The 121,896-nt window shown below is 39.6% G+C and overlaps 12 protein-coding genes across 16 annotated transcripts; 6 read left to right on the plus strand and 6 right to left on the minus strand.

Annotated features, from left to right (window-relative positions):
- The first annotated feature begins 13,674 nt into the window (after positions 1–13,674).
- LOC119893729 lies at positions 13,675–22,581 on the plus strand. Of its 2 annotated transcripts, none has more exons than XM_038706059.1 (6): positions 13,675–13,830; positions 15,914–16,374; positions 16,765–16,840; positions 17,549–17,627; positions 19,516–19,642; positions 20,990–22,581. In XM_038706059.1, exons 2-6 carry the CDS (start codon positions 16,003–16,005, stop codon positions 21,380–21,382), a joined length of 1,047 nt encoding a protein of 348 aa, XP_038561987.1. In that variant the 5' UTR covers positions 13,675–13,830; positions 15,914–16,002; the 3' UTR covers positions 21,383–22,581. The 2 variants fall into 2 exon arrangements, with proteins under 2 accessions (XP_038561987.1, XP_038561988.1); XM_038706060.1 differs by lacking the exon at positions 13,675–13,830 and having other exon boundaries at positions 15,939–16,085; positions 16,141–16,374.
- Positions 22,582–32,459: 9,878 nt separating this feature from the next.
- dapk2b (death-associated protein kinase 2b) lies at positions 32,460–46,194 on the minus strand. Of its 2 annotated transcripts, XM_038706066.1 has the most exons (12): positions 46,042–46,194; positions 45,282–45,427; positions 39,151–39,372; positions 38,252–38,390; positions 37,109–37,238; positions 36,956–37,004; positions 36,837–36,863; positions 36,581–36,733; positions 36,100–36,145; positions 33,631–33,720; positions 33,466–33,546; positions 32,460–32,656 (listed from the first exon to the last, which is right to left on the minus strand). In XM_038706066.1, the coding sequence occupies exons 2-12, from the start codon at positions 45,356–45,358 to the stop codon at positions 32,579–32,581; spliced, it is 1,092 nt and encodes a 363-aa protein (XP_038561994.1). In that variant the 5' UTR covers positions 45,359–45,427; positions 46,042–46,194; the 3' UTR covers positions 32,460–32,578. The 2 variants fall into 2 exon arrangements, with proteins under 2 accessions (XP_038561994.1, XP_038561993.1); XM_038706065.1 differs by lacking the exons at positions 32,460–32,656; positions 33,466–33,546; positions 33,631–33,720 and adding an exon at positions 33,904–35,387.
- A 137-nt stretch (positions 46,195–46,331) lies between these two features.
- On the minus strand, positions 46,332–61,734 carry tbc1d2b (TBC1 domain family, member 2B). Its single transcript, XM_038706061.1, has 13 exons — positions 61,314–61,734; positions 60,361–60,511; positions 58,699–58,873; positions 57,173–57,324; positions 55,706–55,959; positions 53,039–53,464; positions 52,830–52,940; positions 52,449–52,645; positions 51,382–51,876; positions 51,185–51,302; positions 50,734–50,919; positions 49,332–49,453; positions 46,332–48,843 (listed from the first exon to the last, which is right to left on the minus strand). Exons 1-13 carry the CDS (start codon positions 61,653–61,655, stop codon positions 48,648–48,650), a joined length of 2,925 nt encoding a protein of 974 aa, XP_038561989.1. The 5' UTR covers positions 61,656–61,734; the 3' UTR covers positions 46,332–48,647.
- On the plus strand, positions 60,652–68,907 carry LOC119893731 (SH2 domain-containing protein 7-like). Of its 2 annotated transcripts, XM_038706064.1 has the most exons (9): positions 60,652–60,986; positions 64,995–65,116; positions 65,218–65,360; positions 65,794–65,960; positions 66,648–66,737; positions 67,235–67,400; positions 67,481–67,636; positions 67,755–68,432; positions 68,546–68,907. In XM_038706064.1, exons 2-9 carry the CDS (start codon positions 65,062–65,064, stop codon positions 68,591–68,593), a joined length of 1,503 nt encoding a protein of 500 aa, XP_038561992.1. In that variant the 5' UTR covers positions 60,652–60,986; positions 64,995–65,061; the 3' UTR covers positions 68,594–68,907. The 2 variants fall into 2 exon arrangements, with proteins under 2 accessions (XP_038561992.1, XP_038561991.1); XM_038706063.1 differs by lacking the exon at positions 60,652–60,986 and having other exon boundaries at positions 64,641–65,116.
- Positions 68,908–71,539: 2,632 nt separating this feature from the next.
- Positions 71,540–80,418, minus strand: cib2 (calcium and integrin binding family member 2). The gene is made up of 6 exons (XM_038706508.1): positions 79,313–80,418; positions 77,668–77,702; positions 74,488–74,599; positions 73,101–73,248; positions 72,807–73,002; positions 71,540–72,352 (listed from the first exon to the last, which is right to left on the minus strand). The coding sequence occupies exons 1-6, from the start codon at positions 79,361–79,363 to the stop codon at positions 72,331–72,333; spliced, it is 564 nt and encodes a 187-aa protein (XP_038562436.1). The 5' UTR covers positions 79,364–80,418; the 3' UTR covers positions 71,540–72,330.
- A 38-nt stretch (positions 80,419–80,456) lies between these two features.
- lrrc61 (leucine rich repeat containing 61) lies at positions 80,457–84,750 on the plus strand. The gene is made up of 9 exons (XM_038706507.1): positions 80,457–80,635; positions 82,579–82,674; positions 82,754–82,900; positions 83,007–83,067; positions 83,274–83,359; positions 83,435–83,500; positions 83,617–83,685; positions 83,876–84,001; positions 84,134–84,750. Exons 1-9 carry the CDS (start codon positions 80,608–80,610, stop codon positions 84,238–84,240), a joined length of 786 nt encoding a protein of 261 aa, XP_038562435.1. The 5' UTR covers positions 80,457–80,607; the 3' UTR covers positions 84,241–84,750.
- Positions 84,751–85,535: 785 nt separating this feature from the next.
- idh3a (isocitrate dehydrogenase (NAD(+)) 3 catalytic subunit alpha) lies at positions 85,536–90,409 on the plus strand. Its single transcript, XM_038706506.1, has 11 exons — positions 85,536–85,817; positions 86,342–86,404; positions 86,535–86,618; positions 87,142–87,256; positions 87,780–87,967; positions 88,375–88,508; positions 88,607–88,709; positions 88,851–88,915; positions 89,717–89,801; positions 89,977–90,129; positions 90,215–90,409. The coding sequence occupies exons 1-11, from the start codon at positions 85,788–85,790 to the stop codon at positions 90,296–90,298; spliced, it is 1,104 nt and encodes a 367-aa protein (XP_038562434.1). The 5' UTR covers positions 85,536–85,787; the 3' UTR covers positions 90,299–90,409.
- A 448-nt stretch (positions 90,410–90,857) lies between these two features.
- acsbg1 (acyl-CoA synthetase bubblegum family member 1) lies at positions 90,858–98,046 on the minus strand. The gene is made up of 14 exons (XM_038707145.1): positions 97,793–98,046; positions 97,105–97,160; positions 96,719–96,987; positions 96,509–96,597; positions 96,193–96,313; positions 96,022–96,102; positions 95,782–95,931; positions 95,439–95,615; positions 94,969–95,150; positions 94,576–94,809; positions 94,258–94,475; positions 93,942–94,081; positions 92,607–92,853; positions 90,858–92,481 (listed from the first exon to the last, which is right to left on the minus strand). Exons 1-14 carry the CDS (start codon positions 97,837–97,839, stop codon positions 92,405–92,407), a joined length of 2,088 nt encoding a protein of 695 aa, XP_038563073.1. The 5' UTR covers positions 97,840–98,046; the 3' UTR covers positions 90,858–92,404.
- Positions 98,047–100,054: 2,008 nt separating this feature from the next.
- dnaja (DnaJ heat shock protein family (Hsp40) member A) lies at positions 100,055–103,279 on the plus strand. Its single transcript, XM_038705775.1, has 8 exons — positions 100,055–100,204; positions 100,604–100,744; positions 101,289–101,463; positions 101,610–101,714; positions 101,812–102,039; positions 102,128–102,358; positions 102,450–102,550; positions 102,645–103,279. Exons 2-8 carry the CDS (start codon positions 100,613–100,615, stop codon positions 102,858–102,860), a joined length of 1,188 nt encoding a protein of 395 aa, XP_038561703.1. The 5' UTR covers positions 100,055–100,204; positions 100,604–100,612; the 3' UTR covers positions 102,861–103,279.
- rps27l (ribosomal protein S27 like) lies at positions 103,275–104,908 on the minus strand. Its single transcript, XM_038705778.1, has 4 exons — positions 104,774–104,908; positions 104,109–104,217; positions 103,630–103,740; positions 103,275–103,504 (listed from the first exon to the last, which is right to left on the minus strand). Exons 1-4 carry the CDS (start codon positions 104,777–104,779, stop codon positions 103,476–103,478), a joined length of 255 nt encoding a protein of 84 aa, XP_038561706.1. The 5' UTR covers positions 104,780–104,908; the 3' UTR covers positions 103,275–103,475.
- On the plus strand, positions 104,780–109,324 carry LOC119893548 (ras-related protein Rab-8B). 2 transcript variants are annotated; one of them, XM_038705776.1, is made up of 9 exons: positions 104,780–104,910; positions 105,391–105,652; positions 106,251–106,311; positions 106,590–106,650; positions 106,751–106,828; positions 106,978–107,067; positions 107,183–107,248; positions 107,336–107,386; positions 108,165–109,324. In XM_038705776.1, the coding sequence occupies exons 2-9, from the start codon at positions 105,529–105,531 to the stop codon at positions 108,255–108,257; spliced, it is 624 nt and encodes a 207-aa protein (XP_038561704.1). In that variant the 5' UTR covers positions 104,780–104,910; positions 105,391–105,528; the 3' UTR covers positions 108,258–109,324. The 2 variants fall into 2 exon arrangements, with proteins under 2 accessions (XP_038561704.1, XP_038561705.1); XM_038705777.1 differs by lacking the exon at positions 107,183–107,248.
- Positions 109,325–109,819: 495 nt separating this feature from the next.
- On the minus strand, positions 109,820–121,276 carry LOC119893793 (transient receptor potential cation channel subfamily M member 1). Its single transcript, XM_038706128.1, is given in 23 exon segments — positions 109,820–111,335; positions 111,417–111,549; positions 111,707–111,912; positions 112,020–112,164; positions 112,933–113,107; positions 113,210–113,461; positions 113,558–113,686; positions 113,779–113,910; positions 114,024–114,155; positions 114,273–114,501; positions 114,775–115,067; positions 115,164–115,193; positions 115,293–115,435; positions 115,924–116,008; positions 116,144–116,278; positions 117,342–117,442; positions 117,554–117,626; positions 119,298–119,421; positions 119,513–119,687; positions 120,031–120,202; positions 120,308–120,432; positions 120,717–120,930; positions 121,143–121,276. Coding segments are annotated over 23 exon segments (4,584 nt in total). The 5' UTR covers positions 121,146–121,276; the 3' UTR covers positions 109,820–109,957.
- Positions 121,277–121,896: the final 620 nt, after the last annotated feature.

A 121,896-nucleotide genomic window follows, 5' to 3' on the forward strand; every position in this document is an offset into this window, starting at 1 on the left:
AGACATGCTCAAGGACACATGGAGTCCAGGGAAGAGACAGTGTTCGTCTATCATAACATGACAGCCAAAAAAAGAAATGACACAGGATCTGCATCACAGACGGGGTTTTGACTCAGTCGTGGTTGACAGTCTCTCACCTCCCACTTTCACATGCTGGAAAACTGCATAGAGATTGTGAAGTTTTCAACTGAAAAAATCCCACCTCATCCCTGCAGACCTCCCTCCAAAGCCACTCCAAAACACATTTTCAGGCACAATGAGTGCATGGGCAAAGTGTGCACAGGCAGGCAGGTAGGTAGGCAGACAGGCAGGTATGCTTATTATAATCCTGCAGCAGCCACAGATACCGTATTTTTTCCATTTACAGTATGTGTCAGAGCATTTGATTTATTGATTGCTGCCGGAATGTAAAGAGAATTTCAACAAATATAACAAAAATGCTTCTGAAAGAAATGGCCTACCCCAGTTATACATTAAAACAAAAACATTTGCTGGTGAGTTACTATATTGAAATTCAATGCAGATTTAGTTTTACTTCCACTTTATGCGGGCAATGTGCAGTCTCAGTTTCCATGTATTCTTTTTGTGCTGCTTCCTTCCTGTCACCCATAAAGCATCATGTAACATGTCTGACTAAAATGGGAGGTCTTAAGTAATCTAATCGCCACACTAATGGCATCCAGAGATAAATGGCTGCTTTCATTTTCTCATTGTCTGTATTCAGAGCTCATCTGTCTCTCAATTTATTACGCTGCAGATTAAAACGGGCTCGCAGGCTGTGGGAAATTTGTTCCAAAACGTGATTTGAGGTAAATACAGCCACCTACTTTTGTTGTCATTTGTCATTTCAAATGCAACTGTTCCAGATTGTGTCATTGACAGGCAGCAGAAAGCTCCAGAAATCAACCTATTTTCATAACAATATGTATTTATGCACACATTTATCTTTCTCCCTCGATACTTTCAGTATGATCTAATAATTCCAAATTTGATTTCCCTGTGGTTCATAGCTAACTTGTTTTGGCCTGAGGCACACACGAAATAGGAGGAAAGATCACACAGAAGTGGGGCTACTGCTCCCCTGTGAGCCAGAGGATGGGTCTATTTGTGGAGCTATTTCTGTTCTGTCTGTCAGAGCATCCACAAAGGCTGCCGAGCTCCGGCCAGAGCACATGTGAGGGAGTAACTGGAGCACTAAGGGGGAAGACAGTGAAGACACTGATGATGCTCCTTGGCTGGGCTTCAGGCAAGGACAGAATCAAATGCAGCACAGAGATGTGAAGGAGCACACTGAGCTGATATCGTACATCGTGTGCTGTTGCTTGTCTCCCATGTGGCCTGGTAATTAGACAGGCAGTATGAGGGCCCTCTGTGTCGGCTGTCGATCACAGCCTCTACAGAGAGGCTGCATACTTGGACCAGGCTGCCTATCCAACTGGTTGCACTCTGCAGAGGATGTAGGAGGACAGCCAGCCTCCTCTGACGTTAGCAGGGATGGAGGACAGAGCAGCAGATGACATGTGCAAATAGGAGTGGGAGGCTGAATGGAGCATGCTTGAGAGTTACAGCATGGGTACATGAGTGCGCTACTTATAATGACAAGCTTTCAGCTTGAGTTCATCATGCGTTCACTCTTTTGTTGTCAGCTCTCAAATTGCAGGGGGAACATGAATGGAAAGGATTAGAAACACAGAGAGCAGTAATGGGTTTCTAACCTTGGTGAACACAGCAGCATCAGGCTGAGCTTCTTAAGCTCAGAGTTCAGTGTTGAACATGTGTGCATACTGTATAGAGCAAAAGTCAATTACCTCCAGGTTTAATGTCCAAGCAGAAAACAACAGAAAAGCTTTGGTTTGCTCAGCCAGGTCATGTCATCAGCAGACATTATTGTCATTGTAGTTGTCTTTAGGGCTGGAAGAAGTATTCAGATCCTTTACATAGTAAAACAATATAACAATGCAAAAGCAAAAGTCATGCATTTAAAGTCAAATGATACAGTGTGGTCAAAGTGGAGCTGAATTGAATTATGTTAAGGTGTAAGTTTTGGGCAGTTTAAGCTGCAAAGCTATCGCTGTCTGTAAATGAGTCCAAAAACCTTGTTTAAGTGAAGTTTACATAATTCTTGATCATATGTTTTATATGAAAATAATATGCAAAACAAAATAGTGGCTATTTCTGTCAGGTAAATGTAGTGGAGTAAAAAGTACAATATATTCCTATGAAAAAAGTATAAAGTAGCATTACATGGAAATATTCAAGAACCACAAAACTGTATGTAAGTACAGAACTTAAGCATTAATGTTCTTAGTTACTTTCCACTACTGGTCATGTTCATTGAACAACAGAACAACCTGACGTATCTTGTAGTGAACCCGGACCTCATGTGAATGACTTCATTCACATGAGGTCCGGGTGATATGATGCTCAGCTGTGATATTTAAGCTGGCTCTCCGTGAACATTTTAGAACAAGAATTCTCTGACAGGTCAGGGTAGACCGCACATTTCACATTGTATCTTGTTACATTCTACTGAAAAGACAAAGCCAAAGGTCAGGTCATGTGCGATGAGAATAGCTAGGAGGTAGTGCTTGTCAATAACGTCCTGCAGAAGCTCAGTGGAATGAATATGGACTTACTTTTGCCACAAATTCTGTAGCACACTTATTGTATTTCAATAATTGTTCACCAATGATACGATGGAAAAACAAGTCACATGCTTTCTTGCATTGTATTAGCAGTATTATTAGTTCAGAAGTTCAATAAACAAATGTCTAGTCACACTGATAGGTGTTTATAAGTTGAATCCACAGATTAGTTAATGACATGCAACTGTTTACCTACTCATTCACCAATGAGAGCTTTGTAGTTCTTTTTAGGATGATTCATTAGCTGAGTCCCAGTATGGCTTATATGCAACACCTTTATTTGTACAGTGTTAAGAGATGGACAAGAAATGTGGGGAACCCTAACAGAGAGTATTGCATGGTTGTATAAAACTAATGTAGAAAATTATAAATAATAAAATTATTATTATAATTGGGATTCTGAAACATTCATGACATGTCTCTACTCCCCAAATGTATCCACATTAGAGGAACTCTAACAGCTTCACTGTTTAAAATTAAATACAATATATACCCTGAATTTGCTAATAAGCTTTCAGTAAAATTCAACATGATGGCTCTAGCAGCTTGACAAGATCTTCATTCATCTCATAATCTTAAAGAGTAGTACAGATATGAAAGTAGTTGATACCACTATCTGTCTGTTAAATACAGCCGCAGCTGGTTAGCTTAAATTAGCTCAAATACTGGAAATGGGCTCTGTATGTTTCCTCTGCCTGGCTCTGTCCAAAGGTAACAAAAGCTGCCTACCTGCAGCTCTAAAGCTCACAAATCTTTAATCGTTACAAAAACTTGTAGTGTAAAAATTACAATTTGTAGCTTTATAGAAGGTTGTATGCTAGACTATTACTTGGCTGGGAACACTAGCTTACTTGAGTCGCCACTGATTGCCTGGCATCTGCTGAAGGCCAAGAAATAGTCTGACACATAACTTGAAGGCAGATTTTGTTATCTTTAGACTGAGCCGGGCTAGCTGATCCACCTGTTTCCAGTCTTTATGCTAAGATAAACCAGCTGCTGGTTAACTTTACCGTGCAGACAAGAGAGTGGCATCTAACTCTCGGCAAGAAAGCGATTAAGAGCATTTGTCAAAATGTCAAATTATTCCTCTAAATACAATATATACCTGGAGGAAACCTGCTAATAAGCAAACTGTTTATAAGTAAAATTCAATATGATGATTCTATCAGAAGCTTGATAAGATCATCATTCATGTCATAATCTTCAATCACTTAAGATGAATTTACTCTTAAGCAAATAGTAGACTGAAACTGACAAACAACAACATACACTGAATCAGCAACTGAGTCAGGGTTTAAAAAATGACCTGAACTGTTACAGGTGTATATGTGATACATGTAAAGTCAGAGCAGAAGGAGGAAATATCAGTCAGAGCTCATGTTTTCATAAGAGAAGAACAAAGAAGCTCTACTGAGGCCAAGGACAATGAGAGGTCATTGTGTGTAAAGCACCAGCAAGTGCACACAGTCACTTTACTTCTCAAGTGTTTCCGTATCAGGTGCAAGAGATAAGTTCTTAAGATACACTGCATCATTTTTCATATCGTGTTTTTCCCATCTGTCCTCTTTGAGGAGTTGAAGTTCATTAAAAAAATCAATCCTAAATCAGTTGTAAAACTCCATTTTGATTTAAATCCGCAAATGAGCTGCTATTAAAAAAAGATTACATAATTTCAGGTTTCGTTATTAGTCTTTGTTAAGTGGAAACAGAGGGTTTTGAATCCAAATTTCCATTCAGAAACACACACTAATCCACTAATTGGTTGCCCTTTAAAAAAAATTGGGACGCTAATACAAACACACTAATGCACGTAGCTCCACACATTCATTTATGAGCATGTACACACACCAATGTACACAAACCCATAGACTTACCAAAAGACCACCCCTGCCCCTCGCTGTTTCTTTTTGCTAAGTAATACCAGCTCCTGGGCTCCTGGGCTCAGCCATCTGTGACACCCTGAACCTACTGACCTTGTGGAAAGGGTGAGTGACTTAGCCTAAAACATTTGGTGGAAATCATTTTGCTTAGTTATGTTTTGAGGCTATTTCCCTTTCATCCACACTCTTTTACCACCATACCCATGTGTCTAAGGTGTACGTTCCATAATGTAAAAAATGTATGTTCGTTTCCATTATGTCATGTAATGTAATGTAATGGCCCCTTACATAATTATATGGTTTCCTTTGCATGTTCCTAATGTATTAGAACATTGTTTAAATATGCAACATACTGCTGTTGTTCTTTCTGTATTGTTTTAAAATGTGCCTTGCTATTTCATTGTCTTGTCATTTACAAAGGGGAATACTATCACGATGGCAGAAACAGAGGAAGTTGAGAAGCTGTATCTGGAAAAAAATTAACCCACAGTCTCACCACATGGTCTTGTTTTATTGACTAAATGAAAATACCACAGAGTAGGTGGGCTTAACTCAGTTGAACTCCCACCAACACAGTATGAAATCACCACTAGTAGTAGATTCACATGCACAAAAACATACATTGTGCTTTTAGGGGAACAGAAAACATGGTTTTAATGCAGTAATATCGAGTGTCCTTGATTGGCTTAGATTGTGACTATACATAATTAGCCATGTGACCATTAAACTGTTTAACCAAGATCCCGCTGAGCTGGGCTCCAACCTATGCTGCATGAATTCATCCCTCCTTGGAAAGTTAATGAGCCATGGGGGAGGTTTGAGCTAAAATTAGGTAACAGAGTTTCATCCTGACTATGAGATTTGTCAAAGTCCAGAGAATCCCTGCTCCACCAACTCCCTCCCAACCCCTGTCACCACTACTCTTTAGACTGTTGGCAGATTAATTTGCGCTTGACCTAGTTAATGTCTCTGGAGAGATGGAGGAGTAAACACATGCAACTGTTCCTCGCCAGACAACCTGGATCACCCCACACTTTCCACACCTAGTTCATAGGCCACTAAACCTAACCAAACTTACGTTAACCACGTGTTAGAAAGGCCTTTTGGCAGGAAGGCCTGAGGCCACACTTGTGGCACGCGGGTCAGGTGTAGGTGAACGTTTTGCAGAGATTGCTGATAGGCTAATATGCAACTTCCCAAATAACAGCCAAGGGACATTAGTGAACATTTACTAATTGGTATACAAATCCCAGTATGAATCAGTTTATTTTCATTGTGACTTAGAAAATGGTCAACAGGCCAACTGGCCCCCCATCTGGCCCACTAAACTTGAGTAACTTGAGAGTAAACTTGAAAAAAACTGAGTATCACTGGTCTAGGGCCTCCATAATCTGTATAAATATATTATGGAGTAAAATAAAGTTTAAGATTGCTCTTTAAATATGACAATTAATCATGTTTTTTTCTTTGGTCCTGCCTTTAATGCACATGTGAACATGTAACATAAATTAGTGGTAAGCTAGTCAAAATAGAACAAAGATTAATTACACCCAAAGTTAGAGTGTGGCAAATTATTTTTCAATTAACAATCACTAATTTAGTAAGACCCTGAAATTGAGGCAAAACACCAATAAAAACTCTGAAGTAAGCATTAGCAACATCTTACTGTTCCCTTATTTCAAATGTTCTTTTGTTTTAATACCTTCCTTTAACTTCTTCATAAGTACAGTAAGTGTCCTGGAAGCATGTGACTGGTGTAGGCTGTGTATTACGAATGTAATATCCAACATCTGCTCAAATATTTACATTGTCATTAAAGTTAGTATGACAGGATTATGGCGATTCCCACGACTAAGTAAACACTGTTTAGTTGTTCCATCCATTCATCCTTCCATGCTTCCATTTGACATGCCGATGGAGTCATGACAGATTAATTTATTGATTTTTGTGTAAATCTTAAAAAAATAAAATAAAAAACAGACAACTGAATTTGGTGTAATGAGTTCTGATTTTTCTAAAAATAAAGTTAAAGCCAACAGCAGACACTTTGACTAAATAAAGATGACAATTTTTTTTTTATTATATTAGCTAGTAGCAGCTGCAGCAGAAATTGCTATCTGAATCATCCAGCCCTTCAGGTTGTACTAAATGTACCTCAAAAGGGAAATTGCAAGAAAGGCTGTGAATCAAGCTCTCCTTTGCATGCTGAATTTTCAAATGCAGATCAAATACTGGGAGCAGAGGCTTCATTCTATGAAGTCATCATGCTGAAAATCACATGAAGGAAGGATGCGGTTTGCACATGTGTGTACTTCGGGCTAAGATTGGATGATGCAATGATGGGCAAAAATGGCTGAGGTGACTGGAAGATCACTGAAGGAATTAGGAAAGGGAATGTACAAATGTGAGAAAGGCTAGTGAGGGGGCAGGAACAAGATCAGTGTTCTGTATGTAGAGTGTTAGAAGAGGTGTGTGTGTGTGTGTGTGTGTGTGTGTGTGTGTGTGTGTTTGTGTAAGAGAGAAAGTTGGGGGCAGGGGAATGAGAGAGAGAGAGTGTCACGTGTATGCCAGAATAAGCACAGAGCTACAACGGGGCGATCTCTGGACACCACAGCAGCGGCAGCAGCAGCAAGTCAGACCCTCAGTCCCTCAGGTCCTTCATGCTTCTTCCACATGTACTTTCAGTAGCAAGCACACTTTGACACCTGTCCTACCCCTCGTCTTATCTAACCTCACCCTCCAGGCTTTTCTCTCACTGTCCAGCTCTCTCATGAGAATCACCTACCTCATGCGAACCACTAACTCAAATCAGAATCGTTTTGTTGCATTAATTCAGCCTCATCCCCACTCCACCGGTAAACATTTTCCCGTGAAGGCAGAGGATTTTAAATGACTTTGCATACTCAGTGTGCATGTTATTATGCAGGAAGGCTTTACTGTAAATGTCTGTTGTTGAGATTTGAAAGACATGTAGACGTGTATGGCCTCATTTCAGCTCATGCATAAGAGCAGGTCCATTTGTTGTCCTATTGCTAAGTATAGGGTACAGTCACCACTTAAAGTGCCATCTTGTGTTTCTGTTTCAAAGATGTGGTGGAGTAGAAGCAAACTCCTCTTCGTGGCCCCTGATGAATCTCAGCACTGCTCTTCAGAAGAAGGCTGGAGAAATGCCAGGTACTTTTTCATTTTAAAAAGGTTGGGATGACATCCAAACAAAAGAACCGTGGTCCTAATGTGGGCCTCACAACGTTATGCAAGTGTATGACTGCAGCAGCAGCATAATGATGAAGAAAAAAACCCATTAAGCCCACGTTGAAGGGTTTCTGTTCCTATTGGTAAGGAAAGCAGAAACCTCACACCTGGGGCAGGGCCAAGGACACGTGCTCGCCACAAACAGCCCCCGCTATTAAAGATATGTTCTGGGTGGAAATTTCTGAGGACTGACTCTTCAACCACACTGTAAAGTAACTCTGAATGGGTGACTAATGCGTGTGTGCTACTCTGAGGTATGGCTATGAGGCAAAGTAAAACTGCGCTCTGAAATTCTGCATCCTGGATAAGGCCCCCCCCCCCCGTCAGCTCGCACAGTAACTCAGACAAACATCATTAGTGACGTTAAACAGAACACTGAACATTGTTAGCGCCACTGGTGATAAATAGGTATAATGTAAAGATTTACCTGCTGTTTAGTTGAAAATAATAAGTGAAATTTTCTGCTGTTTTCTGTTGTTGATGTTTTATAGACTAAACAATTAATTGAGAAAATAATTGGCTAATTAATAGATTGTCAAAAGAAACCTTAGATTACAGCAAGTTCAGAGCTTATTCATATGGCACAGCTCCCGTGTGTCTGTCTGTAACTGCCACGTTTAAGAAAAAATAGAAGAAAATAAAAAAACAACAACAAATGATTGTGTGAAGATACAAGGACAAGCAGGCATTGCATAATTTTGGGTTTCTGTAATTCACAACGCATACAGGTTCATTAAACCCAAATTTGACTTTGCTCATGAAACAGATCAGGTGAAGCAACGTAGACAGAATAAATAAAGCATGATAAGAAACAAACAAAAGATATCTTAGGTGACCCTGTGCATCTGAGGTTTACGATAGTCCTAAAATAATGGCGTTTGTCATTCGGGAAGTGCACGTCTCAGGTCAAAACTCTGCTCTGGCATGTGAAAGCGCTGTAATCATCAGCTCCTCTCCAAGTGAGGACTGGATGCTTGCCTACTAAGAAATTATCAGCCCATATCGCATCACTTCTAGATAGGATCTCACACTAAAACGCCCACATAATGATCCCATAAAAGTGCTAGCAGAGGGAGCGTGGGTAGTTCGGCATTGGACATAGATTTGGCGGCTAGCCTGTTGTCAGCAATCTCCAACAGCTCTCTACGGGGAGCCTCAAGAAAAGACTTCATCAACCTCTCAAGAAGTGTCTGTATCACGTCAACATGTAATGACTACCCAGTTATCTGCTTATTTCATGCCACATGATCATAACCCTCAGATAAATCTCCCCTGACAGAAAAAGTGTGAGTAGAGCTGTGCGTGTGTGAGGTTCACTTTTTTGACTCCTTTGTATTTTTTCAATCTCACAAATCCCCTTATGTAACTCTAACCTTCATGTTAAGATTATGTTACATTACTACTAGCTCAAAATGTTACATCATCAGAAATCAATGTGAACACATTTGCTGATGGCAAAGATAAGCTGCAATAACTATGAATCACAAGAGAGTAGAGTCAATCTCAAAAGGACTTTTTGAAGTGGAAACCGATACTGAAAAGTCAGTTTCTGTGAAATATGCATTGGAACTAGCCGAGTGAAGGAATTATTCAATGTGTTGCGAAGGCAGTGCTTGTGGTGAGCTCACAGTCCTCTGCATCATGCTCAGCCCTCCTCATCTGTGCGTGGAGAGCGCAGGCTGGAGCACTTACATAACCCAGTTAAAATATACCCCAGTCACATGTAATGTTCAGCCCTGCAGATAGATATCCCACTGTCGTTTGAGCTGCTCTGGCAGCCGTTCAGACGTTACAGAGAGTATAAAAGCACACACACACACACACACACAGATTTGACAGTGATTCGCTGCCAGACATTCTCAACTGCTTGCATGTGAACTGTGTGTGGAAAATGGTCAGAGAGCTTTCTCTCTGAGTGAAGCGCATGTGACTGAGTGGAGTTGGACCGGGGAGAAGCCACAAAGGGAGAGGGAGGGTACATGAAGGGGTGCCGGAAGTCCAGCCCTTTAAAGTCACAAAAATGCATCCAGTATCACCCCCCCTCCACACACACACATGCGCGCGCGCGCCCACTCCACTACAGCTGCTGCGTGCCCGCACTACGAGCAGTCACATTTCTGGTGTGTGGGTGGGGTTAACTCTGCGGAACTAGCATTTACTGTAACAGGATGACATATCTGTAGGTGTGAGCTGCACTAGTGAAAAGTGGAAGACATGTTTTCTTACCACGTTTAACAAGAGTTACAGACTCAGTGACGCTTTGCCCTACATTATGCAAGAAACACTTGTTTAGATTCAGTCCATGATGAGTTCAGGTTTTCTGTCATGTGGAACATTATGTGGAGGTCAGCATGAAACAAGGGCATTGGGAGTGTTTTGTGTGCTTAAAAACTTTGAGGCTTAGATCCAAGCTACAAAGTTCTGTTTCAAATAGATTGATGAGTGCAATTTATATTTCGAAAGATGAGAGAAGGCTTGTCCAAGGCCTTACACTTTGCAGGACAAATGATGCTATAAAAAAAGTTATAAATCACTGCAAGGACTGAATATTCTATTCAACATTAATTGTGCCCCTGCAACGCATGTGTCTTTAAGTTCTGATCCACACCGTCATCATGGCTCACATGTTTGTGTTTACATTTGTGGTCCTCGCAGTGGCTTTAATTGTCGTTAACACAGTTATGAACATTCCAGTCGGTCTTCTTCTCCATCTCCTCCCTCCGAGCTCAAACCAAAACCTGGGCCTCGGTTACAATCTGGCTTTTAGTGGCGAGCAGCTATAATGTGAACAATTCAGTGGAAAGCCTGCTGATTGGTGTCCCAATTTAGCGACACGCTGCACAGTGTAAATGCTGCACACACACACACACACACACACACAGACATGGTAAGACACACACACACACACACACACGTCACTATAAGGTCCAGATTTGGATTCAGGACAGCATATGGCCTAAAGCCAGGGTACACAGAGCTGAGTCATATACACAGCTCATTGCAGGGGACAGCTGCTAGTAAGACAAGACACACACAAACATGTGCCGCTGCCAGCAGCACCCAAACACTCTCACATTTACACCCCTATCCCCTTGCAGCATACTTGCAGGTAAGCACACGTTCTCTCACTTTACACGATGCATGTGAGACGAAGGTCAACTGAGGCTATCAGCGAGCACTTCACACTCCAGTGAGTGTATTCAGTGGCTAGCTATTGCGTTAGACACGTCATCTTGTCTGAAAATGAGAAACAGATTTTGCAATGTCTCACACTAAACTGTACACACATGCATGAAACCCCCAACAGGCCACAGGGCTTCCAAACTTTCTCGGCCCATAGGATGAGGTGTGGCACTGATGGTCACCCATGCACATGTGCTTCTAAAAGTTACGGCATAAGGCAGATGTTCAGTGTATGCCCTATAATAAAGTGGGCGTGAGGCCCTGATTTGGCTTTTATTTTTTATGAATGAGAGCAGGAGACATCCAGTTTCTGTTGGATACAGAATCAGCCAGCCTCTCTGACAAATTGAAAACAACAGTGCCAGTTTTGTATTTGTGTGACTCATCTCGGCTCCTGACAGAAGAACGCGCTGATAAAAGACTTCCATTTGTGAGGAGATGGTAAAATTGCTGCCGTTGTTCTTTATGTGGATGACAAATTGCAGAGCAACTGATTGGAGCCGGATTATTGTTAATACATAAACATTCCCGGAGATCACTCAGAAGATTTAGTGAAATATTCAGAACAATCTCCAATTAAACACTGAAAATCACTTTCAGCAAGAGATGATTGAGTAGATGCGCTAATCTGTTACTTATATAAATGCAGACACTGTTTTCACCTTTCATACTGTGCCCGTGCAGTTTGAAGTAGGCCTAGTGCATGCATGTGCTTGAAATATTTCCTTGATCCAAAAAAAAAATGTCTGTTTCCTGTACTTTGAAGGGGATGTGATGTACTCTCCACAGCAACATGGAAGCCTTGAAGACAAAAAAAGGAAATGAGAGTTTGCTGGGAATCTGTGGGAAGCTCTCAGTTGTCACAAAGTCTGGGGTCGCCGGAGGATCTGGGCCTGGGGAGCAGAACGACGGGAGAGTGTTTATGGGATGTTTAAAAGATCTCGGCGTCTTGCAGAACAATTAAAATTCAACATTAGTGGCTCACTGTGCCAGCAGGCGTGTCACCTCAACCAGCTTTATGGGTGCTCTGGTGTCTTTGCAGTGCATTCTTCACAGCAGGATATGATTAAAGTCAGTTAGAACCCTGCGCTGCCAGTGCCCTTGTCCTGCCTGCTCCTCACTCTGACAGTAGCACATAAATCATGAGTAGCTACATACGCTCCTCTATGATCACTTGACCACAAAATGCTCTTAAAGTCTAATTACCATGGTACAGGCTCATTATAGAGAGCACAGAAGACAGTCCAAGAAGTCCTTCTACATTTTATGTCAAAACAGATTTGCACCCAATCTGGACAGCGTCTTTGGCTCTGTAAACATTTCACATTGCCTTTTCACATGTGACCTGTTCACTCTGAAGAAATGTGTTGTTTTAAATTCTGTTTGTCCTCGTTGCCAACTGAGGGAGACGAGGAGAGGAGGCTGGTTATGCCTTTTGAGTGGGTGTCAACCAGACGCACGTGATCACGTTTGCTGCGAGAGGGTTCGTGACTCACTGGCTCCAGGCTCAGGATCCTCGTCTGGCCTCTGACAGAGCGCTCCCTAATCCCACCCTCTCAGAGAGTCAAACAGAGGTCCTCTGAGTCATGCCTTTACCGTCAGTGTGTCCAAAATAAACAAAAAAACAAATAAGCAGATGCGGTTCAATCTTCTATTACAGACAGTTTACTTATTAGGCTTTAAAGACTGGAGTTTCTAAAGATGAGCACCATGAAATAATGACTAATTGATTTGATCATAATTCATGTTAATGTATCACTCACAATTCAGAGACTGCTCAGGACTCAAATACTTGCAAATTTAGAGATGAACTTGAGTGTCAGAAAGTAAATAAGTACATTTTCTCAAGTAAAATGTTGAAATACATACTTTCCTTGAGTATTTCCATTTGATACTTCAGCTCCACAACATTTTCAGTGGGTATTATTGTACTTTTTAACCCATTGTGTTTTTAGTAGTTACTTATACATACAAAACATATTATAAGTGTTTAAATTATGATACACTGTTACACAGAAAGTATTTAAAGCAGTTGAAATTAGTTCCACCATGGCCAGCTATAGCATTACTGCTCACATTACTGTCAAGAGTAATGATCCAATGATATAATAGTATAACAGTGACATGTTATACCACAGTCTAATGTGTTTATATTATATTTTTTACTTTTGATGATGTAAGCACATGTTGTTGTTTGTTGAGTATTTTTAGTGTGATTTTTACATAAGTGACCTAAATGATCTAAATACTTCCTTCACCACTTATACTAAATTTAGGAAAATGAATGTCTAGACCAGGTGGCCAGACAGTCCATGTTCAATATAGTCTGCTGGAGTGTCCTTGAGCAAACTCCTACATGAACCATCACAGTAGCTAACTGCTGAAACTGCTGACGTCGCTTTTTAACCAGGCTGCTCTGGTTACTGACATGCCACACGTCAGGCATCGTCGTCCAGATGATATAATGAGGAAGAATGCCTTGAGAATGACCAAAACTAGCCCTGGATTGACTTTTTCGCCCCAGCTGCTGAAATGAAACCGATCCGCGTGTCCACGTGTTTGTGTCATTTCCATGTCATTTGCATATGTAAACCGTGCTCGCCTATTGCTCCGCGGCTGCACGGAGAGAAGAAGCCGATTTGTCAGTCGGGGGCGTTGGAGGAGCAAATGGGAGAACCGGTGCCCGCTAATCCCGCCCTCCCAGACACGTTGCCTTGGGAGAAGCAACACGGGCCGATCGCTGGCTGTACGGTCTCACCACTCACACACCGCACGTCCTGCACACATCAGCTGCTCTCTGCCCGCGACAGTACTGCTGGATTTACCGCCTAACAACCGGGGAGTTTAACCAGCCGCTCCATCCGGGGAAGGTACGTTATCCGCATCTCATCTTAATCACCAGGCCCATGCTGATAAACATCACTGGTTGTATGTGAGTGTGGGTGATGATGGTTTTTAAAATTATTTTTAAAATCATCCACAGGAATTTGACGCAGACGTGATGATGACAAATACGCAAACAGTTATTTGTGTTTAAGGATTAATGATATACTGTCACAGATGAAGGCGTGACAATGATAAGCATTCCTGTGTGCGTTTTATATTATCTAACAGTGCAAGCTGCCAAATTTACTATGACTGATGAGGAAGTCTATTGTGTCTGTTAACGTTACCCAACTGATTTCAAACCTGAATTTAGGCGGAGTTCGTGCTCACTTTATCATTTTGTTCCTTTTCTCTCGGTAAAGGCAGCGATGTGTGATCTCTGTATGAGTGGATTACTCATATAATTCATGTCTATCACCGGTTTTTAAAATTATGTGTGTGCAGCCTATGTGTGAAGTGGTGGGTATCATGTGCCCCACCTACACAGGTAGATGGAGACATAGACAAGCCGAATAGCCAAGTAGGACCGCGGCTATCTGAATTTCTGTAAACTGAAAACACTGTAAGATTGCAATCCCATGTGGTGCATTCAAAGGCCCCGGAGTGTGGTATGTGCACGCTGTTTTATAACAGAATTAAATTAAATCAATGCTAAAATGAAGTAATGGCACTCAATTTATACCATATATGATATGATATATGCATGTTATACAATATAATATTCTACAAAGTTTGATTGACTTTGCACTTGAACAAAAATGTTCTTTCTTTATTAAGATTAATTCGTATATTGGAAATATGTTTTAATGTAATATAGGCATTATATATATATATATATAGAGAGAGAGAGAGTTCTACATTTAGTTCTACATATTTGACATTTGTGTAACTTTATAGGCCACTTGGCCCATCTGACGTTTTTTTTTTGTTTAATCAAATTTTATGCCTAACATCTTGAATCTTGATACTAATTCCAAGCTATCAATATGTAGATATTGTATATTTTACAGCTGTTCCCCCTGTTGTGTGGCTGCCCAGCCACTGTGCAAACATTTTCTTTGCACACCGTTTTTGTTTTCAATGAAACTGGTCAACTGTGGTCTCTGCTACCCAGAAGCCATTCTATAACCTGTAATCAGAAACATGTATGTCTTTTTTTTTGGTCTTCTCTGTTTGTGTTATGCTAGAGCTTGTAAAATCAGTAAATCTCTGCTCCACCCAACCTCTTTAACAATAAGATCAGAAGGTGGTCATCTTGAGACAAAGAACTATGGAGACAATTACTCTCCGACCCTCAAATTTCACTGGAGACATGAAACATTACAGGCGTTAACCAGTCAAAACACCAGAAATAATCCTTGTGCTTTGATCTACTAACAACTCAGGAAACATGTTAGAGAGATGTGCCAGTCCCCCCACATGTGTCACTTGTGTGGATGGGAGGTCTGCAGTCTGAGGCACTGGTCGTCATGGTGGCAGACCCCTGCCCCCCTTTGCATAAACACACCAACAATGTTTATGAATGACTGTGATGGTAGCAGCTGGCAGGCCAGCTGATGGAGCCTGAATGTTGAAAAATACTCCCAACTGGTTGATTGTAAAATGTCGAAATTTGTTCTTGTGTGACGTCATGATGTGGATGACCGTAACTGTGAGAGACAAAGTTGCTGAATGCTTGAGGACTTCACAGTGTCACTGTGGACACTGTGTCTGGTGTTTGCTTTTGATAGTGGCTAGCCCGTGTTTACTGGCTCAGGTGTTGCATCTGCAAAACAAACAGGTCACTGTGGTCTCAACAACTGTGGTCTCACTGCCACCATCTGCTCATAGTGCTCTGCTGTGTCTCTGTGTTTATTCATGCTTGTTTTTACTAACCTGCTGTGTTTGCCCAAGGATACTTCAGTAGGGTATTTTATTATTGTGTTTTTACATATATTTAATCTGTTATATCACTGGAATTTGTTACATTTTAGCTACAGTATCTCATCTTCATCACTGTGGCACCTGGTGCTTTTTACGCCTTTCTGTATTGTTGACTTATAGTAACCGTGACTTTCTCTCTGTCAGGTCAGTGATGGTCAGTGCTAGTTAGAGCCTGCAGCCGAGGATGTCTGCTACAGATTCGGACAACTCCATTGACTGGCTGGCTAGTGACAATGAGGACAACGAGAGCGAACAGGAGTCTGACTGTACTAGAAAGCACAGCCAGACAGAGGCTCCTCCATCCCCCAGCGCCCCCGTCACACCTGGGCCCGTCTGACAGCAGCTGCCATCGGAGCAGCGAGGTGAAGGAGGGCGTCAGTAACTGGAGCGAGGTCAGGGAGGCCTCCAGTCGGGGCTCTCCCCCCAGCTGCACGGAGACATGGGACAGCGCCATTGGACTGTGTAGTACACAACAAGGAGAAAAAATGAATGGCAAGAACACTCAGCAAGCACTGAAGAGACCTCACAGCTCCACAGAGGAGGGTCACAAGGAACGGCAGCTCATTTCCAATGTGTCAGAGAAAAAAATATTTTTCAGCAGCAAGGTGAGCACCTCTGTGACTTATGCCTGCCTGCCCACATGAGGTGGTTGACACTGTCAGCAAAACTAGAGCATGCCCTATCACCTAGATTGGCCGCCCTCGTGTGCTAGCTTTACAGTGTCTAATGCATGACATTTTCCAGTAAAGATGACACTCCCCTGTAACTCTATAAACAAAATTCGTCATGCTTTTCTGAACAACTAGAGTCATTCTGTCATATGTCAAACTCAGTCAATCAACAGAACAGTAGGGGGAGTCAGGGGTTATCTAAATCATGCTGGGCAACTTTTATATTAAAATGAACAGTAGTTTATGGAAGGTGGTTTGATATCAGCTTTTCAAAAGGAGTTTGACAGAGATATCACCTACAAACTAATCTGTTTTCTCTTTCAGTGCATGGAGCTACAATGCTACATTCATCCGCTGTCATCTATCTTGAATGGCCTTCGTTCGGGGAGATACAGAGAACGTAAGTCGGACATTTAATATCGTTTCTGTTTTTATCTTCAGAAAAATCTCTATTAAACACAACTGTTTCTTAGTTAAGTCTGCACCCCTGTCTCTCCGTCTGTCTCTCCATGCTCCTGTCTTACTTGTGTCTCAGCAAAAGACTGGATCGACAGCGTGCCACTCTTTATGAAATACTTGTCCCTGAGATTTGAGAGCGAGATGTCTGAAACATGTATTGTTGTAAGACTATCAAGTAACATCAGGTATTTCCTGTGTGTGTGTATATCTTTTATAATCGGGCTCATTTAGGGTAAAAGTCCACTAAGCAGTTAAGAAAAACACATTTTAATGTTGTTTTTTAAGAGCAATGTCACACTTCAGACTACTTTGTAACCTAGCTGCTTGGCAGAGGCGAGTGAGAACATATTGTGCCACAGTCTCCAGCAAAGCAGCAGCTGTTCGTGAGTCGTCTGATAGGCATTATAAGGGTCTCTGGAAGGTGTGCCATGTTCAGACAGGCTCTGAAAACTGCTTCATTTGGGATCTTTGTCAAACCCAAACCTTGTGTGACCTAACACTTCCTGGCCACAGAGGCAAGGAGTCTGTTCCCTCACACACACACACACACACACACACACACATTTCACACAACCCATATGCTCCACAGACTCAGCCCTGCTGTCAACACAGTTCCTGTGGCTCATGGTACAACTTTCTTCTTTTCTAGGACTCAGCAGTTTCCAGGAGAGTGTGGCCATGGACAGGATTCAGAGGATCATGGGTGTCCTGCAGAACCCCTGCATGGGGTAAGTGTCTTCATTGTGGCCCACATGTTGTTGTACATCAAACGATGAGCTCTATCATCTTATAACATTCAGGACATCTCCTGTGTATGATATTGTAGCCACAAACGCATTTTGGGACACACATGTGCTCTGTCCAACCTGTGTTGTGTCTGTGCAAGTATTTACTGAAAGACTGGATTTCTTCCAGTCCGATCAGATTCACAATTACAATAAATTCAATCCCAGCATACAATTACGGTAGCTGGAAATTGTGTTTGCTGTCTGTGGGTCAAAGTGGTATCCAACATGTCTGTGACACATGGCTCACAGCAGGTTGCCCTGCGAGGAGCTGCTACCCCCACACATTCAGGATAAATTTACTGAGGAGATGGCTGGTTCTCACTATAGCTGGGCATCTTGTTAAAAATGTATCAGGCTCTACTGGGAGCAGCACACTTGTGACTGCTTGATTAGCTGTCCCCTGGCCTGACGGTATAATGAAGTATGATATCACCCATTTAAAGGAGAAAGTCACTGTAAAACAATCATTTTTAAATGTTTTGAAGTTTTACATTCGTTTTACGTCATAAAATAGCAAATTCAGATTTTATGGTATCAATATTTAAATTTTTTGATAAAAATTGATATGAAAAAACATATATGAAAAATGACTAATAAAACTGATGTCCTGTGCCATTTATTTGACATTTCGATAGACAGAAAACCCTTCACATGTGTGAAACAAAAACTCTATGAAAACCATAGCTTAGTTGGCAAGGTTTTTGATTTCAATTTCCTTTAAATCATTAATTACCAACAGTCAATAACCCACAGTCAAAAACCTAATAGGATTTCATTTACATTGATATAAAAGCACATCACATTCTAAATGCTAGAACCAGTGATTATCATTTATCAAAGTTATTGTCAACCTATTTTCTGTTAATTGGATAACCAAATGATAAAATCAATTTTACTGCTATAAAGGTCAACAATGTGTAAAGAATAATAGCACATTATGATCATGTCAACACAGTATGATACCATTGGAAGTTTATAAATGAAACAGCAGCTTCATGTTCCCCTTAATCTGAATTCAAAGCAGCATCAAGGTATACCGATATAAAATAAAATGTTGCTGAGTTTGGCACAGACTAATTGGAGCCCTCTCCCACCAGCTGCTGCCTTCATATGGGAGACAAAGAGTGGGTGTGGCAGCCTCCCTGCAGACTGCTGGGGCAGAGGCTGGAAGGTGGACTAAACTCCTCCCTCCTTCCCTCCGTCCCTGTGCCTGCTCTGTGTTGCCAGCTGGCAGCCCCTGCAGCAACACAATGGCAGATAGGATCAAAGTGACTTTTTTTTAGCAGTCACTGTTGCGGATAATCTTTCACATGAATTTAACATGCTCTGAATGGAGTATAGCAGGAAGGTCCTGATCATATGCCACAGGCTAATCCCTACCTACCATCTGGTTTTGACGGGTAAGAGTTAATGGGATGCTGCTCTCTGCTGCCCATCTCTAACGAGAACTGCGTCACCACGACTAGTTTATGTTCAGAATGGCGCTGCTGGAGACATTCACACACACAGTCATTGGTGTTTATATTTAGAGGCGAGCAGAACTGCTATACACCAGGCCACGTGTGAGCTCAAAACATGTGAGAAATGTACTTAAGACAATTTCCTCCACACACACGGAGCACAGGCTTTGCTAAGTGAGTGTAAGTGTTGACTTGCTGTTTAAGATTGCGTATTTCCTGTCTGAGCTTGATGGAGAGATAAGATTTCAGAGAAGAAGCTGGCGAGATTTTTGGTAGATTACTCAGATTCACGCATCATGGCATAAGTAAATATTCCTCTTTCTCTCCCTATTTCTTTCTCTCCACCTCTCCGTCTTTCCCTTTTTCAGGGAGAAATATATTAATATCATTCTTAAAATGGAGGAAATGCTGAAGAGCTGGTTCCCTAATGTAAAACTCCAAGACCAACTCGCTGCCACCCAGACAGAGGAAGTCATTCCTACCAAGAAACCGAAGGTAAAGTTAAAAGCAGAACTGTTGTGTAAGAACTCTACAGATAGACAAGGCCTGCTGCCAAGAACATATGGTGTTGACGCAGTGAAAGAGAGGCTAAAATGTTTATTATTATTTAATCACAGGTCTGGGAAAGGGAATGGAGCATTAAAAGCTATTTTTTCTGAGGTTTTACTGCAGTCTCAGGTTCGTTAAGAACAATGACAGAGGAGAAAAGGTAATTTTGGAGGAGTGTCCCTAAAGAGATAAGAAAGGTCAGAATACTCTGGAACATTCCTTTGCATTTCATTGGTGAGGATTTTTTTTCTGTGGCTAATCCTGGCACCCTCCCATAAACAGGATTTTCATGTGCCATTTTCTTCAGTCATTACAAAGAAAGTGTTTTGAGCTTATATAACTGCTCATACTGTTAGTTAATGTTGCTATAATCAATCAATATTTTTCTATTAACAATGGATGAAATTAATATTCATGAGGTGAAAAGGGTCGTACATGGTGACAAATCAACAGAGAAATATCACCCAATTCTGCAGCAGTATTTTAGCTTCTTTTAGCTCGCAGTCTCGTCTCTCTCATCAGTGTTGTTTTCAGCCACAGCAGGCAGCTTTTTTCAGCTCTGATAAACCCAGTGTGCCCTACCTGCCTAACACCAAACAGCAGGCTGATTAAGTTAGCAACTACCTAGTGAACATAATGGAACAGTTAGCCTCTAAAGAGCCTGATGTTTTTCTCAGGAGTTGTGAGAGACCACAACAGAGCTAGAAGGAGAGTGAGTATTGGATTTAAATTTGCCAGGTGGCCAGAAACACATCTTCCAATAAATGCTAATATTGCTCAGTCTGCTGAATACGCAGCTGTTTGCTAACAAATTAGCCATGTGAAAAAATATGTCAATCTTGTGTTTACAACTTTTGTGCTTCCTCCAAGGGGCCAAAAAGGTAAATGGTCGCTGGTTTAAAGCCATAATGTGTAGACTCTTTATGTGATTATAATATTTATTATTATTATTTCATATTATTCTGATTGTGTACTAGTTTGTTTTAAAGAAACAGAAAGGAAGACTAGAAAAGAAAAAATGGAAGGTGACAGTGTAAATTGGTGCAGTTTATGTTGCGTTCAGCCTATTTTTTAGCATTCCCAGGACTACCACTGGGGGGCACCAGAGTTGGAAATATTCAAACCCTTTTCACAGTGGCTTTAAAAGAGAAAAAAGTTATATTATAGGTTATATATATATATATATATATAAATGAACAGAATTTGCCTTCTGTGAGAACCCTGGCTCACTGTCCCGGAATGATAAATGAAAAAATAAATGAAGTTAAACTGTGTTTCTTTCTTTCACAACAGCTATCGCCATTGACCACCACCGCAGACGTGAGCCCCGTCACCATTAGTGATCTCCCAGCTGGCGCCAAAGCCCTGAGAGTCACCGACCTCACTCCTCCTGGAGCCTACTCTGCCAGTAACCTGAAGTGGCTCCACACGTCACCCATCTGCTCCCCCACAGCAGAGCAGGCCCAGGCTGGCTCCAGGCACCTGCTGTCCCCCAGAGACAGAGACCTAACGCAGGACAGTGCTGTGTCGTCCAGCACAGACAGTCAGACTAAGACAGACTTGGTGCCTAGAGGCCCCCCGCCGGGCAAAATCAACGCACCCTGTCTAGAGAGGCTCCTTAAGTCGACAGAAAGCATCATCACCCGCAAGGGGACGGGGGGGTTGATGGACAACAGCTGGTCCTAGTCCATACGGAGGACTGCATGTCCAGCTGTAAGCACCGCACAGCCCAGCCTAGCCCTTGCTTGCTTAGCCCATTCCAGCCTTCGGGGAGACAGGAGCCTTCAAAAGGGATGTCACAGATTCCTCTTCAATGTGGAAGGAGTGTCGACGAACAAGTTGTACTTTCTGTATGGCAATGTGCCCCCTCTGACATGACAAGTGTCTTCTTTAGTTCGCCTTTGTTGACTTATCTCTGTTTTTTTGTTTGCACTCTTGAATAGTGTGTGTGAGAGTGGGAAGGATAGATTTCACATGCCGATATCACCGGAGCGAGTTATTTCACAACTGAATTGTTCCCACTGGCTTGTAGATGCAATAATACAGTTTAAGTATGTGTGAAACCGCCATTATGCCTGAAAGGGAAATAATTGCAGGAGTAGTTTGGAAGGGAGAATTTCAGATAACCAGACATGTCAGTGGTCCACATATAGTTGTGCTGAAAACGTGGGTGAAATGTGATGTTACCCCCCCACCCACCCCCCCCATGACTCCACTCTTAAGTTTATTGATGTGACTGTTACTCATTTGTATACTTTATAAATAAGTCTTTTGGTACAACTGTTCTACCTCAGTGGGCACCACGTCACAGATAGTGAGTAGGAATGTGAACGCTACACTCAAAGTCTGGACACCTCACCAGATCTGCAGTGAGCCAAACGGCCTCTGGCAGCGAGGTCTGCAGTATGACTCGTTCTGCTTGTACAAACAGAGGATGCTCTCTCCGTGGGGATGCTCTTGTGGCCTGACTGGTGCCATTGTAAAGAATGTCAACTGCAGATTTATTTTTTGAGTCTCCCAGTAGAAGGCAATCAGTGCCTGTAATGTCAAGCTGTGCCTGTAAGCCGGTTTGAAAACGAGAGAGAACCGCTCAGAATACCTGCTCCTCTGTGGGATGTACAAATCAGGAATTCTCACTCTCCTGCCATTTTCCTGTATTGAGTAAATTATTCAGCTCTTTGCCAACTACTTTCTGTGGTGGAGTAGAACAATTCTTTTATTTTGCCACAGAACTGGACTGTATGTTTGACCAGCAGAGAGGGACAAGGTATTTCTCTGTGTAGATCTTACAGAAAGGTTGTCGATTTACCCCGAAAAGTGGCCTTTATAGTGTGAATTTTTATACTTTCAAAATAAATGTGGTTATATTTGTTTGATGCAAAATGGCTACAGATTGTTTTATTGTGAATTTTCTAATACAGGCTGGTAGAAGTTTGTAGAGAATCCTTCTTCTCACATTCTTCAGCTCTTTCACCTTTATGTTGAGTGAAATATTCAGAAGCACTTTGCAGTAACACAAAAACAGTAAGACATAGGGGGAAAGACCAACTGTCTCAGTAAAAGGAATCTGTGAAATAGCCCATTGTAAGTCTCAACCGAGTTCAATTAAGCATCAAGAACCCCAAAGAAAGGTTGCTGTCTGATTTATATCGCAGTTAGACCAATTATAGGAGCTCACTTCCTGAAGGAATAATGAGATGTATTGTTTGTAAGGCAGGATGTAATTTTCAGTAATTCAGTTCTGCTTTACAGACAAAGTGAAATTTTTGCTTTTACAGAAGTGCGTTGAAATGTAACAGCTCAGTATCACTTCACATTTCTCACAAAGCGTTGCTGGCATGGTTAGGCAAGGTGTTGTTTTTTTTCTCTTCATACATTCAGTTTCTGTAACTACAGAAAAGCCAGCCAGCAGAGGTAAAACTATGTAAACCGCCTGTACTACACATACAATTACAACTCATGGAATGATAATAACAGCGATAGTGATAGATATATAGGCATCAATTTTAGTAAAGAAAAAATATATCACTGGAATGCATTTGCATGTGTAAAATATTGGGTGGATTTGAAAATTCTGCAAATTGTTTCAGAAAAAAGCGATGAGCCGGCTACTGTAGAAAATGAGAAGATTATGATTGCACTATATGACCTTTTAGTGGTAGTTAAATATACTTTGTAAAGTTCTGTGTGATACAAGATGCAATTTTCTACTCCTACTGCCTGGAGCTGTACGGCAGTAGGCACAGTATTTCTGCCAACTACAATTTAAAACGACTAGTTTCACCAAATCTCTAACTGAATACAGCCATCTATAGGTGAAAAGGTAAACATGAGCTCATATTGCTTTGCTAACATAACTCTATAGGTGTTTCCTTCATGGGGAAAAGAAGCACTGTAGCATATCATGAAAGGTTTCTTATTTCCCTTATTCTCATTTGAAAAATACACATTCTTGAAAACGGCAATATAATGCTGCGTTGGAGCCGCTTTTATTTGTTAAAGGAAACCTTGGTGATTTTGAAAATTTTTCTGAAACCACTATGATACACCAACTGTGGATTCCGTTTCACTCAGCTTATGCCAGGCACATTTTCTTTTCCTCTGTCACCTTATAAGAACATGAAGTATTCACAGAGGCAAACAGAAGTTTGTGGGAGTACTGCGGTCTGAAAAACAATTTGTCATGGAGTTAAGGAGATGGAAAATGGTAAATGTCTACCTTTTATTGTATTTGTCTTTCTCTGAGTTACTCAGTATAGTCAGGGGTGATTTGCAGTAGCTAGATGGTTCAATTACCCACATTGCATTGTTTCAGCGTTGCCGCCCCAAATTCCATCTCCCAGGGCAAGGCTAATGGTCTGGACTCACGTGCGCAGACGACCTGACAGCATCCATGTCCAAAGCTGGCACAGATCTGCCTTGCACTTGCCCTGAAAAGGGAAGTTGTTATGAATGTAAGGAAGAGCTGCATCAACAAAAAGGCACCTTTCTCATGAGGGTTGGACCACATCGCATTGTGCCGTTATAAGGTTGCCAATAGTGAACATGTGATGTGCTGGGAAATTATACGGAAAATAGAAAGTGCAAGGCATATGAATGTAATTTTAAAAAAAGATTTAAAATGTATTTAAGGCTTTATTTGGGGTGCATTCCAAAATTTATTTGAAGCCATGAATGGCTACAAGTATGTTTATTGGAGGATACTTCTCACATTTTGTGTTATTTAATTTTTAATTGTGAAGGTATCAAATTAAGGAATGTTCTGCATAATTGCCATCTTGTGAACCTAAAGAAGGCAAATCATAGGTGCACAGAAAAACCAACAAATGCCAGACTGCCCTATACTTGATAATGAATCAGATGTTTATTAGCTCAGCTATGCGCTCAACTGTATAACTGGGACCAGAATTATCCGGTACATTATAGATTAGTATTACCATGGACAAGAAATCATATTGCTTTCCACTTTAAAGGTTCACATAGGTTATACTTTACAAAACTGATTGATGTCCGAGTGTTTTGTCCAAGATATGTGTGGGCAAAACTACAAACACTGATCATTACTAGAGGAACAGAGATGGGAGCCTTTTGTTGGAAGCATTCAAAGGCAAGTGGGAGAGAGAAAAAGGGAGGAGGACAGGTCCATGGTTCTAGTTGCAAAAAGCCGGAAGGAATAATAAATAGGGCGTCTTTCTCTCCAGCTACCCTTTCATTGTACATTGGCCTTGATTTGAGCTCCAGCTGAGTGTGAAATGACAAGGCAGTGTGGTGTTGAATCAGAGCCAAGGTGGCTATGTTTCACTCTGCTTGTTATGTAGCCTACTGTATCTACGTAATTCATTTTTCAAGTGTTCCCGGACAGAAAGAAGCAGATGTGAAATCACCTCCCAACAGTTAACTACCCCAATCTATTAATAGATTTTTTTTTTAAAGAAATACTGTAGAGATAGCATGAAGTGAAAAAAAACCTCTTCATGCTATAAAAAGGTCTTATCATGTCAGTGCAGTCAGTGAATATAGTGCAGATAATTGCAGAATAATAAATATGTTCTTCAAGCTGTAAGATTCAAATTACCAACTACATCCTTGTCCAACTACAACTTGCCTCCCTGTAATTCAACAGTTAGATGCAGTCTGTGTTAATGCTCATCATGGCTGTAATCTTTAATCCAGCAATTTTAGAAGGCAAATCAAATGAATGAAGACAACTTCATGGAAAATCAAGGCAATTACACGTGCTCCTTTTCCTGAGGAGTCCATCAAAACAAACTGAATGCTGGTTTCCTCCATAATTTACAAGTTGTGAGAGCAGCAGGAGTTGCGAGGAAGAACAGCATGTTTCAGAACATTCTGCAACTTCGCATGAGAATGTCACACATTTTGATCGGATTCCCGCCAAGCAAGGAATGGACTCATTATGTTATTATGAACTGTACAGCTGATTCATTCACACCCTACAGAGATAATGGTGTCATCTGTCAGATGACTGAGCACCTTTAATTAAGAGACCTGTGAACCCAAAATATCCCCAGCTCAATTATTATTAGAACCGGTTATACAAATGATGAAACAGCCACCGCAATCCATAGCTGCTTTTCACATGGTCAATCAACACTCGCATTTTGCATAAACACTGGGGAGGTCTGGTCGGTCATTGTCCTTGGTAAATCAAGTTTTATGGGAGGTTACACAAAACAAATGTAATTTTGTAGCTTGTTATTTATCATTTGTAGTTTAATTCCACAGTATGATGATGTGGATGAATCAATGCTGTATGAGGGAGTCTGCTGTTTCTTCCGGATATTGCAGTGGGAGTATTCCTGTCTCTGGAGCCAAACAACCAACAAGTAAGTGCATCACCAATGCAGAAAGTGGTAGACTGAATTCGATATAGTGCAATTGATTTTGCCATCTCCAATAGGTTAGTGGCAGCACCTTTTTAAGTGGAAGAACACTGTTCAAAGTGCACTGTTGCCCTTCTGCGTAGATGTTACCAACAGTCTTGATTTTGAATATTTCTTCAAATACCAGGTGTTTGTTGTTTCAAACAGCAATGGTGAAATGTACCTGACGTGTTAATGGTTTTAACATTAAAGATAAATTGTACTTGATAAGTTGCTGAGGAGATATTTTTTACAGGTGTGACAAATGCTTCACAGAGCATGTTCAGAGCAAAAATGATGAGGGTCATTAAGGAGATAATAAACTTATTAAACTTATTAATTAACTTACGCTATGTTAACATGGACTTTTAAAGACTTAACACTTGCTCACTATGTTCTCACAATTTGGTCAGCTGTCATTGATTTAACATGTTAGACAACCTCTATTTTTCATGGGTTAATTTTTATGCAGTTTTTTTTTAATGTGGACCATCAGTGCCATAGAGACTAATTAAGTGAGCGAGGCATCATTAAGCCCTTATACCAAAACCATCCACATATTGCCAGCTCATTACCTGTACTTACTGTTGCAGAGGATGATTCTTGTGGGCTTTTGATCTTCCTGGAAGACGCAAACTATGCTCTAAAAGAACAAACAAGAATCCCTTTAGCCCAGAGCATTTGGGAATTCTCATGTCCCTTTGGGTCTATATATGCAGTGTATATATGTAAACCCCATATGGACCTTAATGCCTTATACCAGTGGGGGTGTTTGGATTTATAGACCATAACACGGTCAACAACCACTTCAAACAATCATAAAGCCAATTCTTTCCTGTCAAGAAGAGGTAAATTGTTCTCAGTCTAGAATAATCATATGAACTATGTATAAAAATAGATAATGCAGTACATCTTAATTAACACCATGTTAATTACAAATAATAGTATTGCTTTCAATCCTGAGGCTATAAATGTCTGCCACATAAGTTGGCGGCCCATTTTGAAGCTTTGTCACATTTGCAGTTACTCTTAAAGCTGCAAAATACAACTTTGATGAAAATGTCAACCAATCAAATGTCAGGCTTTGCCTTAAATGGGGCGTACTTGTCATCCTGGGTATCTTAATGAGCAACACCTGTCACCTCTCTTGGGTCTTAACACTCAGGTACTGTACTGGGGAAGCAGGTTGCTAAGGATGAGATCACCAACAAAGACATGACATACCAAGAGCACAGAGCCTAAATATGGCCAACTTCATTAAGTCTCACTTCCAAGAATAGGGGGCGGACTATGCTCTTGTAGGTATGAATAATGGAAGCAGCCTCTTGGAGCTCATTTCCAGGGAGTGATCATCATGCTCAAGTATGGCCTAATGATCACACATATAAAGTGAGAGGCTGGCATTCATGATTAATGCCCTCAGGTCTGTCTCCAGAGTTACACAGCCTCTCTGTCTTCTGGAGGTTCTGTTCACCGAGCACACAACGCAATTTTCTCACAGAAAAATAAGATGCACTGTGAATCACTGGAGTCAGAAGATGTGTTGACACGTGTCACTGTGTGCACAGCTAGCTGTAATATCAGGCATATCATTCTGAATACACTAACTACACAAAACTAATTCATACAACATTCATGTGGCATATGGTTGATTGTTGTTCGTTCCGAACATAAGGTAGAATTAGAGAGCTAAACCTTAGCATTTTTGCACTTACAGTTGCAGATTGAATCTACAGTATATTCTAGGGAGAGACATATACTCACAAATACTATTTTATTTTTCACATGTGTAAAGACATGTCCTATATTTATGCCTTAAATACATAATGGAGGAATACAATTTCTCATTTGATATGCTCATGAGTGTTTGCTTCTTTTGTCTGCATACTGTGACTTTAATGATATTTCTTTCATATCTTTGTAAGCCATGGTTAATTTTCACACACTAACATAAACCATCGTTGGTCCATGAACAATGATCATATGTGTTTTTGCATTACTTTGCTTTACTTTTACATATTTTGCATGATTTTCTATTTTCTATTGATAAATAATTTATTTTCATCCACATCTACTGATCTTACTCCAGATGTCTTTGTTTTGACCACTAGGTGGCACTATTGTCAAAAAAGACTATAAATATTACTGGACAGCTACTTCCCCAAAGTTTAATTCTTCAACAATAAGGTAACTTGCCAAGACAATGATCATCACAATGTCTCAACATTGTGGGAACATACATATTAGAATTCACTTTCAGCAGAGGCCCTGCACTGCCATAAAAGTAGTAATTTCAACATATGTATCCTGAGTGTGCTTCCATGTGGCTATCTTTCAGTGTCAAATGCCTATCATAGAATTTTAAGAGTCACCATGGTACGTCATGCTTCAGATATACATGCAGGTAACTTACAGTCTGACAGACTAGAGTCATTGCATTATGTCTGCTTCATGCAAAAAAACATTACATATTGCAGTTTGGCTTCCTAACACATCAATGAGTCATGGACTGCTTCAAAGACATCTGTGTCTCTTTCAATGATGGACATGGTTTAGTGTTGCACATATGGAGCATAGATCACTGACTGCACTCCTTAATTGTCTGTGTGAACAGCCCATCCATCAGATCATCCCACTTTAAGACTGCTGGAATTCCATGATCCAATAACCCTGTCGTTGGTTGACCATATAATTGATCCCAACATACCAGCGGTAACTCTGTTATATGAGATGCTTCAGACCTAACGGTATCGGTTGACTGGAAGGCATGTCATTTCACTCTCTAGCAATGACAAGGCTACAAAGGACTCCTCTCATATTTCAGTGAGACATGGCTGAAATATTTACAGTCACCAGCCTGGAGATAGACTCCATCAGGCTGGATAAAGATGAGTGACCTGAACGTGCTCTAAATGTTTTCTCATGTTATCTCATTTTATTCCAGTAACTCACAGGTTGCCATTAATTACAAAAATCTTGCTGAACAAATGGAGACAGGCTGTCCATTTTACTTTACAGCTCTATAGATAGCTTCTTGCTCTGATCAGCAGCAACCTTAACACCTTTTTACTTCAGGCTGTAGGCTGAAGTAATGACTATTTCTATTTCCACCCTATGTAAGCACAACATTTATTCAAGGAAGACATTAGTGCATGCCAAATCGTATATATATATTAATCATATATAAGAGGGAGACTGTAGCACAAGACTTTTCCCAATCTAATGTGGAAAATGTGTATTACTCATTCCTCCTGCTGTCTCTGTGTATTTATTTAAATATAAAGACGAATCAAAAAAAATGCTAGTTTTCATGTGGATCAAACTTTGTGCAGTTTTTTCTCCCACAGTATTTCTTGTGAAGACTAAAATGGGCTCTCCACACACACAAATGTCAGTTTAGTCACCATGAGGAGGAGTACTACTCAGTTGTTTTATGTCTTCTGTTGCTCTAAGGGGATTTATCATTTCTACTTATTTTGATGTCGGCATTGTTGCATATGCTGTTTTATCTGTATCTTTATTGCATGTTCCACTTTAAGTAAGTGAAAAAATTAACCTGGCAATGTCAAAAGGGTTGTTCTCTGATTTTAACAGAAAGCCTGTGTTACAAACTGGGGGCGTGGAATGAAATTGCTTGTGTGGAATGAAATTGCTTGTGTTCGTAACGGGATACTGAAGCACAAACAGGCTTATAGATTTTAGACTGACCCACTTGTTGATTATGACGCCTTTCTTATCATCTGTGTGGAACTGACCTAGATTGTGTCACTGCCAAAAATGTATTTAGTTCAGATCAAATTATCCCCCCAATCTCTTTCAGCCCAACTGGGCCCAAACAACATGGCTGTTGTGAGACTAAATAACTGACCGGATGAAAAATCAGTAGAAGTGCGTGATCACAATTACTGCTCACTGATTTTCAGAAAATTAATACCGTACTTATTGTCAAGGGCTTTTGTACTCTTATTTTGGTTTGACATGCACATTAGCTTAGGGCATCACAGTGTTAAGAGTCCAGTTGTAGGTCTACAGACATCATTTAGCACATCGCATGCCTGCTAAATCATGTCTTGGAGGTCATCTGGATGCTGATATACCTTTCAAACTACTAGACCAACATCTAGTCATAATTACACCTTTGCTCTGAGATCACACTTAAAGAGACCATTTTACTATATTACTGCCCAAAAAGAAAATGGAAAAGGTTTAATAGCGCTGACTTATTTCCAAGGATAATGAGATTTTGTAATGTTTACATCGATTTACTGTTTATGTTTTTTGCAAGGACAGCCACAAATAATTTCCCCAGAGTTAGCTAGCAGCTAATTGGGATCATTGCTAGTTGAATTTATGGAAATCCACAAAGAACACAATCATGTTCATTAATGTATTACACAAAGAAATGTCAATTTACAATACATACAAGTGAACAGGAAAGAAACGTACGTGCATTTTGAAACAGTCTCCTTTTAATGAGCTAAGATGTAAGTTAAACTGAAATTAAGACATGTGGCTGACATTTATGTATATTTACACCATAAATACATGAATATATAGCAGGTGATAACAATTTTTTTAAATAAACTTCAACTATGTTTATACACTTACTGGCCACTTTATTAGGTACACCTGTTTAATTGCTTATCAGCACAAATAGCTAATCAGCCAATCACATGGCAGCAACTCAATGCATTTAGGCATGTACACGTGGCCAGGACAACTTGCTGAAGTTCAAACCGAGCATCAGAATGGGAAGAAAGTGATTTTAAGTGACTTTCAACGTGGCATGGTTGTTGGTGCCAGACTAGCTGGTCTGGGTATTTCAGAAACTGCTGAACTACTGGAATTTTCACACACAACAAACTCTAGGGTTTACAGAGAATGGTCTGAAAAAATATCCAGTGAGTGGCAGTTGTGTGGATGAAAATGCCTTGTTGATGTCAGAGTTCAGAGGAGATTGTGCAAACTGGTTCGAGATGACAGAAAGGCACATCTTTGAACTTTGAAGCAGACGGGCTACAGCAGCAGAAGACCACACCGGGTGCCACTCCTGTTAGCTAAGAACAGGACACTGAGGCTACACTTCACAGGCTCACCAAAATTGGACAATAGAAGATTGAAAAAAACGTTGCCTGGTCTGATGAGTCTTGATATCAGCTGTGACATTCAGATGGTAGGGTCAAAAATTGGGCGTAGACAACATGAAGGCATGGATCCATCCTGCCTTGTGTCAACGGTTGAGGTTGGTGGTGGTGTAATGGAGTGGGGGATATTTTCTTGGCACACTGTGGGCTCCTTAATACCACTTGAGCATCATTTAAATGCAACAGCCTACCTGAGTATTGTTGCTGACCATGTCCATCCCTTTATGACCACAGCGTACCCATCTTCTGATGGCTACTTCCAGCAGGATAACACACCATGTCACAAAGCTCTAATCATCTAAAACTGCCTTCTTGAACATGACAATGAATTCACTGTACTCCAGTGACCTCCACAGTCACCAGATCTCAATCCAATAGAGCACCTTTGGGATGTAGTGGACCGGGAGATTTGCATCATGGATGTGCAGTTGACAAATCTGCAGCAACTGCATGATGCTATCATGTCAATATGGACCAAAGTCTCTGAGGAATGTTTCCAACACCTTGTTGAAAGTGTGCAACAAAGAATTAAGGCAGTTCTGAATGCAAAAGGGATCCCACCTGTTACTAGCGAGGTGTACCTGTTAAGTGGCCAGTGAGTGTATGTGAAGTATTTATGAACTGTCTTTATGTGTAACAAAATGAAATGCAATTATTGTCCCATTGGACATGAGTAATTTATAGTAATTTAAAATATCCTAGTTAAATACAGTAAACAGACAGCTCTGTATTGTGTACAGGCTGTAGGTAAGTAATTCTGATGTGGTAAATGAAGAGGTTAACGGTATAACCGTGAGTTTACACAGATGTTGCTGTATGTTAAGCAGAACAACATGTAAAAATTTGGTTATGAAGATCTGCTACCATCTGGTCATCCTGCAGTGCTAAACCGTTTTAGCTTTGGACAATGCACCTCTTGTAAACCCCCACATGCAGCCTGCACAATAAAAAGAAAATAATCTAACTCTCTGTCAACACTCAGCTGTTAAACAACAGCTGAGGGACTTTTAAGACTGCGGTCATTAGAGGAAGCTGCCTACATTCTTGTGTGTGTGTTGTGTATTTCAGTTCCTGTCAACAGTAATCCAGTTATATCTTCTAATGCAAGAAAATAAAAATGAGAAATGACAGAATGCTATCAACCTACAGCAGATGATCTGCAGGTTTTGTGGGTCACCAAACAAAGTTGCCTTGACCCATGAAAATGCTGCTTTTACACTCAGTCACTCAAACAAATACTGTAGCTGATCCTTTATGACAAGTAACAGCTGATAAGCATGCGTCAAAAAGGTGCAAAGTCACTGTTTCGCAACCGGAACATCGTTGACCGAAACACTTGTCGCTGGTTGTTGTTCTCAGGAAGTGCTGCTTCTCTTTCTGGTCCTCGGTCGCCTCGTGGAGTTTTCCTCTTCTTGGTCACTTTCACAATCCCTCTGAAATAATCAAAATGTTTGAGTTGGTGATGACAGTTCTAGGGACCTACAAAATATAAAGATTATTTTGTTGTAGGGGGGAAATGCTTTCATTTAATTTCTTGCTGTGAGCTAGTTGAGAAGATTGATTCCACTCTTATGTTTGTACAGTACGGTAAATATAAGGCTTCAGCCAGCAGCCAGTTAGCTTGGCTTTGCACAAAAGGAAACGGAACGGGGGGGCTCTGTCTTAAAGTAAAAAATTCCACCTACCAGCATCTCCAAAGCTCACAAATTGACAAATTGACACTTAATTTCTTGTTTGTTTAATCCATACAAAAACAGAGGCATAAACAATTTTTTGACAAAGGGTCATGTGCTGGCCTTCTTGGTCGTGAGGGGTGATTTCCTGAAGTAGATTAATGCAACCTCATGGTGACTTCAAGACTCCAGGATGTCACTGTTCCTGGAAATCTTCCGGCACATAATCCCTAGTAAAACTACAACTTGTCACTTTTAAACCTCAATTTTTGTATGGATTAAACACAAGAGATATAACGAGATAATTCGAGGTGCTGGTAGGCGGATTTTGTTACCTTTATACAGAGCCGGGTTAGCTGTTTCACCCTGTTTCCAGTCTTCATGCTATGCTAAATTAGGCTAACCAGCTTCTGGCTGTAGATTCATATTTATCATAAAGACAGGAGAGTAGAGTCCCCCAACTAACTCTCAGTAAGAAAGTAAATGTGCAAAATTTCCTAAATGTCAAACTGTTACTTTAAGTCCAGACTGAGCCATTTCCTGTTAGCTTGACAAAGGTGAGTTCTTACCCCATCCTGCTCAGGCAGCTTGTGGCCCTTCTTCATGATCCGAGTTAAGTGGTTGCACAGAGCTACAATTCTGAATGACAGCTGATGAACAGATAAAAGCAAAGGGAATATCTGTCAACATCAATCATAGTGACATTTTTTATAGAAACCTGATTGCTATTTTACCTTCCATCTGCGTCTGGCATACTGTCTCTTAAAGTTCTCCAAGTTGACCACTGACAATCTCTTCACCATGGCCTGTCTGGGATTCAGAGGCTGCAGAGACACAATGAAGGATGAAATAACAGACATCATACTGATATCAAACGTTCAAGCATGTTCAAAAAACAAAATGCTATGGTACTGATCTAATTTTGACACTATAATCTGAGGTACAACAGGAAACATACTGAAATCTCAGAACACAAATGGTAAGGATTTGTTAATGAGATACATAATAAATGATGAACCTTTATTTCAGTGTGTAGACAACAGTGAAAAATGTCAGTGTGCACAGCAAATGCATGAAGTGTGTATATCTGATGAAAAGCTAAAACCACTGATAAGGATGTGACACATTTTAAAACAAACAGTTTTATCATAGATGTTGTTTTTCCTGTCGGCTCATAGAACATCTCCAAGAAAGAAATAAGAAAGGTTTTTAAAATAAATAAATAAATACAACCTTAAGTAAAAGTGCATATTTAAATCTATGAAAAATAATCTGAAACAAAAAACATTTATGACTAGACACATAACTTTACAATTAACCACTAGAAAAAAAAATCAATATACAGTCTAAAAAATTAGAATGGAATGAAAAAATAAATCAATAAAAAAATTGTTAACTTCTTATACATCCCATTGAAAAGAATTGCTGTTTTATCCTTCTTCTATCCATAACAGAGTAAAAACATTTCTAATCATCATCATTATCATTACTTGTCAAAATAAAAAAGAAACCAAACCCGCTTAATCAAACAGGAAAAGTGCATAAATAGGAAAAGGAAGTATGCTTATTTGCTTTCTTGCCCAGAGTTAGATGAGAAGATAGACGCCACTCTCATATCTGTTTGTTAGATATAACAGAAATATCATTTAACTCTCTGTAAGTATGCAAAATGTGGATTTCCGCAAATTCCTATTACTTTAACTGAAAAGTATCGTACAGAGTTCACACAAAAGTAAAATAGAAATAAAGAAAAGGTACAAAGCTATACATTGAAAGGTTTTTGTTGAATTTAAATATTTTCAAAAACTCTGTTAGCTTTTTAAGGTCAATAAAAGTGTGTCTTAATTTCTGTATGTTAGCCAGACTCTGTGAGTGGCTGTTTGGCCTCAGGGCACAGTTCCCTCCTGCAGGACTGATGCAGCAGCTCCGTCAGCCCCTACTTCACTTCCGTATTCAAACTGCTGCTGTGGATGCTGCTGTTGGCACCATCCAGCTGCAGAGAGCTCATCACCTCCTGCAGCCACTGCAGCTCAGAGTTCAGCTCCTGCCTCAGAGCGTCCAGCTGACTCTGCCTCTGGCTGTACTTCCCACTGACGCTCTCCAGACTGGCATCTATAGCCTTCACGTCCTCCTGCAGCAGCCTCCTTGTGGCCTCCACTTTATGGAAGTCGTAGTGGATCTGGGACAGCTGCTTCCTCGCAGTCTCGCTCTCCTCCTTGTACCAGGCCTCCTTGTCGTTGTAGATGGAGAGCAGTGCTTCTATGTCCCCCTGCAGAGCGTGGTGGGCTCTTGCCACCTCTGAAAGCCCCGTCTCCATCAGACTGACATCCTCCACCACATGAGCAAAACGCTCAAAGTTGGCATATGTGTTGTTCTGGGCCACACTGGAGTGAGACTGGATGGTGTACTCCTTTAGACGCTTCGTCTTCAGCTGCTCTGCTTTCTTCTCAGCCTCAGGGGCAGTGCTATCTTCTTCCATGTAGTCACAGGACTTCAGACAGAAGGATGGAGGGGGGGAGGACACTGAGTGAGAGGCTATCTCATTGTTGCATCTTGAAAACACACATGGGGGGATATTCCAGCAGATGTGGCACTGTATGGATTAGTGTGTGACCCTTCAGCAAAAGCCATGGCAGGTAAGAGCAGCAAAAAATAATGAACATTCCTGTTGAGTGGGTTATGTTTCCTGGCTTCATGCTTGTATCCAAACAGGATGGGGACTCCACAGCAAAACACCATTCACATGCAGCTAATGTTGGAGTAGGCTTCTTCAACATTTCAGGTTGTTAAATGTCCATGCCATTAAAAACAACAACAATTAGTGAGGTCTTGATCACTTGAATTGCTAGACAAAATGACTTTTTCAGACTGCAAAAGAGAGCTGTACAAGATGTTTGGAGCTAAGTGTGTTCATAGGTGAAGGGTGAGAGAGAGGGTGTGGTGCAGTGATAAAAACAATATACAGCGACTGTGATGACGTATGTTTTCAACAGGCCAGAACATAATCAGAACTTATATCAAAAGGGGTTGTGTACTTTTTGAGCCTCAGGTCAAACATTTTATGAGAAACAAACCTGTTATCCATATGTTACCTTTGACGTTAGCTGTTAAATGTTGCTTCACATGTAGCAGGAAGTGAGGTGCTGACGGTAGTTTTTGAGAATATAAAAACATTCTATAATAGACATAAATCCAGTGCATACCTTAATCCAAGGATGGTTGAGGGCCTCATGTATGGTCATCCGTTTTCTAAAATGAAAATGCAGCTGAGTAAATACACTGGGGCAACTCTATCAGAACACAGTGAGCAGTCATGCTTTAGGATGTGAATCTCTCAGGAACACATTAGGACCCGGTCTTAGCTTTCACAGGGATATTAAGTTTCCTGGAGTTGCATTTAAATCAAAACACATGTTAAGCAACAAGAAGAAGAGAGACAAGTATCACACAGTGTTTTGCCTGTTGTAATTCATAGGTGTAAATAATAATTTTATTTAGTGTATCACATTGTGTAAACCCTTGCTCTAGATTTCTGTGGACTGGCTGGCCTTTCTTTCTCATTTGGATCAGGTCTGCACACTTAATGCGCTTAGGATTAATTGCAGCGAAACTTTAAATGCTGGGCTTTGTGTTGGAATTGTCAGAATTGACCTTTGGCCTTCAGCTGTTTGTCAGTTCTTTTACCTCGTGTCCTTCTCCAGGAGCTGCCTGATGAAGTTCTTGGCCAGCTCACTTGTATTACTAAAGAACTCTTCGTCAAACTCGTAGTTCACTGCCGAGATGTTTCCCAGCGTCTCCTGCTTCGTGTCACCGAGGAAAGGTGAAGCGCCACTCAAACTGAAACAACAGCACAAACATTCACACCCTCATTCACCCTCCTTGATAATCTCTCAAGGAACATTTAAATTCCCACTCACAATCACGAATCATCCCAACTTACAGTATATATGTGATGACTCCAATGCTCCTGTGAAAAACAGCACAAGGTTAATCCAAAGTTATGCACTGCAGCATGTTGTATGGAAGGCAGCAGAGTCAGATATAATTAAAGGCTCTTACCACATGTCTGCCTCCAATCCCAGTGGCTCATAGTTGACTATCTCTGGAGCTGAAAATAGACAGCACATACTCCTGCATCACAAATAGGCCAAACACCAAGCCTCCTCTTGAAATGTCCTCCACTACAAACATATCTAATATAAAAACACTTGCCAACAAATTCAGGGGTTCCAAAAATGTTTTTGAAATCTGCCCCAGCTTCCATTTTGTGAGCCAGTCCAAAGTCTATGATCTTGATGCGGGGTAGAGGAACATTCCTGTCCAGCAGCATTATATTTTCAGGCTGAAGTGCAAAAAGAACAAACAGAGAGGCACTTTTGACCACAGATTTCTGTTAAATCCGAAATTGGGCAATACATAAACAACATTGAGTAAAACAAGTTACCTTGTTAAAGTCGCCTTTTGTGTAAGCATTAAAGAAAAACATCAGTAACGGTTACAGTCATACTTGTGAGTGTGAAATATTAAATGGAAAGTTCAACATTTTGAAAATTTAGTTTATTCGCATTCTTGTCGAGAGTTAGATTAGAAGATTCATACTAGTCTCATGCCTGCACGCTAAATACGGATCTCCTGCTAGCAGGTGATTTTGTCCCTTTTGGACAGAGCCATGCTAGCTGTTTCCAGTCTTTGTGCTAAGCAACAGTAAGTTATCCAGCTGCAAACAGGAGCTCCACATAGCTGGCATTAATCTTCTCATCTCAACTCATGAAAGCATAGCAAATATGCTAATTTATTAAAATGTCAAACTTTCCCCTTTAAGCTATTAAGCATATTTATTTTGCAGACTTAACATAGTTCAGGCTTTACTGTGTTGCTCTGGATTCTTATAAATCAATGTAAAGGTCACAATCAAACATCCAGTCAGTACAGATAGATCAAATTTTCCTCATCCGATTTGAAAATGTTAAGCAGAAATGCGTGCACAGATCTATCATTGTGAACTGATGGCTTGCCAAATGAAGAGCATCAAGAGTGCAGCTGCAGAAAAACAGGACAGTGACTAACAGACAGTAGTGTGGGAGACACTGCTTTCTGAAAGTAAAGAGATAACCTTGTGGTGTCTGTATCGGAGAGTCTGGACCTCCGCCACAGAAAACAGGAAGGATGTGTGATTCAGAATGGAGAGAGTCTACCGGCTCGTACATTAGACACTTACTATATATATATTTAACATTAAGTCCTGTTTAACCTTGCGTGTACGCACAGTTCAGTAGCCGTGGAGGTAAATAACTTTATCTTCATCAGGAGACAAACAGAGATTTACATGCGATGCACAGAGGGAATATGTTGTACCTTCAGATCAAAATGTGAGATTCTTTTGGAGTGGAGGTACTGGACTCCATCTAGGATCTGTTTGATAAACTGAGTGGCCTCCTCTTCACTGAGAGACTCCTTCTGCGCCAAGAAATCGAACAGCTCTCCTCCAGACACCCTGTAAAAAACACACACACACACACACACACACACACACACACACTTAGAGACTCATCCTGTGGCCTAATCTGAAGCTATGGCTCTCTTGAACATTATCTAAAGTGAGGGATTTGGAGGCACTGGTTTAGGATGCCTTAGATATGCTTGTATATAGTAACAATGTGGGTCTGCCCTACATATCAATCACTGTTCTCAACCTTTTCATAGTAAAAGCCTTGAAAAACTGCTGAAAAAAGGTACATAAAGTGTCCTTTGACTAGCTGCCAGCCCATAACCATGACATTCATACAAAGAAAACATAATCAACTGAATGACGCACAGTGTGTCATCCTGCATCTAAAAGGAGCCGTTCTGTCAGTCAGTTCACCCCTGCTTTGATTGGATTTAGTCCTAATTGTGCCCTCCATGTTCCCAGGCACTTGCTGGACCCAGACGGGGCCCACTGAGGCTTCTTTTCAACACAAGCCTTATTGACTCTGTAAGAGATGTTCGGGTTGTTTCTAGCACATGTGATCTTGGCAAAAGGTTTTCAGTAAACAGGTTCACCAAACACGCTATGTACCTTGAGAAAAACTTTACAAAACTTTACCAGCATAAATCTTAAAATGACTGCACCATGCAAAATGCTGTGCACCATGTTAAGCAGTTTCTTTAGAGATGTTTAAGATTTAACACTGGGATGATTTGGCATGCATGTACAAAATCCTTCTTTTAACTGTGCAGATATTTTGATGTATTGTTAAACTGAAATGACTCACAGTTCGAGGATGAGCACCACGTCTGTGCGGTTCTCAAACACATCATGTAGCTCTACAATGTTGGGGTGATGTAGCTGCTGCAGGATGTCCACTTCCCTCTCGATTTCCTCTCTCCTTACACCACGTCTGCTGGCTCGACTCTGGCGCTTCTTGATAAACTTGGCTGCATATTTATTCCCTGTACTCTTCTCTATACAGTGTTTGACAATTGCAAATTGCCCACTGCAGACACAGAAGAAGAAGAAAAAAAGATCAGCCATCATTATATGATAAATACTGTGCCTCTAATCATAACCACAGATTTCATCACTATTACTACTACTATGTGTTAAGTTTTGTCGTCTCTTGTGTTGAGTATTCTATAGGTATAATTATTCAAGGTACAGCACTTAACAACAGGATATAGCTATTGGTGAAGACAGACGTCAGGGAGGAAGCCGAATGTCAAAACTAGCTGAAATATTGAGGTATAGTCCATCACTTCCTGTTTTCCAGCAAGACAGAGAACAATCAGACAAGCTGGCAATGTGGACAGAGCTGCTGTCCTCCCAATCAAGCAACCTTCCTGACAAATTTCTAGCCATCCTTGAGAGATCAGTCCACTGAATACAATCCCCCAAACTCTGATTATTTCACAACAGAGGTGTGTGCTTAGAGGCTATCATTTTGTGGATTATTCTTTCACTTTTCACTGTGCTCTTATATTGCATGCTTGACTCTACCAGTAAACTTTTTCCTTTATTGCCACTCTCCCCTGGCATAACTAAAGAGTCATTTCACTAATATGTGACCCACTGAGAGACTGAATGAGAAGTGTGAAAACATCCTCCTGCACTGTCGCCCAGTTAAATATATGTGGTGAATCTCCATGGCTTTATTATCAGACCAGCACCTGTAATCTCAGACTTGACTAAGCCTGCTGCCACTCCTGCTGCTTTACACGCTTCCTGCTGCTGCTGGCTGACCTGCCCACTCTATAGATTCAGATTCTGAAAACAAGCCTGTTTTCAGCCCTCGACCGATCCTCTGTAACACATGAGGGTGGGTGTGGTGGCAGAGCTGGCAAAAAGTTTCTGAGTGGGGAAGATGAACGTTATCTTTGACAGAAGACAGAAGGGGAACATTCATTCTTGTATGTATACAGAATAGTGACTAGGATGAATGGATAAAGGTCTGTGGACTGCAAATTCTTCAATGCAATAAAGACACTGTGTATTTTTAAACATTGTGAAAGAACAGAGAGAGAGAGGAAAGTGATAATAACTGGCAGGCATTTCATGTTTTGAACACAACTGTCCACACAGAGATTTCAGGGTGGCTGTGAGAGGCTGTCCAGCCTGTGTCCACTATCATCATGGTGTCTAGTGGGCTAATAATAGCCCCAGCCCACAGGCTCAATCTCCACCTGCTACCTCACTGCTGCTCCTGGGGAGAAGGAAAAAGCCTGCTGAGCCCAGAGGAGTGGTAAAAGGAAGAAGAGTGGAAAGGAGGAGTGCTGGGAGAAGCTACTGGATGAAAGCTGTCCGAAAGCATATGGATCCACTAAAGAGATTTAGACTTTTTATTAAACTAAAAAACAACAAAACAACAGTTGCTGAGGTGTTCTTTCACCATGCAAGCCCAGCCCTTCAATAATTCTGTAATACACTGGAGGATAAAATATGCGGAACAACTTCCAATATTATGAAGTCGAGTACAGATACACTAATGAGGGCCTCAAATATTCAAACCAACATTTCTTTGACATAGTATGAAAAGAAAAACAACTTTATGAGCTTCAAAACACAAAGTAGTATTAATTTCAGGGCACCTGAATTGTATCATATTTGATTGTACAGGAGTTTCTCATAACAACGAATGTTTTTGACCAATTGATTGTATGCATTAGAGCAGTACCTACTTAAGCACAAAGCCCCAGGAAGTTATTATTATGCTTCATATCACGGCAACAAAAACAAGATCAGATTTCAGTGTGTACATGTCCCAACCCAGCAGAGAATGCAAAAGAGAAGGAGAGAGGGGTGGGGGAGGGCTATACGTCGTAACAATGGTCTTCAAAGAGTCACTCATAGGTTGCAAAGGAAAACTAAAAACAGGACGGGTGGGGTCCTGAAGCAGAGCAGCAGCATGGAATCTCTATCTGCTCTATTCACAGGACATTTCCACCCCTGTAACATCCCTGAAGGTCTGACCCTGTTAGAGATGACTACAATAAAGTGTGAACTGAAGGGGAGGCTAAGTCACTGAATGGATTCCACTTGCAAAAACAGGCATAAAGTACCCAGAGGGGAGGAGCTGTCACATGGCAGAAACAGCAATTGTGTCCATTTATTTGCCTGTTAAGCAAGTCTGAATAGAATTACCCCTTGCAGATATTGCTGTTGTATAGCCCAAATGTGAGAAACTGCACAACACAAATGTCAGTCCAAGGGCTTTACCTTACAACTATTGATCTTAGGAAGTGTAGAGTAACAGTGGAGAGAGCAGTGATGCTGGGAGTGGTATTCCACAACAGGCCAGGCGTGCCGGCTGTCTTAGCTCTAAGCCGGCCAGTGGTGCTGAAAGTACCATCTCCCCACAGAGTTTCCACTTCCAACAGCTGAAGGTCATTATCCACAGCTAAGGTTGGAGGAATGCTTGGACAAGTGGCGCCGGCCCAATATTTAAATACATTTCTCAACCTAACAATCTCTGGGGCAGCCTGACAAAGACAGCCAGATTCATAATTGGCCAAGCCCTGTCTTAGTATCTGTACATTGAAAGTGAAGGAGAAGCAGCTCAACCTTCTTATATATATTATAGAATATATCAAAGATACTCTAGAGTCCCACTTGTTTTGAAATGGTCCGATGTCAGCCCCTGTCAAACAGGAACTTGACAAATGTCAGTGTACAAGAGGTCGGCATGGAGTTCCCTCCATCAGGCTGCACTGAATAAACACATTTTTCACCCACTCAACAGCAGGAATGTCTGGCCCTCAGAGCTGAGCTGACTACACTCATTCTTGTCCAGTTCCTTGTACAAGCATGCTTGCTGCTCGTGCTATAGATGTCATGTACAGTAAATCCCTTTGGAGAAATTCTAGCACTTAACTGCATTCATCAGCAGCACCTGTTTGCTTCTTTTCACTTCAACACATCCGCTCTATGCGGCCTTAAGTATGCATCACTGCCCTCCCTGCATCCTCTAAAAAGACAATCAACTTCTGCAAACTGAAAACATTTCTCCAATTCATTTCTTTCTGCACTTATCTTCCCAGTATTTCTAGAAAATACAAATATCACAGTCCCCTGAGACAAATTCGGAAACACTTTAGTGTGGTGTGGCCTTTGCTGTGTTCCTGCATTCAGCTGGAGTAATTTAATAACAAGAGTCTTTAGCCAGGCTAACTGAGACTGAAGGGACAGTGGTACTTTCAGCTGAATGCTAACTTTAGCATGCTTACAATGACGATGTTATAATGCCGATGTTTAGCAGGTATGTTTGCCATGTTCACCATCTTACTTTAGTGTGTTAGCATGCTAACTTTTGCTAATTAGCACTAAACACAAAGTAGCCTACAGCTGCAAATTATGAGAATGTTGTGTTTGTTTTGCAGGTATAATTTGACCTGACTGTGGAACTAAATGAAAAGTTAAGATCACCAAAGTTATTACAATTCATCCTGAAGTGGACTTGGATGTATGTACCAAATCCCACTGCAGTTCATCCATTAGTTGTTGAGAGATTTCACTAAAAACCTCAAATGTCAACCCCATGGTAGCGCAACAGGAAACATCAGAGGAACACCAAAGTCAGTAAGATTCATCCTCAGACATTTCAGTCTGGACCAAAGTGGTGGACCGACTGACAGACTGACATTGCCATCTGTAGCAAGCTAAAACACCACAGACTTACAACTTTCTGTACTAACCAATGTGAAACCTGTGAAGGATTCTCATCAACTATGATGTAAGTGCAGTATTTAGACTATAGATTTTAAAATTAGGAGGAAGTCTTTTATTTTTGTTGAGGCATGCAAAGACAAATGGCACTTCCTGTCCAACAGAGCATCCTGTGAATTTTTGTCATTGTTTGACAATGACTAGCAAAGATGATGTTTTTTCATTCACTAAATGTTTCATGCCCACCGCAGTATCTAGCAATGGTTATAGTAAAGGTAATTCTTAGGTGTTTTCACGAAACCGTTACAATAAATCCTTTCTTTCTCTGCCTTGCCTTGGCAGTCACTTGTGTAATAGGTTACAAGTCTCACCAGTCTTGCGGGAGTGCCTATGGCAGCTGTTGGCTCACACTGTGACACTTCCCACTGTATGTCATCATCAGTGTCATCACTCAGATGGTAAGACAGGTACAGTTGTGAGTATATGCGTCTCAGGCCAAGGGTTGTTTTACATATAGGTTTACCAAAACTCTCCATCAATAGCAGAAAGAAACACAAGTACAACTGAGTGGGGCCCTGTGACATTAAAAGCTGTCAATTGGGGAATCATATGATGAATTGATTTTCCTTTAGCAAATGGCTCAACAGTTCCATATTGCACAGAACCTTCCCACAGATCCATTTTTGGCCACTCTCATCAAATTTCCCCACCCTCTTGTGTGGACGATTGAGTAACAGTTCCACTGTGGTGTATAGTGGAGAGGTCTGATGCCATGAGGCTCTCACAAACTGTGGGTGGGGTGGGCTGCATCCTACAAAACTCGCTACAAAGCTGTCACAACAAGACAGAAGAACTACAGACAAAGAAATCAATCTGCTGAATTGGTGTTAAAATTCTCAGACACGTTCTGTGACTGAAAACACCTTTTTTCGTTTTCAGATGCAGGCATCTGTGGCTTTTAACCACAGCTTCGAGCTTCTCATAAACATATACAAAGCTCAGCTCACAGCTGAGTCGTCTTTTCAAGCAACATGTTTTCAGCTAAACCACAACACAGTGATAATGTCAGTCTTTAAACTACATAAAATATATTTCCTTTTATTTACGGGTATTGGTCTCCAATAAGTCACTCTATATAAAGGGTTTACGAACACTTAAGAAAGGACTTAATAAACTTTTTACAAAAGTGCGTGAGAATAACTTATTGCTTTATTAATGTTCACTAATTATTCACTAATCTTTTATACTTAGAATTAAAAGCAATTGACAAGAACAACTTTTGATTTACCAGGTTGTGCCCAGTATGGCACTTTCTTTGTCCTTCATTAGTCAGGAAGGTTCCTACAATGTTGGAAAATCATCTGCAGTTCTAGATTGTGATACGCCATTAATAAAGGATTCTGATAATATATAATTGTTAATAAATTGTTAATAAATGCATATAGGTCCAGAAGTTCTGCAGCTCTTTCCCAGAAAGTAAGTCCATTTTAATGGCTTAGAGCTGATCTGTAAAGCATTAGAACATTGTTTTTTTGACCATTAATAAAGTTTAATTTCAATTAGCTGCAACTTATAAATGGTGCCTTATTTGAAAATGACAGCATCTTCAATATAAAATGCAATGACTGAGAATGAGTGTGAATTCTGGACACAAAACCAGGGTGTGTCATTGAAGCTGTAAAGTGAACGACCAGTAAATACTGGGACACAGTGTATATTATCCTTTCACACCCTCTCTGTCTGTTAGCAAGTGGTGCACATGCCTAAGCTGTCCTTCCGTGCAAAATGGATTTGTAGCTTCCTCAATCCATATTACACCATGCCAACTTCCTTTAATTTATTTCCCCAAGTGGCACAGTTTAATTGATGTCACTCTGTACAGCTTAATTAACACTCCTCCTCAACACTCAACTTCAACACATCAATCCACCACCCAGCGCCAAATCAGATTTTATTATCGTTCCTGGAGTGAACATATCATGGCAAAACAGAGCTTGTTTTCTTAGAGTGCATTTACTTTTGAAACTTTATCTTTTGCTGTAAACTTCAACCTCCTTAAACACAGCGACACTCCCCATTTCAAGCTTAAACAAGCCAGCTGTTTGCATATGTACGCACAAGGACCACTGCATCATGAGGCATGCAGACGAGAGCTGAATCACACTCTGACTCACACAGTCACTATGAGCTGCAATTAAATATCTTTTCCTGTCCACGCTTCATTGAAAAACTCTGAAAAATACTCACCTTCCTAGTGCTTCTCCAATTTCATAGAAATCATCCACATTCTGTTGCTTGAATTCTGCCATACCAGATGTCTTCATTGATGGAATTTATCTCCTTGATATGCACCACCAAAGCCGGTCTTCTTCCCGTTCTCCACAAGCCCAACCCTGCTGATCCAAACAGATGTTCCTGTTCAATTCTTCATGGAGCTATGAAAATATTTACTACATGTTCCAGCTTGCTGTATAGCATTCCATTTCAGATTTGTACCTGCTTTCACCTGCCTGTTGAGAAAGCCTAAACACTAGAACTTGACCAGCAAAGGAAATAAAAAGCACACTTGGTCTGTCTTTCAGTTGTCTAAATACAGATTATTGGCTTTAAAATGTAATATTGTATAACTCATACAACTGTGCTCAGCTGGCCAGTATAACAGTGTTTATTTTCTGTGATTATAACAGGATTACAAATTAACAGAAAAGAGCCTTTCGGGTAATTAGGTCAGTCTATCTCTGAAATTTGTTCCTGTTGTGAAACATTTTGTTTTGTTAAAAGGCTGACACTGGCAGCTACATACACTTTGCAACTAATAAAAACACTATATAGTTAATAGAAAAGTAATTAATTGTAGATTATATGAATGAACAAGTATATACATACATAACATGTGAAGACAAAAGCTGTTCACAAATTGAAATACCACAGACTTCCTATCTGGTAAGTTTCACATCACACTTGAAGTGGCTTCATAAACTAACTGCAGCCAAACCTTATGTCTTACCTTTCTGTCAGACACAGAGCTGATAACAAGCTTGTATCGTTTCCCACGTCTCCTACAGCTGGTCTGGTGTCCTCATGGCTGCAGTTCAGATACAAAACCGCTCTTTTAGCGTCTCTGTTGTTTTCTGTTACTTATGGCAGCACCATCAGGCTTTTGTGTCTGCAGAAGTCCCTCCCCCCTATGGCTCTATTATGAAACTGCAGCATGAGCGAGGCAGGCTATCAATAAAGATGACCAGCAAGTACAACAAGTATTTAAGGAACTGAGAATTACTACAGCCAGCACAACAGTCAGCCACTGTTTATTTAATTTTTGTACTGAACTGAAAAAAAAACACATAGTGGCGTGTACTTCTGTAACATAAAAGCGTTGCATTTTTCATCGTTAAATGATAAAGATTAACAATGAACAATATACCATAGAGATTTACGTACAATACAGTGAAGTGCCCAATAATATTCTGAAGTCATGTTCTACCTACACTTGTGCAATACATTGCTAGAAAAAAGCAAAAGAAGGAAAGAGAAAAAGACAAAGAAAAGACGATAACATTAACTGTAGCTTACTCAATGTGAAAATTAATCTGACAAAAAACAAAAAAATATTTATGCAAAATAGCCATAGAACAGAAGTTGTGTATTGAAATATGATAAGTCAACACTAAAAACTACTATATGAGCCCTTTGACAAAATGAGTGGACCAAAGAAAACTTTATCTTCAACCGATCAAGCTTGACAATTTTGATCTCTAGAGAGACCTGCTCCCATGAAGAAAAACAAATTCAGTTTCATTTTTTTTTCCATTCACATTTCCAACATCAAAACAACCACGGGTCAGGTGGACCAACCAAACGTTATTCTGCCGTGCCTGACAAGCAAAGAAAAGGCAGTCAATTCTGTAATTAACAAAGACATTTCTGTAAACAGCTTAAAGTTAAGGAAATTAAAAGTTATAACAAACTGTAAACAATATCAGCAACGCAAGAGAAGGGGCTAAATGTGAAAAACTCCCAGATTCCCATTTAAACAACGGTTTTACACTGCTGATCGACCATATCTAAACGTGGTTTCTTTCTAAGCTATTGTTGATGTGTGGAAATCTATAAAGATTAAACCGTCATCTGTAAGTACCTGGATGTGGAAGATTGAAATATTTTGCGACATGTCACAAAAAAATCACATTTACAATTTCGACAACAATCATGTCCCCGCACTGACTTCTCAGTATAATAAACGTTAAAACCATGCTGTGTGGAAGGTATATGTGAACTAGCCATAGACTGTATGGAACTAGCATGAACACTGGGCAGACAAATGCTGCCACACTGAGGACAATGGACGCAAATACATCAGCATTTTCAGACGACTCAGAACAGGAATACCAGCATTATCCATGTACCGTTTATCTTGCAAAACAGGTTTTGGTCAGGGGGAAACTGAATCCTATGAACACCTAACAATCCCAACTAATGTTTGGAAAATTCAGATGTTACTAAAACAAAAATATTACACTTAAGAGCAGCACTCCTAGGCAGGGTTTTTATAAGGCAAATCAAAATATCTTAATACACAGATTTTATAATAGTTGTAATAAAATAGTCAGATAATGAGGTAATTTGTGATCCACTGACATGGGGTTTGATGTCAGTGCCAATTTCAAACACTCTCCTAACCAAATCCAGTGGCCGTTGGACAATTTTTTCTTTTGGTTTACAAACATAGGTGCAAAACAGTTTGAGCTTTTTAGACATACGTTTTGGAAAAGGTAAGAGTAATAAAGTGGTGCTAAAATAACTTAACAATTTAAAAAGTGACTGACAGTATGAGGGCTCAATTGGTGTGTCTATTTGATCTGAATGGTAAATCGTTGTGTGTATTCATTTTAAACCCCTACAGGCTGGAATGATATGGTTTTGGAACGACCTAGTGATCAGAAGGCTCCAAAGGCTTAAATTTTAAGCTCCAGCAGAGTTTGAATTTCAGCGTAAGTGATTCAAGTGCATCAAGAGACATAGGGATCAAACATAAAAGATGTGTTGATGAGTGGCAATGTGAAAAATATAGAAAAAATTTTGGTAAACATTTTTAAGACATTTCTGAAATGAAGTGAAGCCAGAGAAAGAAAACCAAAACTTAATCTGAATTCTGATGAAAACAAGAGTATGAAAGAAATACATTCATTCCTTCAACAGACATAAAATTGCCAACTATTAAAAGATCTCAGCCATGTTCTAAAAAACAAAAAAAAATACTGATTCGGACTGCGAGAGTGTAGTTTAGCATTGAAGGTTGAAGAACCGTGGACAAAGCGCGTTGTTTTTGCTGTCACATAAACACACAAGCATTCAACAAATAAGGCATTTACAAAAAATAAATGGCAGGAATACTGATAGAAAGCCCATTCGGCATGTAATATTTTGGTCCTTGATACACTTTTACTAAAACTGTACAGAAAGTTGATTGGTCCGGCCCTGATTCGGAGACCAACTATGACAATTCTTGAGGAAAAATCCCTTTACATCTGCAACATGTCGGTAGGTGTGCAGAGATGTTCTCTTTGTCTTCATAGTTCAGCCATAAGGCCGGCAAATGTGACAAGCTTAAGGTCAGTTATCCTCCTCATCATCGCTGGCAAAGCTCCGTCTGTCCTGACTTGTCTCTCTTTCCCTGAGGAAGGTCTGTCTGATCGCCTCCAGCTCGGTCAGCTCTAGACGGACTTTCTCCAGGTGGAAGGAGCGGCGGTTCTGGATTTGACGCATGGGAAATGGGTTCATGTCCACAAAAGCAATGTTCATCAGCTTCCTGGAAAGAAAGAGACGGAAAAAGAAGCAGGCCTGTCAGTGCGGAATGGTTGTCTAATGTTGTGCATGCTCTGTTCTGTTCCCACGTACTGAAATACTGTATTTGACATTCTGTTGTCCTTGTTTTGAATATTGTTTTAAGTTAATTTTTACAATTTATGACTATTTGGATCAGGTAATGAACCTGATCCTGCCCTACTGTTGTGAGCGGGCTCTTATTATCACAAGGAGAATGACCTGTAAATGTTCTCACTTCCTCTCTTGTTTACTTTCAAAGACTGATCATTACTGATTAACTTTAATGCTTGTTGCAACATTATCAGATGCAAAACTCAGACTGTAGAAGACTTGGTTATTGTACACCAGCCACACAGCAAGGAGGTATGATCATCTATTCCAAGGTTAATTGGTGCATCATGTTACTGCAGATACACTGTCCAAGTTTCTTCACATCACTTCAAACATGAAAACATATTGCAGCTAGTGTACCTTGAATCCAGGATTGTGCGTGTGAAGTATCTAAGATATTTAAAGATGGTTGTGGAATCCTGCATCTTCAAAAACTCCTCCTCTTTGTATTTGAAGAGTGCAAGGGCGAAGCGAAATATGATCTGTAGAGAAAAAGTTGTGAATTCGTGACTTGCCCTGTGTGACTATACACCATAACATGTCTGACACGCAACACCTCTATAGAAGACTAAAGGCAGTATTTATCATTTTCAGAGGAATGTGTGAACTATATTCCTCTCAACATGCAGCACAGTATAGTACTTATGTCTTGGTATGAGGCAAAAGCCATTTATTTACCGAGTTAACAGCTGATACTGCAGTTTATATAATTGTAATTCCCACCACAGATCTTAAAGTAGCTATAATCAATCCTTTCATTTATCACCCAACTCTGCAAGCATTTTTTAACCCAGTGTTTTGGTTTTTATGGCCCACAACTTCACTGTTGGGGTTCGTTGTCACCGCTCTGATTTGGTTATTCTCAGCCACAACAGGTAGCGCTTTTCCACAAAAAAGCTGTTAAAACTCACTGTACGCAATCTGTCCAACAAACCAGCTGACAGACAAAATTAGCAATAAGCTGGTGAACATAGTGGAGCATTTAGAAGCTAAAAAGGCAGATGTTTCCCCTCAGGAGAGAGTGGACACCAAAAAAACCATGAATCCAAATAAATCGCTTGTTTCCACTGCCCCCAAATGGCCAAACTTCAGTTACTGCAGGGTTGTGCTGCATGAATTGATTTTTTTTGTACAACTTAAGGGCAGAGTTACCCTACAGGCTAAACAACACATTGTTGATTTGGCTAACATTTTAGCAAACAATTAGCTATTTACACATCCGGCAGGCACATCATTCAACATAAGCATTCATTTGGAGTCCTGCTTGCGTCCACCAGGTAAATACAAGTCATTTTGTAAGCTTTCTGGGCTGTAAAACCAAATCAATAAGGTTTAATAGGTTAAAAAAAGTAAAGAGTTGGGTGATAATATAATCACTATGAGTGCCCACTTCCCCCTACACATAGACAATACATAGATACACAAACATAATAAATAGTGGAGCTTTAATTTTGCATAGCCATAACTCCAACTTGTCAGGCTAACCGAAGTCTGGAGAACCTCAAACACAAATGCTTGTTATAAGGCTGGAGACACAGTGGGTTGACCAATAAGCCAGCACCCGTGGGTACTTCTTTACAGAAAACATCGATAGAGGAATGCAAAAAGCCACTGAATGTCTACATTACAATTTATAAGGTTTATTTTAAGATACGGTTTCCTTATCTCATTTTCTAGACTCCTTCAGAACTCTTAGCATGTCCAGACATCTGGCTGTGTGGCATTAGAGGACCATGATTTTACTTTCTCCTCTGCCTCTTACCTTGGGACCTTCATACAGAAAGGCATCCCAGATCTTGAAGAGGATGTCGCTCATCACACTGTCCACAAACACCACCAGGAACCAGTTAAAGGTGATGAGGGAGAAGTCTACCTTGTACTGCTCAAAGTGGGCATGAAGCCGGGGCAGCTTCTCACTCATCAGGTCCTTGAACACACGCTGGTCAACCTGCACAGACACAACCAACATATATTTAGATTTTTAAACAGAGACCTTTAGTTTTTACAGCGTGAGAAAAACATGGGACCAAATCTGGCGGATGGAAAGAAGAGCAAACAGAGACTACTGAGCTACATTCTTTCTATGATCAGTCATCAGCAGCAGCCTCAGTCACAAGAATATGACACCACAGAAATCTGTAAACTCCAATAAGGAGGAAATAACTTGTCCTCATGCCATCTGCTGCTAGAATATACCATTTGAGCCTGTTTACCTGTGAGCCAAGCAGAGTCTTGGTGTAATAGTCTCTTGGCATGAAGACCTCCACAATGGCTATAAGGGTCCAGAAGGCATCCTCTTCGTCCAGATAGAGCAAGGCAATAGCTGCTAGCCTGAAGAAATTACATGCAATAAGAATTAATGTTTCCAAGACACAAAAGGAGAGAAGAGAAACCAGAACCCATCGTGTACCTGTTCAGCCCCTGGCAGTAGCCGATATCTGGATTCCTCCAGGAGAAAGCCACCAGAACGTTCCTGAGTTTCTGGATGCCACCTGCACTTGGGGAAGCATAGTGTTTGTTGTTGGGCAAAGTACGCAGCAAGTCCAGCTCGATCTGCTTCGAGGCTGGGTTGGGCTTCTCCCGGGCCACATTTAGTAAGGTCTCATAATAGTCAGGCGGCAAGTGGTCCCGAAACTTCTTGACATGGAAGGAGACACACCAGCGCCACACCTTTGACCGGTGCTCATGGGGCACACCACTGCGAATCAGGGCTTTGAGCTCAGGGGAGCGCACCAGGTCTCTGTTCATGGTGCTGGCCAGATAGTTCTCCCACTTAACCCCGACGGACACCTCCTGATCTGTCATGGATAGGGACTTCAGCTCCAGAGCTCTCACCTTGGCAACCAGCTTCTCCTCCTCTTCCTCCTCCTCAGGGACCGTCTTGAAGCCAAACACGTCATACTCACTAATATTAAAATCATGGGAGAGAAAATGTTGAACAATTTTCAATCAGTGATGTTCAATTCAATTCCAGATGTAATTAGCATTTTTAGGAGTTCCCAGATTTGCACAACCTGCTTTCAGTTCTACATCACTTAGGGATTGCCTGAATTTCTACACAAGCCCCAGACGACAGGCCTGAGCTTGCATAGAAGTCAGAGCAACCGAAAAACAAATTAGTAGAGCTTGTTTATCCAGTCAAGAGAGATTGTGAGCAGCTGTTAATCAAAGTAAAACAGGCTTGGTGACTGTATTGCATTTGGGTCTATTAAGGGTGTTGAGGCAACACCAGCATCTCTTTCTCTCCTGCAATGGATTTTTTCTTGATCTGTTGTAGAATTTAGAAAAATGCTAAATTTACAAAGAACTTCAGCCCTTTGACATTGAGCAAAATGTGTATAAATATTAAAATTCTGTATAATAGTTGCTTTTGCAAGTTTAAATAAATTGTAGAAAAATTTTACAAACATTTCATGTTGAACAAAAAACTTTAATCATCAAAATCTATTCATTAAGGCTTTTTAGCACAGTCCATACCTGACACTATTTGGTTTAAAGATGGGGTGCCCCTGCTGGTCAGGGCTCTCTGCCTGCAGTGCATCTTCCAATAACCTGGAAATGACCTCGCGGGCTGGGCTCTGCTCTGAAGATGAACACACCGGGGTTTTCACTTCTTGAAGCAGTACCAGATACTTACTCTCCACCTGACACAACTTGGCCTCCAGAGCTGTGTACTGCAGCAAAGATAAGAGAGAAACATAAACATTATAATCGTAATTTACAAAAACAAGATTACAGTTTGTTATTCATTCATTCATTCATTCATTCATACATACTGGACTTCCCCCAAAAGCTACTCAGACATCCTGTTTTTATTTACAGAGTAACAGCCATTAACCGGCTAACAAAAGAGAGTACCTTTGCTTCTAAAGCCTTTTCTCTATTTTCTGCGTTTCTGCGTAATACCGTCAGCTCCAGGATCTCTTTGTTCAGGAACTTATTCTGGGATTTGTATCCTTGAAGACTGTCCTGAAAATGGAAAAACATCTTTTCAGTTAATCTGTACAAATTCAAATAGAATAAGCTCTTCCAGTTCTCCCAAGCGATACAGCTTTTTAATTCTGTACCTTGAGGATGTCAAGCTCCTGCTGATCTTTGTTGAGAGGTGGTGAACCGGCATCACTTGAATTGCCGCTCTGCTCCGAACTCTGCTGTGACAGCTTGATTATGACTTCATCCTTGGCCTGGATGGTCTCCATCAGCATCCCCAGCTGGTCATTTATCTCCCCCACCTTTATTTTCAGGCCCTTCAGCTCTTGTTGCAGGCTCTCTTTCTCCAAGGCGAGACGCTCCATGTGGCCGCACAAGGACTGGATCTGTCCATCTCTTTCCCGAAGCAGGGCCTCTAGCTGGGCTGTCTCTCCCTGGGTTACTGCTGAACCATCAGTCTGATCTGAAGCTGCAGATGAATCTGGAGCCGCGGCTTGACGGCACACTGGCAGTCTATCGCACTGGGAGGTTCTCAGAGTCTGCTGCAAAAGTCTCACCAGCTCCTGGTTGAGTAAAGAGGTTATTAACACATCGTCTCGCAGGGTCTGTACTCATCTGCTTCAAAGAAAACATTGATATATTCAATTAATTGTTAATTTCTTCCACAAGTTACACTACCTCAATCAAATTCTGTACTAACCTGTAAAGTCATACAATATGATTTTATCTTCTACAACTAACAGTAATAATAGACTAGTCGCGTATTACTACTACTATTACGCACTTTTATTATATGTGAGAAGAAAGTGTTGAGACAGAATCACAGCCCGTTACATTATTTCCTTTCCAACAGACTACAAAACTACTTATAAGGAAATAAATCTCAAAAATTATAGGATAATTTTATATTTGCCCTTCTAGCAGACACTTCTGACTGGGTACAATAGTCAGAGGTGGACCACCTTGGAAGGAGACAAATGAAGTAAAAACATTCATGACATTATTCCCTTTTAACATTACACTTGAACACACATGGAAAAGCACATAGGTACCATTTCACACTGTTTAGGCCATTTACGCACAACCTAAACTTCATGCATCAGGATCTGGGTGGCTTACCACCTCGGCCAAATCATTTCAGAGGAGAAACCCTGCTAGTTCACACTGTTTCACAGAGACCACAGTCACACTGACCTAAGCAGCAACATGTATCACAGCCACCACTGTGACCAGATAACCAATTTTGTGTCATTACAAAGCACGAAATTAAATAACCAAAGTTTACCATTTTCCTATGTTTATCATTAAGTTATTGAGAACATGCGCCTAATGTGCAAATACTTGGCTCACACGGTTGCACTGGTGTGTGAATGTGACATCCAATTAAACTTAAACTATTCATTGGCAACTGTTTTCTAACAAAAGGTAGCTTAAAACTGTCCACAGAGACATCTAAGGTTTAAAACAAGTATCCCCTACATTGTTTCTTTCAAGAAACATTGCCGTTTTGCATGCAATGTAATATTTAAACACACAGGGGACAACACAAGGGATAGCATGTGGGAAAATGTGACAACACATTCAGTCTAGCCCCAACATTACCTTGAGGACATAAATCACCACTAATAAATACAATGTCAGCTTCGGTCCACTTGACCTGAACAGTGCCAGGAGTGACAGAATATTTCCAACAACAGTTACACAGACACAGCCAGCTGACACAGTTACTCAGAGTTACTCAGTTTGAGCTGGAAGTAAACCGCTTCACAGGGGAAGCATACACACATACATTATATTTTCATTTGGCTAGCATGGCAGCCATTGTGACCAATCAGCTGGTCCCAAAACACTAAAAGAAGAACAGAGAGTAATGGGAAGGACACAGCTGCAATTGTTGTTAAGAGAACTGCTGTTTCCTTGTTTCTTGCTTAAGCATGACTAATCATTTGCTTGTCTTCCTGTATTAGTGAGAGCACCAGGATTCCACCAAACCGCTCAGTCAGACACCACGACCTCAGGTTTGCGCTGAATTAATGAAAATGACATGATAGTAAATGCACTCTACTCAGCCTGGCATTTCCCCTCATGTGGATAATTACCACATTATGAAGGCAATCTTGGTGCTTTTCAGTTAACTATGAAAATTATCTATGCTACATTCACTTGGAGATATTAAAATGAGTGTAAAAGAGCTTTAAGGCACCAAAAAGGTAAAAAGTATCTCTTTGTCAAGTGAACATTAAACTTTAGCCATGGTGGCAAATAGCATAATAGAAAGCCAAGCAGGATAGAAAAATTATTTCCATATGTGATAATCTAGATAAATCCACACTGAACAATGCCAGGGAGAGGGTATAAAGTATCAAAATCCTTGTTAAAGAAACAATACAAATGGCATTATATTCACCCATAATAACAATACCAAGTTATAACAATTCAATTTATGAACCGACAAAGAGTCTACGGCACTGCTAGCAGCTCTGTGAGGCTGTAGGCACAGCTTTCGGCTAAATGCTAACATGCTGATGTTAAGAAAGTATGATGTTTATCATGTTCACCTTCTTAGTTTTGCGCGTTAGCATGCTAACAGTTGTTATTAGAACTGAACACAAAGTACAGTTGAGGCCATTGGGAATGTCATTAGTGATAACATTTTATACAAAATCAAAATAACTGTAACCATTTCCCTCTACTACGTGACACAGCTCTCTACAATTCTTGTTATGTTTTCATATGATCCCTTATACCGGTATAGCATTTTTTTTTAAATGCTATGACATTGGGTGAAATAATAATAAATGTACCTTCTGACTGGACAGCTCTTCTCTGAGTTTAGCCTGTTCCTGCTGCATGCGGCTCAACTCCTCCTGTTGGCTCTGGAGGCGAAGCTGCATCTCCAAAGGTTTGCTGTCGTTACATTCCACTGGAGCACTCTCGGTGCTGCGTGTCTCAGCATTGCGCCCAGACCTCCCAGAGCCCATCATGTCTCGAAGCAATGGCTTCTTTGGCCGTGATGAGTTGCGCACGAAGTCGAAAGTAAACGCTGACCCAAAGGAATCTGAGAGAAGAGAACTGCATTAACAGGGCTCTATGCTAACCTTTTTCCTAAGGAGTACCTGTGCTATTTAATGAAAATATAGGGGGACACGAAGAAATTTATGAGCACAATGAAAAATGTTCAACTAACACAGAGTTTATTAACAAACTATTTATACAACGTGTATGTGCTCCTTCTTGTGTGCAATTATGATGTGAAACCAGTTGGGACTATGGATTTATTATTTATTTATTGTATATTTTTTTTATTGGACACATTGAAAACAGCTTTTTGAAACAATGATCATTCATCTAATTGATGAGAGAAAACACCATAATCACAGAAAACTCTACTTTGATTGGTGCTTGTGGAATGTGGGACTTTTTTGAACAAGGGACAGATACACAATACACCAGCAGCACCCACAAAACTCACGCCACAAGATTACTGGACAATATTTAACAATAACTTTAGTAAAACAGATGTAAAACTGAACAAGGGGAGCATGTTGCTCTCAGGAGGCTGCGGCTAGAAGGAGCACCTATTGGCACAGTGGCATCCTGGCTCTAGCTAAATCTACATCTGTCCACTGCAGAGACACTATCCACAACCTGGAGGAGTAACTAGTATAAATGAGTGTATTAGCACAATATTGTAACATTAAATAAAAAACATAATGTTCATTTAATTGTATATTTTTAGTAGAATGTTAATATATTCAATATAATTTCACATAGTACACTTTATAGATTACCACTAGTTTAATATGAATTCCAGTTAGCAGTTTCATTTTTGAGAGTTATTTTCATTCATTAAATCCTTGTGCAAGAAAAACGCCTATATTGGTCTCTAATTTGTTAAAGCTAAGTGCTAACTCATCAATAATCATAACCATAACCAACTATTAGGTTATAGTCTTTACTTGCACATTGTGCTTGTAAATCATTTTTCCCCATTACACGTATCTATTTTTAGGGACAAGTGAAATAGCTGCACTGTAGAGCCCTGATTACTCTTTGCGGTTTATTTTTACTGCCTTGTACGTGAAAGTAATAAACTGAAAATAAGTGATAACAATGACTAAGGGGGCTGGAGCAGGCAGAAATGTTCTGGAAAAATGCACTGTTTGTCCATTTGTCATCATACTGGGCAAAGACTAAATAACCAAGGTAAGCTGAGTTTGAGTATTAAACCGCGGCCCGAAGGTGAATAAGGCAGCAGGGAGGGGACGTACGTCTGTGTGTGTCTGGATGTTTCTGTTCAGGGAAGTCTTTGGGTGGAGCATCCACAAGCTCCCACTCCTCTGCACTGCTGTTGTTGTTTGTGTAAAACACACTGCGTCTGCTCTCGCCTCCTCTCCCCGGCCGCAGATAAGACATGGAGTTCCTGACAGAACAGAAACCAGACAAGAGGGTGAGTAAGACCAAGACCATGGTGCTTCAGTGTTACGCTGGATACTAACTGACTGCTACTATGTAAAGGCTTTTCAAATCCACAGGGATCAAGGACAAACTGCAGGGAAACTTGATGCTCTGACACTTTGTAAATAACATTAGCACCAACAGCCTTCGTTAAGGTTTTACACTTTTCCCTACAGGCTATGGGCAACAGAACTCCAGCTCTGTACAAGTAAAAAAGCAATAAACAATACAGCTACAATCTAACTTGATATGACCAGGTTACTCTCGATGGGAGAGTATAACTTCCAAATAAAGTGTCTTTGCAAAATCAAATAATAATTTAAAAAAAATAACAAATGAATACCAGTAAATGTATGAAACCCTAAATATTTACATTTATACATTACAATACATTTATAAAATGTCTTTTTTATAAAAAAGATATTAAGTTGTTCAACTGGCCACTATTTCAGTGAGTAAGAATCAAAGAGACAAAAATATTAGCAAAATAACTAGGCTAGCAGCTGTGTGGGTTTGATCCCTGGAAACATGCTTTGCATTCTAAAATATGAGAAGCTAAATCATCATAAAGGTTCATATATTTATATGGTTATGCACAGCAACAACAAGCATGGCTGAAAGCATTGCTCCACAGTGGAGTTAGTTCCCAAAACAGGAGCGACTTCAGTAGTGTGGAAGTGGTTTGGTTACAAAAGATCAGATGTACAACAAACCACAGTAATATGTTGTAATATGTAAGTGAAAGAAGGCTGTAAAAACAAAGTGGGCAATGGTGCAAACTTATTTCACCACCTCAAGTAGAAGCACCCGGCTGAGTACGAGGAGAGCCAAAAAGCCTGTGAGGAGACCTCAAGAGCTACTGAGAGTTCTAAAGCAAATATTAGTTTAATACTTTTTCATATGGTCAAGAGTATAATTATCACAGAAATACCCTCAAATATCAAGATAGTATATTTTCGGCCCATATCGCATACCATTCTTGTGCACCTTTATAAAGGGATCTCTCTATCCATCACAAAGCAAATTCCAAACCACATTTTCAACATTTCATTGTGGGCATCATTTGAATAGATGTGTTGTATGGCCCAGAAGGGGAGCTTTTGATGGCTGCATACTAGAGCAACTAGTGAACTATGGATACAACCATTTCCTCAACTGCGGTCAACCTCAGGAAGAGGGTAGTTTCTTTCCTCAATACGGCTCTATTGGGGCACAGAGCAGACAAACGAGTTGTGCCTGTTAAGCAGGGACTCGAAAAAAACAGATTGCCCTTTCTTTTTAAAAACATTGGGCACTGTATCATCCTACTAGACCGCAAAAACCTTTTGTTACGCATTACCTGAGTTCTGTACCAAAGGTTCTGAGTGAGAAGTTGAGGGGGTTTGTGGACGCAGCAGCAGGCCCTCTGGCTGACTGAATCCCCACCATTCCCCCGCCATCTGTTTCTGTCTCCATGGCAAAGTCGCTGCGGACCTTCTCCATGCTGTCACTTAGCTTCTCAAAGACAAACGTGTCTGAAATAAATCACAGAGTGCATTAGAATAACACAATAATAATAATATCACATTACTGATATCACCACAGGACCTCGGCTATATCAATTGTTTGTTGAGGAAATAGCACTGTAATGACCCTGAGTGGATTCCAGAGTTAAGCAATATTTTGTTACCCAGAATGCAATTTACAGTAGGGTGCGTGTTTGTGGTTTCCTAAGCAGCTCTCTATCCATCAGGAAATTCAGTACGCAGCATTTGGAGCCCGGCAGGCTAAATATAACTTTTCATCTATGTATGAAATTATATGTGGGAACATTGTATAAAGGGTCAAACAGCTCCACAATTATGCTGTCACACCCATGAAGGAAGCAAATTGCAACCACAAAGTTGTTGGTGTTACATTGCAATTCAAGGATGACAATGATCCGACTCATTGTACTCTGATAAATCTTTTTGAACTGACATATTGAGACAAGTGAAAAAAAATCCTCTCTAAACCCGTGCCAGATTTAATAAAAACAGCAGATTAGTCAATGGCAGAGTAACGGTTACACATGTTACATCGTGGTATGTTTGAGTGTGCTTAAACCTTTGTAGTCAGTAGCTATTACAAGACAGTCTTGGGCCATGGTAATACTGTCAAGTAAAGTTTAGTCAATTACAATTCAGAAAAACTACGAGGTTTCATAAACAACAAGAGTTCGACCAAATGTTAGTGGAGACACTGGATTCATAAAAGTACATTTACAGGAAGTCCACAGGAGTAAAAGACAGCAGTTAGGCTCACAATCATTCACAATTAGAACGTTGCATTAACAACGCATTAGCTCACGATAGCTGGATAGTTAGCATTTCAACATATTTGACTACATACCTCTAAAGTGATATTGGTGTTAACATGGGTACTTGTGCCATTTGGAGACAGACACACACCAAGAGGATTTTGTAAAAGTAAAACATTAGTCATGTGCGATGGCAGGAAAAGGAAGTGGCCATCACGGTTCATTTCACTGAGCTAGAACAATCAAAATAAGCTGAAGTAATGTCATATAACTGTACACAGCCTTTTAGAGGACATAGATATACACAGCATTCACAATATAAACAACAACCTCGTGTTGTTTGCATTGCAAATGCTGTTGAGCTGCATTTTATTCTGTTGTGTGAGTATACTTGAAAACAGTGCAACGTACACACAACAGGAGTTTTATTTCTTTGAGTGCATTAAAATAAAACACACCCGAGATAAAGCAGAACTCCTTTCATTTGCCCTCTGTTGATTTCTCATTTAATCAATGCTTGACACAGCCCTGCCCACATGCTCTTTCTGTAGGAAACTTGGGGACCTGGCAACAAAGTGACTCCATTTGTGTTTGCAGCACTTGTATAAATATTAATCCATCAGATACAAGTGTTTACTTCAGCTGGTGCCTTGTAATAATGATGAAACAGAGCAGTGAAAATAAGGGTCCACCCTGTACATGTACACGTGTGTACCTGCCTACCATTGTCTTTGCCTACGAGGCCGGTGGGAGGGTAGGCCAGGGTTGGGGAGCTCCAGCTGTCTCTCTGACCAGAGCCTCGTGTATTGCTGTACTCCCAACGTTTCTGCTGTAACTGCTGGAGCCAGTAATGCATCACCTGCTTGCTGGGGGCCTGGAGATGCAAATACACACATACACAAGGGTTACTTGCAAGTGACATGAGTCAAACAGGTTTTGGAGATCAAACGGTTAAAAGTCAAACGCCAATATTAATGGACTGACACCCTGGCTGGGAAAATGACAACAGCTGTGGAAATAAATTACACATATGAAACAGTCTAAGAGCACTTTATATATAGCCGGTTACTATTCAGATCTGTCATGTGAATGAGCACAGACCCTGGTTTCAGTCTCAGTTCCAGCCTAGAGCTGGCAGTGCAAGCGGTTTGGTTTTTAACTATTCACACCATCTGCTGAAAACAAAGCAGACTTTAGCAGGCAGCCAGGCTGATTAAAACCAGAGGCACCTGTCTTGGCACCAAACCGGTCACAGTCACATGACAGCAAAGAAAACCAAGAGCAACATCACATGAGATGCTGTAACCATTTGTAAAGCATGTCATGAGGGCGGATGAGCTCATGTGCATGTAAGTTAAGCCTAAACTTATCTCTGCATGTAAACATTAGACCAACAGCGTGTTTGAGGCAATTAGCTGAATAATGTACTGATGAAGCTCCTGTCTGGCAAACATGATCCACGTGTAGAATTGATTTATTTTATATTAACAGCCAGTCTTTCTTAAAAGTTGTCAAATCGCTTAACCCTGTCAGCAGAAATATTTGCACACCGGACTGACAGCAAAGTTGAGAATGAATCTCTCGAGTTAGAATGGGTGTGTCTGCCTTTCCACAATGACAAAAGAAGTGACAAATGACAGCAAAACATGGTGATTTACACGCTGAAAAGTTCCTACCTTGAGGAGAAACTCCTTCCCATCCGTGCGGATCTCAAACTGACCCTCTTCCCCCTCCGCATCGTAGTTGAAGCACGCATCGCCTATTTCGATGTGCCCGAGTGGCAATGCATCTTGGGGAGTCTTAAAGTAATACAAATAACATTTCCTTGGATCATACACGAACCACCTCGGCTTGTACCCCCTGAGAGGCCCCTTGCCGGACAGTTTGTTCAAGTACCCGCACAGCTTGGAGGCCTGCTCCTTCGCGGCCTCGACATCGGCCACATCAACAGACTTGAAGGCCAAAATGCGGGAAGCTGTGCAGGAGTTTGCTTCGCTGCCATCCTCCACTTCGTGCATCTTTCCTCTAAGTTTCTTCTTCGTGCGGCGCAGCGGATGCCCACTCCTGTTTCCATCCGCATGACTGCCTGCCTCTTGGAGAGATGAGCATGGGAGATGTAGTTTGTTTCAAGAGTGACGTGGTGGACGACGCGTGCGTAGATGTTTGTGAGGCAGCACCCCCACTGGGTGGTGGTGTTTGACCAGATGTGCAACCTCAGAAACTCCAGCCACTACAAATGGTGGCGAGAGAAAAATCTGGGTACAAGTAGAAGTAAAAGGACAGAGAGAAGAATAGCACCTGTTTTGATTAAAGACATATTAAATTGTTGAGCCTAATTCAAATCCCCATAATCGGAGATAATAAAATAATAAAAATTCCCCCGAATTGGAGATATTAAACAAAATACAAATACCTAAAATACTCAGGTGAACATGGCTGGGTTAGATGGTCCCAAGGAAATATGCAGATCTACTCGGCAGCTTCAACATACACCCAGAAACCCAAAAGAAATAGTAGCCTAAGGTAAAAAGTAGCACTACCACGCTATACAAATACAAACAGTAAAAACTTACAAATAGTAAAAATACTGAACTATTATCAGCAAACCTTACTGTGTGTCCATGTTATAATATTAAAATATTTGCTTTAACCAATACTGTTAACTTTGATGTTGTGTCCTGTTGTAGCTACTTTTAACTGACTTACTATTGGTTAGTTTCACATTTTATAAACTGGTCATTTTGTGTGTAAACTCATAATCTGATAAGTAACTAGAACTCTGAACTAACTATAAAATAAATAATAAAAAGAACAACATTTGATTCTTAAATACAGTGGAGTAGAAGTATAAAGTAGAACAATTCAAATACCTCAAAATTGTACTTAAGTGCAGTGGGCTACTTGAAGAAATGTAGGCTGCGTTCTTACATTCCACCACTGCCAACCAGTGTTTCTTTGCTGGAATAACAGAACTTGACCCCAGGTTTCTCTGTGTCAGTTACTTTGTGGAAGCTAAAAACAACATTTTAAAAGCTCCATGTGACCACAGCCTATTAAAACGGAAAAAATTAAAATCGACTCGAACTCGGGCCACGAGATGAGATAATTATGCAGGACCCACTTTAAATGATTTTGTATTGGTGCAAGTTGCAATTAATTAAAATGACCAAAACCAATTAACTTGTAATCAGGGCTGTTGTACCTACAGATTTCTTGAAAAGTTTTAATTTTGGAGATACATCATTAAACTCACAACAGCAAAACTTTCTCAGTCTCACCTCCTGTCGAATGTAAAATCCTAATCTTTAAAGTAACTATACAACCACACATAAATGCAGTAAAGTGAAAAGTAAACTACAGTATTGGGCTTTCTGGTGGCCTAGTGGTTAAGATGCATAACCACAGTAGGCCTGGTTTGATTTTGATTGGGGACCTTTGTTGCATGCCATAGCCTTCTTTCTCTCCCCATGTTTCCTGTCTTTAGTGTACTGACAATATATCAGATAAAGTTGAGAATGAAAAGACAAACAAGCAAACTAAAACTACAACATTTACATGAAAAATAATGAAGTAGGAAATTAAAACGTGGACATCCACAAATACAAGATAAATACGTAAAACATTTTATTACAGTACCGCACTTCAGAAAATTTATTTAGTTGCTAATCTTTGTAGGAGCTACAGTATATTGATTAATTAATCATTCTACTCCATAGCAGTTTTATCACATGTTCACATGTATTTGACTATCACATGTTCACATGTATTTGACTAGAGGTTATTCACAGTGTGACTCTGACAGTAAAACTCAGGTCTATAACAAACCGGGGTTTGGCCTGTTGCAATATTTCCAACTGGAGCTTAGGGTCATGGAACATAAACAGCAGATGACTGGTCTTGTGCTTGGAAATACACTTGTTATTTTTCCCATTTGAAGTCTTCTTAAAAATAATATTGGAGCTCTTAAAAAAATGCAATACAGTGAAACTCTGTCTGTGATAACTGTGTAACTTATTTTGATAGATAAATCTCATAATAATTTCGGTCAGATTGAACTTTGGCTTATTTTTGGGAAAATTCGGTTGAGGACGCTTCTTTCACCCTCAGGTTTAAAGGAAGGAGTAATCATAAGCGCAGTTCTTTTGTTCTAATGACATTTTACAGGCGTCAACTGACTTGTGACCTTTTAAAGACCCACATACCCCTCATACGTATGTCGCCAGAAGACTGAAAATAAGATCTTAAAGAGCCTTTTGTCTGGTAACCGTCTGATCCATTTAGATACCCGTTTACCTCAAAGCTGCTTTAGATAAAATAAATTTTTGTGTTGTTCGCACACTGTTAATAGTTCATTGCTGAATGCATTCTTTACAAACAGAACCAGTGATAACATTTGACCCCAAACTTCTCCACACCCCCAGAGGAGCAATGACTCACAAAGGCATTTAAAGCAGATACTGTTGAGATGATGTTGAAATTCTAGCTCATGATACTGTAGCAATACTTAGTCACAATGTACATGGAGCATAAGAGTGCATTTATTTGGTAAATACTAGCTGTATCAATGGATAATAAGCCTATAATTTCTATTATATGAGAGTTGTAAGAAAACAAACCACACAGAACAACAGTGATTACACTTTGAGACACAGGTTTGATCAGCTGTGTATAGGGAAAAGTAGCAGTATCTACTGAGATCAAAGTGGGAGCAATGTTAGCATTGGGGAATGCTGAAATCCAGTCTCATCCCGCTCAGTATGACACAGACTCTTTCTGGTTACTGTCTCTCCCCCACAGGGACTTCCTACTGCTCACCACTGAGCAGAAACCATTGGAGGTGATTCATGACAACTGTCTCAGGCATGGGGGGAATGACTTAGCCATTATTTTTGCCAACCCTCAAGACAAGGCTAGGAATTATCTCCTCTTATTAGAGTTTTGTTTATGACATCTTAAATCTCTGCGTACATAGTGAATCTTCACAAATATTTCCATTTCATTCACTTCACTTGGTACCGCCTCATCAGTTCTGATCTGCATTTATTGCAAACCCATGTGAGAAAACACAGAAGATCAACTGCTGACGCAACTTATCTCCCATTACTACAGTAATCACTCTGTGGGTAAAACATCTCTTGCAAACCATGCTCATGTGCACACAAACCACACTTTCTGTACAGCCTACTTTCCGTTTCTCTTCAGGAAGCTCGTGCGTTGTTCAGCAGCCCTTAGGCGTCTCTGTTATGCAAATGAGCTGTCTGAACTCTCCATGCCGTTGCCGAGTGGCACTGCTTTCCAAGCAGGTGGAAAAAAATGTGTAATTGTAAATGTCATCTGTCTATATCTCCCATGTACAGTCATACTCCTTCAGAAAACCTTTGCTTGTAGGATACAGACTGTTCAGAAGTTGAGAGAAGTATTTCAATGTTTGCTGCAATGACACCAGGTTCAAACCACACACTGGCAATCTCAAGGAAAGGTATGTACTCCTAAATAATAACTCACCTTAAAATAATAGTACTTGAGCTTTACATTAAACTGAGAATGAAGTCTCATTGTCCATTGTGATTATTTTTTTAGGGATTGAAAGAAATTGCTGCGTACTGTACAGACAACAGAAACCCAAATCTGAGAGGATCTGCCACTTTTCAGGGTCAAGGACAAAGGATCACAGACATACAAAATCACCCTGCCTCAAGACCTGTCTGACGTTTTGCTTCAAGGTAAGCACTGTGGTGGATCACTACTACTTTTTTTTTGGTTTTTGTTTTTTTTCTCACCAGAACTTGTCTTTTACTGATGCCTGACATCAGTGTGACATAGCAGTAGGAGGTCAATGTAAATAAAAGTTTGCCTGTGAATGGACTTTTGACGTAGTGGATTCTGAATAGTTTTTGTGGACCAAGTTAAAATATTGTGATTTAACAGTAAAGACACATTGTACAATATATGTTAAGACATACACACATGAATGATCAGGTTTTTCTTGCTGCACCACTATTAAACTATTACAGTGAGAACACTGAGCTACTTTTAGTTTCTGGTTGACGCCTCCTGGAAAATAAGCAAATTAGACAGTTAAAATACAGCCTCACTGCATATGTTGGGAAATGAATGCTGGTTGTCTTCATCAGCTGTTTGTGTGGATTTGATTAGGACCGGGTGAGGATGGAGCAAAGGGAACCATCAGTGGATTCTCATGCTGAAGGGACTGAAGGAAGACTCAGGGAACTGGCTTCAAAGTGGTTCATAGACACTCAAGTGCCACTCATCGTCCGCAACGGCTTCTTCCCCACTTGGTTCTTGGGGTTCATCACGAGAAAGTAAATATTCGTTGATTTCATTAAATGTACAATAGAAATCTTACATTGACTATGAGTAAAGTTTTTGTTTCCTATCAAATAACTTTCCCGAACTTTAACGCTCAATATTTGTATATCATTTGTTTGTGACAAAAGAGATCCCATTCCCTGAAGTGCCATTATGTCCTCTTTTTATATAGAATTTCAAAATACAGACTAGTAACAAATGACCAGCAGCATTTTTAACATAGAAAGAGTTTTTTATTGTCAAGCAAATAAATGTATATGGTTTATTACTTAAGCTCTTTTATTTTAAGTCAGAATGTATTAAAGTATAAGTCAGAGTGTACATCAGGTGAAGTAATATTTAAGCAAAGCAGAGTCTGTTCAGTGCTGAAACCAAAATGCACAATTGTCATGTCTGGAAGATTGCATATTCAACTACCTACACCTACATAAAGAGCACATGGGATGTTTTTGTCAGAACTTGTGTATTAGTAAATAACAGGTTTATGGAAAACACACGTAACTAAATGGATTTTCCTTTGATGCGATGTAATTTCCAAGGTGAATTATGCGATCCGCCTCACTTTGCTCAAATTGCTCCTTACTGTTCCTGTAAACACAGGCCAAATGGGCTTTTGGAAAACATTTTTGCTAAAATGTTTTGAGGTTCCTGTTGTAAAGTTCATCATGGTTTATCTACAGAGATGCTGAAGAAATACTCAGAGATAAGGAGCTGGGCTGTTTCCTGATCCGTCTCAGTGATAAGGCCATTGGATACATTCTGTCTTATAAGTGAGTATTGGTTTACTCTGAACAACCTGTTGCAAAATCAGAAACCACTATAAAAACTCAGCATGTTGTTTTAATACAAACTTTACTTTGTGCCAAATCTTTAACTGCTTATAATATTCATTTGTTATTGCAAATAGTGGATCTATGTAAATCAATATTGCACAAATTTTAAAGTACAGTATTTAGGTAATCACTATTGTAAAAAGCCCATGATGTGACACAAATCAGATGTTTCAGCGGTAATACAGAATTAAACATCTTACTGTTTTCATCTTGTCTGAACCAAAGATATTATTTCATCATCAGATAATTTTAATCAAACACACTTTAGAAACACTTTTCAGCCGAAGGAACCCATGTGATTTTGTGTTTTTTAAATTAAATGAAATGTCTGACTTTTGGACACAAAACTAGACTGCTCTAGTGATAACATGGGGCCAACAAGAATGTGTTGTGGAGAACCATGGCTTTAACAAACTTTTTTTTTCCTGTTGCAGAGGCAGTGATCGGTGTCGACATTTTGTGATAAACCAAAGCGAATCAGGGCAGTTTGTGGTCTGTGGCGACACTGAACAACATGACAAAGTCTCTGATCTCATAGAATACTACAAGACAAGCCCCATCGAGCCCTTCGGAGAGTACCTGACATCCTCGTGTTTTGAGGTGAGACAAAACTCCTTAGTCACTTTCTTTAAGTTACATTGATCAAGAATAAAGGTCTAACTGGAATTTTGTTCTTGCAGGCACTGAATGAAGGACTTTATGATATCATCCAGGTGAACCCTAAAGAACAGCCTGTGGGCACTGTCAGAGCTGTGAAGAACACGCGAAAGCAACAGATGAACCCAGCTCAAGAGCAGCCTCCCGTACGGCCACGAAAGAACAACAGGACACTAGAGGCGAGTGCAGTCCCTAAATTACGGGGAGTTTATTCTAACCAATATGTTTCACTGAAATTGTTACTGTGTTAAATATCTCCAAGCGGACTTAAAAAACCTTTCTTGTTTTGTAAAACAGGAAGTACCACCTTTACCTCGGAGGAACAGGCACCTTGATGGCCTGAACGATCAGGACAGGGTTTTGTATGCTCAGCTCAGGAAGCAATCACCCAGGGAGATCCACATCTGTCAGGACCATTTACCTGGAGATAATCCGGGGAGAGCTGAGAGATCCACAACCCAGAGTCAGAACATAAGCAGGTGTAGACCTCCATCTGAACCGGACTCTGTTTACTCTGAGCTCGACCTGCTGGACAGCAAGAGCAGGTCTCTACCGCTTCTGAACAACAACAGCTCTGACAGAGAGCAGTACAGGCTGAGTGCACCCCCCAACACGCCTCCGAGACTTTCCCCTAAGCCCTTCAGACAAGCCACTCACTATAGCCCATCACCAGAGAAGACAGACTCGTGTAGCAGACCGAGCAGCACCCATAGCCTGGAATACATGAGTGACAATGCTGTCTATCACCTAGCCGGCAGGCCTGATAGCCCACACACTACATCGTTTGAGACAAGAACATCGTCAGAGCAGTCACAGTCCCTGTATGCTGAGGTCACCAGTGAAGCCCTCGTTGCCCGCTTCCCCCAAGAAAATACATACGAGCTGATTCCTGGCCTCGTGGACACAGCCAAACTTAAACCCAACCGTCTGGAGGACATGGGACCCAAACACAACCACTCATCCTGGGGTTTAAAGGTTAGTAATGTGGTCAAAATGCTTTCATTGAAATATTTTAGTCTCCAAAAGTTGAATTTAATGTTCGTCCTATTTATTTAATGCTGAACCTTTTTTTTTTCTACCTCCTGCAGAATGAAAAATGGAAATGGCTGTTCCCTGAAGTCAAGAGGAAATGGTGAAGAGGTTACCTTACCTGCTACAGAAGAAAATAATCACTAATTTTTCTCTGACACTACAGTGGTCCAGCCTGATGCACACTCTGTGAAAGCTTCTCTTTTATAAATTCATCATGGGCTTACATGCTCATAGCTATTCAAATGACTTCTGTATTTTTTTATTTTAATTTTTAATGTATTTATTAAAAAATTATGATGCATTCGCAACTTCTTTTCCACGTGTAACAAATGTCCTAAATACAACATAAATTGTATACAGACATTTTACAAAACTAATAATGTCATTAAACACAAATCCATAAATGAGAAATTAAAAAAGGAAAATTATTTTCTTTACTACTGATCTTTAAAACTATTTTGACTACAAGCTGCTACCATCAATACTGCACTTCTTTCACAGGAAACTTTATTTGCATACTGATTTCAAAACCTTGTATATGGCAGCAACGGGGAAGTTAGTCAAAGACGTTTAAATGTCATTTATTATCTTCTATCTTCTGCTGCTCTTTTACTACATAATTATGGTTTTAGCGGTAGTCACTAAAACAACAGTGTAGGTAATACGTCGATGGCTTTTCTGTGTACTAAAAGGCTTTCCATGCTCATAGTTATCGTTATAAGCAATAAAATACAGGAACAGCTGCAGTATAATTGTATGTGCAGTGTAGAACTTGTGTGGCAGAGGTAAAGAAATAAGGTATTTCCCCTGCAAGTGATGAAATGCAAATTTGAACCCACTCAAATATCAAAACATTCAAATGGAAGATCAACAATATTTTGACATTTCTGTCATTTTCTCTTTCACAACTTAGATTCAGATGATAACATGTCACTGGAAAACAGTAGGGAATGTGTGTTACTTCTTAACAGACAAATAAGATGTCATAAGTGCCTGATTGTGTATCATTGGGTTTCTGTACCTGTGAATAACACTCACAAAATTACAACAATGTACTAGATACACTATTATATAACAGCACCATTTTGTATGCTGTGGTATGGATAGCCAAAAGTGAATTACAATAACTCAAGAGATTACAAACACAGTATACAGTACACAGTATACCCTTATTGGTAACACTCCCTAATTAGCCTTTGTTAGCAGCATATGAAAATAACTAAGTTAATGAATGATTCATAACACTGTATAAACAAACTTTACAGTGTGTTATAAAAATTTACTTTTACATGAACAAATATTAACAGGTGTGTGTTCAAAACATGGAACATTAAGAAGTATTTTTTCAAATATATTCTTTTTATAATATATTTCTATATAATAATAATAATAATAATAATAATATATACCATATAATATTTTAAAATAAATACATAAATACCTCAATGCTATGATGAGAAGTGTATTATATTATGTTGTCATTCATCATCAGTTTATACACAAGTGAGGGGTTACAAATACATAAGACACTTAACAGTTTGTCTGTGTTAGCAACTGTACATGGTAATGTGGGTAGTGTTAAAGGATCACCACCTTGTTTTAAATAATTTGTCAATTTCAAGAAATAGTAAACATGCAATAATTACTGATACAGTACACAGCAACACCAACTTGGATAATAATCTCTTAATCTGCCACCGAGCAGTTAGTAAGGCCCCACTGCCGCTATGCTGAGCAAGTTTAAGGCACCATCTTAAATCAGAACAAATTAAAACAGACAAGGTCCCATGGAGTGAAATCAGCGTGACTTTCACACACTCCTTGGCCACTCTCAACATCAGAAACAGTTGCTTACAGTAATGGCTGCTTTACAGCCCCCAGTATCACATTGCACCAGAAGCTTCTCTGCAGGAATCATAATTAACAGATGTTCTCTGTGAGACCGGTAATTAACAAAGTCACCCAGTCAGCACTGGATTGCCCTGAATATTTGATACTGCCCTCATAAAGGGAACTGGAGAAAATGGGATGAAGAATTAACTGGCTGCTCTGATGACTGCACACTGCTTAACAAACTTCTACAGCCTCCTCTGTCAAGTAAAAATAACTTTTAATTTTTCATAGATGGCAGTGTCCCTGAGAGCAATCATACCATCTACCAATGCGGCTCTATTTTATACACTATTTTTTGATTTTGATCTGCATATGCATGTTTTGTTTTTGTCTGCTGTGACACACAAGATCCAGCTTGAACAATTAAACCATCACATAAAACTTGTTGCAGCGTTCGCTATTTCCAGTAGCTAACAGAAAAGAAACTGTACTTGAGAAAAAATGGTCTAGGCAAATTATGGTATTTTGCTTAAGCCTGCAGCTAATGTCCCAATTTCTACTTTGTAACTGTTGCGTATTTGTCAGACTCAGCATCACTTAACTAGGTCATATTTATTTTGCAGACATTTCACTTGGCAGCAAAGACAGATGTGACTCTTAGCACATGTATGGCCTGAATATCTTATTGACTGATAAAATGTTCTGCATGTGTGGCTTCCCAACATCCACTTGAACAGTATGACTTCACTAGTAGAACCTGAGCTGGAAACAAGAACTGTACATAAACCACACAGTACGCTCCATATGTGCCTGATGCAAATTTGTGCCCTGCAGCCCAGAAACCAGGACCCGTTAATCATCAACCAACATGACCATGGCCATTTCCTCCAGCTCTCCCGTTGAGATTAACTGTGTGTGCAGGATGTAATCATTGTGAGTGCTGAACCTGCCTAACAACTTATTACAGCTCATATGATGGGCTATGCAGAGGCACAGTCATTTTCAGATCTTTACTGTGCACACCCCTTGATCATCATGGGTGGGTGGGTTGAGGGGAACTGGTTATATGAAAGGGATTTTACTGTACTCATTAAAGTTGTAGGTCAGGCCAGCCACTTGAAATGCAGTAGGGTGTTAACAAACAGAGAGCTTCTATATTTAAGTATTATTTCATGCTTTTTCTCAAATGAATTCAGACAAAGTAATTCACTCAGAACACACAGAAAAATACATTTATTCAAAGTAAGACAAATACCTGAATTCACATAAAAAACTGTTACGTGTGTATCCAAAAGATGGCTGCATGTAATACCTCATGATAATGGCTGAGGCAGAAAATGGAAGCTACCAAAATGAGTTCAGAAGACAGAACCCTTCGTTTAACTGGATAACAGTTAAGATATGATTGTCATCATGTTCCAGTACCACAAGCAAAACACACAACCTAAAATGACTTAAAGCAATACACTGCATGTACAAATATTGCATAGCTCCTATAAAATATCTGTATGCCCTTAATGCCAGTGCTGTGCTTTCTTTTACTTCAAGCTTTGTCCTTAGCCTTATAAATACTAAATGTGTAACATATTAGGAAGACTTGACTGGGTATCTCATGTGCAATAATGGTAGATAAGCACATTAAAGAATGCATAAAATGCTTAATAAGCGGAAATCCATCTGGCTCATTACAGATTTGTTTCATTGCTCATTTTCAACATTAAAATGTGGACAGAATAGCAATTTCTTCCCAAAAAGAGACCGATCAAGGTCAAGCCCTTTTATAGGTTGTAAAAGGAAAATACATCTTCATCTACAGTGAAGAAAAATTCAGTAAATGGAGTATTTAGCTTTCTAACTAAGCAGACTTCACTGAGGCCAGAGGCTAATGCACAACTTTTTTTGACGATGGGAGTGGGAGACAGGCACTGTGCTGTGGCCAGGACAGAGTGCAGGTAGAGTCCTGAGGTTCACCACACTGCAGACTGTGGAAACTTTCCAAGGAGCCCTCTCAGATTCGTATATGAAAGGTACTAGAGTGACAAAAAGAGACAATGTGAGGGACCAACATTGAATCAGTAGTAGTCACTGTGCATGCAAACATACTGACTTACTGTCTATGCGAGTATAAACATACAGGAATCAGGAATAGTGGTGTTGCGTATTTCAGAGGAGATTGACAGTGGTAAGGCCATTTCCATATAAATGAATACGCTGTGGTGGCTCAGGATTAAACTGATGCTGTTAAAGTGACAGTTAATTGATGAAAATTATTACCAGCCATCTGGGTAATGAAAACTGTATGTAAACAGGGAGGTACAACTCACAGGGCTGCAGCATAAGGGGTGATGTATGAATTGCCCATTTTAAAGTGCCACTGATCCCCAAATAGAATGAAGTGTAGATGGAGATAGATAATAGATACAAAAGCTTTTCTTAAAAATATCATATCAAAACATTTGTCTTAAGTGAGGTACATTTAATCACCTTAAAAAGTCCGGAGCCCTAGATATCATATTTTCAAAGTCAGCAAAGGAGAGTTTGTTGTCTCCGTCTAAATCTGCCTCCTCAATGGCTTTCTCACACACAAGCACCACCTCTTCAGGAGTCAACTCCTCCTTCGTCAGCTTATTTAGAGTCTTTTCTAGGTCCTCTTTGCACAGGTAATTATCCACATTGAAATCTGTAGGTAACAGGAGTTGATAGCAAATGAACAAACCATGTCATTTTGTCGGGTTCTGAGAAATTTGAAAAAACTATAATGGATATTTTAGAAATTACCGTATATTTTGAAGGCATATATGGCCTTGAGTTCCCTTGGAGCCATTTCACTGAGGACTGAGAACATGTCCACAAATTCATTGAAGCTGAGATTCCCCATCCCGTCCTCTGAGAAAGACTCTACAATCCTGCTGCGGAATGGGTTTTCCTACAGGTGAAGGGGACTGCATCATTTACACACATCACACACATCAATGTTAATGGTGGTACACATTAATGTAAATAAAAGATTCACTTAAATATATGCCATGTGATTTGGATAAGAAAAACAAAAACCTAAAGAAAAATACCCTGAAGGAACTACAGGTGTCATGATCTTTCGTTTTTACATGCGAGTAAATGAAATGTGAATGTCAGTTTCACATATGAGCTGCAGAGGTATAAACTGCTAGGTTTATTCTGCTGATCACAGGGTTCAGCTGAAAAAGGCTGACTCCCTCTCTTCGCTTGCATCGTGAAGCCAATATTTTCTCCTCCATTGCTTAACCACAAGTTGCTACTAAGGGATTTTATATCCCAGGTAATCAGCTGATTTGATACAAGGAATAAATCCCCACTGAAGGACAGGCCTTCAGAAGACACTCTCACTAATTCTGTGAACAATTACAAGAACAAAACAAGTACAGCTGATTTCCTTAGGGTGGTTAGCATGTTTGAGCCCAATACAAGCTCAGCAAAATAAGTCACAATCAGCCATCTAAAGCGGTGCAGTTTTAACTGTGTGCACTCAGTCCACTCCATTCAACACAGCTCATTAATCCGAGTAGAAAATGTAATTATGAATCTGTAGAGGATTTGACTTTGGGTGACTTTGTGTATTATCTTGGCCTCATCAATCATATTATCAGTGGCCTCCATTTTCCTCCCACCATCCTTACAGGCCCTGCAATCATGTGACAGTTTAACAAGCAAGGACCAATTATGCCCAAAGCAAGGACACTCTATATGAGTCTATGTTCTAAACCCTTGGTGGACGAGGACTCCATATAAAATTGTGCGGTCGTCGTGTCTGGTGTGTTTGGAGAAAAGTAGAGGTAAATGCAGCTGTGATGTTATGCAACATGCCTGTCAGGATAGAGAGACTGAGCGTTTCATGACACATTAACTTTCATAAGCTCACAGACTGTGGTGTCACACAATCAGATCAGTGGTGATGACGGTTAAAAATCAATTTCCTCCTCTTAAAGAATTGATTAGGTTTCTGCCCGCATGGGCAGTGGGTGCCACGTTTGTTTTAGAGTGTTCTTATAGCACAATCCAAAATAAGAAAACCCAATACCAGTACATGCTGCTGGTGAAAAATAAAGTACAGGTAAAAAGAAGTTGATACTTAAGGAAAATGTTTACAAGTTACTACATAGGACTTGCATCAATCGTTTTTTTTTACCTTCAACTCTGGCATGTTGACTATTAAGGCTAACGGCAGTTTACAATCAGGATCATTGGTGTAGTCCATTGGTACAAGATGTGGCGCCAACTCATGGTATCTGCCGTGCAACCTAAAAATAAAAAGACTTCATGAACAATTGTATTTCTTTTTCTGCTTCTGGCTTACTGACTTTTAGTAAATAAACAACATGACGACTACTAAAAAAAACACAACCTTGACCGTTACTTTAATACCTGAAACTTAGAAGAAGTTTCTGGCACAACAGATGTTATAAGATGATTTAATAAGCTATTAAATAGCACAGATGGAGTGTAACAAATATGGAATGGACATATATAAAACAGAAACATGACCAAAAAATGAATGGTGTGGGGGGGGAAACATGACATAAAAACAACAACAGAACAATCAAATCATTCTTTAAACACTATTATTCCTCTTTTTAACCTTTCTCTCTTTATCTCTCCTGTCCTTCTCTTATCTTGCACTGTGGAATTTGTGAAATTTTATGCCTTTCATTATCGAGAATAATGTCAATAAACTGCACGGAGGCTGTATGAATGATAAACACATGATGTCGGGAAAGTCGGTGCTTATCTACACTACAGTGGCCCTTTCACACTGTCATGTTGTACCTTCGTTGCCAGAGCAGAGCCATTTCTCAGCAGGGAGACTGGTCTTAGAGGACAAATGCATTACAATTAAATTAGATAAACCTGTCAAAATGATGGAGTTTCATTGGTACACTGCAACAAATGAACAAGTAAACCTGCAGTACTGATGCACTGTGACACTTCAAGTGTTTGGATCTTATAGCTTCTACCAATTTAAAGATGTTAGTAAGCTTACTGATTAATTTCCAAAACTACTAATCTAGTGCTAACATTGATATATGACATACAGTCAGTGACCTTATGACCATCAGTGATAGCCTGTTTGTTTGATGTTACATATCTGTGATGAAACCGTTGCAGGCGTTTTATGAAAGTCATAAAGTATAGGACCCAATTATGCCCTCTACTGATTGTCAATTTTTGTTTCCAATCCAATGATGGCCTTGGAATCAATGTTAATTCAATATCACAGATGAGGTACTTGCACACTATTTGTTAATAAGTGAAAACTGATTAATTACACATACTTTGCTTTGTTGGAAAGATAAAAGCAGCATAATTGGGAAAATGTAAGGCCTAAAGCTATTTGTATAAGTAGGATCAAAGAAGCATGTTGTGTAATATGTTAAACTTTAATCGTTCATTAATTCTTGATAGTTTGTGTAATTTTAGATGCAATTTTTTAGATGCAGCACCAAGGAAAATAATTTTTAAAACAGCCTTTCCTGCACATACAGCGTAAGGGCAAATCAGACCCCAAAATCCCTGCATGCCTGGAATCACAAAACTGTCATCCTTATCTAATGTTACACTGCAACTTTCTTGAGTATCAGCATTTAATTACTTTAAGTAGCTTTTTATCTTCCAACATCTAGAAGATAATGAAACGTGAGCATTGTGGGTCAATTCCATTAAAAAGCAAAACAAGCGATTTGTTAATTTATTCCTGTCATCAAGGGGGTGATTGACAGGAAGAGAGAAATGAGCCATGCAACCCAAGCTAAATCATGATACCTTGTGCAATCACTAAGAGTAGATTTATATTTATTTCATTTTTTTAATTGTTGAGGTTGCCCTATGCCGAAAGAGGAAGAAATGTGACACTTCATTGGGTGGCATTGAAAACAACACCACAGTCAAAAGGTGAACATGACTTTCAAAGGTTTAGGTAACATAGTGACACTGCTGCAGGACAGAACCTTCTAGATCTTCATTCACAAAAAACTTTTTTAAATTTTTTTTTTTAATTTTACTTATCACATGCACCAACAATATAAGCACATGTTGTGCAATTCACAGATGTAATTACATTTGTCTATTATGCTTCAGCTTGTTCGTATTTACTGGGATGTTCAGTTGATGTGGAGATACAAGAAGATAATTAACGGGGTGGATGAGCGGATCATTTAGGATGTCAGTCTGTACAAGGAAATCAAGGTTCAATCCCTGGCTCCCCCTAGTTGCGTGTCAAAGTGTCCTTGGGCAAGATACTGAACCCCGAATTGCCCCTGGCGGCTATTCCGCCAGTGTATGAATGAGTGTGACTGGTGAATGCAGATGTAGTGTAAAAGCGCTTTGAGTGGTCGAAAAGACTAGAAAGGCGCTATACAAGTACGGAGCATTTACATTTACATTTTAGTAGCTACCAAAAGATAAATGACAGTATACTAATTCTATTTAATAAATGTTCGTTTTGCTTTGGACTTCCAGCTTCATATACTTGTTTTTGTATTATCTGACACTTCATCAAGTGAATCTATTAACATTACCCAATAAAAACATTATTTAGGCTTTCTGGCTAATATTTTGATGATACTGACACATTACTTACACATTACAGTTTGCATGTGCACAGAATACAATTTAAAAAAAATCTGATAAATATCAATTATAAGATTTTTCAAAATGCATAATTTTCTCTCTACAATTGCAACAGTACATATGCTGTCTAAAATGATGGATGTTTAATAATCAGTCAATAGTGGATTGTTTCATTACCACATTTGATTTATTCACATTTCAAATTTAAAGTTGTAAATCATTCTAATAGCAAACAAACTGTGTTCCTGCCAACCTTTGCTCTTAAGCAACCAACACACATGTTGTGTTGTTGTTTTATACTGCAATTATAAGACAAATAATGTACTGTTTCTGAAATCAAATTGCACTAATTGGTTCTACAATTCTACTGTCATCTTAAGTATGTATGTCAGATATCATTAGAATTAAAATGTACAGCAAGTACTTGTATCTTCCCCTTTTTGAACAGTGTCCAAATATTACACATTTTAGCCAAAGTAATCAACTACAGCATTACGTTTCCCAAGTGGTAAGCAGCCTGCTCTGTGGACTTGGCATGACTCACATATGTTCACATCTAGTATTACATGCCTAGCAAAATCAGTGTCCACTTAAAGCACAGGAACAAAAGGGAATAAAGACAGTACCTTTTAATAACATTATTATGTGTGTAATCTAATGGTTAGAGCAGGTGGTTTACAACTGACAGTACATTACAGAGCAATGCATCTGACTCAAGAGGCAGAGTTGATAAAATTCTTACCGCAGAATTTCTTTGCGAGTGAAAAACGTACAGTCCTGCAATGAAAGCAAAAAAAAAAAACATGTCAAACACAAATATGAGAAATTTAGTTAAATATTTGCATCTTCTCCAAAAGGCCCAAACTCAATGATACATCTCATTAATGACTCAATGACACATCTCTGAGTCATCCAAAATAACATTGCTTTTATTGCTTTGAAGTCATGTGAACAACCCTGTCAGTGCTTGTCGAGGTGTCTGGTATCTCATAAATGATGTGTGTGGGTGCTGTCACCTGTCACTTGCAATAGGAACGATGAGGCATAGGGAACATGAGCTGCTGCTGTCTGACAAGCGTGTGTTGACACACACATTATCCAACAGCACTACTGGGGGTATTTCATTTACATTTTCCCTTGTATCCATTCTCTCAGAGTTGTTTGTGAAAAGCAGAGCGCAGCAAGCTGAGCTCTACAGACAATGTGATTAACAAAAAACCCTCTTCACTCCACGTCCACTCAAGTCAAAACAGGTCCACTGACGATATCCGTCTGTGTCTGAGCATATGTGAAGCAATCCATCTACTAGCCTCCATCATGTCAGATTACACCATAAGTAAAGCCTACATATATAAAAGGTAGTAAAGTAGTGTTGGTGAACAAAGAAAACACTGAAGCTCAGTAAGTTAATGTCAAATTGGGTGTTAAATCTTAAATATTTGATCCCAAAAAAATAAGATATAAAATGAACTGATATCCAAGAGGCAAAATAATTACTATGGCAAACAGAAAGCAACAGTGTTCTAATAAGGCTTTTTAAAGAGAAGCCGGAGTAACCAGAGAGGCCCTTGAGAAAACTGTCTCCTGAGAGTAGAGTTTCACATATCACACTGGCTTGGCATCAATTATTAAGTCCACACCTAATCACATGATAAACCTGTGCAAATGAAGACATATTTCTTCACAGGAAAAGGTCAGATCTTCTCAGATGGGGACACCTTCTGCTACTTTCACCTATCAAGACTATGTAAACATTTAAACAGTGGAGTCATAACTGATCACACTTTAGTAGGTTACTGATGATTGCCTGTCATTAACTGATGGGAATCAGGAGCACCTGCCTGAATCACATTGAGGTCAAATGGTAGCCTATAAATGATCAGTATTGAAAATCTTTGCTTTTTGCTCTATTTCACAAAATGTGCAGTATTTTTATTTATTTATTTTTACTCATTAAATCCAAGACACATGGGGTTCCACTGGCACGAGTGACTTGACCAATATCAGGCGAAAAAGATAATTAATAACGTATGACACCACTACTACTACTACTACAAATAATAATAATAATAATAATGATAATGATAATAATATTAATAATAATAATAAGAGAAGAGCAATTTACATGTCATGGGAAAAAATTCATGCATCACAATGCTGTATAAGGATAGTTCTTTACTAAGGCCTCACCTTTTACTCCACTCTGTCCTGAATGAACTGAAATTAAACTTAAGGTCTAAACTGTAGATCTCCATTTACATACAGAGACAATCCTAATGGATTACAAGACGTTCTTTTATGCTTTAATATGATTTTTCTTGGACATATAGTCTATATCAGGCCTATATGACCCAACATGCTGCAGGTAGGCGAGCGAGCGAGCTTACCTGGTAGGCATCAAGTTGTTCGTCGGTGAATATTGTTTGCTTATTACCCATCTTAATCAAATCATTTGTTGCGTGTACACATTCCCAACACTGAACGTCCGAAGCCTTTTCTCAATGAAAAGCATTTAGGGGGTCCTCGGAGACGAGGTCTCCGCTCGACGACGTTGCAAACTCTTACAAAAGGTTGTTGTCCTCACGGGAGATCCGCCATGACTGCAAAACGTAGGGGGCGCATAAAAACATGAAAAATGTGGTACGAAAGGTAGGAGTAGTGTCCAGTTGTGTCAGAGCGTGGAGGTTGTCTGAGGAGTCCAAGAGCTGCAAACTGATCTGCTTCTCTTTAAGCACCAAGCTGCTGTCCACCGGCGTCAAGACAAACCAATAACACCTCAGACAAATAAATAAATAAATACATGTGAACTGCAGGTTGCTATCAATGAAGATGCTCTCAACTACACTGTAGGGCAACTTAATGTTGATAAAATTGACATACACCTCCCCACTAACCTAACATCACATGTAATAGCCTAATGCTACAGCTTTTTGATCAATAAATAATACTATATTTTGTTTCTAAACTTTTTTTCTAAGTATGGTAACTTCAGATATAAAGTAGCAGAGTATAGGCTAATATTTCCAAGCATAAATAAATTGTAACGTTAGATTTCATTCTGATGAGTGGAAGCATAAAGTAGCATCAAATGAAAATATTCAAAGTGCAAACTATTTTGTAATGACATGCAGTGGCTGAGTAAACATAGTTACTTCCCATCACTGGTAGTGTACAACACAACCTAAAAAGACGTCCGATTCTGGACTTTGCGTGCGCATGAATTTCAAATCGATTTGATTTACTTCGATTTACAATTATTTAAAGTACACTACCGTGTAAAGTTGACTACCGCAGATCCATTAATTAAACCCGTACAATAATTATTTTCGACATTGCTGTAACAAGAAACAAACTTTTAATTGACACAGAACCTGTTGCACGGAAGAAACAGCTAGCAAAAACAAATTTTCCAGCCACATCTTCATCTTCCAGCGCCCTCTAACACAGTGTGCTGCCTCTGTCTGTGCGTTGTGCTTAGCTGGACTGCAGAGACTGTCCGTCTCATCCACCTGCGTGCTATTGCAGCACAGCAGTACAGTGAGCGTGTCCTGCCTACACCCCAGGACAGATGCCAATTTCACATTTCCCCAAAATAACCACTGCCTTGCCTTCCCACTGAATTGGTTAAAATCAACGCTTTTGATTGCGACAGGTAGCTTTCCAAGTAGCAAAGTTGCCCACGATGGACTCTAAGCGAGATAAAGACCAAGGTAAGTTGTGATGGATAGCTTGTTGCTACGTCGCCATGCTAGCCACTAGCGGCTCCTGCTAGCTAGCTGTGGCTTTAAGCTTAGCTGTAGCTAACAACGTATCGACCGTTACGCAACATTGTACGTGTGTCACCATCAGAGGAAAAGTGAAAAATTACCATTTCATTAAATAACCCACCCACTTTCATCCGGCTGAATCATCCTCATGAAACCACCCAGCCGCTGCCCCACGATGCTCATAGCTAAAACACAGGTCGCTGCCAACACTATTAGCTAAAAAACATTTACTGGTGGCCGAGTGTCAAGCTAAGCTAAACACCATTAGGTTTATTTTGTAGGTGTTAGTTAACATACGCAAGGTGTGTGTTTGGTGGCCCTACTGGTCCCACCCACGACCGTTCCCCCCATTTTGTAGTGGTGTTATAATAGTACTTTGCCAGATGGAGATGTCAGTAATAAATGCAGAGAGGTCACAATTAGGTGGTCTATAGATACATAAAATTATTGCTAAATTAGTTTCTACTACTACTACTTCTGAAGAAGAATCAAAAAGCTTTTCAATGTCACATCTTTCTTTATAATGTAGACTGGATTTGATAAACAGAGAAACCCCTCCACACACCCATCCCTCTCTACATCTGAAAATATGTTTGTAATCTTCTAGATGAAAATTCCCAGTCAGTCAGCCGTGTTTCAGTAAGCCCTATCACATTAAAGGTATAATTTAGATTTTCAAGGCAAGAGGATAAACCCTCAAAGTTTTTAGACAAACTACGAACATTAATATGAAGGAAAAAAAGATCATTTCTAGTACTAAGAGAATTTATCAAAGTTTTAAAAGTACTTTCACAATAGTATTCAGAAGAGCCAAAATAATTCTGTTGTAGTTGGAGAAAACTGTTTTGGTCTGGATCAGGAGAAATCATCATGCATGTGGACTGGATCAGAAGAAATCATCATGCATGTACAATGAGAGGAATTATTTAAACTTCACTAGTTGCCATCTGATGTTGTTGACAGGGTTTAACTATGAGCCGATCATAGCTAATAACAGCAAAGTTTCCCCTCTCTCTGGCCTCCTTCATAGCTGGAAGCAGTTCGGCCCTCTTCTTCCTAATGCGATCTGAAAAATCTTCATTAAGATAGACACCAGTGTTTTTGAATAAGTTCTTTGTCCTTGTAGCATAGAAATTTTACAACAATTGCTCTTGGTTTTGTTGTTGTTGTTTGCTGTTTCAAGTTTCCAATATGATGAGCTCTTTCAATTTCAATAGATTTCGGATCAATTTTAAGCTTGTCATTAAAAAATTCCCTCACCTTCTTCTCAGGGAAAAAAAAAAAAAAAAAAAAAAAAAAAAAAAAAAAAAAAAAAAAATAATAGTACTTTGCCAGCCAAGCCTTGTAAAAATTACATATAAAGTAAATTATTTAGTATTAAATGAAACAAATAGCCCACGACACCATCATTTTTGGTTAACCTGATGAGTCTTCAGTGACGTTGTTCTCCTCAGGGAATCAGTGTTTCGTGTATGCAGGCTCATGAAAGAGTATTCATGTGTAGTTAAGAGTTAGGGACTGATTCTGCCTTAGGAAACTAAACTAAACATAACTTCCCCCATTGTCATTCATGCATGCAACTGGCGATCCAGTACTGTTACAGGCGTAGCGAAGAACAACACATCTGCCTGTTTGTGACAATTTGTCTCTGGAGCTTGCAGAGGAAAAGCTCAGTTTGCTGCCCCATATGAAATTCATAGTCTGCTTGACGTGGTGTTTACTACATAGAGATGATTGCATGGGTTACTTGATTGTTCCAGTGTAAAACAGAACAGACATACTGCTTCCAGCATTCTGCTTTTGCAGCACTGACTCACAAATAAGTGTGTTGCATATGTAGGAATAGATATTTTTATGCTGCGGTCTTATTTCTCTGATTCTTTCAGATGCAGACTATGAGAAGATAACTGCTGTGCTGCTCAAGTCACGAACAGGAGAATTTGATTTGGAGTCAATACTGTTTCTCAAATTGAGAGGTCTTGGTAAGATTTATTTTATATACCACTGTTTAAGCCTTCAAAAGTGTCCACATTGTTTCTAATAAATAATTGTGTCTCACAGGAACACATGATCTTGGATGCATTGGGGAGTGTATGAATTTGGAGAGACTGGACCTCTCTGGAAATAACATCACAAATTTAGCACCTCTAGCATCTCTTCGGCTTCTTTCTGTACTCAATGTGTCTGCCAACAGGATTTCCAGTTTAGGTAAGATTTCAGGAGCAATTTATTCTTTATTTCACTTATCAAGGAGGTCTCTTTCATGAGTAGAATTTGATTTTTTAATGTAATGTAATTGCTTTTGTCATTTCAGAGCCCCTGCGCAGTTGTGACAGTTTACAGAACTTAAACGTGGCTGGTAATATCATATCCAGGTATCACTATATAACTTTTGACCAAATTCTCACCCTAGATGAATAAAGTTGTGAATATTTCACTAATTACAATGTTACATATTCTACAAACAATTAAATGTCATTGATGTTAAACATAAAAATAGTTTGCTTCTAATAATGTATTTTTAATACTTTAATAAATTTGTTATTATAAATCATCTTTTACCTGTTTTGTTTTTCAACAGCATTGAGAGCCTACACTGCCTTCAGTCTTTGAGAAAGCTAGAAAATATACGTTTTAAAGACAACACTTACAATTACACTAATCCAGGTAATTATTTGTTATTTGAAAACAGTGGATGAAAAATCTTGATAAGTGAAATCACAATGACTTTCTCTACATCAGTGTGCAGGAACGCAGCATATAGAACCATAGTTCTTGAGATGTTCCCCAACATCAAGGTGCTGGATGGTAAGATATATTTTCTTTTTATTTAGTCATTTGCATAACATAACTCTTAGACCATGTTGAATGTGTTCTTGGATTTTGAGATCCCTTTAAAAAAAAAACATCTGTTTGAACTGTAGGTGAAAGAGTGGTTGGACGTGGGAGTGACTTGTACCAATTATGCAAAGACATTGATGAGACCATCAAAGGTACATTTGTTAACTAGTGTGTGATGACTTGTTAAAACACACCGTTCATCAGATTAAGTTCAGATGTTGAATGTAGCAATTTGTCGTGAATACACAATCCTACAATGGCATTACTGACATTGTTGTGTTGTAGTTGTTGTTTGCACTTTAAATTACTAACCAAACTGTTTTTCTTTCTTTAAATGTTTAGCCGGTTTATACAAGAATGGGCAGCTTGTTGAACATCCTGATTGCAAACCATGGGTGGAGGATAGTTACTGGGAGATAAAGAGATCAAACAATGCCATTATTGATGAAGCCTACAAACAGTTTAACGGTAAGAGGTTCTCTGTAGGGCTGTATTTATTAAAGAAAAGTGTTGCATGTGATCTAACCAGTTGTCGACTCAACTATGTTGTGTTCACAGTGCGGTATATATAACCCTTGCCCTACATTTATTTTTCTACAGATGTTCTTCATGAATGCAGACTCCTCAACAACAGAGCCACTCATGTCATTTCGCAAACTGAAAGATCGATGAGCCTGAAGAAGCAGCCAAAGCAGTATGCCATTTGAGTTGGGCTATTTTCAACACATTTGTGTGCAACCTTTAGCAACTTTTTTGTTGTATGATCTACCATGGCCAATGTACTGTAGGTTTCTGAAATGACTAAGCTTTATCCAAGTGCTTGATATGTATTATAGCCAGACACACATGCTTTGTGTTGCATTTGTTATAATTGCATCACATCCTAAGCGCTGGGTAACTGACATACAATACATGTAAGTGGTTTGAAAACCTTTATCCATACTGACTCCCCTCAGTTTGGTGCATAGATATCTTTACTTGCACAGTGTGCATTTTGTACCATGTTCAGCCTGCATTTATGCTGAGACCTATGCTGCTTAAGAATTTCTATAGGTTTAAGTGATTAAGAGCTTTTTTCCATTTGGCATTGCTGGATAATTTGGGGAGTGCCATGCTGTATGCTTTCTTGTAAGTTTTGCAAAAAGTGATTGAATGATTGTTTCAGCTGTTTCTACTTTACCATTTTATACCATAAAGTTTATTATGTGTACAATCAACTTGTGGAAAATACTGTGTTTATAAAGGTGTACTTCACATGTTTGATTTTTACTCAAATCTACAAAGTCTACTTTGAGGCAACTGATACATATATACTTTACACTTGTTGTACATCCAGAGCCAAAGAACATGTGTATTAATAACATGGCTTAAGGAAAGAAATAAGCAACCTGTAGTATTTACCCCTGGAGTTTGTCTACTCTCAGTAGCAGTCCACTGGCGCCACCTGCTGGTGGTAATTGTCCAGCAAAACTAAATCAGAATCAGCTTTATTGCCTAAGTATGTCTACACATGAAAATATTTGATTCAGGTTTTAAGTTGCTCTCAGTGTAGGGCTACTTACAGATAGTTTCAAGAACAATTAACATGAAGCTACAGATAGACATACAGCAAACACAAGGACAACAAAGATAGGTAAAAGTAGTCAGGACTATAATATTTTGTATACAATAGGTAAAAAAAATAGGCATATACCGGTATATAAAATAACCAAAACAACATACAGTCTATACACAAGTTAATATTTCTGTAGATTGTAAACAAATAAAAAGGGATAGATACTGTGTCATTTAACAGTCATGTTAAGATATGCACGGACAGCGTTCAGGATAATATTTGACAATGATGGATGATATGTAAACAATATAGTTCGCCCGTTTATGGTAAAATATTATTTTTCCTTTGGAAAGCTTGCATTTTGTTGAGTTTGTGGTTTTACTGGACGCTTTATACATCCATGCTCCAAGTCACTTCCGCAAAAAACCTCAGTGTTTATCCCGGAAGACGTCTAGGGTAAAGGGAATCTGGTTGTTTGTGTACAATTGTTCACCATTATAAAATAAATTTAAGTACATAATTGAACGTTACTACTTTAAAATAATTGGAATTTTCATTATTCGTGACTTTATGTAATGTGTAAATTAGTTTGATAAGGGTTTATTTGGGAAGAAAATCGTTCAGAACGGAAATCGGCTTTGGCTAGTGATTGGGAAGCTTGACAAGTGCTGCAGCTGCTGTATCGACCTTGGCTGGCTGATGATGGCAGGGAAGGCTTGGAGGTCAGCGGTATGTACGGGAAAACATGAAATTGTTAAACTATTGCCCCACACGCATGGCACTGTGTTTAAGTCCATCAACTGACGTTAGGTTATTGTCGTTCACACAGTCACAGACAGCAGGGATACCAGAAACAGCTCAGTACCTACCCAGCTAGCAAGCTAGGCGCTAACGCACAGGCTACGTGTATGCAGTTACTATAGTAACCGGACTCTTGACCGCTAATTAGCCAATAAGCTAGCAAAATCAAGGCACAAGATGTTTTAAGCATAACTTTACCTATAAAACCTTTTTATATACAGTCTATGATTAAAACGCTAACTATCCTCGCTGCGTCAGACCGCCTTTGCTACTGTACGTCTGCAATTCAACTGAGCAAAGATAACCTATGCTGTGAAATGTTGCACTTTTCCTTTTTGTCATCTACGTCAGTTTGCCCTAAATTCTAGTTGTCTTTGCCCGTGATGATGGTGTTTATCACTTGCCAAGACCTGCATGTATGCCTTTTAAACCTGTCCCTTTTTGATTGTCAGGTGTCATGGGTGGTTGGAGCTTTGAAGAAAGAGACTCCACAACCCAGGACGTTCACCCGTGGGGTATGAATCTTTCCTTTAGAGCTACAGCGAAATGTTCTTAAAGATTTTTTAATGTAATTTCTTAAACATATTAAGTTGTGACTATCTCTGAAGTGCATAATTATTCTTGTGTCTTTGTTCTGCCTCACAGATTCAAACTGTTACTTTAATCCCTGGCGATGGGATTGGCCCAGAAATCTCCACTGCTGTTATGAAGATATTTGAAGCAGCTAAAGTTAGTTCTGGAAAATAACATTGTTCACCAGGAACATTAACAAACAAAAATAAACATTATCAGGAACATTAACAAACAAAATAATTTTTGACGTGTTCCGCATTGTATAGCACCTTTCTAGTCTTCTCGACCACTCAAAGTGCTTTTACATTCGCATTCACCATTCACACACATTCATACACTGAGCCTAATTTCTCAAACAGAAACTAACATTCACACATATTCATACACTGGTGGAACAGCCACCAGTGAAAATTCGGGGTTCAGTATCTTGCCCAAGGACACTTTGACATGCAGCCTGGTGGAGCCGTGGATTGAGCCACCTTCCGATTAACGGACAACCCGCTCTATCTCCTGAGCCACAGCCGCCCCACATGGCATGAGATAACACTTTATTTGTATCAATCCAGCACTGATACTCAACAAAAAAAGTCAGATCAAATCAGAATCATATTTAAAGTCTTAAAAACGGCATGCTGTAAACTAATGTAGGGATTTTGCTGTGCATACGTGTTTTATCTAGGCACCTATTCAGTGGGAAGAGAGAAATGTTACAGCCATCCAAGGACCTGGTGGCAAGTGGATGATCCCTCCTGATGCCAAAGAATCGATGGACAGGAACAAAATTGGCCTAAAAGGTAACCTGCTTTCTACACTCAAAATTACTTTAATAAAAATGGGATTAATTACCAATAAGTTATGGTTGATGGTGATCTGCTCATATATATTTTTTCAAGCGACTAGAAATCTCTATCCCAGTGGCTTTACCCCGCAGTAAAAAAATGGGAAGTGGAATTTTTATGAAAGTTTTATAGATGTAAATTGGACTCGCCAAACCTAAGAACCTACAGGCCCAATAAAATAATTACATCATTTTGATGGGAAGAGGTTTTTATAAATAAGCAGATTTTCGACAACTTTCATTTGATGGGCACCAGCTTGTGTCAGGTTCTGCCCCCTACTCAGCCATGATCGGCAGAGGCAATTTATACTAGCCAATCAGAGGCAGAGTTGTCTGGAGGGGGGAAAAAAACACGTAAGTGTACATTATTGTTCACTACATTTATGGCAAATTTGTTAAGATCTTATCCCCTTAATATAGTTTCTTTTTGTGTTGGCAGGTGAACTAGTAAATAATTTGAATTACTTACCAATCTGCAGGTCCTTTAAAGACACCAATAGCTGCTGGCCATCCCTCTATGAACCTGCTGCTGAGGAAAACCTTTGACCTGTATGCCAATGTGCGCCCCTGTGTGTCTATGGAGGGCTACAAGACTCCCTACACTGATGTGAACCTGGTCACCATTAGGGAGAACACTGAGGGAGAATACAGTGGGATTGAACATGTGGTAAGACCTTTTAAAAACACATTACTTGTCTAGTTGTTACAATTTATAGTTTTTATTTGATGTCTCAAATGATCTCTCGGGGTGGTGATGGCGCAATGGATAAGACCATGCCTTTGGTGGGAGAGACCCGGGTTCAATCCCCCACTGTGACCCATCCACCATTGTGTCCCTGAGCAAGAGCTCCAGAGGCGTGCGACCTCTGACATGTATAGCAATTGTAAGTTGCTTTGGATAAAAGCGTCAGCTAAATGAATAAATGTAAACGTCTCATTGTATTTTTTTAATTCCCCAGCACGCACGTTTTGATATTTAGTAATAAAATCTGTTAATACTTTGATTTTGATATTACTGAAATACTATAGTTTACAGATTTTACCAAAATCTTTCTTGGATTTGTATATTTTCAGATTGTTGATGGAGTTGTACAGAGTATTAAGCTCATTACAGAACAAGCCAGCCAACGCATTGCAGAGTATGCTTTTGAATATGCCAGAAATAATCAGAGGGCCAGTGTTACTGCTGTTCACAAGGCCAATATTATGTAAGTCGTAGTCAGTACAAATTACTTTCAAGTAACTTATCATTTTAAAGCTTTTTCATCAAATTAAATGATGTTTTTTTTATTTTATTGTTTTATAGGCGCATGTCAGATGGGCTTTTCCTTCGAAAATGCAGAGAGGCTGCTGAAAAGCACAAAGATGTCAAATTCACTGAGATGTATTTGGATACTGTGTGCCTTAATGTAAGTCCCAAGAGTTTTTGCTATGAATTTTTTTTAGTGTGTATAAATGTTTTAGTTTGATAAGAAGCAATATTTTGTTTAATATTTTGCATATTTAACATTCATAATTAATCGTGGCATTATTTATACCTGTTTTAACAGATGGTACAGGATCCCACACAGTTTGATGTATTAGTGATGCCAAATCTGTATGGCGACATCTTGAGGTAAAATACAGTAAGATGCCATGTTCTCCGTTATTTTTGTGCATAATTAAATTTGACCAAATCTCAACATATTGTTGTGGTTGATTTTCTTCTTGCTCATCCCTCAATAACTTTTAATAAAAAAACACTATTAGGTTCATAGGAACAAACAATGAGAAACAGGAGAACAAAACTCTCTACTTCATTTAGTACAAAGTAGTTTATTCTTGAGTTTGCAGAAAGTAATGTACAAGTCTGGAATATGAAGGCTATGGGTTCAGAATGCATCTTTAAACCTCACAGTCTCCTTCCTATTACGCTAATTATTTACTCTCTGATTCTCAGTGCTTCATATTGTCTTTGATTAAAATAAATACATCTATGTTATTATTTACTACACACAATTTCTTCAACAGAATTTACTGTGCCAGAAAACGCAATTGTTAATACAGAAAATCCTCTGTTTGTATATTCATGTACTGTACACACTATTGTGTCAGTGTAAAATTGTGTATTGTGTACAATGCTAGTATTAACAAAAAATAACAATGTTTAACAAATGTCAAACAAAATTCAAACTTAATTCAAAGTATTTAGACTAATGTGTACTGTAATAATTTAACACCAGTGAATAGTAAAAGGTGTCTGAAAATGTCACTAAATATGAAGATGTTATGACATATGATTTGTGGTGAGGATGTCAAATAGCACTGAAATTATCTGCTTCAATTCAAAATGTTGTGTCTGTGTACATGAAATCTAATTAGCAAGGTGAAGATATATGCACAAGAATTTCTAACTCTTATCTGTTTACCATTACAGTGATCTTTGTGCTGGACTAATTGGAGGACTTGGAGTGACCCCTAGTGGAAACATTGGTGCCAATGGTGTTGCCATATTTGAGTCGGTATGTTCTTTTTATTCACATTAGTCAGACCCCTTTTTCTGGTTTCACAATTACTCCCATAAATCAAAGTAGAAGTTTCATAGTTGAAATTCACCCAAACATATAAAAGTTTTAAATTAGGGTTTTATATAAATATTAACCATAATGATGGATTGTGATTCATTTCTACTGTCAGGTTCATGGAACTGCCCCAGATATAGCAGGAAAAGACATGGCCAACCCCACCGCCTTGCTGCTCAGTGCAGTCATGATGCTGCGGCACATGGGCCTGCACGACTACGCCAAGAAGATTGAGACTGCTTGCTTTGACACCATTCGAGACAGACAGGTAATCTTTGCAAGAAATGAAGACTCGCAGTTTTGGTATAAAGTTCCCATTTCAGTCCATAATGCTTTTGTTGTCTGTCTTCAAGGTTCTAACAAAAGACCTAGGAGGAAACTCCAAGTGCTCAGAATTCACTGAAGCAATATGTCAAAGAGTGCGGAATATGGACTAAAAGGATGCTAAAGGGGCCAGGAGTTAATTGTTAGGGTTAAGGTCTCTTTATCTCAATATGTCATGTTGTATCTGCACATTTTAAACCAAAATATGTATTATTTTTAAAAACTCATGAGTTTGAGATTCATTACAGAAAAAAAGCCTAACTGCTTGTCCTATCTTGACTTAAGTTTGAAAAATAGGATGATTTTTCTATTACAGAACCAATTCCTAAACTCATTGCTGTGTCATATCCTATCTCAGTCAGCAGAGGAGGGGACACACCACCTTTTTGGAAAGTTTCTTAGAAGGTATCGGTGCAGGATTTGAATAAGAGTACTGCCGAACATTCAAAACAATTATGATAAAATCTTTGTCAACAAATATTCATCTGTAAAATTAAGTAAAAGCTTTTTCAGTCCTTTTTCCTCAACAAAATTAAAAAAATAAGTTCATGTATAATTTAAGTGAATAAAATCAAACATTTATTGAATGTTATATTGTTATTGAACAAAATTATATTACGATAATTATTGCATTTACATTTATCTGACACTTTTATCCCAAATTTTATTTGCTATACATGTCAGAGGTCACAGTGGGGAATTGAACCCTGGGTCTCTCACACCAAAGGCAGGCGTCTTATCCATTGCGCCATCACCACCTCGTATTGTTATTGTTTTATTGTCCAGCCCCACTTTCATTCATATATATTGAAATTGTTCATGTTGTTTAAAAGCTTTATTGTAATTGCCACACAGACCTAACAACAGTGGTACTGGCATTGTTGGTAGTTGTTTTGAACTTATGCCAACCTAACTGAGGATTCTTAGGCAATAATGCAGTTAGGACACTTCTGTAATAGCTAAATTCCTAGCCTAAGATAAATCCAGTTAGGAAACATGTTTCTGTAATATAAAAAATCCTAAATGTCATGCTGAACTGAGATAAGATTTCAGACTTAGGAAGTCTCTGTAATGAGGCCCCTGAATGTTATATTTTTTTGTCACTGCACACTCCAAATCACTGTCTTAAAACTCTTGACCAACAGTTACTGTATATGTGATATGTATTTTATTCCTATTCCTAATTGTCTGTTTACTGGCTGAACTTGGCTTCTACTCTAAAGTATTGTGTTTTGTCAATATATTTCACATTTATGTTTTAAAAAAATTCTGATGGGCTTTTATGATTTCAACATAATTTGGCTACCATAACGTCAAACTGGCATATTTTTGCACTAAGTCTTTTTTTCATGTCATACTGTTTTTCTTGCTGCAAATATCATGAATGTATAAAAGGAATATTACAGTGCTATCAGAATTGCCAGACTTTTTATTTATTGTTATGCAAACAACTCTTATTTGCTATGATGATCAACTCCTGTGACCCCTGTGATTACATTATGCCACAGTTTTTCTCTGAAGTGGTATAAACAATATACTGAATACTGCTAAATATTTTCACAAAATACAGGGTCAGATCCTGTCATGCAACTAACTAGCAAGATTTTAAAGCAGTAAAAATAAATTGTTGACTAGACAAAAATATAAATGAGAAACAAATATTTCAGTCTATGACATGATGCATCAAAATGGTGTGACTCTGTATTGTAATAGCAAGTATTATTCACAAAACCTAGTCTTGGTTTCCTGTTAAGATTCAAAATGGTATTGGCCATTAATGCAATAATTTCCCTGATGCACGGTGCATGTAGAAATACAATACAGTACAGAACAGTACAGTTGACCAGTGTCAGTTTAAAATGAAATACTAAATACAGAGTGCTACATGCTGGCTCAGCACAGTAAATCCATGTTTCTCCTTAGCTGCTGTTGAGCTGCACAATGGTAGAGGAATAAAGGATTTTTCATAACAGCACTTCCGTGCACAAGGAAGTCTGAACCTCCGCCCAGACGGCATCAATATCAAAAGAAGGAAATTAATGGAGTGGGATATGTCATCAAGGATTAAATATTATTAAAAAATTTAAAATGGTTCCTGTATTATTTATGCATTTTATACACAAGACTAGATATAATTATATTCCATGCATGTCCTCAAACATTATGAGATTTGCAAGTGACGTGATTTTCATACTAACAGTTAGTCAGTTCTCTATAAACTATTCTTCATAGAAGCTCTCTATGACCTTGTGGTACATCTCCAACACGACTGGGCGACGAAGCTTCATTGTTGGACCTGGAATAAGAAAGCAACATAATGAGCAATAGTTTGCCACAGGTTAAAAATTGCATGGTTTTTAACATGAAAAGCATGATATATTTTTATACATTGTCTACTGATCGATGTTCTGCTAAATTTACCCAGCTCTCCTCCAGAAACGGAAAAGTCCTTTCTGAGAATAGTCCACTTTTGTATGCGTTGGGCATTAGAGGTGGCTGCAGAGTTGACTCTGTTGATTCCTTCTTGAATTGCCTGGTACACTTGTTTGTCTTTTCCTCCAATGATGTCAGACACTTTAGTTGCTTGGCTGCCTAGCTGTTGGCAAAACGCTACAGCCTCCGAATTCAGCACCTCTGTTGGTTCCATGGTTTCTGTTATGCTACCACACTGGAACACAGAATTAAATTCCTGGAATCGTATATATATATATTTCCATATAAATTATAATTAGTTGTGAAATTTAACAATTGTAGTAACTTGTGAAACCAAATCTCTCTAGGGAGTTTGACATTAAGAACACTAAATAAAAACAGTACTACAGCAGCTGCGTTTAAGCAAGAAAAAAGGGAGTGTATATTTGCCTTTGCTATCTACACTGCTGCTGCTGTGTAAACTTTTATTTATGTCCGTAAATTTTTATTTTTAAAGATACATATGTTACACAGTACCATAACATGACTTTACATGAGATATGATTGATGTCAAGAATACAGTACAGCATACCATTTTCTATTATCTGAACACAAACTAATGGCAGATTAACTTCCACTGCTACGCCAGTGATGTCCAGATCTACATCTCCACCAAATCCATCACCACAGTTACCTCTGCAACTCTGACCAACTGTTTCACCGACATACAAACCTGGATGCAAACCAATTTCTTACAACTCAATTACAATAAATCTGACATGATCATCATCGGCCCCAAATCACTCACAAAAAACATCAACAACTTCAGCCTTTCCATCAACAGCTCCACCTTGACTCCTCACACATAAAGCCCTCCATAACAAGACCCCTTACTACCTCACAGACCTGCTCCACCACCACAATCCCTCTCGCAACCTCCACTCCTCTCACACTAACCTCCTCTCACCACAAATCAGGACCTGTACCTGGGGCGACAGAGCTTTCACCATTGCAGCCCCCTCCCTCTGGAACTCCTTACCCATACACATCCGAGATTGCGGCGACATGGACTCTTTCAAATCACTTATCAAAACCCACCTTTTTAGATTAGCTTATAACATCAGATAATATTATATTACACCTGCTGCTGTTTGTTATTTTGTTATTTATATGGTCGCCACTTGTTTTTATCTACTGTTTGTATATTTTATATTATGCTATTTATGTTTTTAATCGGTTTTAAATGTACATAACTTCTGCTTTTACCTCTAAAGTGTCTTTGAGTGTCCTGAAAAGCGCTTTAGAAATAAAATGTATTATTATTATTATTATTATTATTATTACCTTTAAGGTCAAAAGCATTGACAAGAATTTCCTCTTGTCCCCTATGAGCATGGCATTGCTGATGATAGGTAGCTCCCGCTTCACTGCTTCCTCTATGGGAAGAGGTGGAATATTCTCACCTCCAGCAGTGATGATCAACTCTGAATGAAGAAAGAGGGTGTACTCTGACATTACAGCTGTTTATGACTCATTACAAGGATAAAGGAGCCCTAAATTCTGTCCAGAACAACATGCGCTCATGTGTGGGTAATGTACAGATTGTGAAATGGTGATGCAAGACAAGCAATTTTCTCACAATAGCCTTACATAGCTCTACCTTTTATTCTCCCTGTGATGTACAAGAACCCCTCTTCATCTATCTTCCCAAGGTCTCCAGAATGCAGAAATCCATCTTCATCCAAAGCTTCTCTTGTCTTGTCTTCCACATTGAGGAAACCCATGAAAATGTTACGTCCCCAAAAGCATATTTCACCTGTCCCATCAGAGTCTATGTTGGCCATTTTGTATCGACAGCCAGGCACCACCTTGCCACAGCTTTGTCAGAGAAAATAATTCTTCCTGTTATTTTATGTTCATAAAATTCAAATTCAAAGCACAGATTTTACATATCATTTTGACAATCCTAAATTTTTACCTTGGTAGTTTGTAAGCTTTGGGACTTGACATAAAGTGGGGCCCTGTGCTCTCACTCATGCCATATACCTCATACAGCCTGATATTCAGGCCCAGGAAAAACTGCATCGTCTCACTACCGATTGGTGCTGCTCCAGAGAAGAACTTCTGACAGCAAGACAGGCCCAGCTCAGCCCGAATCTTCTGCAGCACAAAACTGTCAGCCAGAAAAAAGAGGAAAGGTTTCTCTTCATCCCTAAAAAAATACAAAGAAGTGAAATATCAATATAATGAAATCACCTCTCTTTGATTGATCACATACGTTCTGTGTTGTCTCATGGGGCCATTTATATCCCCAAATGTATTCATATCACATAAGAATTATTCCCAAAATTCAAGCTTCATCTGCACTTACTTCTGCATATACTTTTGATTGGCTTCCAAACTGACTGACATTGCCCATGTCACCAGTTTCTTTTTCACATATCCACACTCACTAATTCCCTGTTTTATCTTCTCCATCATCTTCTCCCATACCCGCGGGACACCCATATGGGATGTAGGACAAACTTCTCGCAGTGTTGTTATCAGGCTTCCCTACAACAAATCCAGTACATAAAGAGTTTAAAAACACATACGTTAAATCAGTCAGTTGTCAATGTTTATTGAGTACATTATTCATCTTGGACAGCTAAAAGTTTGTTTTTATTTTAGTATTATTTATTTAAGCAACAACAAATATTTGTCAGCACTTCATTTTGGAAGGTCTGTTAGTTGTAACCACGGTAGAGCCTTAGCTCATTGCTTTTACCTTAAATTTAATGAAAGTTTGATGAAAAAGTGCTTGTTCTTAAACACATTATTTCCGCTTTGCATATTTTTTACCTTTAAGGCATCTGGCTGTGCGAAGTATACCAGCTCACCCCACTGGATGCCTGTCCAGAGATCATAGATCTGAGCGGCGATGTGGCTCAGAGGCAAGTAGCTCACCAGTGACTCCTGTTTGGTGTCGGCCGGCTGCATGTTGCCAGCCCTGCTGGCATGATTGGCAGTCCATGTGATCTGAATATTCGTCATAGATTCAGACAGACGCCTTGTTTACTTTTTTCTGTTTTTGCCCACCATGTAACAATGTGACAAGAAGCTATAATACATGCAACTGCTTGCATAATAACATGAAGTTGAATCTGACTAAGCACAGACTAACAATAGTCACACGAAAGCTTACATTGTCATGACTGAGCATGACTCCCTTTGGTCTGCCTGTGGTGCCAGAGGTGTAGATCAGGACGCAGCATTGGTTGGCTCTCTGGCTGCAGATGAGGTCATCCAGTTCTTCCTCAGAAACATCTAGACCCAGCTGCATGAACTCCTCCCACTGTCACAAACCAAAAACATACAGCATCGTAGCCTGAGCTCTATAGTCTCTTTGACCTGTATCATTTTAAATGTTGTCAGAAGGCCTTACAGAGTAAAGTTCAGAGATCTTCTGCTGGGGGTTTCCACTGTACTGCACTATGGCTTTCAGATGGGGCAGTCTGTCACGTATCTATGGTATCAAGAGTGAGAAATTTACCACAGCATGTTTTGCATGTGGGTAAAGACCTTATTTTTAAGTCCTATATTTAAGTAATGTTACCTGCAGGATTTTGTCCAATTGCTTTTGGTTTTCCACCACAATAATGTTGGCTTTGGAGTCACTAGCCACATACTGACATGCTTCTGGTGAGTTTGTGGCATAAATGCCAGCCACTATCCCCCTATAGGAAGAATACATGTCATTATAGAAATGGGGAAAGAAAGAAGTGAATGTGTCATTGCAACAGGAGCATGTACAGATGAAATAATGAGCACATTAAGGACTATACAGTATTTTGGGGTTACAGGTTGATTCAGGTCAGTGCTTAGTGTAATGCAAGTCTGTTTGTTGTTGCTGTAGGATGTTTCTTTCTCACCCTGCCATGATGGCACCGACTGCAGAGAAGAACCATTCTGCGGAATTGAATCCTAGTATTCCCACTCCATGGAATCGCTCTAAACCAAGCTGCACACATTAACAGAAATTTTTTGTCTTTTCTTTTTTACAAATTTGACCACTGATAACACTCAAAAGTTGTCATTTAGTATGTACTGTAGACATTAATTTCTCTATCTGTATGACATACCTTTATAAAGCTCTTGGCTGCTCTCCGGCAGAATTGATAATACTCCAAGAAAGTTATCTTTTCCCATTTGTTGTTCTTCTTGCTGGCGAGTGCATACATGTTTCCATATTTTTCAACTGAGACTTTGAACATTTGGTGAACTGTGACAGGTTCCTCTGGACACCCTTCGTCTATTCTCAGTCTTACTGAGCCTTTAGCATCAGTGGTCCAAAGAGAATCAGCTGGAGCAAGAGGTGCGCCAGCCCACTCCTCTTCTATGTTTTTCTTTCCTGAGATGTGAGAGGAAGAAAATCTGAAAAATAAATCTTGTCCCTCCAAAAGAGGAATAAAAGCCCCGTCTGTTACCCTGCTGGTATTAGACCCAGACCCATGTGCTCATAACTCACCTACAGAGGCATGTTCTTCGATATCTGTCTGCTCATGCGCCATAGACTCCTGAACACTGAAACACACAGAGGAAACATGGGCTCCAAATAGCTTGTATACACTCCACCTCACATTGTGGCAAACTTTGGGGCTGCTGTTCATTCCATCACATGGGTTTAATTTGCTGCATTGTTTACCCAACACAATGTCAGGCTTTTGGCACAGCTAAAGCCCCCATGCTTTGTTTGCCAGAATATATTCAATGAAAGCTGAAAGACTGTTCGCTGTCACTCATTAAAACTATTATTTTGATGTATATTGTCTTTGACTTAACCAAATAATGTGGAAGTAAATGTTATGGGGTTAGAACTACTAAATGGGACTTCCATTCTTTATCTATACTCATAATGTGGTGGCAGAAGGCCATTTTAATACAAAGCGGACAGGAACATTCATTCAACAACTTGGGCAAAAGCGTTGATACTCTAAAGAATACAGACAAACAAAAGTGGTGGTCAGTGACAAAATCCAACAGTCATCACACATCAATAATTTTGTACTGTAGTGAATTTGCATGCAAACTGGTGAATCTGGTTCATTCGACCTTAACTGAAAAGTAGTAAGAGCATTACTGTAGTCTGATGATACTATACCATTTCCTAATCCTCTAGATTAAAGGAACAGAAAAGTTAATTTTATGTTGCTTACCTGTTCTCAAGTTGATCATCTCCCTTCTCTTCATTAGGAAATTCCATACTGTTAGTTGATAGATGTCCTGGTAGTGTGGCTACAGGTTATGTAGAACCAAGTCTCTGGATTTGCTCAAAGTAGACGCTTTTCAAAATCTGATTGGCATACACATCTAGTTTTCAAGAACAAGTAAATTAAAAGTGCAGTTTCACAAGCCTTATGAAGCCATTAATGGTTGAGAAACGAATCAGAAAGTCCATGTGTGCAGTGGATTGGACCTCTCACTCAAGACCATGTCCTGAATTTAAATGAGCACAGTCTTCTCATATGTAAATCAGATTATTATCTTCCCCTAAATCACACACAGAAAGGTAAAACTTATCTCATAACAATACAACACTTTCAACTTTGACCAAGGTGAGTTGGGTGGAAACTATGATCTAACCTATTATTTGAGTTAGTATTCCAAAGGTTGATCAATTGGGTTTGTATGTGGCTCCTACACTAGACAAGCTCAGTTCATTCAAAAAGTTGCACAGAGCTTTAATACTTCATTTAATCATTTTAGAGTTCCTTTAAATAGGCTACTTAAAATCCTGTGGTCTTTAGCTAGTCAAGGCAACATCTGCAGCTGTTAAAATGTTTACTTATACAGTCATCATTGCAATCATTTAGTGTGCAATAATTCTGGTTGTTATGTAACAGCATAGGTTGCCAAGAGTCTTCTGTAAAAGCAGGATTAGTTTACTTGCACTAATTCAGTTATAAGAATCAGAATCAGAAGGAACTTTATTGCCAAGTAGTATTTTACACATACAAGGATATTGCTTTGGTGATAAGGTGCTACACGTAGCACAAGCGTACAGTTGACATAAACAGATGTAGAAATATATAAATATGGAAAAAATAAATGCAAGTTATATAAGAATAATACAACTCTTTGTAGAGAAAGAACAATGTGGCAGATATTTACATGTGCATTACTCCGGTATGTGTTGTGCAGACGTATTGCAATGGAAGATAATATTGTGAACATAAATACATAAATTGACAATATAAAAAAATAAAAATGACAATAAAACAACAACAATTAACAATTAACAACAAATATGTGCAAAGTGCCAGGTTTGTGCATGATATGAAATGAAATAATATTTAAATGTACAGAGACATTTGTAGGATTTGAAAGAGGGGAGCATCAGTGAGGGACCCGGGCCTTGTTGATGAGGTTAGCTGCAGTTGGGAAGAAGCTGTTTTTCTGGCAAGAGCTTTTGGTCTTGATGGACCGCGGCCTCCTGCCAGAGGGGAGAGTCTGAAACAGTTTGTGTCCAGGGTGGGAGAAGTCAGCTGCAATCTTTTCTGCTCGCCTCAGAGACCTGGAGGCGTACAGTACAGGTCCTGAAGTGATGGAAGATTGCAGCCAATCACCAAGTACATCCTCGGCTGGGTCTTTTTGGTGAGGGAGGTGATGTTCAGATCCCACTTGAGGTCCTGGCAGATAATGATTGTAGTCCATCCTAATTTACTATCAGACAGACTTCTGATATGCAACTGATTTTTTTTTAAATTGGGCCTTTGACTTTAGTTCAAAGTGGATGTTTCACATGAAATGCTTTTAGAACCCTTTACCCTAGTGGTGGAATGTAATAAATACATTTGCTCAAATACTTAAATTTTGAGTTAATTCTACTTTACTTCAGTATTTTTTTAATGCTATTTACTTATACTTCACTCCATTTCAGAGGAAAATGGTGAACCTTTTCCTCCACTACATTCATTTAGACTAATTGTTAGCTTATTTTCTAGATTCATTTTAACACAAAATGTAGTTAACAAATGAATTTTAATGTCTTATTATTAAGCTACACAGCGGTGTACAAAGTAGTTAAACTTATCAGAAAGTTAACCAGCTGCAACATTAAAAACATACTTATTAATGCATCGATAATTATACTCCAATTATATAGCCTAAAATCGGCTGTAAGTAGGCTACTTTTGTACCTCTACTCAAGTTAAATTTTGGATGCAGGAATTTTACTTGTAACAGAGTATTTCTACACTGTTGCACCAGTGCTTTTACTTAAAAGTAAAATAGCCTATTTTGGTAAACTAATTCTTCCAAAATGGCTTAACCCACTGTACTTTTATCAGCACCATACCAAACCAAGCTAATGTAGACTGGGTCAACATATATAACAAGCTGGTCTGGCAACCTTAAACATGCCTCCCTCTCTAGCCCTCTTCTTTTTTTTTTTTTTTTTGCCTCAGCTCAGGTCTTTTCTAGACTCTGCAGTCCCAGCCCCCCTCTTCTCAGAGCTCTCCAGAAAGTTCTGCACTGTAGCGGCGATCCATATATAAGAACCAGCCATCTTCCTTCAGCAGCCTCAGTAACACTCGAGCGAAAGCGACCGTAGTAACAACGCCTGGCAAGTAAGGAACGTTAGGCTACTTTATATTTTTTAAAGGATATATAGCTATACGGCTCATAAATGTCGGCGGTTTCATTCAAGCTTTAACTTGACATGTTAACAGTTGCCCACATGTGCTGCCTCTGTTAACGTTTATTCGCGTTATCTGTCTGCAGCATACGTTACTGTATTGTAGACTTGGGTTAACGTTATATTTAACGTCTTTAAGCTTAAGTTTAGCGGTGGATTTTGTTAATGTGGACTGTGTTGTTGGGCGATATTAGCTAATGTTTATATAGATTTTTGACATGTTGCTACTTCGATAACGATATAATTGGATGCTAACATTAACACATCTTAGAAAAATACAAAATAATAAGTGGTATAACACGTTTCTGGTTTATTTCGTTGAACGTTTTAGGTTATCACCATGGTTCACGAGACCGGCTACTACGATCTCTTGGGCGTCAGACCCAACGCCTCATCGGAGGAAATCAAAAAAGCTTACAGAAAACTCGCACTGAAATATCACCCTGACAAGAACCCCAATGAAGGAGAGAAGGTGAGTTGCATTTAGCTTTAGGGCCTTTTTGGCGTCCCTGTAGCCGTTTATAGACCGTTGGAAGTGCCCTGTCTAATTTTAAACTGCACGCCTTGTTGAATTCACAGCAGGAACTTTCTGGAATGAGCTAGTCGCAGCTTCTGTATGATTAGGTACAGGAAGATTAACCCGCATGCCACTGTGTTGAAATGCTTCAGGCTACAATGTCAGGAGGTTGTGAAACTAATGTTTAAAATAAAATGGTCTTTCACTGTCCCTGTAGACTATATCTTCACACTCAGTGGCTCATTTAGCTGATGTATTTTGAAATAACATTGACATATTACAGATGAATATTCAGAAAATAAGTACCTTTTGAGTACCGCAAAAATAAAATGTGTGAGTATGTGTATATATATATATATATATGCTGAAAACTGATATCAAGTAATCCTGGAAACATGCAACTCATTACCACAGCCTAGATAATTGAGTGATCCATTATTTATAAAAAGCTTTAAATGCAGTCGTTTTTTTCCAAAAACATCTGGGGGTTTTTTCACAGTTCAAGCATATATCTCAAGCATATGAGGTGCTGTCAGATCCACAAAAGAGAGACTTGTATGACCAAGGAGGAGAACAGGCAATGAAAGAGGGAGGCATGGGCGGAGGAACTTCCCCAATGGATGTGTTCAACATGTTCTTCGGAGGTGGGGGAAGGATGCACAGAGAGAGAAGGGGTAAGAGAAAGAAAGAAAGAAAGAAAAATATATATATATATATATATATATTTAAGAGCTGAACTAGCAGCAGGCTGTTAAGTTTAGATTGACATGCCTATAGCTTGTATAATGTTTAAACTTATACGTATCATCTTTTCCTGTAGGAAAGAATGTTGTCCACCAACTTAGTGTTTCGCTTGAGGAGATGTACATGGGAGCCACCAGGAAGCTTGGACTTCAAAAGAATGTAATTTGTGAAAAATGTGATGGTATGTTGTGTTTGGTAGTTTTATTAGTTTTTTTTTAAATGCATCTACAATAAAGTGTTCGAAAGTCCAGTGACTTACATTATCTAGTTTATTACAGGTTATGGTGGGAAGAAAGGTGCCTTGGAGAAGTGCTCAAGTTGCAAAGGAAAAGGAGTACAAATTAAGGTGCAACAGATTGGGCCAGGCATGATTCAGCAGATCCAAAGCATGTGTGGAGACTGCCACGGTCAGGGCGAGAAATTCAACTCAAAGGACCGCTGCAAGAACTGCAATGGGCACAAAGTAGAACGCAAGAAGAAAATTCTTGAAGTTCACATCGACAAAGGTATGTCACCCCCCCCCCCTTAAATAAAGAAATAAAAGTTGTAGCTGGTGTGAATATCATGTAAACTGAAGATAAATGTGTTCTGCAGGTATGAAAGATGGTCAGAAAATTACATTCAGTGGAGAAGGTGACCAGGAACCTGGACTGGAACCAGGGGATGTAATCATTGTGTTGGATCAGAAGGACCACCCAGTTTTCCAGAGGCAAGATGACAATTTGATAATGAAGATGAAAATCAAACTTGTTGAGGCCCTGTGTGGGTTCAGAAAGACCATTCAAACATTAGACCACAGAGCACTCATCATCACCTCAAAGCCAGGTAACTGAGATCAGCTGGTTTTCAGTGCTTGTTTGGTTTTTCGGTAAACAATATTCTTAATTCAAATTTCATCAACATCTTTTATGAACAGGCCAAGTAATCAAGCATGGTGACATCAAATGTGTTCAGAATGAGGGCATGCCCATTTACAGGGATCCTTACGAAAAGGGACAGCTCATCATTCAGTTCGATGTAAGTACTCTGAACACAACATTTCACCTGGATTAAGGTCTCTTGTCAGTTTCTTTGTTGTAGCAAACACTAACTGCAATTCATCGATTCTCAGGTGGAATTCCCAGATAAAGGCTGGCTCCCAGAGCATCTCATGTTCCAGCTGGAAAGACTGCTTCCTCCCAGGGAGGATGTGATGTTGACTGACGACATGGAGGAGGTGGAACTCTGTGAGGTGGATGTGCGGTCAGAACGGAAAAACTACAGTCGAGAGGTTTATGAGGAAGACGAGGAGGGTCCAAGAAGTGGAGTGCAATGTCAGACGCAGTAATCAATGTCTAATAAAAATATGTTGTGTGTAGTTAAATGGGTGTTTTATTTGGATGCTTTTTTTTTTTTTGTACTTTTTTCTGTGACAGACATGCCTTTAGGCACTGTAGATTTGTAACATTAAGTTAAAACTGTTGCCAGTGCCATTTTTTTCTGTCGACTCTGCTGGGACCTTCAAGTGGATTACTTATTTCACATTTTACTTGTTTTCCCTAAGTTATCAAAACTGTTACTTTGGTGTTGCTGTTTTAATATGTTCTATTTAAGATCCACATCTTTTTAAATGTACATGTTTCCTAAGAAATCTGTGGCACATATTTTTCCTTTTCATTCAGAAAGGCCAACTTCGTATACTTTCTGTGAAGGTAATTTCAGTCATGAAAAACATTTTTCTCAATAAAGGTCTCACAAATGCTTCAACTTACATTTTTCTTTATTTACTTGATGAGATTTTACTTGAAGTATCTTGCATATTTAAAATTGTTGCTGGTCTATAAATTTATCATAAGTTGGACATATGTACATTGACAGAACCTGTCAGTGAATGTACAACTAAATTGTAATCCATGGAAATGAACAGCATGGCCTAATTACAGACATAACGTGTACAATCTGTTTAATGTTGCTTCCTCCTGAAAGAGCAACCTGTAAAAGGGAAAAATTAAAAATTAGATGGCCTTCAACTTGAACTGAAGTATATGTATAGCATAAGGTGGTGCTCCTTTGCATAAAATTAAAATAGTTTTTTTTTGTGTGTGTGGATGTTTTACCCTCTGTCAGTCTGGCTTTTCCTCCCTTTGACTGGCACAACACAGTTGAGCATCCCACGCAGAGCACCACTGTCTGTGCATGGCTAAACACGGTGGTGATCTTGTAGCAGCCTGTGAAGAAAGTGTTAAACTAAAAAAAAAACATTGGTCCAACATGTATTGTAAATACATACCCTGGCCACTGCTCCCTTCAGGGATGTTTTAAATGCAGAGAATGAATCTTGCTACGTGTACTTTACAAATAGTATCTTTAAAAAATGCACTTAAATTACGTTTTCATGAATGCCATGTAGCCTACGTAATGTAAAAGATTGCTTAACCACTGCAACAAACATGGCATGAGTAATGGGCCTATATGTGACCAAACAAATGGCCTAAAACCACTTCATCAAACCATCACAGCATATAATGTTTTTTATGCATGTAATGTTATCACACGTCCAGGAGGAGTTAAATCTACTCTACAGTTACTGAAATACCTGGGCACTTGACGTCCATAAAGTAAGAGTTAGGACTCTGGACAAGTCTTTTCTTTTTATGTTGTCTTCTCTCGTGCTCAATAGAAGGGTGGAGGAGGTCTCTGGCCAACTAGAATAAAAAAAAACAAATACATTTATTTTGACACAGTTCTAAGTAGACCTGAGCCAGTAAAACAAGTTCATGCAACAATGGTTTTAAATTATTCGTACTATATCAAGCGAACATTATTTTTCTGATCTCACATACACTTTAATAATTACAACGCTACTCCTGTGGTAAACCATGTAAGTACTCGTTTGTTATTATTTTAAATCTTACGTTATCTGTTACAGACAGACGTTGTCTTTAAGTTAGATATCGTTTTCGCATGAACGATGGAAAATCATAAATAATGTCACACTGTAGTTTTTCTATACAAGTAACGTAAGTTAAATGTATTGAAATTACTCCACCACATGTGACATCGCATTCTCATTTGGTACCGTTGCGTTTCAGCAAGTAGTCGCCACCCATGCTAGACGGGGCTATGTTAGCTAACTTTAACTCCATGTGCTGCTGCTACACGTCAACAACACACGGTGGGAACTCGACAATAAAAGGCAGCTGATAACACTTTAATATTAACTAATAAAAAAACAAATGACCACAAGAAACTGTAACTTACAGGCATTTTCACCGTACTGTGCTGGCTTTCCTAAGCATACGGGCTGACTGGACAGAAACAAGCTGTGCAGTGGCAGGAACTGGAGCAGGGGGGATGGATATCACTGAATCTTGTCAACAGGATATGTTAAAAACGGTGTAGGTACAACGGCTTTGAGTGGAACTTAGTAAAAAGTTGGGATTTTGGCCAAGTAAATAGTCTTGGTGACGATGGAATTGACATATTATGGTTTGTAGCAGATACAGAGATTCTAATTTATTTTCATGATATTTTCATAGACTGTATATTTTATAACATTTTGTAAAATCAAAATAATAGTACATTTTGTTCACCCCAAGCAAAAGGCAAACCCTTTTGGACACATAAAAGCATGAACTAAATGTAGGCTACATGAGGGCATTTTAATGAAAAAACAGGAGCAAAAAACACCAGATTTATGTTTATGTAGGTTAGGCCATAGACTGTATAGGTGTAGGGCTTTTTTTATTACTGTAGCTATAGACTAATAAGAATCAGAATCCCATAGTTATATGGTAAAATTGCTGTCACCTCATAATCTTATTTTTATCACAAAGCGTAACCTGTCTGTTGACACTTTGTCCTTTTAAACTACATAGACCATAATGCAAAGCAGAAAGTGACGTCACCCATCACGGCACCGGTCTGCCACAGACAGCTGACGATTTCTAGACTAGGGCTCCCAGCTCTGTACGGCCCTACATTGTCGAAACGTTGTCTACGTCTACAGTGTTTAAATGGCGAAAACCTACGATTATCTCTTCAAGTTGTTGCTCATCGGAGACAGCGGAGTCGGCAAGACATGTCTGTTGTTCAGATTCAGCGAGGACTCCTTCAATACCACCTTCATATCCACAATAGGTGAGTACCCTGCAGCCGCCCCTAAATCTGACATAATGCCCATATCAGCTGAATACAGTGCTTTAGTGCATTGCACTAGTGGTCGTCAATATATAGTGTAGTAATACATTTAACCTATTATAGGGTAGTGATGAATTTATTATATTTTGCAGACAATGGCAAAAGGGGACTAACTGCAAAAGCGCAAGACAATGGGACTGAGACACAAATGATAATGATCTCCTTTCCTGATAGACACCAGTAAGGTTAAATTTAGAATGAGATCAAAACTATAGTTTTGATGTTCTACCTTTGGAAAACTTATTGAAATGTGAAGCCTCTTATGTTCCACTCAGAATAGCTAAAATATTGTTATATCATCCATAAAGCGCTACAGTATACCACTGCAGCTTGTTTTGTTGTGACATTGAATGATGTCGTCCTACAACTTGACATAGGTTTAACAGTCCATAAAAAAAGTTATACTCATGGCAAAAGTGCCTGGTTTGCGGTGCATCTTAGACATCTGAGAGAAAAAAATTATATTATAACATCAACTAATCAACGCAGTAAGCATCAGCCTATACCGTTCAATATGTGTCTGTTTATTCAAATGCAGGAATAGACTTCAAAATCAGAACAATAGAGCTGGACGGAAAGAGAGTCAAACTTCAAATTTGGTGAGTGCATTTTGAGTAGGCTTTCTGTGTGTGTGACTGTCTGTTTACATTTATTCATTTAGCTGACGCTTTTATCCAAAGTGACTTACAATTGCTATACATGTCAGAGGTCGCTCGCCTCTGGAGCAACGAGGGGTTAAGTGTCTTGCTCAGGGACACATTGGTGGATGGGTCACAGTGGGTGATTGGACCCGGGTCTCGCACACCAAAGGCTTGTGTCTTATCCATTGTGCCATCACCAACCCTGTTTACCACTGAAGTTGATTTGGTGTTTTCAGGGATACTGCAGGGCAAGAGAGGTTCCGCACCATCACTACAGCTTACTACAGGGGAGCAATGGTAAGTCTGCGCTTCATCCTACACTTCTTCCCTATGGGTTTATCTTACATATCACATCGTTTGAGATTTTGTTGGTGAGGATGCATGTTTTTCTTTGCAGGGCATAATGTTGGTCTATGACATCTGCAATGAGAAGTCTTTTGAAAACATAAAAAACTGGATTAGAAATATTGAAGAGGTGAGTTCTGAATTGAAACTTGTACTAATAGATAAACTAATATTTTAGCATAATTTATACTTGGTAGAAATTGCTGTTTAAAATTGTGTGCAGTGTACTGATAGTTTCATACGCGCACTTTGCATAATGAGTCATTTAACTTCTCCCAGCATGCCTCGTCTGATGTGGAGAAGATGATCCTGGGTAACAAATGTGATATGACTGACAGGAGACAGGTGTCTAAAGACAGAGGAGAAAAAGTGAGTATCTGCAGACAGTCATTCCTATAACATAGTCTCAAACAAATTTATATGCTGTGTGCACTTTTCTGATTTGCACTGATTGATACTAGCATTGTATTTTTATCTCATGTAGCTGGCTATTGATTATGGAGTTAAGTTCTTGGAAACCAGTGCAAAGTCTAGCTTAATGGTAGAAGAGGTAAGCAAATTTTTGTAACTCTGTAAACATGACAGATAAACATGTTTCACATTAAACATTTTGTTTTATTTTTGTCATTCATTCTAGGCTTTTTATACCATGGGAAGAGACATATTACATAATCTGAGCTCAAAGACAGTAAGTTTTTAAGAGCTTCTTATAATAAATGCCAAGGGGCGTAATTTCCACTTGGGATGAGGGTTTTGATTACGTATATTATGATTTCTCTTCTCCCCCACTTTTACAGTTTCACTTTTGTCACTGAAACAGTCTTTTTAATGTCTAGCTACCAGTTTTCAGATGAGAGAGAGGAGAGGATTGGACTTAAAAGTAGCAAGTGTGTTGCAGACTTTATTTGCCCTTTTCTTTGCCTCTCAGGCTACAAAGCGGCTACTGCCCTCCCCAGTGATAGGTGGATATTTGTATGTGCAGCCTGAGAGAAGGACTGCAACATGGACTTCTTTAAACTCCTCTGCCCTTTTATTTAAGAATAAAAAAATATTGAATAAATATTTTTGTTTATAGTCAAAATTCTCCTACAAGCTTGTAATAATTGAACATCATTCAAACAGAAGGCAGTACAACACTGTTTTTATTGTACATATGCTTACTCAATATTTGTCATAAAATATGAGTTCTCTATTAATAAAATCGAATGTTTAATTGTCGTTTAACTGACTATTACTTTATGTATAGTATAGTATAGTATGTAACTACTAAATATAAATTTTTAGAAAGCCTAATAACCAATTTTATAATCATGTTTATTTGCTAGATTGATATGAATAAAAATTCAAGAAATTACATTAAATTTTTTCTTTTGACTTAATGTTCCCCCCAGGTCCCCACTGATGAAACTAAACATATAATACTGTATTCATCACATTCCTCCACTAATATATATTTTCCTTGCTAGACAGACAATAATGCCGGAGGAACAGGCAAACCAGTGAAGATCACAGAGAAAAAGTCGAAGAGAATAAAATTCTTCAAGTGTTCGCTCCTCTAGGCTGCTCATTGTTCGCAGTCCTAGTGAGACTTTGCTGTTTTGGAAGTTTCTTGCCTCCCGAGCTTCCCTGTAGCTGTGGCAGCAGTGGTCATATTGAGAGGGCCTTACTGCCATCTGAAGCTCACAGGTTCGTGAGTGGTTGGGATGCCGTCCTGATCTGCTGACTAGAAGAGGATCAACCAGGAATGAGGCCTGATAATGTTTATCTGCTCATGTGAAAGACTTGTGCATAATCGCCAGCACTGGTTCGGATCTGGCCGTACAGTTTCTGCTCACAGGAGGCAGTGATACTGTTGGCTTTTTTGATACCTCTGTAGGAATTCATGAGAATATCTAAGTTACATATAGTTGTCTTATAACTGGAGAAAAAATGAAAAAGTTCTTTCATAAACTGTAGCATTGTTTTATACACACTACTTATTGTCATATTTACTATTATAATGCCATCAAGTCTCAGCATTGATTGTATTTGTGTAAATTCATATACTGTAAATTAATAGGCCTATAGTCTACTATTGCACTGTCATCATTTCTATTTGTGCCTAGAAGGAGTCACAGGATTGTGATAGAAAAGACAGAAACATGTAGAAATATAACCGACTGTATTCTCATGTAATTTTTATTATTTTTATTGAAACCTTTATTCATACAGATTTCTGTGTCAAAATGAAAATGTGAAAGGTTGGTTGTTTCTTGTGAGCTGTACTTACTACATAATGTTATGCGATTGTCAGTATTTGCATGAAAGCTGTAGGGATACTTCTGAGTGGGTCATTATTAAGCACATGTTACAGTATCTGAAAAGAAAATGTTTACAGACAGTATTTAAAAGTGTGAATCATATATAGGAAGTTTGTGTTTTTGCTGTTCACATAGTCTATATGTCAGTACAACTGTCCGTTGTGTATATACTTTATTTTCACTTTAAACTGTAGGTTTCCATTACATCTCCAGCATGCAAATCAATATGCAGACACATGCAACATGCAGGGGAAAGCTGTAATGTGAACGATTAAAAGCTGCTGTATGTGAAAAGTAAAGACAGTAAAGAAAGTGGATCTTTAAAAGAGAGAGTTCTGGTGATTTTCACTACTCTGCACTGACAACCAACATTAAAGCTATGGGTAGGCAACATTGGAGAAAAAATCAAGAGACAGCTAGATTTCAAAAGTATCTGAAATAATTCCAACCCCTCCCTTCTGGCCTCCTTCCAGAGCCGCTCACCCAAAACACATCGGCCTACCTGCCAGGTATACAGGCAGGTAAGCCAGCTAATAATTTAATTTGGACAGAATGAAATGATTGTCAGTGCTAGTTACAGACAGCCACAGATACCAGATTTTTTCACATTTGTGTCAGAGCATTTACTTTATTGATTTATTGTCAGGATGTGAAAAGAATTTCAACAAATATAACAAAAAATGCTTCTGAAACAAATTGCCTACCCTAGCTTTAACTGTATGACTGAAAATCTGAAAAAAGAGTTTGGTTATTTTAAACACTGTCATTCTATTTGTATCATTATTTTGTCATCCATGAACTCAGTCAGTGGTGATCTTCAGTCAGTGGCAGGCTACCTCAAAGTTCATAGTTCTCTGACTGACTGGTAGCATTCAGTTCCGCTTCTAAATATATATTTTTTTCATTCTGTTTTCTTGTTCTCTGTGGATGCTTTCATCGGTCCCCTCTCTCTGTGGCTTTTATTTCTTTTCCTGTGGATCTTGTCTCTTCTTAGCCGCCATCTTCTTTCCCACACCCTCCTCTGCCAACCTGCAGGCTTCAACAAGGTCTCTCTCACTGCTAGAGGTTCTCGGCTCCTTGCTACCCATCGAGCACTTTGCTTTCCTTTCGCTTTCATTCCAACTGTGTGACCTGTGGGACGGCAAATACTTTTCATCAGCTACACTCAGATACTCAGTAGTGTCAGAGAGGTTTCTCTTGGCCTTCGTCTTTGTTTGGTCTCCCATTGGCTCTGTTACTGGAAGAGCTCCCTTACTTTCTAAAGGAATATGGTCAGTCTGATCGTCCTCCTTTTCACATTCTGCAGGTGCAATGCTACTTTGAATCTGCTGGGCAAGCATTCTGACTGTTGAGACTTTAGGCATGTGGCCAGTAGTGCTGGGGTGCACCTGGTACTCCAAGTTTGCTGGCCACTGATTTGGTGTTTTAGTAGCCTGCTCCACCACTGATCTGTAGTCTGCAGTTTGCGCCACGTCATCATCTGCCTCGGCAGGTTTGTAGATGATGCTGCTCATAGCTCTCTCCCTTGTGACATGGGAAGTCTGGCTTTCAGTAGGAAGATATCGCAAAGATTTAGTCCTCTTTGGGGAAGAGGAGGTTCTTTGTGGCAGCAGGCCCTTCTGTGTGGGTTCAGCTCCTTCCTCTGGTTCATCAGGCGGGCTGATAACGATGGTGCTCATGGCCCTTCTCTTTGTCAAAGGAGAGGTGGGTTGGTCTTCGGCTGGATAGTATCTCAAGGATTTGGCCCTTTTTGGAGGGGAAGAAGGCTTTAGTCTATCCTTATCTGTTAGTCTATGTAGCAGCATTGTGCTTCCTTGTTTTATGTTAGCTATGGTCTCATTACTTGATTCAGCAGAAGCAGGCTTTTGTTCACATGGAGATATAAGAATGTCCACGCCTGAACTTGGTGGTTGCGATCTCTCCAAACCACCAACCTCAAAGGTCTGACCTCCTTCCCTTGTGTTGAGAGTACAAATACTGGAGGCTTTCTGCAGACTCCTTGGTCTTTCTACACCAGTTTTAATTATCTCATCAGTATCCTTCGGCTTCGCTGCAAACTCCTCCATGTCCATGTGGAAGCGGTAAAGACTGTAACCATCAGCACTGTTAATACTGCCCTGGCGAAGTAGGGAGGAGGGGTCACACACAGAGGAGTTTCGTGAATAGGTTCTAGTCAGCTCCAGTCTGTCCACCCCTGCAAGCTTTTCCAGGGCGACTGCCATTCTTCCGTGGATCTCCTCCAGTTGGGCCAGGCGCAGATCCACCGTCTGCAGGGAGGCCTTCATAGTGTTCTCCCTCTCATTTACCTCCTCCAGACGCATGGACATATTCTCAACTCTGCAAAGAGCACCAGAGAAACAAAAGTATAAGCAATAATCAACACGCTTAGAAATGTCTCCACTTGAAAAGGGGGTTCACCTTTCTGAGGTAACCTTGATGCGTTCATCACTGGAGGACTGCTGCTCGTCCTCCTTCTCACGGAAATATTCCTCCACACACTGTTCTTCAAACTCGTACAGACTTTTCAGCTCCTCTGGATTCAGCCTAAGCTCTGGTACAAACAAATCGTGACTTTTTTTGTTATCCAGGATGAGACAAAAGTTTACCACTTGGGACCTGAACAAGACCCATGTGAATACCAGTGAAATAGCAATTTAGTTAAATTGTCTGTATTTGTTTTCTGTTAGTAAGGTATCTGAGCGACTTACTGAGTCCGCGATCCTTCTCATCCAGCTCTCCCTCTTGTTTCTTCCTGGCACATCGCCGGAACAGCCTGTTGAAGAGGATGTAGAGGTGGCTGAAAATGATTAGAGGCGGTGGCAGGATGGGACGGTCATGGAACGTCATGATCAGCTGGTATCTCTGGAACTTCCACACCTGGTTGGAAATGGACTTGACCTCAAAGAAAGTGTTGCTGTGGGACACGAAACCAAGACCAGTGAGTGCACACTGTAACGTAATAGATGTTTCTTGTAAAATAATAGACCAGCCGTTAGACCAGACATCGAGGCATAAACTTACTTGAACACTGCAATGAGCAAGTTGACCAGAAGAATGTTTGCCACGAGTAGGTAACAGGCCATGATAGCAGGTGTAAGCCAGGCACCAGGGATACATGGAGGCAGTTTCTTCCCATCCTCGTCATATAAATGTTCACCACATGGAGCTGTAAAGGAAAAGAAGGTTATAGCTCTAGAAATTATTTTTAGATCTGTAGCTAACCGATTTGAATTACATTCTTGACTTGAAGACTACTCACGGTTGATTTCCATTGCATAGACTTGGAGAAATTCCCAGAAAAGTGCAGTTGCACAGAAACATTGAGACAAAGCGTTAAAATCAATAAACATAGGATTTTTATATCATACTTCTGTCAAGGTCAAGCTGATGTCCATGCAAGAGTGGACTAGTATCATCAACATTTTTCTCCTACTTGCCATTAACCAAACACTAAAAATAACTGCTGTACTTTATGTCTAATTTTTATGTCTTGTTTTTTAAAACGAGTGTGGAGCAATTGCTTTAAAGATTGAGGGAATCAAACATGCAGCTTTCAATGTCAACAGTATATTAAAACAAACGTCCTCCGAAAATAACTGTTTATTGATATTTAATTAGCCTGCAAATTTAGTTTTTCAATACTGCTTGTTTTCCTTCACCATGACAGAAGAAACGTTGACAGAGAAAAACTTAAGGGCAGATGATCGTGATTTAAGAAATGATATAATTACACCTATTGTGCTCTTCCTCAATGGAAAATTATTACCATGTATTGAAGTAACAGCCTATTATAAATATGCCAGCAGAGGGAGACAAAGTATTGTGTAATGTATTATTACTAAACATCACATAATTTAAGAAATAGATGTGAATATAACACTGATCATCTGCCCAGAATCAGGAAACAGAATCTTACTATGAATTCTAGTCTTACGGTCTATCGAGTCCGCAAAAACCTCTCCATAGATCATCCAATAGGGCATGTAGAAAATGTTTCTGGCCAGGCGCCATGTTGGCTCCTCATCAGGGTGAAGGATGGCTTGCCGAGCCACCCCGAAGCTCATAAGCACCACCAGCATGATCACCACAAAGTACATCATATCTATCATCTAAAAGACAAGAAACAAATATAAATTTGTATGCATGTCGTGTCTGTCAGATGATGTTCACATGATTTGTTACGCTCAGAGTGAAACACTGAATGTTATTACCATCTTCCCTATCATCATCACATAGGGCCCCAGATACTTGTTGACTCCAAAGATGTCCAATATGCGAATGTACCAGAAGATGATGTCAATACAGTAGATGACTCTGCCATAGCCCATATAAGGTTCATTCTGCAGCCGCAGCATTAGCCCAAGAAGGAAGGTAGAAATGGCAGCCAGGTCTGTGATGTTCCAGTACTCCTCCAGCCACACACTTATCTTCTGTTTCAGCTTCCCCGGCTCTGACATCAGAATCTAGACACCAGGGTTTAAAAGTCATGCAGATACCACAAAATATGTTTAACACATAAAATGGATTGGATCAAAATGATCATATTAAATGGCTTGTACCTGTCTGATTTTTTCAGAGCCAAGTGTGAGGATGTATGCAATGACAGTCCACTCTTGCAGAGAGGGCCATCGCTCCATTTTCACCAGGATTATGTAGTTGTACAGCATCAAATAGCACAGATAGCAAATCTGGAAGAAGAAAACATCAAAATGAAACTTAAGTCACTACACTTTACTTACTACATAATGTTATTCTTCTTGCACACATGAAGGAAACTTACTGTGTTGAACCAGAATTTGGTGAAGGGCGCATCATAAAACTCAAAGAACCTTTTGCCAATTGGGATTTTGCGGACATTAGTGCTACCTTCCTCTTCATCCCCCTTTCGGGAAGTTGCATCAGCATTAGGGTCCTACAACATAACAGCAAACTCTCTGTTTCAGCTCATCATTTTTCACTTTTGAAAAAGAAAGGAATATAAACCTCATGTCTAAAATAAATTGATAGGACAAGGTCAGTGTGAACCTTGCTGGATTTTGTGTCGTCATCCTTGTCTTTCCCCTCTTCTTTGCTTCCAGGTACATGATAGGATGCATCATCTCCAAGACGGAAATCAAGCAGTAGAATCAGAGGAGGAAAGACAATCCCCAGAATAACCTAGAGGAGAAAATGATCATAGTTTTTACAAGATACAGTATGTATGTGATGTTCTTATTATTATTGGGAAATATTTTTTATGGGTGCCTAATGGAAAACATATTGTGTGACGACAACCTTGAGGCCGGGATTTTTGCCGATCCGTAGGCAGCCCATCCACATGTCAGTGAGCAACATCTGGCTGCAGGTGTGGGCAATAAAGTCACGTTGCTTAGCAGCCACAGCCAGCTTCAGACAGGTGGAGTTACTCCAGTTAACCAGCTCATATGTTAAGAGTTTCATGGCCACCTGTTCATCATGTTTGTAGGACTGGTCCAACAGCTCATAGGCCAGCTGGCCAAATTCTCTACGAAAGAGAGGGAACAAAAACCATCATTTCTACATAGCAAAGGAGTTTGAGATCACAAAAACTTAAATGTAGAAGTGTGAGAAGCAAAAGAGAAGTTTAAGTTAATTAAATGATATGTTATAAAGTGAACCAAAGCTATTTAGAGTTGTGGAAAAGAAACCAATGTAAAGGTGCTGAAATTAGAGTGATATGCACCACACAGGTGCATATCATATCTATCTTGAGAAAATACCTTGTGAGACTATAACTTTTTTAGTTATATGAACTGACTTGGAATTGTTCTCCAGGTCTTGGGAGATGTCATCCACCAGTTCACTCTCAGAGCACTCATGGGCCATGGCTTTATACAGTTTACAGGCCACCAGGGCTTTAGCCATCGCTTCTTCTCCTCGCTGCCACAGGAACAGCGCCATCTTCTGTCGCTTCATCAGCACTGCCCACAGCATCAGCTCGTGGAAGGGGAACTTGAATCGACAGACCTCAGGGTCATCCACATCAATTTCCACCTCTTCCTCTTTCTTCTTTTTTGCCCTTTTCTTGCCTTTCGTCCTAGGTTCATCATCCTAGCAAAATGAAAACATGTGAAATATTATTCTGCTATGTGGGTTGTATTGTTTCAGCACTTGAGAATATTTTGATGTGGAAAGGACAGGACCCACCTCCATTCCTAGAAGCTTCAGAGCCTTTGGCTACAAGAAGAGAGAACGAAAAACACAATAATTAATTTCAAACTTTACTTAATATGATGAACAAGCCATTATCAATAATTTTCTTCCACCCATGCGTACCCTTTTAAGTCCATACAAATTGTTGTAGAGGTTGCGGAAAGCCTTCCTGGTGTAATTGCTTCTGTAAGCTCCACCCATGAAGCACTCCAGCACCAGACCAATATCAATCAAAGTGATCTGATAATCCGGAGGAAGGTTTCCCTGCAGAGTCACCAGAGTAATATATAATATAGCAAGTGTCTCCAGTAGGGCTGGGCAATAAAACAATAATGATAATTACCACGATATAATGTTCCTCAATAACAATATAAGAAGTGTTCGATAAATGTTTGATTTAAATCATTTGAATCCCAAACAAATTGGGACTTAATTTTTCTATTAAGATATTCATTTTGTTGAGTAAAAGGGACTGAAAAAAATGTTTTATTTAATTTTACTCTTTGTTGAAAAAAGGTTTTATCAGAATTGTTTTGAATGTTCTACCTCAGATTTGTTAAGTGATCCAATGTTTGTCCAGTGTTTGTCATGTTCTGACCATAACGAATAGTTTAAAACCACATTCACTCTGGAGCAAAAACCAGCCTTTAAACTTGAAAGAAATAATGATTTGACATTTATTGTGATAATTATTGATATTGAATGACATGTAATGATAACATTTTCGCCATATTGTTCAGCCCTAGTCTCAAGATAAAATATAATCAGAAAAACTAAGATCAGTTTACCTTTTTGATGTCTCTAACCACAGCATTCAGTGTGTTTGCAGGGCCAAGTTTCTGCGGAGACAAGCGGAGAAGAGAGGAGAAGGAAGAAGGTTAGTATTAAATGTCAACCCTTTGTATTTTTATATCTGTGTTTTGAGTGATTGAGAATTGGTTTCATTTTCATTTGCTGCAGTGTGCCAGGCCCACCGTGTTGTATAACTCCTCCAGTCTGGGAATGGTGAGGAAGTGGTGAATATTGACACCATTCTCAAGGAGCAGTTTGACAAAGTCCACTCTGTCCAGCACCAGAGCATCCATCATAGCCTGCTCCAGAGAGTTCACCTGAGAGAAAGTAATACATAAGACAGACGGATTCTTATTTACACATCATAGCCTTCACTGTATTCTCATCTTTTAAACTGAAGTGAGAGTTTTTTGTTCATAAATCCCACTCTTACCCAACGATTCATCTCCAACTTCCTAGGGTCTGTTTCCTCCGGAGGTTCAGGCTTTGCCTTTCCTTTCCCCTTCCCCTTCTTTCCTCGGGTTTTGTTGCGAGGAGCGCAGGCAGGACTCTTTTGCTTCTCCTGGGTCGCAGCTACAGTGGTTGTAGTGTTGGCGATGGCACTGGCAGGCTTGCCAAGCAGAAATAAGGTAAATAAATAAAGCTGTTGCTCCTCTTTGCTTAAGCATCAACACATCAGTCTCTTTCTATTACTACATTAATGACTACATTAAATCATTGGAATTGTGTGCATCTGAGAAATGCAACACAGATCTTTATGTCTTTCTGCTATATGTCTTTCTGCTATAAGTACACACTGTTGTCTAAAGATCCCTTCCATACATGTTTGAAGGCATATAAAAATGATTCTGCTCTTAATAATTAATTCATGTGTGATATGATTTTTCCACAAAAAAAGCTCTGTTAACTCTCAAAATTACATCTACGTCTCCCATGTTAAAAAATCCATAATCTTTTCAATCTCAATTTCAAAAGTTTAACTGCTGGACACAATTTGTCTCCTGCTTCACTGAAAAGGTCCATCGTCAGTGCATGTGTGCCGAATGTTTCACATTGAACTGTGATTGCCTTGTGATGTCATAAAATCATAGTCACAGGTACATGCCTTAAACTGAGAGAAACATTCCTCCTTGATGATGAATGTCAAACTAGTGTCAAACTCTGCACATACAGCATTATGCACAGTGAAGCTCAAACATCCACGTGAAGTAACAAAGAGCAAAACACTTTTTTGTTTGGAGGGGGACTTTAAGCAACTCTATTTTAAATGATTCTTTGGTTTTCAAAACCAAATTCTTCCACATCCTTGCCAACTTTGCAACTGTAGTGCACTCGTGTGGAATTATTCATTTACACTATTCAGATGTGAGCACCACTCACTGGTAAGTTGTGTCCGTAAACAAAGATGTGATTGCGAGCAATATCCACTCTGTTCCAGGCCAGAGCCAAGCTGAGCTGGTCAGCTGCTGAAGCATTTGTGCCTAAAGCAAAAGAAAAGGTAGGGCAGAGAAATTGATTATCTGTCTAGATTTAAAGAAATGTACCGCTATGATGTAATAGGTGTACATGCACATATACTGTTGAGATAATACCTTTTAGCAAGGCAGTAAGAATGGCCATTTCAATATCTTGTTGTCCCTCAGAACCCATCCGAAAAACTGTGATCTACATGTAAGAAAACAACAGGAAGTCATTTACTCCAATGGTTGACTCAGTTAATAACAAACCACATAAATTAATTGATGAACGAATGAATGAGTGAATTCATGCCAGGAATGTAACGCCACTCTAACTGTAGCTGTAAACATGTGGCGTCAACTGACAGGAGATTCTTTCAGCAGGACTCCGTGGCTGACCTTTCCAGCACAAACAGCTAATTTACTTGTCAGACAGCGTGATAGTGCTTTTCTTGTCATAAACTCTTTTCTTATCATAGACTATATCGAATGAAATTACGCTGACGGGTCGGTCACATGTGCGGCCATGATAAATGGGATTAGGTTGGCATGAATATGTGGCACGGCGCCAGAGATTTCAGAGCTGGTCTCGGGATGCATTAATAATGAGTATCGCATCAGTATGAAGACAATGCGTGTGTTGCTCTTTCAGACCGTTGTAGGGTGAGCTGTGCGCTTTGTTTTTTGAAAATAGGGAGACTTTTATAATGGGGAACTCCTAATTCAGTCAAATGTTATATCCTGGTGTTACATCACAGCACATTTCTGCCTTCTAAATAAGTGTTTTTATTTGTGTAACCCAGCTGTTCACATGGGATGCACTTAGGATGAAAGGATTATGCGGGGACCATACAGTGACACTGATTCACCTGTAGGTTAGTCATGGCACTTTAGATTAAGAGCAGGCAATAGCGTGGCCTCTTAGTTGCATATAAAGAGCTCAAACAACTTGGCAGCTCTGTCACATTGTCTGGGTCGGGTATCACTGATAACTAAATGGTACGCAAACAAGGCCACAGCGGTATGATATTTGGAAAAAAGCTGTTTAAGTTGCTTATCTGAGTGTGTTGGAGCATTAGGCTGTCTAATACGTCGGGGATAGAGGATGCAGAGTAGCTGGTGAAGTGATTGCACTCGGGACTGAAAAAAGAGCCCGGGGAGTGGAAAGAGAGGAACCTGGCTGAGGATTAGGGAGATGGATCCACTTCTCCATCTGTGTGCTGCATGCTTACTGTGAATGGATGAAGTTAGAGTCTCTGCTAAGCAGGTGGCAGTGTGTGCTGATCTTTCCCACCCAAATGTATGGAGTCTGGAGATTATGTGCGCTGGGTATTACAAACTACTAATCACATCAATTATGCCTATACAGAAATCTGCTGGAGATGCACAAATTGCCGCCACTATTTATGTACCAAGGAGAAACACTTTGGAGAAACACTCTCAGCTCAGGGATTAATCTGCTATCTGTGAAGACTCTTACCAGGGTGTGTGGCACCAGGCGCTGTATTGTTTACACTGAAGTAAACACTTTAACACCGTGGAACCACCACTTTACAGCAGTGTGCTTATACATGAGGGTTGATGATGACCTACAGTGAAGCTGCGAATTCCCCAGGTTACATGACATACCACACACGACCACAACAAAAAGGAGATACTGTGGGGATTATTTTTATTCAATATGTTAATGGACATACACAGATGGAGTGGATGAATGACGATGGAGACCAGATGCTTGGCAACTCAGAATTATTTATTGATTGACACAGGCATGTTTTTTTCATTTACAAGATAAATGTGAAATATGTGGAGCTTAAAGAGACGAACACCTTATTTTTCTCTTTTATGAGGGTTTTACTCAGTTTATTCTTTTACTCACCAATTCCCTTTTCTTCATGCACTCCATAACCATGAGCAGGATCTGCTGCGATTGGCTTTTGCTGTAATTGAAAGTCTTCTGAATAGTCACCAAAAGCTGCTCTCTGACATCATCATTAACCAGGCTGGGAAAGGATATTTAAGGATAGCATTTTAGCTTTTTACCAGAAATATGATATCAAAGTACAGCTGAGGACAAATCATCCAAAATCTCACCCTCCGTCCTCTGAGAACTTGTGTGCAAAGGAAATTATGTCAGAAGCTCGGCCGCTGCCGTCACAAACCACCACGGGGATGGGAGGCTCGTCTCTCAGACTCTCCAGTGCAATGGAGATCACGTTAGGACCTCCCTCCACTATCAGACACACTAGAGGAACCCCCTGACCCAAACCTGGAACACACAGCCAGAAATAATCAGTCCTTCCATCCAATACCTAACTGTCGCTTTATAGTGTCACCTTAGTGTTACCTTAATAACAGAACTTTGGGAATGAAATGTCAGAGCAGAACAGACAAACCAGAGGAGGGAGGGAGTGAAGTCAGTGGTGACAGCTGAGCATCCCTTTGCTGTCCCTGCCTTATCCGAGCTCCAGGCATAGGATGACAAAGGGAAGCCCACAGGTCACAGAGGAGCTCTCCATCCACATGTCCAACAAGCCTCTGGCTCACACTCACAAACCATGGAGGATAGGGTATGTGTTATGATGACGTCTGCGGAGGACTGTTTGACTTACGCGTGTTGATCTTCTGCAGGGAGATGTGCTTCTCCAGCAGCCGGCGGAGTTTGACCTCAGAGCCATACTTCCCGCAGGTGCCGTTGTCAGTTAGGATGAAGTGGGAGTGGCTGTTGTTGAGCACAGCCAGCTTGCTCAGCGGGTTCGCCATCGTCTGATAGGGTCTGGTTACCTGGGAAAAGATAAATTCATTAGTTTGAAACGTTTCAAGAAGAAATGTTGGCAAGAAAGGGTCCCTTTTTTTGGAAACTAAATGCAAAGCTGCAAATGTTCTCACATCTTTTCCGATAAGATCCTCTTTGTTTTCCAAGATCCCCCATGGAGCAATTCCTATTGCGCACACCTTCCCTCGAGACTTGGAGGAATGCTCTTTCAAGGCATCTCCGACATGACGGATCACTCCTAAGGTGCAAAGAACAAAATATAGCAACATGAATAGTGATTATTTCAACTGTGGGGCCACATCATGGGACACGCAAAATCCACACAGATGGTCATTTGTGATGAATTTTCCCACAAAAGCTCTAATTACAGTGCTTAAACCTATGACAATGGGTTCGTCAAATCTCTCCCAGGAAATTGCAGAATATGTATTATGTAATGGACAATTTAGAGCAAAGGTAATCTTCAAATGTCACTGTTATTTGTTAAGTGAACATTAAAAGCATTATCCTGAACTGTCCTACCCGTGTTGACTCCACCCGTGAAGATCCAAGCCCCGGTGGTGACGGCGGCTTTGATCAGGCCTTTGCCAAACACTTGCTTGAGTTTGGGCTGGAGGTCGAAGTTTTGGAGACCTCCGTGAACGGAGATGAGCAGGGTGGGCAGCTCCAACTGCCAGTCCTTCACCATCAAGTGCAGGAGGTTGTCAGGCTTGGTGTCATAGGTGACTCGAATATACTAGGAAAGAAAAGAAGAAGTAGAGTATTGTGACGTATTTCTAATCAAACCACACAGTCACTTTGATTGCTGTAAGTTCTTTACAACAGTCAGATGTAAAAAAAAAAATAATAATAATAAATAAAAAAATAAAATAAACTCTCATGCTGTTGTTGTAACTTCTGATGAAGACCAGATATGTGTAGGCTATGTTTTTGGTGTCTGAGTCTCACCATGGCCTTGTTGATGAATCCTCCTCCCTGGAACTCGATTAGGCCAAAAGCGTCTGTTGGGTAGGTCCTGGTGTGCTTGATCACACTCCATTTATCCTTTGGAGTGTCAATCTGCACCAGCTGGTTCGTTTCCTCTACTGAGTTGGCACCAGGAGGGATGGCCACGTGCTGCGTTGTCAGCTGACCACAGGCACATCTAGATAGATCACAGAACAAGCATCAATCAGTCAACATGTCAGTCCTGCGTGGCCGTGGTGCCTGGTCCCTGGTTCCAAACTTCAAAACTGTATTGATTATTCACAGACATCCCTGTGCAGCATAATTTCCAGTATTGTTAAAGGTATGAATCATGACTAGAAGTGAATAAGCCAAGTCTGTTGTTTAGAGTACTCATCAAGGCTGTGTCTTTTCCTCGAAACACACATCGCAACAGGCTTTTTCATGGCCGTGCCCATTTCTGGGAAATGCATGCCTCAACGAACAAAGGGCTGCACTGCCTGGCTGCTCTCAGCTTGTTCTCGGAGCCCAGGATAGTAACCATGTCCTGAAATACATTCTCTTAATCCTGATAAATATCTGAGTTATAGGTGTCAGTGAATGAATGAACTAGTAGAGTGAAATTATTTCTAATCTATTTAAAACATAGTGAACATGGAGCTGAATGGCATCTCATTCATATTTTAATTTATAACACTGTCATGAGTTACACATTTTATTAAAGAGTTTATACCAGTATGATAACTACATTTTTCAT

The sequence above is a fragment of the Micropterus salmoides genome, unplaced genomic scaffold (genome assembly GCF_014851395.1).
Source record: "Micropterus salmoides isolate LMB-PRFRI ecotype aquatic unplaced genomic scaffold, ASM1485139v1 Ms_hic_scaffold_8, whole genome shotgun sequence".
NCBI classification, from domain to species: Eukaryota; Metazoa; Chordata; class Actinopteri; order Centrarchiformes; family Centrarchidae; genus Micropterus; species Micropterus salmoides.

What these genes read in the sequence shown, in the direction of transcription:
- LOC119893729 (XM_038706059.1), top strand. Translation starts at nt 16,003, where the DNA reads ATGAGGACAACGAGAGCGAACAGGAGTCTGACTGTACTAGAAAGCACA. An exon ending in AAATATTTTTCAGCAGCAAG is followed by an intron (nt 16,375 to 16,764) that starts GTGAGCACCTCT and finishes TTTCTCTTTCAG; the next exon opens with TGCATGGAGCTACAATGCTA. An exon ending in TTCCTACCAAGAAACCGAAG is followed by an intron (nt 19,643 to 20,989) that starts GTAAAGTTAAAA and finishes CTTTCACAACAG; the next exon opens with CTATCGCCATTGACCACCAC.
- dapk2b (XM_038706065.1), bottom strand. Translation starts at nt 45,358, where the DNA reads ATGAAGACATCTGGTATGGCAGAATTCAAGCAACAGAATGTGGATGAT. An exon ending in ATTGGAGAAGCACTAGGAAG is followed by an intron (nt 39,373 to 45,281) that starts GTGAGTATTTTT and finishes CTGTGTCTGCAG; the next exon opens with TGGGCAATTTGCAATTGTCA. An exon ending in TGGAACCCCTGAATTTGTTG is followed by an intron (nt 37,005 to 37,108) that starts GCAAGTGTTTTT and finishes GTCTATTTTCAG; the next exon opens with CTCCAGAGATAGTCAACTAT.
- tbc1d2b (XM_038706061.1), bottom strand. Translation starts at nt 61,655, where the DNA reads ATGCACGAAGTGGAGGATGGCAGCGAAGCAAACTCCTGCACAGCTTCC. An exon ending in CCTCGTAGGCAAAGACAATG is followed by an intron (nt 58,874 to 60,360) that starts GTAGGCAGGTAC and finishes GATTTATTTCAG; the next exon opens with ACACGTTTGTCTTTGAGAAG. An exon ending in ACATCCAGACACACACAGAC is followed by an intron (nt 55,960 to 57,172) that starts GTACGTCCCCTC and finishes CTCTTCTCTCAG; the next exon opens with ATTCCTTTGGGTCAGCGTTT.
- LOC119893731 (XM_038706064.1), top strand. Translation starts at nt 65,062, where the DNA reads ATGTTTGCTGCAATGACACCAGGTTCAAACCACACACTGGCAATCTCA. An exon ending in GTCTGACGTTTTGCTTCAAG is followed by an intron (nt 65,361 to 65,793) that starts GTAAGCACTGTG and finishes GGATTTGATTAG; the next exon opens with GACCGGGTGAGGATGGAGCA. An exon ending in TTGGGGTTCATCACGAGAAA is followed by an intron (nt 65,961 to 66,647) that starts GTAAATATTCGT and finishes GTTTATCTACAG; the next exon opens with AGATGCTGAAGAAATACTCA.
- cib2 (XM_038706508.1), bottom strand. Translation starts at nt 79,363, where the DNA reads ATGGGTAATAAGCAAACAATATTCACCGACGAACAACTTGATGCCTAC. An exon ending in TCAACATGCCAGAGTTGAAG is followed by an intron (nt 73,249 to 74,487) that starts GTAAAAAAAAAC and finishes CTTCACCTGTAG; the next exon opens with GAAAACCCATTCCGCAGCAG. An exon ending in ATATGCCTTCAAAATATACG is followed by an intron (nt 73,003 to 73,100) that starts GTAATTTCTAAA and finishes TGTTACCTACAG; the next exon opens with ATTTCAATGTGGATAATTAC.
- lrrc61 (XM_038706507.1), top strand. Translation starts at nt 80,608, where the DNA reads ATGGACTCTAAGCGAGATAAAGACCAAG. An exon ending in TAAGCGAGATAAAGACCAAG is followed by an intron (nt 80,636 to 82,578) that starts GTAAGTTGTGAT and finishes TGATTCTTTCAG; the next exon opens with ATGCAGACTATGAGAAGATA. An exon ending in CAACATCAAGGTGCTGGATG is followed by an intron (nt 83,501 to 83,616) that starts GTAAGATATATT and finishes TTTGAACTGTAG; the next exon opens with GTGAAAGAGTGGTTGGACGT.
- idh3a (XM_038706506.1), top strand. Translation starts at nt 85,788, where the DNA reads ATGATGGCAGGGAAGGCTTGGAGGTCAGCG. An exon ending in ACAGTGGGATTGAACATGTG is followed by an intron (nt 87,968 to 88,374) that starts GTAAGACCTTTT and finishes GTATATTTTCAG; the next exon opens with ATTGTTGATGGAGTTGTACA. An exon ending in ACACCATTCGAGACAGACAG is followed by an intron (nt 90,130 to 90,214) that starts GTAATCTTTGCA and finishes TCTGTCTTCAAG; the next exon opens with GTTCTAACAAAAGACCTAGG.
- acsbg1 (XM_038707145.1), bottom strand. Translation starts at nt 97,839, where the DNA reads ATGGAATTTCCTAATGAAGAGAAGGGAGATGATCAACTTGAGAACAG. An exon ending in AATTGGACAAAATCCTGCAG is followed by an intron (nt 96,103 to 96,192) that starts GTAACATTACTT and finishes TTGATACCATAG; the next exon opens with ATACGTGACAGACTGCCCCA. An exon ending in CACAGCCAGATGCCTTAAAG is followed by an intron (nt 95,151 to 95,438) that starts GTAAAAAATATG and finishes GATTTGTTGTAG; the next exon opens with GGAAGCCTGATAACAACACT.
- dnaja (XM_038705775.1), top strand. Translation starts at nt 100,613, where the DNA reads ATGGTTCACGAGACCGGCTACTACGATCTCTTGGGCGTCAGACCCAAC. An exon ending in GATGCACAGAGAGAGAAGGG is followed by an intron (nt 101,464 to 101,609) that starts GTAAGAGAAAGA and finishes CTTTTCCTGTAG; the next exon opens with GAAAGAATGTTGTCCACCAA. An exon ending in AATTTGTGAAAAATGTGATG is followed by an intron (nt 101,715 to 101,811) that starts GTATGTTGTGTT and finishes AGTTTATTACAG; the next exon opens with GTTATGGTGGGAAGAAAGGT.
- rps27l (XM_038705778.1), bottom strand. An exon ending in TATGGACGTCAAGTGCCCAG is followed by an intron (nt 103,741 to 104,108) that starts GTATTTCAGTAA and finishes CTTTCTTCACAG; the next exon opens with GCTGCTACAAGATCACCACC. An exon ending in AAAAGCCAGACTGACAGAGG is followed by an intron (nt 103,505 to 103,629) that starts GTAAAACATCCA and finishes TCCCTTTTACAG; the next exon opens with GTTGCTCTTTCAGGAGGAAG.
- LOC119893548 (XM_038705776.1), top strand. Translation starts at nt 105,529, where the DNA reads ATGGCGAAAACCTACGATTATCTCTTCAAGTTGTTGCTCATCGGAGAC. An exon ending in CACCTTCATATCCACAATAG is followed by an intron (nt 105,653 to 106,250) that starts GTGAGTACCCTG and finishes ATTCAAATGCAG; the next exon opens with GAATAGACTTCAAAATCAGA. An exon ending in GGATTAGAAATATTGAAGAG is followed by an intron (nt 106,829 to 106,977) that starts GTGAGTTCTGAA and finishes AACTTCTCCCAG; the next exon opens with CATGCCTCGTCTGATGTGGA.